The 121,896-nt window shown below is 49.5% G+C and overlaps 2 protein-coding genes across 6 annotated transcripts; both read right to left on the minus strand.

Annotated features, from left to right (window-relative positions):
• Positions 1-38,398: 38,398 nt before the first annotated feature.
• Smim12 (small integral membrane protein 12) lies at positions 38,399-42,098 on the minus strand. 2 transcript variants are annotated; one of them, XM_057784673.1, is made up of 2 exons: positions 41,976-42,098; positions 38,399-39,294 (listed from the first exon to the last, which is right to left on the minus strand). In XM_057784673.1, exon 2 carries the CDS (start codon positions 39,287-39,289, stop codon positions 39,011-39,013), a length of 279 nt encoding a protein of 92 aa, XP_057640656.1. In that variant the 5' UTR covers positions 39,290-39,294; positions 41,976-42,098; the 3' UTR covers positions 38,399-39,010. The 2 variants fall into 2 exon arrangements, with proteins under 2 accessions (XP_057640656.1, XP_057640657.1); XM_057784674.1 differs by lacking the exon at positions 41,976-42,098 and adding an exon at positions 41,504-41,513.
• Positions 42,099-48,760: 6,662 nt separating this feature from the next.
• Positions 48,761-114,027, minus strand: Dlgap3 (DLG associated protein 3). Of its 4 annotated transcripts, none has more exons than XM_057784239.1 (12): positions 113,334-114,027; positions 89,778-89,860; positions 87,197-88,351; positions 83,125-83,330; positions 82,737-82,809; positions 70,677-70,890; positions 70,195-70,508; positions 69,716-69,801; positions 52,031-52,515; positions 51,058-51,149; positions 50,560-50,703; positions 48,761-49,971 (listed from the first exon to the last, which is right to left on the minus strand). In XM_057784239.1, the coding sequence occupies exons 3-12, from the start codon at positions 88,298-88,300 to the stop codon at positions 49,753-49,755; spliced, it is 2,937 nt and encodes a 978-aa protein (XP_057640222.1). In that variant the 5' UTR covers positions 88,301-88,351; positions 89,778-89,860; positions 113,334-114,027; the 3' UTR covers positions 48,761-49,752. The 4 variants fall into 4 exon arrangements, with proteins under 4 accessions (XP_057640222.1, XP_057640224.1, XP_057640223.1 ...); XM_057784241.1 differs by lacking the exon at positions 113,334-114,027 and adding an exon at positions 110,887-110,944; XM_057784240.1 differs by lacking the exon at positions 113,334-114,027 and adding an exon at positions 109,544-109,973.
• Between the last annotated feature and the right edge of the window lie 7,869 nt (positions 114,028-121,896).

The raw sequence follows: 121,896 nt of genomic DNA on the forward strand, positions 1-121,896 counted from the left end.
AATTCAATTGTAAAAGAAATTTAAGGAAAAAGAAAAAAAGCAACTTGAAAAGAACCGATTCTATGGCTGGGTCTGGCAGTGTAGGCCTGTGATTTCAGCTTCCTGGGAGGCTGAGACGGGAGGATTGTAAGTTCAAGGCCTGACTGGGTTGTAGGCTAAGTTCAAGGCCAGTCTACGAAACTTATGAGACCCTATTTCAAAGCAAAACAAACAAAAAAACCCTGAGCTCGATCCTCAGTACTAAATACACACACACTAGTGATCCTAGAACCTAAGATACCAGGAACCACAAGCCTTATGCCATGGCCTGTTTGAGATCTATTCCATGGACCATTCTTTAGCTGGGCGTGTCTAGCCTGAACCCCATCCTTTCAAACTGAACATACCTCCCACCCCAGCTCTCCGATTCCACAGCCCTCACTCATCTTCCCTTACTGTCTGAAGCTCTATTTTTGTTCGATCCTTATCCAGCTACACACCTGCTTCCTGAATTCAGTCCAAAGAGGCCTGGCCTCCTACCAGTCTAGCTATGGGTTCATCTCTCAGTGTAGGCAGCCAACGCAGCCCCCAGGGGAGTCCTGGAAAGTGACTTCTCACCTGTGCTTCATGCCATCCAGCCAGCCTTGAACTTGTGAGGAAATCCCCAGCTAGGAGACCTGGCCTTTGGTGCTATAGCAATCTGAAGTTATCCCATGGCCTGGCTTGTAGGTTTCGTGTCTGGCCCCTTCCGCTGGAAAGTCAATTTCAAATCAGCAGAAATCTGATCCAACTGACCCCTTCCCACACTGCCATCCCCCTCCCCCTCCCTGAGACCCACAGTAGGGTCTGGAGCCTGTGGCAGCTGACCCGTCCCCACCCTGCCATTCCCAGGACCCACAGCAGAGCTACAGCACGTGGGCCTTTGGAAGCTCTCAGCTGGATAGAGAATAAAGGAGCTTGGTCCCACAGGCACAGGCACAGGCCCGTGTGGGGCAGCCATAACGAGATCCCAGAGGGAAACAAACAAAACTTGGGTCTGCACAGAGCTAAGGCTGAGAAAGGCTGTTCTCGTCACCATTCACCGCACATGGCAGGGACCCTAATTCCTTCCCCGTCCCCACACACTGCCTTTGTCAAGTGAGTCTGTAGCTGCTCCCACTTAGAAGGCGGCATCTCCGCGCCCTCCTCTTGCAATCTGCCTTGCCCAACAAGCACAGCAGAGATAACTAGGCACTAGCTCTGACTCAAGACCCTCAGAGGTCTTCATGCCTGTGTCTGCCCTGCTTCTACTCCCACCATAGCCAAAATAGTCTAGACCAGTCAACACCCCAGAACCCTCCAGACCTGTAAAAGTCCCCTCCAAAACCAACAGTGCGGTCTAGTCCCTCTCAATTCACTCCAGGCCTGTGAGCCCCAAATCTTTTCTGATGTATACCACAGAGATTGTGTGCTTCTTACACAGCAGATGCTGACACATACACTTTCTAGGCAACTCTTGAGTGAACTCATCCTAGCCTCTTTCCTCAAAGCTACCCAACACCTATTCATCCCACCTCCACCGACGGGAACCTTACTACCTCCACAGGCAGGTAACTCTGCCCATATTTTGAGTTTAAAATCTCTGCCTGTGTTCTTCAACACCAGGGATGAACGGGTTAGTCTGCCCAATCTGCCCAGGTCTGTCTTGGTGTTCATCTAAATGCTCACTGAGCCCTTCAAGTTAAAAAGTCCACAAGAAAGGTCTGTTTCTCTCTTAGCCTGTACAAGACGAGAACCCCTTGGCTCTCTGCAGCCTCCCTCTCCCTCGACCTTAACGCTGAAAAGCTGCCAAAAGGTGAAGACTGAATTTCCTCGGGGTCAGATCTCCTCTCTCCAGGATTGGCTCCACAGCTCTGGCCTGAATCCTTCTAACCCGGGACTCCCTGCTGACAGTCACACCTCTCTATTCCTTCCTCCTCCGCAGCTGCAGAACTGCATCCGTTCAAAGTGGCACCTGGCATGTCCCCTGATCCAGACAGGAACCAGGTTGTGAAGGAGGACATAAAAGGCATGGTAGTCCCTGCTCTCCAGGAACTCAGCTAGCGAAGGGATTTTGAAGGGACTTTGATGCTCTAGGCCAGGGAGCTCCCTCAGGACAACATGGGATGTCCTTCATGGGATGTCTTGTACACAGCAGGGAGTTTATGTATATGTATCTGTTTAGCATGCGTGAAGAGGTCAAAACACAACTTGCAAAAGTCAATTGTCTCCTTCTACCTTGTGGATTCTGGGCAGGTTGGAACTTGATGGCAAGCACTTTTACCTGCTGAGCCCCCTCACTGGCCACACTAGGTCCTTTATACCATTGCCTTGAATCCTTGAAACAAATTACTGAGTTTTATTATGCTCTCTTTGCTTCGCCCCGCCCCCCAGTGTGTGTGTGTGTGTGTGTGTGTGTGTGTAAAACTGATCAGGAGTGCTGGAGAGATGGCTCAGAGGTTAAGAGCACTGGCTGCTCATCCAAAGGTCCTGAGTTCAATTCCCAGCAACCACATGGTGGCTCACAAGCATCTGTAATGAGATCTGGTGCCCTCTTCTGGCATGTGGACATACATGGAGGCAAAATGTTGCATACATAATAAATAAATAAATCTTTAAAAAATAAAATAAAATAAAACTGATCAGGACCTCTGTTCTATCACTGAGGCATGTCCCAGTCCTGTATCCATTTTTAAAGATGAAGAAATCAGGGCTCAGAAATTCACAGGACTCGCCCAAGCTGTAGCTTATACACAGCAACATCTGGATGTCAATCCAAAGCCCAGGGTCTCCCTATGCCCCAAACTGCCTTTGACCCTCCCCTATTCAAGATTTCTGTGACTCCCCACAGCAGATAGAATAAAAGTCATTTTCTTTGGCACAGCCTCTGGGGCTGCTCCTGTTATGCTCACACCAAGCCAGCGGTATTCCCCAGGCTCTCCTTCATTAGAGGCTGGGATAGCTCTCTACTCTAGGCTAGCCCACTCCATCCAGAGGCTGGGATAGCTCTCTACTCTAGGCTAGCCCACTCCATCCAGAGGCTGGGATAGCTCTCTACTCTAGGCTAGCCCACTCCATCCAGAGGCTGGGATAGCTCTCTACTCTAGGCTAGCCCACTCCATCCAGAGGCTGGGATAACTCTCTACTCTAGGCTAGCCCACTCCATCCAGAGGCTGGGATAGCTCTCTACTCGAGGCTAGCTCACTCCATTCAGACCCACTTCTTTCTAACTCGCAGCCCTGGATTCTTCTTCTGGGACTGTCCTGTATCCCGGTAGTACTTTGACAGGACTTCCCGTCCCAGGCCATTCTCTCCTACCAGACAAACAGGTGTGCCGAAACACAGACAATCCAACTCTAATACTGACAAAATAGGGCAGTGGACACACTCTTGGTGCCAAAACACAGAAAAAAGAGACAGTTTCTTGTAGCCCAGACTGATGCCAAACCTTGAACCTCTGTTGATATTTTTGTTTTGTTTTATTTTTCAAGACAGTTTCTCTGTAGGTTTGGAGCCTGTCCTGAAACTCATTCTGTAGACCAGGCTGGCCTTGAACTCACGGAGATTCACCTGTCTCTGCCTCCTGAGTGCTGACATTAAAGGTGCACACCACCACTACCTGGCTTGTTTTGTTTTTTCAGGACAAGGTTTTTCTGTGTAACTTTGGCTGTCCTGGAACTCACTGTTCAGAGCAGACTGGTCTCAAACTCGTACAGACATCTGTTGTAATAAGAGCGGCGGGGCTGCGTCCCCGGCACCCGGCCGCCCGCATGGCTTAGCTTATGCCCCGAAATAATTACACGGAAATTGTATTCTTTTAATCACTGCCTGGCCCATTAGTTCCAGCCTCTTATTGACTAGCTCTTACATATTGATCTAACCCATTTCTAATATTCTGTGTAGTACCATGAGCTGGCTTACCAGGAAAGATCTTAACCTGCGTCTGTGTCTGGTGGGCGAATCATGGCGACTCCCTGACTCGGCTTCTTTCTCCCAGCATTCTGTCTGTTTACTCCACCCACCTAAGGGCTGGCCTATAAATGGGCCTAGGCAGTTTCTTTATTATTTAACCAATGACCTTCCTCCATCAGACATCTGCCTGTTTCTGCCTCCCAAGTGCTGGATCTAAAGGTGTGTGCCGCCACCGCCGCCACCACCTGGCTCAACCTTGCTCTTCTGATCCTCTTGCTTCCATCTCCTTAGTGCTAGGATTACAGGTGTGTACCACCAAGTCCAACTGCTTCAGTGCCGGGGGCGGGGGGGAGAGGGGGACAGGGCTTCGTACTTGCGAGACAAGTACTCAACCAACTCAGCCACATCCCAGCACCATTCAATCAACATTTCTTGAGCACCTCTTTCTGTCAGGATCCCCCTTTATAAACAATGGTAACAACTCAGCACAACCTGCATGGAAACCCCCTGAAGGGATGTGGCGTATCCATGGGAAGAATCAAAGTAGTCTTAGAACACCCAGGTGCCCAGGAGCCCTCAGCAGCTAGAGCTGACACTGTAGGCAGGGAATCCACAGAGAAGGTTACCACAGATGTCCATTCAAGCCTGTGAGCATGGCTTCTCTAAATGACCCCTCTGCGGCCCCTGGAAGTCCAGCTGGGTCCACCTCTCTGGGTTCAAAGTGCTAACCTAGGTCACATGTCCTCAAGTAGCTCTACAAGTAGGAGGAAGAAGAAACCTGCTTCCACCGACCTCTGAGGGAGTGGGAGACAGTTCTTCCGTCCAAAACTTGAAGGGGAGTCCATGGAAACGAGGAAGGAGCCTGGGTGCTGGGCAGCCAATATTACATGGCCAAGGTCAACAATAGTCCTCACTCTTACAGCTCACATTTTTGCAGGGGGTGAGGAGCGACCTTAGCTAGAGATGACCTGTTAGAACAATTCTCAAACTGTAACCAGCGGAACAGTAAGGCAGCCAAGATAGGAGAAGGGTTTGGTGGTCAAAGGAGCCATTGCAAAAACACTGCCTTGAATGTTTTCAAGACCCGCCAGAGTTTGTAGTGTGCAATGTGCACTGTGGCCATCCAGGGATGGGTGACATTCTCGTCTCTTTTGGTCATGCAACTCTTTTCATGAAGAATGTTCTGTAGGACCTACATCCCGCAGGCCATGCTGAGGGAAACGCAAGTGACCAATCCTTCTCATCATTAGACAGGGAAAGTGAGGGGCTTTCCTCCCCTGATGGCCTCTGACAGCAACCCAGGACTTGGGGAGAAGACCAGTTCCCAGCAGGCGGCAGCGTGATGGAGGTCAGGACCTGGGCCAAGAGAATGGATCAGACCCTCCCCAGCCTGGCGCCACTTTCCTATTCTGCCTGCTGACACAGGCACCCTCCAGGTGCAGTCGAACAATACACGCTCTGTGCCTGTGGGTCTCACTTCCATCCTCAGGGAAACCCCTACCAGGACAGAGGGACGACATCATGAGAAACCCTGGGAAAATGGACCAGCTCCCCAGCTGTCCCAAAAGCCAGAAGGAAGGGGCAGGATGCCCAGCTGTCTGCAGGTGCTCAGTCCCCCAAATGAGCTGATGCTGATGCCTGTCGTTAGATCTTCCACACATCTGCATGGCCTTGGAGAAAACTATGTTCTCTCAGCCTTGGTTTCTTCAGCTGGAAAAGAAATTAAAAGCTGTATCCTACCGGTTGATTCATTTCAAATAAATGTCCAATCAACTATTAAGCATTCTGTAGATGTAAAGTGATAATTATATTGGACTTCAAATAAGAATTACCTCCTTTCCTACATAAGGCCCTGAAAGATTTTTCAAGGAGTTCACACACACACACACACAACATATTATTCCTCCATCTCTAATCTCACCCTGATGGTCCAGACTTCCTAGCATAGGCTTCCCTGTCTTTCCCCGGTAAATTTCTTTTTTCTTTTTCTTTTTTCTTTTTTTTTTTTTTTTTTTGGTTTTTCAAGACAGGGTTTCATTGTAGTCTTAGAGCCTGTCCTGGAACTAGCTCTTATAGATCAGGCTGGCCTCTAACAGAAATTCACCTGCCTCTGCCTCCCGAATGCTAGGATTAAAGGCATGCACCACCACCACCTGGCTCCCTGGTGAATTTCTATTCCTTCTTCACAATCCCAAGAGCTGCCACCTCTTCAGAGAAGTCCCCCAGACTCCCCTCTCCCCAGGGTCAGTCAGGCACCTGCTTTGCACACTAGATCTTCATCACTGAGGTTCCTAGGGCAAACGTCTCTCTCTCATTTGTACACTTATGACTTCCAACAGCCTGGGACTTGAGAGCTATATATCACCCGTGAGCTGAGCCTGGCGTACGCAATAGAGTGGATAGATGGAAACTGCAGTTCTCATCCCTCCCCGCTGAGGGCAACCTGGGGTTTTGTCTTCTGTCAACCTTAAAGCAAATGCCACAAATTCATCACATTTCCCCGAAAGTAAACACAACATCTGAGCACTGAAGATTTTGTAAAGACAGAGGCAATGCCCACAGCAAGATTCCAAACACTCATGAGACATGTGTATTCGTTCTCACAACTAATCATCTTGAACTGAAAAACATGAGCTTTCGTAACTTTCTGGGGGGAGGCACATCGTTAAGTTAGGGTAGCTAGCCAGGTGGTGGGGGCGCACACCTTTAATCCCGGAACTCCGGAAGCAGAGGCAGGTGGATCTCTATGAGTTCAAGGCCAACTTGGTCTACAGAGTGAGTTCCAGGACAGCCAAGGTTTCAAGAGAAACCCTGTCTAGAAAAAACAAGACAAAAAGAGTTAGGGGAGCTGCCCTCAGCCTCACTGGGCAAGCAAAGCCACAGTTTGCCCACAGCAGGGCAGAGCTGGGAGAAAGGGGTATGAAAAGGATAGGGAAGGTGGGAGAAAGCTCACTGAAGAGAAGACATTACACTGGATTTTGGAAGATATGGAGGCCACCATCAAAGAAACTGTTCTGACGCCTCAAAGAGACTTACAATGACAGGGGAGAGACACTGAGAGACCAAGTGATGCCCACTGCCAACTGTAGAGGCGACCATGCGAGGAGATAGAACAGCTGAGTATGTCAGTCCTGGCTGCTCCTGGCCCAACCTCCCGCCAGTCCCAGGACAGAAAATAGCCTGGCTGACCCAGAGCATACAAAGCATTTCCTGTGCAGCCCTGGGGACCCCTGAGCTGTACTTTCTCAGGGGTGGGGCTGCCTGAGTGTTGAGGGCAGAGGAGGAGGGGATGAGCCATCTTGAACTCTCTCCAGCACTGAAGTGGCTAAAGATGGGAAGGAGCGGCATGCCTGTGCCGGGGCCACATGTAGGTGCGTGTGCGCCTTGCTTGTTCTGGGGTGGAGCAATAGCGCCTTTCTGTGTGGCTAATCTTGGATTCTACGTGCATTTTCCTGGGAGCTGAAGGCTGGATGGACATACAGCCAGGCCAGCTGGCCACGTCCCTGTCTTAGGGCAAGGAGAGAGTCTACTGCTGTCACAAGCATCCATCCCTTGGGAGCCTTCCAGCCTTGGTGTTCCCGGAGCAACTTCCAATTGCTCTCCCATTGCCATGCCTAGTTCCCCCAAACACCACCTTCGTGTCCCCTCAGGTGTCAGCAAATTGGTTCTGACTCTGCGGAAGACTGAAGGACCCGCCAGGACTTTCACTGGGGCCTTTCCCAGGAAACGGAGGGGGTTCATGGACAGCTGGGTGTGACTTCTCCAGTCCAGAGTAGCTGAGTGAGAGGATGTCCCTTGGGAGGGTTCCAAACGTCCTCAAGTGATTTCTCCATGACACAGCCAAGCCTTGCTCCCCCTCCCCTCGTCCAGTCCTTGTCCTGTCTCCAAGGCTACCTGCTTAGAGAACTGGACTTTAAGCCTGCCCTCTCCATCTCATCACTAGACAGCTTGTGGTCCACCTCTGTCTCAGTCGTGGAGAGTCTCTTTTGTTATAGGCGTTTTTTTTTTTATTTATTAAATTAATTTTATTTATATTTTATTTATTTAGGGGGGTTTCAAGACAGGATTTCTCTGTGTAACAGCTCTGGCTGTCCTGGAACTTTCTCTCTCTCTGTAGACCAGGTTGGCTTCGAACTCAGAGATGTACCTGCCTCTGTCTCCCAAGTGCTGGGATCACAGGCTTGCGCCCACCACGCAGCTGTTTCTTTGTTTTTTTTAATCACCTCAAGCTGTACAGCACTATCCTCTGAGCAGAAGAGCTGCCAGCTGTAACTGCTTTCCAAGAACCATCACCCTGGGCTTGTTGCCGCTCCCTCACAGAAGAAGGGGCAGGAAGGATTCACTGGCCCCTCAGCCAAGCGTACAGCCATTCCTACAAGCCAACTATCTGAAACTCTGCACACAGCCTTGGGGGTCTCTGGGAGAGGGGAGAGTACATTGACCAGGGAAGATTGGGAAGAAGGGGGTACCATCTATGCAGCCATGGGGAAGTCACCATCCATGCTGTGTCTGGACCTTCTAGTAGGGCAGGCTAAGGGTCACCCATTGCTCTGTCAGGAAGTCTAATGAACTCATTGTATCCGTAGGGTAAACTGTAGTAGCGATCCCACTTTGGTTTGTCATTGGGACCTTAGAAGAAAGGGAAGATGTTACCTAGTTCTCTAACCCCCTGAGAAAATTCTCACATGATTCCAACATAGGGAGATGGACTTCCCTAGCTGACGGGCCTGATGGCAAGACCAGTGGCAGCAACTGTAGCAGCAGCTGAGGGGTGCATCGGTCCTCTGAGAGGAAGCTGGGCTTTTGTGTTCATGGGGGTAGACACACACACACATACACACACATACACACACACACACACACACACACGGTGCTGTCAAAGTAAAACATTGCCTTTCAGGACACTCAAATTCATTAGCCTTAAATTTCTCTTCTAAGTCTGAGATCTCAGCCAGGATGAGCCTCCCTGACCCTGGTCTTCTGTCCGCATGCAGTACCACCAGCCAGTACCTTTGACTCTGTAACCCTGGACCCCATGGAGCTCCCTGCCAAAGATTCAGAAAGGCTGATGGTCCCCACATTCATACAGGACACTAAGGAACTCGTGGTGGAGAAGGGGAATGCCTACCACGTATCTCCTTTAGCCAACCCAGAAGCCTTCTCAGGGGAGCTGCAGTTCTGGTAAAGGGTTTTCTGAATGCAGCCACATCAGGATTCAGAGTGAGGCTGCATCAGATACGTTACTCCTCCCTGTGTCATGGCCAAGGGAAGGGCTTGAGGCAGCAAGAGTATGGATGAGAACATGACCTTTCTCACTCCAGCTCCTGGGACTGTGTCAGAGCCTTTAGACAGGAAGGGAGGAGCTACTGGCAGGGTCCACGGGAGCAATCCTTCCTGAGGAATTTTTAGAGAGAAACTCATAAGCATGCTATTTTAAGGTTCAGGGACAAAGCATGACCTGAATTTGGTGAGAGGACTCAACACACACATTCACACACACGCATGTGTGCCCCCCCCCCACACACACACAAGCACACACCTCACGAAATTCCAAATGGCTTTGTAAGGACTAATGGAAAACTGGTGTAGCCGGGCGTGGTAGCACATGTATTAATCCCAGCACTCAAAGCAGAGGCAAGCAGATCTCTGTGAGTTCAGCAGTCTGGTCTACATACTGAGTTCCAGAACAAGCAGGGTTCTATATAGAGACTTTGTCTCAAAAAAAAGCCAAAATAACAAAAGAAATAAAGAAATAATAAAAAATAAAACCATATATCAAAGCTGACCATCTCCTGTAATATCTAAGCCAGTGGTTCCCAACCTTCCTAATACTGTGACCTTTTAATACAGTTCCTCACACTGTGATGACCCCCAACCATAAAATTATTTTTGTTTCTACTTCTTAACTGTAATTTTGCCAGCGTTATAAATCATAATGTAATTATCTATGTTTTCCAATGGGTTTGGGGGTTGTGATCCACAGGTTGAAAACCACTGGCTGAGCCATGAATGCTACATGCTCATAGGTAGGTCTATGGTATGGGGCTGGTGAAAACATGGTGTCTTCTGGAACCCAGGCGTGCTAATCAAGCTCAACAGGACAGCCTCTGGACACAAAATGAAGACTTTCCAGGTGCCTGTAGCCCCTCTGTGGTTTACAGGGAAAGGAGGTGTTCAGTCGCAAAATAGTAAGTGATGACCACGTGAGATGACCACGACCTCTGAGTGGACAAGAGTCAGGCATTCATAGCTGTGCCACTGAGACAGACACAGGGGTCATTGGAGCCATGGAGACTTTGTTTGCAGCTGTAGGCTGGTAACTTTGGTGGGCATAAGAGGCAGAGAGAGAGGGTTGGTGGCTTACACATTATTCACAAGGGTAAGTTAGATTGTGATCACTTGAGCATGCCCTTTCCGGTCCTCCCCAGAATAAGAAGAACAATGAACTACAGCGCCAGGGAAAAGAAAAGCACCCCCAGGGTGGGGGGAGCGTGGGTTCTCCCTTGGGCTTCTCTCAACAATGGCGCGGGTAACAACATTGTTTGTTTCTGAAATTAAGACCCCTCCCTGGAAACCCCCACCCATCAGTGGCAGTTGGGTGAGGCACAAGCAAGAATGGGTGGCAGGGGCAGTTGCTAGTGTCTTTGGAAACCTCCTGGTGCCTGGGGTACCACCTCTGTGGCCACAACTTTATATGGTCAGGAGTGGAAGAGGAAGTCAGAGAGGGAGAGGAAAATGAACTGCTCTGTGTAAGAGGCTTAGACGGAGAAAAGATGGGGCTGACCCTACTCAAGCCTCAGGATCACCCCTCAACTGCGGAACAAACAATAGGAGGAGACTCTCTGTGCCAGAGACCCAAGTTTGGAGAGAAGTTGGTCACACGTCTGATTCCAGATCCACTCCTAACCTTGACAACTGCCCAGTGCCTTTGAACTCAAATTACTGCTGTAAGTGGACCTGCCTGAGGCAGATGAGCCCACAAGGCCCTCCTAACCACGTCTAACACTAGAAACCTTAGTTCCACGAGTGCTGGGTCTTCACTGTGGGTGAAACACAAAGAGCTGGGACTTGGGCAGGAGAGCGAGCTAACTCCAAAGGTGGGGCTCAGCCCACCAGTGAGATCTTCAGGCTGGTTGATGTCAGAATAGAGATCTGGGAGCTTCAGGAGATGTGAGTGATCAGAGCAGGAAGCCAGGCCACAGTTCAGGAACACGGAGGCCAAGCCCTGCTCCTTCGGGAAGATACAGAAATGGCTAAGGCAAGGCTAGTCATATGTCAGAAGTAAGCGGAGGTTATAAAACATAAACCAACCGGGCAAGTGGCATGGTGCTGAGGTGGCTAAGGCCTGACCATGTCCACAACTCATGCACATCCAGGCCCAGCTAAGAGAACTCAGGAGCAATAAACAGCCACCAGCAGGAGCCACCATCTATGCCCAGAGGATGACTGTGCCGTCAACAGCCACGTGAACGCCTACTGTTTCAACGTAAGGAAGACAAGGGAACAAGGAAAGGGTATCAGCCCTCGGGCTTTGGGATACAGGGATCTCATGACAGTTCTGGCTTTCCCAGGCTTACGTAGCCATAATTCACACACCTGGATGAGGGCCATGACACACAGGCAAACAACAATTATCAGCAAGGAGGTGATCTATGTCAAAGCTTTCTTAGTCCAGCTACCGAAGACCTCACCTTTGAGTCAGCCCACACCCTGCCCCCAGATAAACCTCACCAATGGGGCAGGGTGCAGGGATGGAGAATACAAGCCCTAGAAACACTCAGAATGCACAGAGCGCAGTTTGGCCCCAGCTCTCAGCTCCAAGTTCTCTGACCTAGCTAACATAGGTCTACTGCAATCAGGTACCACACACAGACCACCTGGTAAGATACACCTCAGTTGTGGAATGTTCCATCTCTGCTGCCCAGCACTGCAGTCACTGGGCATGTGCGGCGGTTAAGCCCTTAGAAAGTGACGAGCCACTCCTCATCTCGGTCACTGTTCTTTTAATGGTCACCAGTGGCTAGCGGCTTCAGTGCTGTGCAGCCCGGTCCAGTCTTTTCTAAGTGGTGGGGCAGCAATGATGCCGCAACTCAGAAGGGGCTGCTCTTAAATGGAGTACACCCTGGGGATGTCCCTCACTGCTGCCCTTTCTGTAACCAACAAGGACCTCTGTTCTCTGCTGGTGAACATCTTTGGGACCCACCCATCTTCAGATCTGGCAAAATCCCATGCTAAGCCCCCAAGCTTGGCCCAGAGCCAGCTCAGCTCAGAGAGTATCTGAGGATGCTCCATTTGATCTCTTGCCTGCAATATTTATCACAGCCCTAAGAAGAAATCAAGAGGCCTGAGGAAGTCTGTCCCTCTTGCTCTTCCCTACATCCTCGATTGGCCAGGCCTCATGGGTCCCTGCTCTGTTCTCTCTTCTCTCAGGTGTCTTTTATAATCTCAGAAGCCTTTAGCCTCTAGAAGTCAGACCAAAACCTGATAGTTACTGTCACAGCCATGGCCACAGCGGCTCTCAGTGGCCTGAAAATGGTCCCTTTCGCATCAAAATTCATGTGGACTCAGAGAACTAGATCATCATAGCAGCAAATGGCCTTTTTCTATCTTGTGCAGCCTGTTGTTGCTTCAGCCCCTCCTTAAAAAGCATGCCCGTCTCCTTGGTCTCTGCCCAGCTTACTCACCCTCCTGTCTGCTGAGGCTGTGTGGTATAGTTTCCTATTTAAAATGCTTCTCTGAAAAATTTCTCTCTGCCTCTCTGCTAGGGTACCTGCAAAGGCTTCAGGTCCCAAGAGGCAGCCTGGAGTTGTAAGTGCCCCCTGTCCCCTCTCTGTCCTGCACCAGCCGGCCCTTAACTCCCCCCACACACACACATACACCCTTCTCCACAGGGTGCTGTCTGGATCCCTGTCTCATACTCAGCCTCTGTCTCACCCTCAGTATCTCTGAGCTGGTAAGTTTTCACCCCACAAATCAGAGCAAAGCTCGTGTCCTCTTCCTCCTCTTCCTGCCCACAGCTCCTGCTTCCTGCAGCATTTGCAACCTGCCCTGTCAGTCACAACTCAGTACCTAAAGAGTCCTCCAAAAATAAATAAATAAGCAAATAAATCAACAATATGGGATTTTAGTAAGCCAGTGCCCCCTAAAACAGCGGTTCTCAACCTGGGGGTCGAGACCCCTTTAGGGTCACATATTGGATACCCCGAATATCAGATATTTACACTACAATTAATAACAGTAACAAAATTGCAGTTACGAAACATCCACAAAGATAATTTTATGGTTGGGGGTCACCACGACACGAGGAACTGTAGTCAAGGCTCACAGCGTTAGGAAGGCTGAGAACCTCTGCCCTACAACCTGGTCTGCTCAGATTGTATTCATAGGCGTGGAACTTCCGGCCACACTCACACCTCTCTCTTTGCTGCCACCCGATAAACTGCCTACCTCCCCCCCATCCCCTCACACACACCCGCTTTGGCTAAAGGTCTGTCTCAGTGTTAACAGTTTCCAACCAGGTTCCACGAAACATCATGCTAAAGACTGAAACACGTGTTGCAGTGTGAATAACTTGGCTGTGTCGATTGTCCCTGTTGGCCGGCGGCCGCCATGTCCGTCCAGACTTCTAGAGCACGTGTTAATTTTATCTTTAAAAGTTAATTTAGAAAACAAGGCCCATCACTCTTAAGCTCTTGAGACCTACCTAAAATTAAGATGGAGAGATGGCTCAGCCGTTAAGAGCAGTAGCTGCTCTTGTGGAGGAACTGGGTTCAATTCCAAGCAATCACATGGTGGCTCACAGCTGTCTGTAACTCCAGTTCCAGGGGATCTGACACCCCCTTCTGGCCTCTGTGAACACCAGACATGCAAGTGGCGCACAGACACATATGCGAGCTAAACACCCATACACATAAAATTAAATTAAAATCATAAAAAAGTATACACATTTTTGTTCAAACTAACTTCCTAAGCTTTAGTCTGACTTCTTAAGTTTTCCCTTGCCTATTTTAAAATATATACATTTGGTATTTCAAAACTGGTAAGTTTTCATTTTTTAATTCAAAAAGTTGTTTGAAAAATTTTTCTCTAACAATTACAAGGTTAACATACAAGGTTTTGTTTGGTTTGGGTTTTGGTTTTAGTGTTTTGTTTTGTTTTATTTTGTTTTGTTGCCTTTCTTGGTAACAAGGTAACCTACAGCTCTTGCTTCAGATACACTTTGGAACTTACTGTGTTACATCTCATAAAATACTGAAATGTTTTGAGAATTAGGAAATGAATGCCTGAAGGATTGGCGTCATGGCAACACTGTCTTGAGCTAAAATGACCAAGGCAGAGTTTAAAGATCTCAGCAAACTGTGAAGGTCCAAGCAACTTTCATGATGTACAAAAGATAAAGCAATCATAATGTATGCTCAGGGGCTGGAGAGGTGACTTCATAGTTGAGAGTACCTGTTGCTCTTGCAAAGGACCCTGGTTCAATTCCCAGCATCCACATCACAGCATATAACTGCCGGCAACTCCAGTTCAATAGGAACCAAAGCCTTCTCCTCATGCACGTAACATAAAATAAGACTAAAAGTAATAATAATAACATATGTTCAATGATTAAGTTAATTATTTTTTGCTATATGATTTAACTATTAGATTAGAACATAGGACCAATAAGACCCATTTCCCTGCCGTCTTACAGAGGGCTAGCAAGCTCCTACAGAGAGTGTACCTGTGACCAGCTCCCCGGGGCCTCCTGGACTTCAGGAAATGCTAAATCCCCCAGGCACTGCAGTTTGCTATCTCTCGTCTTCCTCAGTCAGCTCTAATAACTGTTTCTGTGCTTACAGATTCTGCACAAAGAGTTAAATAGCCTGTCTGAATTCTGAATTTATAAAACAGCCTCTCTAAGCATTGAGGGAGAACGACGGGCCTCTAGGAAGTCAGAAACCCGGGTTAAAGTGCATCCATCCAATGAAGGCCCCTGAATTACCCCACAGTGCAAGACAAGCCCTCCCTTCCCCCCACCACACAATGGCCTTAAAACAGGCTCCCTTAGCCTTCAAGCCAGTCCGATATTCTCCCTCTCTCCTTCAGACCTGCCACATCTCTCTGGTGTTAAATAGGTAGTCTTATGGACTCAAGGAACTATCTTTATTGTCTGGGCCCTCTACTCTATCAGAGACCAGGCAAGAATAAAAGCTGGCTTAAATGATTTTGTTGAAGATAATTACTTACTACACTGACAAGCTAAGATTTAAACTATTTTGGGTTTTATCTGAGATGTATCTGAATACACGAACATCATTGAATTTTGTAAGTATTAAAAGCAAGACCTGGCCGGGCAGTGGTGGCACACGCCTTTAATCCCAGGACTTGGGAGGCAGAGGCAGGCGGATCTCTGTGAGTTCGAGACCAGCCTGGTCTACAAGAGCTAGTTCCAGGACAGGCTCCAAAGCCACAGAGAAACCCTGTCTCAAAAAACCAAAAAAAAAAAAAAAAAAAAAAAGCAAGACCTGATGACTGTAAGTTTCGATGGTTTTTGGGTTTTTGGTTTGGTTTTTCAAGAAAGGGCTTCTTAGTGTAGCCCCGGCTGTCCTGGAACTCACTCTGTAGACCAGGCTGGCCTTGGACTCAGAGATCCGCCTGCCTCTGCCTCCTGAGTGCTGGGATTAAAGGCATGCGCCACTACCGCCCAGTTTATATATAATATTTTAAGGTAAGGAGGGTTTTTGCTCAAAGACATCTTCTGTTAGTTAATAAGGTTTAAATATAACTTCTTCTCCTTTCCCTCTCTCTCCGAGATGGGATCCAACCGTGTCAACCAGATCTGCCTGCCTCCATTCCGGCTATAACCTCTGTTTTTACAAATGTGCTTTTGATAATAACTAATTTCCATAGTTCAGGATGGTTTCCCGAGTTCTTACCCATTTATTAACGGACTTGAGAGTTACAGACATAAAGTGTAGATTTGGTAAAGGAGGTTTTTGTCAAAGACTTTTAGATAAGAAAAGATTTTGTGGGAAATTTATAAAGAATGGCTGTAGTGGCATTTCATTTGTATTTTAATAAATAAAGCTACCTGAAGATCAGAGAGTAAACCAGCCCCACTGGTCAGCCTTACAGACCAGGCAGTGGTGACACACATCTTTAATCCCAACAGCCCCACTAGTTGCCATAAACACCGGGCAGTGCCTGCCTCTAATCCCAGTGGTGTATGCCTTTAATCCCAGAACTAGAGAGGATTATAAACCAGGAGAAGACAACTCACAGACACAGTCTCATTCTGAGATTCCTGGAGGCATGATCGCCATTTTGGACTAAGGTTGAAGTAAAAGCCAATGGCTGACCGCTTTGCTTTTTTGGTTTTCAGGTTGAATCCCAATATCTGTCTCTAAGTTTTTATTAATCATGCATCAGATGATTATAATATAGTCATCATTTAGCTATAATTCCCAAGGTCAAAATTCTGTTACACTTTGGTAGAATTAAAGTTAATTATCTGTTTATAACAATAAGGGCTTTTAAACGAAGATTCTTTGTTTCTATTTTATGTGTATGAGTGGTTGCCTGCACGTATATCTGCACCATGTATGAGCCTGGTGCCTGCAAGCATCAGAAGAGGGTGTCGGATCCTCTGGAACTGGAGCTACAGATGGTTGTAAGCCTCCACGTGGGTCTGGGAACTGAATTCAGGTCTTCTGCATCATCAACAGGCGCTCTTAACCCACTGAGCCATCTCTTCAGTTCCCTGGATATGCTTTTATTTATTGAATGAAGCCTTAAATTGGCTTAATTTACACTGTCCCAGAGGTAGGAACAATTCTATTAGAAAGAATTTTTCCTACTTGACATTCATACTAAATTATAGTCAACATCAGACTTACTTTGCTAAACCAACTGCTTAAACCTGTATAAATCTGATCTACTATGCCTATTCCATGTCTGCATAAATCTGGCTATACAATGTCTCATTGTGCCCGTGTCCTTTCATGCTTTGGGTTGACAATGAAGCACCTGCCATTAATTCTGAGTTCTCCACAGGAAACTCCTTAAAAGCAAAAACAGCCAGAGGATTTCATTAACTCAAAGACGATACCCTCAGAGAAGCTCAGGTCACGGTCGTCCACAGCTGTGTCTTCCCCGGCTCTATGCTCCCTTTCCTCTCAGAAGCGTGACACGCTGGGTTCTGTTACCTCCTCTTCGCTGGGCTTTTACTGTACTCCAGGCGCTGACCCCTCCTTTCGGAAGTCTGTCCTTCCCAGAATCTCCTCTCTTGCTTCCCTTCACCCTTCTGAGTTCTGTTCACTCTTCACTATGCTGATCTCTGAGTTCACCCATCTCCAAAAGGTAAACTGAGGCTCACAATGGGTGTCTGCCTGTTTTCTTCGGTTATACAGGGAAACAATTACATTGGCCAGTTGTCCTGTGATATTTAAGTTCACTCAGGAGCTGGCTCAGAGGTAGGTTTAACCCACCTACTTCAAAGCCAAGTATATGTGTCTCAACATGTCCTTCAAACTCACCTGTCCTGGGTCAGGCTGGCCCCTGGCTCTGTAGCAGGAGAGAGCGGGGGGGGGGGGGGAGACAGGAGGGAGAGGGCAGAGAGGGGAGAAAGGGACTGAAAGAGAGAAGATTGGGAGGAGAGGAGAGGGAACGGGACAGGGAGAGAAAGGAGAAGGGATGGACAGAGAGGAGAAGGAGAGGGAAGAGGAAGAGGAGAGAGGGGGCCTGGGAGAGGAACAGGGAGGAGAGGGAGAGGGACAGAGAGAGGGACAGGGAAAGGGAGAGAGAATGCGGGAACAGCACAGGGTAAAAACACTGTGCCTCAGAGAACAACTAAAAAGTGAATCATTTCCAGCGTCAGTTACTACTGTTCATCCCGTGACATAAATGTCTTTCTGGGAATGACCAACAGGAAGTTCCCCCATGGAGAGGGCTCCCCACCCCCAAAAACCCTCAATCAGTGACTCCAGCATCAGAGTTTGAACAAGGCTCTTTTAGTTGATTTCTTCTATGCATTTGATGATGTTTTGCTAATTATCTGCTGTTTGTCTCAATTTACTTACTACCTACATTCGTGCAAATGTATAAAAGATACTGAAAATGAGGCTTGACAACCCCTCGGTGACAGCAGTCACACTACAGACAAAGGTGGCATCGTGTACTTACTTTAACCACCTTTTTAAAAAAAAGATTTTATTTTATTGATTTTGTGTGTGTGTGTGTGTTTGTGTTAGTATGTGGCTACTACAAGTGAGCAGAAGCACCCGCAGATGCCAGAGGCACCGGATCCTGCAGAGTAGGAATTACAGACCTGAGCCACCTGATGCGGTGTTGGGAACTGAACAAGAGTCCTCTGGAAGAGCAGCTCCACACATATCTTTTGATGTAATCATTTCTCAGACACTCTACCTCTTTAAACCCATTTCTCAAATGTTTTCACTAGATTAAGATTCAAAAGATTCAAATGCTTGGAGCTTGAAAGACGGTTCAACGGTTAAGAGCACTGGCTGTTCTTCCAGAGGACCTGAGTTTAACTCCCAGCAACCACATGACTCTTTGTAACTCCAGTTTCAGGGAATCTGACGTACTGTTCTGACCCCCATGAGCACAAAGAACACACATGGTACATATTACACACATATAGACAAAACACTTATACACGGACAACAAAATAATAAACCAGCAAATTAATGAATTGATTAAAATACATTCACTGCCATAAAAGTCAAATGCTTCACTGCCTTTGTGAAATAATTACATCATTCAGTAAACTTTAAGGCTAAGTCTTTGAAATTTTTTCTATTTTTGTAAATTACCTGGGTCCAACTGCCTAGATTGCTACTCTTTCTTAGACTAATTCCCATTCCTAAAAAAAGATAACTTGAAGATTCAAATCGCCTTCAATTTAAAAAGCCTGCCTCCTTAACCTGCTATTCTTCCTCCTTTCAGAGTTGTGTTTTTAATTATTTAAACATTAACCATTACTATTTCTGTTACATCTGATATAGTGTTATATCAACTATAGAGAACAAAAATAAGCATTTTAACCTGGAGTATAATATGACTGATAGATAATATAACCCAAAATAATTTCTTTTAAAAATTTGTTTGCCGGGCGGTGGTGGCGCACGCCTTTAATCCCAGCACTCGGGAGGCAGAGGCAGGCGGATCTCTGTGAGTTCGAGACCAGACTGGTCTACAAGAGCTAGCTCCAGGACAGGCTCCAAAACCACAGAGAAACCCTGTCTCGGAAAACCAAAAAAAAAAAAAAAAAAAAAATTTGTTTGACCAAGTGGTAGTGGCATTAATTCAGCACTTGGGAGGCAGAGACAGGTGGATCTCTTTGAGTTCAAGGCCAGCCTCATCTACAGAGTTAGTTCCAGGACAGCTAAGGCTGTTATACAGAGGAACCCTATCTCAAAAAAAAAAAACAAAAAAAAAAACAGAAAGAGAGAGAGAGAAAGAAAGAAAGAAAAGAAAGAAAGAAAGAAAGAAAGAAAGAAAGAAAGGAAGAAAGAAAGAAGGAAAGAAAGAAAAGAAACTTTATGTGTGAGCATTTTGCCTGCACGTGTGTCTGTGCACCAGGTGTGTGCCTGGTAACTGTGGAGATTAACTAAGAACATTAGATTCCCTGAAGCTAAAATTGTGGATGCTTGTGAGCCACCACACAGGTGCTGGGAACTGAGAATGCTCTTACCTTGTGAGCCATCTCTCCAGCTCCCCAGAAATCTCTTTCTTGGTGACTTTCAGTAACCACTTCCGTCCCTTGAGGATCCGCCTCCCTGGCATCCCAGACTGCTTGGATTCCAGAGTAAGCTCCAGGCTACCCTGGCACACATGTACCACAGACAGAACCTTCAGAAAAGAAGCCACAACACAGTCCTGCTGGGCCTTCAACAAGTTGCACCTGTTTAGGATGCCGTGGGTCCAAAGCCAAAATGATATTGGGCTATGTCAGCCTTTTCAATATATGGCGTGATATTTGGTAACTAATACTCAAAAACTTTTTAATGGGATTAACTTTAAGGAGACCTAAGCAAACCTCCAGAGACCCTACCTTTTCTCTCGGCCTTCCCCACAACCTCTTTTTAAAGCTAAACTTCAGCTCTTACAGCTCTCCCTCCTCTCACGCATGACTCATTATCAGTTCTTCAACTCGGCCTCCACCCCTTTCTCTCAGGAATTCTTCACGGATTTCCTGATTCACGGTTGCAATTATTCCTCTAATGGCTGTCCTGACTCTTATGTCCAGAGGTAGGTCCCTCTTTTCCAAATTGATTTCTTTTAGATACATTAGTGTTTTGCCTGTATATATTACATGCACGCAATCTCTGCATGGGCCAGAAGAGAATATTGAGTCCTCGGCAGCTGGGGTGTTGACTGTTGTGAACCACCATGTGGGTGCTAAAAATAGAACTCAGGTCCTCTGGAAGGGCAGTCATGGCTCTTCAACATCGGGCCGGGGCTGTCTCTCCAGGCCAAGGTGGGCTGCTTGGATTCATTAGCGTTCTCACCTCTGCCCTAGAGACCAATACTTGATTACTTTCTCTACATGGGGAATCCCCACCCTCAGCCCAGAACATCCAATCTCAGCTCAAAGGAAGTTAGATGATTCTGTCAGTTTCTGCCCCTTGGCTTTCCTCCTCTACCTGCCTGGCTTGTGAAATCTTCTATTTCTTTTTTTATACACATAAGCAAAAGTCTGGAATGTAAGAATATGATGCTAGAATCCAGCTCTGCACAGGCCTTCTCTCACAGACACTGGCAGGTACCCTACTGGGACATTGTCTGTGAGCGCCCAGACTGGCTGGTGCCAAGTCATTTCACCTGGGAGTGCCATATCCTGTTCTCCACCCCTTTCCTTGACTCTTGCCTGGGAATCAGAGAGCCTGACTGAACCTCTGGCTGTGAAACTGCCCAACCCCTTCCTCAAAAAAGTATAGAGACTCCAGGCCTTGCCTTGTAGGCTCCCATTCCCTCAGAGACTCCAGGCCTTGCCATGTAGGCTCCCATTCCCTCAGAGACTCCAGGCCTTGCCATGTAGGCTCCCATCCCCTTAGAGACTCCTCCATGTAATCTGTTTCTGTTACTAGAGTCTGGTGTCTCCTTGAAGGCCCTGCCATGCTCTTTCCTCTGTTCGTGGCATTAATGATTCTTCTAGTAATCTTCTAATAAACTCCTTAGTTTCTAGTAATTAATCTCAGTGTCCTCTTGAATATCCATCCCATCTGCTCTGGATTGCTTTATGTCAACTTGACAAAAGCTAAAGTCATCTGAGAGGAGGGAATCTCAATTGAGAAAATGCCTCTGTAATACTGGGCTGCAGGCAAGCCTAGAAGGCATTTTCTTAATTAGTGGTTGATGGAAGAGGGCTCAGCCAATTGTGAGTGGTTCCATCCCCAGGTTGGTGGTCCTGGGGTCTATAAGAAAGACGGCAAGCCAGTAAGCAGCACCCCTCCATGGCCCCTGCATCAGCTCCTGATTCCAGGTTCCTGACTGTTTGTGTTCCTGTTCTGACTTCTCTCAATGATGGACTGCAGTGTGGAAGTCAAATAAGCCCTTTTCCTCCCAGGCTGCTTTTGGTCGTGGTGTTTCATCATAGCAGTAGTAACCCTAACTAGGACACCATCCCAAACCTAGCAACATTCATCTGCTGGGACCACCAACTGCTCTCTACTCAGAGGAGGGCTGAGCGACAGGAATGAAGGAAGGGAAGGAAAACATAGCCAGGTGATGGGAGGCAAGTTCTCCTATTTCAGCCTCACAGAAAGCCTGTGATGAAAATACCATTAATACTTAAAATACTGGATATGGTGGCTCACAACTGTAACCCCGACATGCAGCAGGAGGATTGCCACCAGTTCCAGGTCAGTACGGGTTTCATCATGAGTTCCAGGCTAGCACGGTCTATGCTATGAGACTCTGTCTCAAAACAACAAAATTTGGAGGTACCGCCCTACTAGCAAAGGGACAGAGAGTCAAAGCAGCCAACAACTTGCCCCGTTAGCTATTCACACCGAAGCTAAGATTGGACCACAAGTGATTTCAAAGTGCGCAGCCTTCTGCCTCACAGAAGCTGAAACAGAAAGTGGCCTTTTCCCGATAGCTGACAGAGCTGAGGAGGACAGAACCCCTGGCTGCCACCTAGCCCCCTAGGCTCATCCCCTCCTGGGCACATCTGTCCTGTTACAACTTCTTTTTTTTTTTTTTTTTGGTTTTTTGAGACAGGGTTTCTCTGTGGTTTTGGAGTCTGTCCTGGAACTAGCTCTTGTAGACCAGGCTGGTCTCGAACTCACAGAGATCCGCCTGTCTCTGCCTCCCGAGTGCTGGGATTAAAGGCGTGCGCCACCACCGCCCGGCGTGTTACAACTTCTAGAAACTGAACACACCCAGATTCACACATAAGGCAAACAGACCCAGATTCACACATAAGGCAAAAGGCACATGGCCAAAGACCAATTATCTGCTACTGCTCCCTCCACACGTTAGTGGATGATAACAGTTGATTTGATATTCTTGGCATGAAGGAAGGCAGAGAGATGCTTTGTTTGGGCCGACATGAAAACGCCGCACATGCCTGTCTGCACGCACTGATCGGCTCACTGAAGGACGGCTGGGGTCAGATGCGGGTGGGGAAGGCACTGACATTTCTTAGCTATCTAGTAAGTATCAGGAATCCAGGTGAAGTTCAACAGATTATCTTAAGTTATAGCTGCCCTGAAAGCTACCTATGACTCTCCTCATTTCACGAGACCCGACTGAATCCCAGAGGGTGAGGGGACTTGTCCAACGTTGCAGTTGATAGCGATAGAAAACGGCCGGAAGACCCAGGTCTTCTGATGCCACAACTATTTTACATCGCACCTGCCCCTGGCAGAAGGCTAGGAAACCCACCAGCGTCAGCGAAAGTCTCCAGGACTAAGGAAGTCCTGGGGCACCTTTATCGCCGTTTGGTACGAAACTTGAGGTCTGACTCCTGCGCGGCCATTCCTTCTTCCTGAAGTTCAGGCTCCCACGAACAAGAAAGGACCCCAGCCCCCAGCCCCATTGTGCCGCGGATGACAATGCAAGGCAGGCGTCCCCTTTCGTACCCACCACTTTCCTTCCCACCCTGTGCGGTGCTGCCAGTTCAGCACAATAGCACATTCTGTGTCCAAGGGCCTCTGATGGCGGCCCCCGGGCTTGTGCAGCCCCTGTAGACAATGGCAGGACCCGAAAAAGGCCTGATAGCCGGTGACAAATGTATGTGAATGAGCGGCTCACAGGAAGTGGCCTTCAATAGTCCGATAGCTTCCTGTATCCTGACATTGTGAAGGCCCACTTCCTGTTCTGTCTCCGAAAATACAGCCAGGCACCGGGGTGGTGGGAGGGGGAGCAGGGGCAGAGGCTGGGCTCCCCGTTATTCCTGGTCCAGGCTCCTACAGGTTTCTGAGGATACAACCAGTGTAGCTTGCCTTTTGATTGGAGAGTGAATTCCTGCCGGCCTCTGACCAATCAGCTCCTCCACCTTTGGCCAACCCCCTCCCAAGTACAGTCAGAACAAAACGACCTATTTTTAAAGATTTCACAAGCTCAGCTTTCCTCGGTTTCACCCGCCACACCCCGTCTTTCCAGGATCTCAGGCTTCTACTGCTGGGAAAGGCTCTCCCAGGTCTCCTCGAGCTCACCATGGCCCTCTAAACACATTTCCTGGTCAGAGCTGGTCACTCTGCTCTGAATGATAACCTTCCTGGGCTCACAAAGGATTCACAAGGCAACCTTATCTCCCCAGAGTGGATAATCGCCATTCTTTCCGCTTCCTCTAGATCCTGAAAAGCAAGGCGAAGGCAAGGAAACCGAGCTAGGCAAGTGCAGGGTCTTCCTTTATCTCTGGCTCCAGATGGGTGGGGAAAAGGCTTCCCCAGGGCAGTTCAAGCCCATTGCACCTGAACCCCCAGCAGAGGCTCCTCAAGAACCAACCAACAGAAAAAGGGCAAGAGGGCCATGGATGATGGGGGAAGCCAGGGCGCTGCTCAGAGAGTTTTCCTCTCAATTTGTCGGTGAAGTAGCAAGAATGTGGTTCATGCCTCTAATCCCAGAACTCAGAAGGCTGAAGCCTAAGGATGGCCAAGAGGCCATTCATACAACCCACGACGCGCACCTCTACCTGGTGCAGGGATGCGAGTCTAGATACAGAGGATGGGGAAGCCACCACTTTGCCCCTCTTTTCACATCCACTCTTCGGACTACTACCCCATGTTCTAGACAGAAAGAAGGGCAGGTGACTACTCCCAACTCCTGGCACCAATCTCTTTTCCACTTTCAACAAAGCAGGCCCTGAATCAGCGGCAGGCCATTGTAACTGCCAGGCTTGGGAGGATTGTTATGGGAAAGGGGACAGGTCAAAAGGTCACAATCCGTTCAATTCCTCTAGGCCACTGGAACCTGAGACCCCATAGAGTCTAAGCAGGAATAGGGGAACAAAGAGGTCTCTAGAGACAGGAAAGAGGCAGAGGGGAGCAGGCTGGCTCCAGCTTCTCACCCTCCACCTTCTGCTGTCCAAGGGGAAGAGAAACAAAGGGCTCAGTGAAGTTGGTAGAGACAGGCAGCTTTGCCTGGGGACAACCTGTGCTATTTAGGCAGTTACTCGGCCTCTTAGGCTCAGTTTTCTTGGCAAGGCCAGGTAAGACCCTCCAGATATGAAGTGACACTTGAAGAGCGTGGCCTGAAGAAGCTCAGTGAACAATTTCCCTGTTCCTCTTTTCTGGGATTCATCTGCCTTGACTTCCCAAGAAGGATAAGATCCACCAAACAGAGTGACTGCCCTCTATCCCTCTCAGAAAGCGAGAAACTGCTGTGGTCTTGGGTTTCATACACTGGGTAAGCAGAATCTTCAGGGCCAGAAGTCACATGAGAACCAGGGCTGCCGACCTCAGAGGGAGGAGGCATAGAGAGCCGCCCCTGGAAGGACTTTGAGATTGCCTAGTAGGGCTGTATGAAAGGACCGTGGGGAACCCCAGTGAAGGAAGGCAAGGTGGTCATTGGTCACCCATGGCTGACTGACCGTGGCATGCTTCTGCCTCACTTCCCCACCTGACCACAGCTCTTACCAGAAAACACGTGAGCTGAGGCAACAAATGTCTTTACTAGAATGCCAGCCTCAACCAACCCAGACCCGTCAGTTTGGAAAAAACAATAGAAGTGATGTTTGGATTCCCCAGCTGTTTCCACAGATCCTGTCCTACCTGGTAGAGTGTACAGAGAGTCGCAGGGCTCGGCTACAATGAAGATCAAAATTATTGCGTCTCTACTTGGGAAAGCCGGTGGTCCCTGCTAACGGAAGGGCGGCTAAGTTCTGATAAGGCCAGGGGAAGGATGAGACAGTGGCCTGAGGCCTGTTGACTGTTCCTTCACCCCAGAGAACACAGGGATAACAAGTTCCAGAGCCTTCCTGCCCACCCTAAGGTCTCTTTTGGGCAGGAGGAGCCAGCGTAAGCAGACCTGCCCACAGAGGGCCAGCACCTTCTCAGGCAAGGCTCTCCTGTGGGGAGCATTCCCCAGACACTGCTATTTGTCCTTAAGACGTGGGCTCAATGAATCCCTCCAAAACTGCTAGACTCCAGGCCTTCGGTGGTGACAACGCGGCTGTTAGCAGGGCCTAATGTAATCTGCTGATGTCTTTTGTTGTTTTTATTGTTTGAAGAACAGGTGATTAATCCTACAGCCTGATGTTTACTAGCGGAGTACTCTACCATACTCTACCATGGAGTTACAGTCCTTTTGTTTGTGTTTTGCTTTGTTTGTTTATTTTGAGATAAGAGTCTCACTCCGTAGACTGAGCTAGCCTGGAAATCACTATGTAGACCAGGCTGATCTTGTATTCACAGTAATTCACCTGCCTCTGCCACTAGAGTGCTGGGACTAAAAGCATGTGTCACACCCAGCTCAATTTTTTTTCATTTTTAGTGTGTGTGTGTGTGTGTGTAAAATGAGTGTGGCAGTTCGAGGACAATTGGCTCAAGTCAGTTCTTTCCCACCATGCTGAAAGATTTTTGGTAAAAGGTGTTAAAACTGGACACTGAGAGCCAGGCAGTGGTGGCGCACGCAGGAGGCAGAGGCAGGCGGATCTCTGTGAGTTCGAGGCCAGCCTGGTCAATAAGAGCTAGTTCCAGGACAGGCCCTAAAGCTACAGAGAAACCCTGTCTCAAAAAAACAAAAAATAAATAAAACAAAACAAAACTGGACACTGAGTAGGTTACTGGAGTGTGTTAGAAACCACAGACAACATGGCAGGGACTCTGGAGAGAGGAACCAGATGGGGAGCTCTCCTGCCTTTCTGAGGATGAGGAAAGTTTCACAGCCAGAGCCTGCAGCCAGGCTCTCTGATCCCCAGGCAAGAAGGCAGGGAAGGAGGTGGAGAGCAGGATGTGTGACCACCAAAATCCCTTTTGATGTAAACTCACTTCCCAAGTACGAGATCCTGGCACCAAGAAGTCTGTTAGACTCACAATGTGTCAGTAGGGTGCCAGGCAGTTTGTCAAAGAGGGAGAGGAGAGTGCTGCAAAGTCGCAAAGTCGAGTGGTCTGACTGTGTTCTTCCACACAGTCCTAAGGACTGAACCCAGACAGTCAGCTCCAGCTCAGGCCTTTGGACCTAATTAGCCATCTCACCAGCCCCTAAATGGCAGGGTCCTCTCAGGGTAATTCTTCTAACTCCCACAGCTGCCAAGCTCGAGGGAATTCCTCACTGGATTCACCTGTCACATCTGAAACCGTTCATCCCCACGGCTCAAGACAATCCTCCTCACACGGTAACTCAGACAGGACCGTGTTCCCTCAAGTTCTGAAGGACAACAGGTTCAGCCCCCTCTACTCCAGTCTAAGGAAAACAGTGGTCTCATTTTTCATTTAATCCTCCCGTGCTAATACACCCTCCCTTCTCTAAATTCCTAAATAACCATCCAGCTGTCTCTACAGAAATCATCATCAAACACGGAGCCAAGAGGTTCAGGTGATAAGCAAATTTTTAACAAAGTTCCTGACATAACAGGTTCGTCACTGACTGCAGCAGTGACCCCTAAAATGTTAAGGAATATATGATTAAAATCTATTTCTTTTAAGACATTTTCTTTAAGCTCCAAGACACCAGCCCGATCCACCTGAACAAGGCAGACACAAGCGGATCATTAATGGAATAAGTATCATTCAATTAACGGAATAAGTATCATTTACTTTTTATTATTCTCAACCCCTGGCCTCCTCCCCTGGCCTCCTAAACCCCCCCGCTCCACCCCAAATTTCCCTTCTAATTTTTTTCTCTCTACTAATGCGACTTTTGTTTTCCAGCATCTTAACGATGACCCAGCTACTCAAGAGCCAGACAAATGCAATCTCCAGACAGATGCGATTTCTTCAATCAGCCACTCAACGCCAGCGGACAAGACATTATCAACAGGACATCGTCAGGACAATCGGACGCTCCCCGGATCCCTCGATGCCCAAAGTCAGCAGGAAGCAGTCATGAGAGACCGGGCTACGCCCCTATTCCCTACCCATCAAGACCCTCAACCCCCCTCAATTTTTTTTTAATAAAACCAAAAGGGTGAAATGCTGTTCTTTTGGAGACAAGGCCACACATGTGCAGAGAATACAGCCTCTCAGTGGACCACGAATCCCAGCAGCACAATGGAAAACCACGCATGCGCAGGACATTTTCTCCCAGACGCCCAGAGCCCTTTAAAAGCAGGGCATCGCAACCCGCCCTTCCCTTTTTCCCCTTTCATCTCTTCACTCCCGTTCCTTGTCTGTTACCCTCCCCCATTAAAGTTCACCCACGGGGGACCCCGCGTGTCTCGTGTCTCCTTCCCAACCCCGCAGAAATAATAACACTGGGCACCCCTTTTTAGAACTCAGGGGCAGACGAGGGTCTTGCAACGTGGCTAAATGCTGCTTAAGTTCTGCAGATCATGCCAACCAATTTATCCTAACTGCAAACTATGAGTATGTGATCCAAAGGCCTTGGTGCATTTAGTTCTTTGATCTCTCCTCTGTGAGGTCAGCCAGGTATTTGCCCCCATTTAACGCGGAGGTTTAGATACTTAGACATGAAGTTGCTGGCCAAAGTGCACACTACTCTAAGTGGTAGTTCTGGGCTTTGAGCAAAAGCTGTCTAACTCAGGAGTTGATTGACTGATTGATTGATTTTCTGGAAAGCTTAAGAGAAGGACTGGGATTTGAGCCCCACCAAGGCCCCAGTATATGTCACATGGCATGAGAGGCAGCCAGGGCAGGGCTTTAGGGACAAGAACAAGCTGAAAAGTCAGTCCCCCGTCATCGGTTGTCAAAATGATAAACACACAGGACTTCCATTTGTGGGAATGACCATAACCCCCCTCCATCCAGCCTGCATGTGGGGAAACAGCTTGGAGAGCATCAAAGGGCCAGAGCTACCCCCCAAGAGTTGATCTTTTGTGTGCAGACTGGGCAGGAAAGGCAGGCAACACCCTGCAGCAGGGGTAAGTCGGAGAGAGGCTGCTAGCCAAGGGGCCATGGCAGTGCCTGGCAGTTGGCAGGCACTCAGGGTGTCCCCTGGTCATGTCAAGCACTCTGCAGGCCAGAGCTGACCTTGGTTTGTGTGATGACAAGAGGCAAGCTGGGAAGGGGAGGGTGGTGAGACTTAAGGCCGGCTCTGCCAAGATTCCCGTGTTATCTTGGGTGAGCCATTTCCTGTCCAGGCCTTGGTTCCTCTGTTAGCTTGAGGAGAACCAGTCGGTGCCCGCTGTTGCCTCTTCTCCTGGAATTCTTCAGGGACCAGGATGAATGGAAAGAGGGTTCTGGAGAAACACAACAATCATTACACCAGCTTGGCATGTTGAGCTGGGTTTTGTTGTTGCTGCTGTGTGATTTCTTTTTGGGCCCGTGATTCAAAACCAGGACCTGGTGAGTGTTATCCACAGACCCCACCACTGTGCCACTTGCCTGACGAAAAAGGAAGTTCCACGGCCTGGGTCACACTTGCTGAGTTGGAACCGCTAAGGGGAAAGCAGAAATCCCCCTCCCCGCTTTTTTCTGCCCATGCTAAGGATCTAACGTGGGACCTCATGCACGAGATGTGTTCTGTTTCCATGCTACAGCCCAGGCTGGGTAGAACATAATCTCAGGCCTTGCTTGCTTTTTGTTTCCTTTCTTTTTTCTTTTCTTTTCTTTCTTAAGGTGGCATCTTATGCAGCCCAGGCTGTCTGAGAGCTCCCGATCTCCCTGCCTCCACTGCTAGAATTACAAGTACGTACTCTTACCCCAGACTTAACTTCAGCTTACGGAAAACAGGGAAACCAAAGTCTACCCTTTTTGCTGAGAGTCCCCTGCTTCCCAGCCTCACCTGCCAGCCTGCCCCTCCCCTGGGGGTCTCAGCTAGAGAGAGGTACTAAAGGGGAAAGGAAAGAAAAATCGAGGCCTTCCAGGCCAGCTCCCACAGGCTTTTCCAGATGACATTCCCATGCCTTTGCATCCTTAGCCAAGAGGCTGCTGGGAGCTGCTGAGTCTGTGAGCTCCACCTGGCAAGAGCATTAGGTGGATCCCTGGGCTGCGACCCAGGTCCTTGCTGGGTTCCTTGGAGTGTCCCCATCCACCCCGCGGAGCTGCTGGGGATCTTTGATCACCACTACACACGAAGGGCTTCCTGAATGCTTTCCTGAGGACATTGTTCCCCACTGCAGAGTCACCAGGGTCAAATTCATCACTGGCAGGGCTGGGCTGGTCCAGGTTCTACCCAGTGGGGAAACACAGCCCTCTGCCCAAGCCCCACTTCCCCTTGGAAAATTAAGCCGGCAGTTTGTCTTGGGGAAGACAAAACTGCAGCAAGCAGAACACTGCTTTTCCTGTCCTTGTGCCACACTGGGGCCCCTCAGCACACAAACCACTGGCCCTGCTCCCTAGTGCTGTCTCCGCGCTCAGGCCCAGTTCCTCTCCCTCCCAGAACTACTCAAGCCCCCACCCCTCCACTTTCATTCAGCATTTATTGAGTGACAATATGTGAGACGTTCCTCCTGGGGCAGAGGGAAGCCTTGGTCTCTGCCCTCAAGGAACCTAAATTCCTTGGCAAACACAGTGTCTGGTAATAAACATTGCCAGACAGTACTGACCACAGGGTCAGAGAGGCAGAGGGACCACCAACCTCTATTTGGAGAAGTGAGGTTTGGATCCACGTGCTAAGTCATGTATAACTAGAAGGAGTCCATCAGGCTTGGCAAAGAGGGAGGCAAGAGCTAGGAAGACCTGACTGAGAGCACAGTGCACACAAAGGTGCCCAGGTTCCAACAAGCAGAACACACACAGGAAATGCAAAAGCCAGGTTCCGTGTCCAGGAGTGATAGGTGCCCGGTGAAGGAGTGTCAGGCGGTGGTGGTGCATGCCTTTAATCCCAGCACTTGGGAGGTAGTGGCAGGAGGAGCTCCGTGAGTTTGAGACCAGACTGGTTAGGCAGAACATGATGAGGGCCTAAAGCAGGGGAGATGGGGTCCAGACGCAGACGGGGGTCACCAAAGGCTGGCAAGGGAATCCATGAAGGGGTCAGTGGGGGAAATGGCCTCAGATGTGAGCAAGGTGGGAACAAGGTGCCTGCCGTCCCAGTTGCCCAAGAAGCACAAATGAAGGTCTCGCTGGGCTATAGAATGCGGCTGAGGCCAGGCTAGGCAGCTTAGTGAGAGCCCCCCAAATAAAAGGATGGGTCATGGAGAAGAGCCTGTGGGTTAGGGAGTTTGCTGTGTACACCTGGTAACCTGAGCTCAGTTCCAGCTCACATAAGGATGGAAGGATTGAACTGGCTGCTAAAAGCTGGTCTCTGGGCTCCACATGAGCAGTACGGCATACGGTGCCCTCCCACAAGAATCACAAAAGAGTGAGTTGTGTTGTACCCTGGTAGGTTATGCTGAAGGGGAAGGAACAGGAGGATTACAAGTTTGAGACCAGCTTTTAATTCCAACACTGAAGAGGCAGAAGCCAGAAGATACCTGTGAATTTGAGGTCAGCCTAGTCTACATAGGGAGTCCCAGGCCAGCCAGGGCTGCATAGTGAGACCTTGTCTTGAAAAATCGAGACAAAATAAAATAATAATAATAATAAAACAAAACCAATTTAATCAAAATAAAAAAATAGAGTGGTGGTGTGTTAGCCCAGCAGTTGAGGCTCTGGGTTCAAGTCTCAGTAGGGCAAGAAAAGGGGGGGAGGGAGAGAGAAAGAGAGAGAGAGAGAGGGAGAAGGAAGGAAGGAGGAAGGAAGGAAGGAAGGATGATCGTATTCCAGTCCTGTGCTGTGTGTTTCTAAACATTATCTTGGGCTCACAGCTCTGGAGGTAACACTAATTAACCCCATTTACAGATGACGCTTTAAGAGCATAATCAGGCTACTAACTACTAACCTAGTTAGCTCTCACATCCAAATCAATGCATGTTTTCCTTTCTGTGACAGGGTCTCAAGTAGACTCAACTAGCCTCATACTTACTAAGCCAAGACTAACACTGAGATGACCCTCCTGCCTCCACCTCCTGAATGCTGGGATTACCGGTGTGCACCCCACGAATGGTTCCATGCAGTGTCAAAACCCAGATCTGGGCAAGCGCTCTACGAAGTGAGCTCCAGCCCCAGCCTCAGAAGTCAACGCTTTTACCTGCCACACCATATGGTAAGCCTAGCTTGAACAGTGCTCATGGGTGCCTTTCTGTGACTTGGCGGTTCTATTCAAAACTAGACATTCACATCCAGGGGTCATCAAGGGAGATGCTGGCGGTGGCTGAAGCCACAGATGAGGCTAACGCTGCTCAACGAGGAAGCTGAGGAAGGACTAAAGCAGGAAGAACATCCCCACCTTTGTTTGAGACAGGATCTGATGCTGTAACCCAGGCTAGCCCAGGCTCCGCAAATTACCGCTCTTCACAATTATCCAGCCTCAAACTTCCAAAGGGCTGGGATTCCAGGCATGAGCCACCACACCCAGCTCAGAAGGACAGAAGGATTCAGCAGCAGAGGAGAGTTAGAATGTGGCACGGAAGTGCTGTCGACGTCAAAGGATAAGGCCACAGAGACACTGCCACCCACCAAACCACCAAAAAGAGACGAAATATGACTGAGACGCAATTGAGGACACCAGATACGTCACTTCAAAAAGCTTTTAGCCCATATAGCTTTAGGCCGTGAAGTGGTCGAACAGCAAGCAAGAAGCAAATGCTGTGAACAGGGAGGGACAGTGCTGGGGGCGTGAAGAGCTTTGTTTAAAGAGGCCCGCCCCGCCCGCAAGTCTTTAGAGGATCTCACAGCTAGAAGGCACGGATGGACAGAGCTAGGCTAAAGGGCTCCAGCTGCACCTAGGCAGCTCAGGTTGAGAGGCAAATAGGAAGTGGGGGAGGGGGGCTGGAGTTGGGCTTGAGGCACAAGGGCAGTGAGGGAGGGGCACAAACACCTTTGGACTGCGTGCCTCCCGTGCCCCGAAAAAATTAGCTGCCCTTGCAGGGAAACTATGACCTTGTTTAAATCTCCGTAATTTGGAGGACCCATCTGACTTTTTTTGAAAGCCATGGTTTACCTCTGTATTCTATGAAAGGGATTTCAAAAACATATAAATAATGTTAGCAAATGTAATTCATAATGAATAAACTCTTTCTAGGTAGACAGGAGCCACCGCTGGCACGGGATGAAAACCCACCTCCCAACAGCTAATTATTCTTCACTTTGTAGCTGACTTCCTCCAGCGACTGGTAGTTAGCAAACACTTTCAAAAGAGGCTGTGTGCGGCGAGGAATCAAAGACCACGTATTACCTCGCATTGTTCAGACTGGCTGCCATCCCACTCAGACAGAAGGGAGGCTTTCCTGGGTCGTTGCAACTAGCACTGGCTTGGGCCTGCTCTGCCCCACCAGCTGGGGTCAAGTAACGGCATCCCGGGGGATGCAGGTAGGAAAAGCTTCCTGGTGTGCAGGTGGGGAAATGGAAAGCCGGGACGTGGGAAGGCAAAACCAAGCCACCTAGTTCTCGAAAGTCTACCGCTGTCCTCCACCCGTTCTCCAGATCTGTGAACTCTTGCTGGCGCCTCACTTCCTGAATCTGACTTTGCACCCTCTAGGTCTAAAGCCTGAGATCCCTGATCCCTCAAGCTAAGATGGAGTCTATAAAATAAGGTGTCCTTAGCCACGAGGCCTGCTAGGGACCTCTGTCGTCATCCAGCCAAGGCTGTTTTATCCCCTCCCCCACTCTCCAGGATCACGCGGAAGCCGGTAGAGCAGTGGTTCGTGGGTCGCTACCCCTTTTACGGGGTCGCATGTCGGCACATATCGGTGTCCCGCCTAACAGATATTTACATTGATTCAAAACAGTAGCAAAATCACAGCTATGAAGTAGCAGTGAAATTAATTGTATGGTTGGGGTCGCCGCAGCATGAACCGTATTAAAGGGTCGCAGCATCAGGAAGGCTGAGAACCACTGCCTTAGATGCTGACATTTTCATGTTATTTATCAAAACCTCTTAGCCCTTTTGTAGGCAAGACATCAGAGTTCAGAAATGCTCAATGACTCAATCACTCAAGTGTGTATGTAGATGACCTTTGATCTTCCCTCTGCTACGCTGCCTAGCTCAGCACTCCGGGAGTGCTAAAGGACCATCCCGGAGTGAGAGAACCATCACAACAGAGCCACTGGAGCCAAGGAGATGGAGCAGTCAAAGTAATCCCGGGGCTTGCTGGCCTGCCAATCCAGCTCAACTGTCCAGATCTGGGTTCCTTGTGAAACCTTGTCTTATAAAGTGGAGAGTGAATGAGGAAGGTATCCGATGTTGACCTCTGGCCTCCTCACGTGAAAGCACGTGTTCATGCATCCATACACACATGTATACGCATGCACACAGCGAGCCTTTCCACCCTGACAGCCTGGTTCTCAAACCAGACGCTGTGGCGCTAATTCCTCCCTATCTCGGTCCCCGAACAGTCTCACCAACCCGGGGCCCCGAGAAGCTGACAAACGTCAGAGGACTCCCTGGCTGGCTTGTCCTGGCAGCTGCCCAGCCGACTTGTGCTAACGCAGCCAACAGACTCAGGAAGGGAGTCCAGAGAGTGGAAAAGCACCAGTGAGCCACTCAGGGGACAGAAGTCAGGCCCGCTACACTCAGACAGGATAACCCTGCTCCAAAGTCACTGCATCATAAGACTGGGGAAAGACCCAGGAGGGGTGGGGAACAAGCAGAGAGCTCCAAGAACATCCATTCAGTAATGTCTCTCGGTGAACCTTGACTGTTGGGCCAATCGAAAGACACAATTCACATATCTCCAAGGTGAATCAGCAGCAAGCATGATTCACCAAGAAAACCAGCCCGAGTCTTGTTCGTCCCAGCAACCATGACAGGGGCTGGAAGGCAGGCACTGTCTTACCGCCATGACAGCAGCCACACACCTCAGCCGGTCCGTGGGAAAGGAAGGTCTAGCTGAGAATATTAATAGACTCGCTGAAGGCAGAAATTCAACAACGTGCCCCAGGAAAGGGAATTACTTAAAAGGAGGCACAACCAAAGTTAGGCTGGGAGACAGGAGCACTTGGGTTTCCAAAGATAGGCCGTCCTGGGCCAGGCGCGGGTAGGAGGTGCACCCGTGGGGGAGGGTTATTCTAAAATATCTGAAAAATCCAGAACCGTCTATGGGAAAACCTTTTTGTTGTTTCTGTGGCTTTCTTTCCACCCTTCCATGTTTAACCCAGGCTGTATTGAGCCTGCACACAGTCAAGCACTGGGACAGATAATAAAAAAAAAAAAAAAAAAAAAAGTTGGGTTTTTTTCTTCTTTTTTCTTCGTGGGAGGGTGTTTTGCTTTGATTTTTGACACAGATCTCACATGTAGTCTGGCTAGACTCGAATTAGTTATGTGGCCACGGCTTTCCATCCGACCTCAGCTTCTCCGCCACACCTGGCTCCAAACATGTTTTCATGGAAACCCACTTCTGGGGAATAGTAAAAACGCATCCTTGTGGTGTTAGCTCTGGCATCTCCGGGACCACATGAACTACACCCTCATTTTGAGGACATTGTAAGGCATTTTTGAGAGGTCACAAATTGGCAAGCTTTTTTAAATATTTTAATTACATTTCTATTCACTGTGCATGAACACACACACACTTGCTACATTCTGCCCATGGAAACCAGAGGACATGTAAAAGTCGATTCTTTCCTTCTACCTCGTGGGTTTCAAGAACCAAACCCAGGTCATCAGGCCTGGTGGCAAGTGCCTTTTCCTACAGTACCATTTTACTGGCCCCTCACTTTTAATTTTTGGTTGTTTCTGTTGACATAAGACAATATCACATGTATTCCAGGCCTTGAACTTGCTGTGTAAACTAGTCTTGAACTTTACCATTTGTGTGTGTGTGTGTGTGTGCACGCGTGTACACTGCATGTACATGCCACAGCACAACATAGGTGATAACTGGAGAACTCTGTAGGGCTGGTTCTTCCTGTCCTCTGTTTTGGGTGTTCCTGGGATTGAATTCTGGCCACCAAACTGCACAGCAAGAGTCTTTACCCACAGAGCATCTCACTAGCCTGACCCTGAACTCCTGAACTCTTTTTTTTTTTTTTTTTTTGGTTTTTCGAGACAGGGTTTCTCTGTGGCTTTGGAGCCTGTCCTGTAACTAGCTCTGTAGACCAGGCTGGTCTCGAACTCACAGAGATCCGCTTGCCTCTGCCTCCCGAGTGCTGGGATTAAAGGCCTGACCCTGAACTTCTATCTGCCCCTACTTCCCAAGTGCTGGGATCACAGGCATGCTCCCCACCCCGTTTATATGGTGCTGAAGACAGAACCCAGGGCTTCATGCGTGAGTAGTCAAGCACTTTACCAACTGAACTAAATGTCCAGCCCCAGATTTTCTCTAGTGAGTTGTCTCTATTTGTAAAATAGGCTCTACAAACAGAAATAATAAGGAAAACCTCAATTTCTAGCATCTTTGGGGGAGGATATATAGAAAACTTGGTGCCCCAGCGGGAGCAAATGGAAAGCTGGATCTTTACCGCCCCCTATTGACAGACCTGTGGTCTCCAGTTTTCAGCCTAACCAGCCCCGTCACTCATTTGTCACCTGACTGCCCCCTGCAGGCGTGCATCAACATTGACTCAAGTTCTGCCTAGTGGGGCAGCCACAGGCCTGGTAATGCCGAGAACAGCCACAGGGTGGCAGCACCGGGCTATTAATGAGGCCCATCACTGGCCTAGCCAGGGCTGGCCAAAGCTCGGCTTAGCCGATGCCTTCAGAATCAATCTTTTCATCCTTTCTTGGGGGGTACACAGTTGCTCCTAAAACTGCCCATCAGACGCGTTCGAGCAACAACTCGAACAATCCCCTTAGGCACAGAGGGAGAGCTGCTGACTGCATTTGCTCTCCTCCAGGCCACCACTTGCCCCTCTTCCCAGGATGCCCACGCCATAGCTGGCTTCGCCACCTGATGCCCTCCATCAGACCTCTGGGCACAAGCAGGGGAGGCACCTTCCTCATTAAGAGGCAGATTCATGTTTAATCAGATAAATGCCCACTATACTTTCTTTGCTCTCTTGGGCTAGCCATCTGCTTCTTCCAGCCCTCTGCTCTCACTCCCTCCCCAGCAACACCCCAGTGGTAACGCACACTACAGTCCCTTCGGAAGGATGTTTTGTATTATGCATGGAGACCCACTTCATCCAAGGTCATTTGCTGGTGATCCAATGGACATTTCCTACCACTGACTCCAAAATGCAGGGGAAACGTTACATTAGATGGTCACTGCAGTATTTAAACTGATGAACAAGAACAATATCCACATCGAGCAACACAGAAACCTTACAGTCAGCTTTTGCAATAGCTTCTCTTGATGTACATAACTGCACAGCTAGTAAAAACAGTACAGGGGGCTGGAGAGATGGCTCAGGGCTTAAGAGCCGTATCTTCCAGAGAACCTGAGTTCAGTGCTCAGCACCAGAATCAGGTGGCTCACAAATCACATGTGACTCTAGCGCCAAGCGGTCTGGTACCCTCTTCCGGCCTCAGTGGGCACCAGCACATTATATACACATGTGCATGCCTGCAAACACACACACACACACAAATATTAAGACAAAGACAATGGTGAGGGCTTGGAAAATGGCACAGAATATGAAGGTACCCACTTGCCAACATGAATGACCTGTATTTAGTCCCTGGAACCGAAATGGTATGAGAGAACCAAAAGTTGTCTTCTGAACTCCACACGTGCACTGTGGCACATGTGCGCGCACACACACACACACACACACGATCAATAATTTCTAGAAAGTATTAGAAACACAGGCTGAAAAGAAGACTCAGTGGTTAAGAACATCAGCCGCTCTCCCAGAGGACCTGGGTTTGAGTCTCAGCACCTACACGGTAGCTCACAACCATTCACAACTCTAGTTCCAGGGGATCTGACACTCTCTTCTGGCCTCGATGGGACACTAGGCAAGCCTAGTGCAGACTTACACAGTCAAAACACCCAAACACATAATGATAAAATAATTTGTTTTTCAAGCCAAGGTTTCTGTTTAGCACTGGTTGTCCTGGAACTCAATCTGCAGATCGGGCTGGCCTTGAACTCAGAGATCCACCTGCCTCTGCCTCCCAAGTGCGAGGATTAAAACCGTGTGTCACCACTGCCGGGCAAAATCATATTTAAAAAAAAAAAATTTAAAGCAAGCAAGCAAGCACTGATGAATCCATCTTAGCAGGGCAAGTCTATAATCCTAGGTACTCATGGGGATGAGGCAGGAGAGCCAAGAAGTCAAGAACTACATCCTGGCAACCTAAAAGGACATCTCATAATAAATTGGAAAAAAAATAAAAATAAAAGAGGGCTGGGGATGTAACTCAGTGATTGTTTAGCATGTGTGAGGCTCTGGGTTCCCATCTCAGTGACCTCTCCCCAAAACAATGCCGACCACCATATGGTAAAGATGAAAAATAACATAAAAGTATAGTCATGAACTCTAAGGCTTATTCTAAAGCTAGGTAGGGTGGCACACGCCTTCCATTCTAGCTCTTACGAGGCACAGGTAGGCAGATTTCTGTGAGTCTGAGGCTAGCCTGGTCTACATAATGAGTTCTAGGCTAGCCATGCTTACACAGTGGTCCTGTTTCAAAACAAAGCAAAATTTACAAACCCACACAGATGTTAGTGAAGACAACAAAATGTTGCCAGCATCTGCACTGGAGCACTGGGAGCGCGGGTGACCCCTTCTCATTCCTGCCCAATTTCTTTAATGTGTAAATATCTCTGAGTGTGTGCTGCCAATTTAGACTCTGGAGATGCTGCAGCCTCGTGCAGTCATGGTAAAAGGACTCTTGGGAACTTGTGCCTCAGGGAGTCTCAGCTAGCACTCGATGCAACAGAGCTTCCAGCTGTGTTCACGGTCTTGGGAAGTCTGCAGACACTACTGATACCCCCAAAGGCCTGCAGTAACTCCTAGAACCCAGACCCTATCCAGAAGACAGAATTCCATCAGTGTCTCAGGTACCACTTTAATTGAGGTTCTCCCTTCACATTGAGGAAGGGTGGAAGACAGGGATTGTTTCCAGGCACACGCCCCTTCTGCCCCAAGGTAATCAGCCTGAGCTCCCCACAACAGAAGCATGCTCTCCTTCCCCTGAGAATCCACTCCTGAGCCGGTAAAGGGACAAATATATTGGGGCATAGGAAAAACTCAAGAGAGTCAGGACGATTCTGAATTCTTTCCAGTGTGAAGACTAGAACTAGACATGGAGGTGCCCCTCCTTATGGCAACAACAAACCCCACCCATTCCCAGTTGAGGCCAAGCCCCTCCCCAGGAAGCCTGAGAGCAGCATCCATTCCCCAGAGCTCCTCCCTGCAGTGATCCCAGGGAAGACCAGAAGCCTGCAGTCATGGAGACAGCCATTCAACAGACACGGTCTCCTCTTCGTGGGCCCCTACTGCTGCAGCTGTACAGCCATGAAGGACCAGCCAGTACGTGTGTGGCTGTGGGGTGCAGAAGGGGCCAGAGTGAGCAGCAAAGCAAATCAGATGTATGTTCTGAAGCTGGATCGACATGGTGGCAGGGCATGTCGTAGCCCTGTGGACCACTGGGACCTGGCCCTCCATTAATTCTTCTCCGGACGGTTTCTGTTCAGGACTGCTTTGGGGGCAAATTCCAGTTTGTCCTTAAGGCTCACCACCTGAGTGTGGTCCTTGCCTAGCAGCTCATCCAGCTTTCGGTCCTCTCGACGCTCCAAGATGCTCTTCTCCTCCTCCACAGGCTGAGGGCCCTTTCCCCTGATGAACCATTCCAGGTGGTAGCCCACAGCCCCGACCACAAAGGCCACAGGAAAGGTGACATAGGGAGCGTAGGTGCGCACCACGGTCCAAAGCACAGGCCACATGACATCTGCAGAAGCAAAGAGAGGTTACAGAGAAACAGGCGCCCCTCCCCCAGCAGATGTGGACAGCCCATGGGGCACTCGACTTACCAGGCGGCCTGGCACTAATAACTGAACAGCCACCCCACAAACAGCAAGCGGCCACTGTGCTCTATGCAATGGCTGGGTCCCTGAAATACTCTAGGAAATTGTGCAAGATCTGATGGTTAAGGAAGGGGTAAAATCTCCACGAACTCTTCTGTGCTCCTGTGTGCAGATGGTCCCCACAAGTGTGGGTTCACCTAACAGAATTTCAAACCTGGTGTGACCTCAGGTCCCCCCTCCAGTCTGTCAACATTTCCGGAAGGGAAAAAGAAGTCTTTTCTCTGCTCCGGGAAACTTCATATGCACACCCACAGCCCCATTCTGAATTCTGGCTCTGATTATGAGAAGTAGTTCCTCTCCTTGGGTGAAATACGAGGGGCTTTTAACAGTCAAATACTATGATCCATTACCTAACTACCCTGGACTAAAGATAGAGAAGGGTTTTAAGCCTATTCTGGACTTGGCTTTTCTAACAATGACAGCAACCTCTATTAACAAAATCTGGTCCAAACACCCTCAAAATATACTCCTGCCAACCATCCTCACATCCTCACACGCACGCAGTGAGCTCCTGAAGATCTCACAAATGAAAACAGTACTCCACATGCCCTAGAGCCCCAGTACTTCAAAGTCCCTGTGGAAATCACTGTAAAATAAAGCTAACAAATATTGTGGAGCTGCCCCTAGGGCTTCTGCAATGAGATACCAAAGTAATACACAAACCCACTCACTCAAATGGCCCCTTAGTCACAAATGATCACCACTATTAAATTACTATTTATACCATTATTTAATTACTATCACACTCACAAAAGGCCATTGGTAATGAACCCATAATGCTAGCCGCCACCTACTGAGCACTTATTCCAAGCTGGGCACAGGGCTGAGCACTTCACATACACGCTGATCTCTGATCCTCCTACTCACGCCTTAGCCATCAGCATTTGTGGCTGAGGGTCAGCACGCTTGTGGATTTCCCCAACACTGCTGTCTCTCCGCCCTAGGGGGGCATCCAAACCACAGGAAGGATTAGATGCCTCTCCCTTTCTCCCTCTGGTTCTCATTCTCTTGAAGGGGCCAGAGCGCCTCGTGGGCCTGAGCCTATACGTGGACCTCCGGGGTGGAAAACTGCAGCAGACTCACGCTTCTCTTCGCCGCGGTCCTTTGACTTGACCCCAGGCCCTGTGCTCCCTGGTAGCTCCCTAGTCATCACCTGACCCTCACAATACCTCTGTGATGTAGGAATTACTCGCCCAGATCCCTGTCTAAGGCCACAGTGGCTCAAAGACACTATGCTAGCAAAGTCACTCCAAGTGGCCAGCCCACTGGTTTTGAAGCCAAGCCCGGGCTTTTTCCGGTAGAACACGCTGCAGATGTGTGCACGGTGTCTGTTCAAACCATAGACATGGGAAGGGCCTCCTGCGGCTCCTCATTAGCTCAGCTCTTCATTACACTGGAAGGCTTCCTTTCTCGTGTGCTCTAGGGTTGCACCAAAAGATTTACAAAATCTTACAATGTACACATTAACAAAGAGGGACGCCCCGAAGAATACCAAACCCAATACCTCTCCAACTTTTTAAGATTTTAAAATCTTTTTAAATTTTCTGTCTTTTTAAGTTTTCGTTCATTTTTAAGACCGGTTCTCACGTCGCCCGGCCTGGCCTGAAACCCTCAGTGTGGTTGAGGATGACTTTGAACTGCTGATCCTCCTGTTTCCACTTCTCAAGGCCTTATGATTACAGGTGCAAGTTCTTCATACGGTTGCTACATGGCGACTCTCCATTCGGTTTTCCAATGTGTCTTAAGTACCAGTCTACAAGTATTATCCTCTTACATACAAAGCACAAGTTCTGTATGGTCCTGCTCGTATCCCAGTCATCCACGTATTCAACACAGCCATGTTCTCTGTAACAGGTATTGTGTGGGTTTATCCTACTGTCTACATCTCTCAAAACACCCTGAAGCTCCGCGAGGCTAAAGACCAAGGATGTCCGGATGGGACTATGCTGTACGCCTCTTACCCCCTGCTAACCTCCCTCCCTGTTAAAGAGCTCCAAATAAAAGTTTGTTGAGCGAATGAATGACAAGCCGCATACTCAAGTGGCTAACGTGAGACTTAAAGCAGTCTCTCACCGACAATCACAAAGGGGCAGGAATACGATCACAGGCAGCTAGCCTTCATGAAGTCGTCCCTAGGAGATCAAAACGTTAAAGTAGCAGAAAAGTCTCGCAAATACTGACGCCTATTCCCAGCCCAGCACGCCGGGGAGCCTGCCAAAGAGTCCAGGTACAGGTCAACTGGGCCGCCCAGAAACCTGTCCTTGCGCCTGGTTCCACCGGAAGTTAACACTCCAAATTCGAAAACAGTCAGAAGAGGTCCGAGGAGGTGGAAGAAATCAGCCCTGACAGCTACCCTAGTCAAGTGTGGGGATGAGAGCGCCAGAGGTCAGGGTCATCAGCTCCCGGTCCCCTGTCCCGTTACACCAGAGGCGTGGCCTCGTCACCCTCTGGCGGACAAGTTCTGACTGCAGCCCACACTCGACCACGGAGACCATCCCTCCCTCAACTAGCAGGGCATGGCCAGGAGCCGTCCCGTGGGACTCACCTGCGGCCCAGCCGGCACGCCCCGGACCGGCCCCGCGCTGCGCCCGCTAGCCCCGAGCCACACGCACGGACGTCGCCGGTCCCACTGGCCCGCGGGGCGTCGCCCGAGACCCGCCCACTGGCGTCCGGGCGCTCTCGGAGAGTAGCGATTGGCTGAACTCGGATCAAGCGACAAGAGGAAGGAAGCCAGGCATCCGCCTCGCTGTTGGGATGAACGGAGGTGGGTATAGCGTCCCCTGGCGGCTAGGAGGCTCTCCAGCGGTGTTGCTTCGAGCTTTTCTAGTGAAGGAAAGTGAAAGTTATGCGTTCATTGACCCATGTGAGGTTAATTAGGCATCTTCTGAGACCTAGGTCGGGTGGTACCGAAACAGAAAACCCAACCCCTGATCTCCAGAAACTCCTATTAGCAAAGGAAAAATCTAGTGCTTTCAAATCTCTTTCAGGCTGTGTGTCTTTGGGAACGTTATTAATTAGTCTGTCTGAGCCTCATCTCTTCTGCATAGCGTTAACACCACCCGTTTTCGCTGGGATGCTGTGAAGGTTAGACAATATCACGCATGTCAAGTACTGTGCCAGGCACACCTCAATCCGGGAACTAGATGGTAGCTATGGCGAGTCTACAAAGAGCTGAAAGAGAAAAGAGCTTTTGTACAAGACCCTCTGATACAAGCATCCACTCTCCTCCAGGCTTCCACTCTCCCTGAACAGACATATATTTATCCAATACAGAAAAAAGCCTCATTCCCAATGCCCCAATATGGTCCTGCCCTCCCAGCACTGAGCTCAATCTGACAAGTCTCTCTGTCATTAGTAACACATACTAAAAATCAACTTTCTGAGCCTGTGTCTTTTCATGTTCTTTCAGTCACCATTCCTTAACAAGTTAGCTGTGAGTCGTGTTTCAAGGTCATGGGTGCTTTCGCAGGAAGCTGCTAGACTGCATTGTCAAGTTAGACATTCTTCTCATTTTATATCAAAGAACCCAAAGCTCAGCCTGAGAGTGGAGATGGGTAGAAAGAAGCTGCCAGAAACTGGCAACCGTACTTAGCAGAACTTGATTACTTGTACACTAAAAATGTAGAGAAGAAACAAGGTCAGAATTGTCTAAAAGACGGGCTGGTGTTTAGTCAGCCATTCTACACAAAGACATTGGAAATACAAAATAGCCCTCAAGAGTTCTCTGGCTGAAGAAGAAACAGGCTCACAAGATGTTAGCGATCTAAGAGAGGACACCATCAGAAGAGTCGGTGGATGCTCCCTGGGAGGACAGATGCTCAAGCTGCCTGTATCTCAGCAACGACTAGACGCTCCCTCCAGCAGAACTGAAGTGAGTGCATTAGTCCCAATTTAGGATGAAATCACAGCACTTGGGAGACCAGGACCCTCAAGACCAAGCTTGACTACATACCAAGATTCTCTATCAATGGGGGGAAGGGGAGCTGGGCGTCGTGGTGCATGCCTTTAATCCTAGTACTCCAGAGGCAGAAGCAGGTGGATCTCTGTGAGTTTGAAGCCAGCCTGGTCTAGTTAGTACTTCCAGATCCACCAGAACTTCATGCTGAGATCCTTTCTAAAAAATTAAAATTGGGGTGCTGGAGAGATGGCTCAGAGGTTAAGAGCATTGCCTGCTCTTCCAAAGGTCCTGAGTTCAATTCCCAGCAACCACATGGTGGCTCACAACCATCTGTAAAATGGGGTCTGGTGCCCTCTTCTGGCCTGAAAGCATAAACACAGACAGAATATTGTATACATAATAAATAAATATTTTTTTAAATTAAAATTAAAAAAAAACACCAAACTTTGAACTTAGCCGTGGATTCAAATCCCGACTCTGTGGCCTGCTAATCTGAAAGAAGGTATGTGTAAGCTTTACAAAAGGATTTTAATTAAGTGTATGTGTGCATGGGGGTGGGGAGAGTATGTGCACATGAACACGGGCGGCTGTGGAGGTCAGAAGGTGTCAGATCCCCCTGGAGCTGAAGTTACCGCAGGTGGTTAGCTGTCAGATAGAGGTACCAGGAATCAAACTTGGAACCACTGCAAGGGTGGTATGTACTCTAACCATTGAACCATCTCTACAGACCTACGTGTATTTTTAAAAAGTCCATAAGAACATACCCTTGGGCTGGCCAGATGGCTCAGCAGGTAGAGGTATCTGCCACCAAGCTGATGGCCTGAGCTAATCCTCAGGATCCACGTGGTAGAAGGAGAAGATCAACTCCTGGAAGTCATCCTCTGACCTCCCCCACGGAGCTTGTGGCATGTGACCCCTCCACACACACAGACACATGTTAAAACATCCTCTAGGGTTGTTGTTTCAAACCATCTCCATGTGCAGGAAGTGCCATCGTTCTTGACGTCTCCTCGACAAGTGTTGGCAGCGCCTCTTGACATGTTAAGTATTCCCCGATACACGCTTCTTTCTGCGATGTTCATTCCGAGCAATCCTCGTTCATTAACAGAAAATCCTGTGTAATATCTTCAGGTTTGCTCTTTTCATCACTCCGCGGATCCAGCCTGCGGCATTATGCTTCTTAATAAGCCCTCAGAATCAACACCATTGTCTCTTACCTGGACCGTATCAGTGGCTCCTCACCCTCCCACTGGGACCATTCAAAGACTTAAATCAATGGAATCTCTGGGTTAGCCCACGGATCTCTTTCGGCCAAGTCATCCAACCCTGTGCTTGTTTGTCATCTTTCTGAAGCTCGCTTTTCCAATCATTCCCAACACAGCCGTCCTCCTGAGCCTCTGCCCATACCAGTCCCTTGGAAGTGTCCTCCTGTTCCGTTTCTCCTATGCAAAATTCCAATGCATCCCGTGAGACAGTTCCCAAGGCTTTCCCAAACTCCCTGTGCTTCCAAAAGATATTTGTTCCTGCTGAAAAATCACATTGAAATCTAATTATCATTGTTTGTGCCTGCTGGAAAAAAAAATACATTGAAATCTAATTACCATTGTAACCAGGCAAAGAGGCTGGAGCATCTTTAAAAACCAATTAGGCCACAAGGACTCCAAATCTATGGGGAGATTGCAAAAGGGCGTTTGTCTCCCTCACCCCTTTTCTTCCCCTTGTTTTCCAGCATGGGGAGCGGTTCAGCAAGAAGACCTTTGCCACCATATGCAAGCGGGTTTGTTGTCTGCTCTGTGACTAGGTGGGTCTCACACAATCCAGACTGGTCCTCCGCTCTCCAGCTGGGATGACAGGTGTGTGCTGGTATCTGTTTGTGTTTGCTGGGTCTTTTGAGGCAGTCAATTTATTTTGTTGTTCTTTTCAATTTAATTTTATTCAAAATTATGAATGTTTTGCCTATATGTACCTCAGTGTGCCGCATGCATGCCTGGTGCTCAAGGAGGTCAGAAGAGGGTGTCAGGAGTCCCTGGACCTGGAGTTACCATTATGAGCTGTCATGTGGGTGCTGAGAACCGAATCTGGCTCCTCTAGATAGAAGAGTAGCCGGTGCTCTTAACAGCTGAACCATCTCTTCAGCCCTCTTTTGAGTCAGTCTTGCTATGTGGCCTAAACTGTCCTTGAACTCCCTACAATCTTCTTGTCCCAGCCTGCAAAGTGCTGGAATCACAACTGTGCTGTGCCTTACCACATTCAGTTACCACCACCACCACCATCATCATCATCTTATTACCAGTATTATTGTATTTGTGCTGGTAATTTTTTTATATTATTTTATGTGTATGAGTCTTTTGCCTGCATGGCTGAATGTGCACGTGTGCATGCCTGGTGCCTAAGGAGGCCAGAAGAGGGAATCAGACCTTCTTGGAACAGGAGTTAAAGACAGCTGTGAGCTGCCATGTGGATGCTGAGAATCAAACCCCAGTTCTCTGCAAGAACAAGTGCCCTGAACCACTGAACCAACTCTTCAGCCCAACCAGTCATTTATTGTTGAGTTAGGATGGTGGCTAAACTGGCCATGAACAAGGCTCAAATGATCCACCTGTCCAGACTCTCAAGTAGGCAGGGTTACAGGTACACAGTATTGTGCCCTGCTTTAGGATTTTTTTTTTTTTATTTTGCTTTGTTTAAGACAGTCTCACTGGGCAAGGTGGCAGGCACACCTTTAATCCTACCACTTGGGGAAGCAGAGGCAGGTGGGACCACTGTGAGTTCACAGCCAGAATGTCTTTAAAAATGAGTTTCATCTATAGCTTCAAACTCACTGTGTGATCACAGATAATCTCAAACTTCTGCTCCTCCTACCTCCACTTTCCAAGCGCTGGATTATAGGTATGTAATATCACACCTGGCTTTTTTGCCATCCTGAAATAAGACCTCCCAGCCTCCAGTGTCCAGAACCAGCCTTCTGTTGTACCTGTATGTGGTAGGTACTGAGCTTCTCTGAGAGCAGGACCCTCTTCAAACTACAGCTTGCAGCTCCTGTGCCTGGTTACAATCAGGCTGAGAGCCACTTGCTGCTGTAGAATATTAATAAAAGATGTGTTTATACTGTGTAACACTTGTTTAACAATGCAAAGGTGTGGTCATTCTTTTCTGTTGCATTTGTTTAACCCTGTGAAGCTGTGTTCCTTGGCCTGTCTAAAATACCTGATAGGTCTAACAAAGAACTGAACAGCCAATAGCAAGGCAGGAGAAAGGCAGAGAGCATAAATAGGAGAAATCTGGGAAAGGGGGATCAAGGAACAAGAAAAGGAGCAGAGGAGGACTCTAGGGGTCAGCCACTTAGCTACACAGCAAGTCACAGAGCAAGAAATAAAGGTGTGCAAAAATAGAGAATGATAAGAGTCCAGAGGCAAAAGGGAGACAGGCTACTTCAAGTTAAGAAAAGCTGGCTAGAAATAAGTCAAGCTAAACTGGGCATTTACAAGATTTGTGATTTATTTGGGAACTAGGTGGTGGGCCCTCAAAGAGCAAAAAAAACAAAACAAAAAACAAAACAAAACAAAAAAAACCTACAACTTGTACATAAGGACCACCTCTTTTTTGTACCTAGGCCACTGGACCAACACCAAGTGACTACCCCACATTCTCAGCTCCTAATGATTGATTGATTGAGTGAGTGAGTGATTGATTTTGGTTTTGAGGCAAGGCCTTTCTATGTAGCTCTGTCTGACCTGGAGCTTGCTAAGTAGACCAGGATGGCCTCAAACTCATGGAGATCTGTCTGCCTCTGCCTCCCAAGTCTTGGGACTAAAGGAGCCATCACACTTGGCTCCTAGGGAAATTTTAAGCAAGATGACCGGACCTATTGGTATTGCCATGTTTCCTGCATCTACTCCCATCTACTATGACTTCAAGAGACCTAGCCTGCTTCTAAGTGAAAGCAAAGACACCCACCCCCCACCCCCCCACCCCCCACCCCGCAACAGGGTGTAACTGAATCCCGTATAATGCGGCCTCTGCATCTTCCTGGCCTCGGGATCAGGGGAGAGGAGCTTAAGTTTGTCTCCTTATCTGAAAATCATAATACTTGCTACACCAGACTGTGCTGATCAGTCAAAATTCACTCACGTCCCAGTTTAGGATAAAAAAAAAAACACTCTCAAAAGCTGGAAGGTTAGCCCAGGCCTAGTCCGGAAAGCCTAAAGGAAACAGACAACCTCCAGTCCCAGTGTCCCCACACCTGGCTGTGTCAGAATCACCTGAAGCACTCGGGGAAGCCCAGTAGAGGGCGCTGGAGTGACAGTTCAGCAGTTCAGAGCACTGGCTGCTCTTCCAGAGGACCTGGGTTCAATTCCCAGCACCCACATGGTGGCTCACAACTGTCCAAACTGCACTTTCCAAGGGATCGGAACTATCTTCTGGACTCTGAGGCACACATATGATACACACACTTGTGTACAGGCAAACACTCATACACACAAAATTTTAATTTTAAAAAGACAGAAACTAAGGGTTGGGTAAATGGGTAAGGATAACAGATAAAGTGATTGACATGCAAGGATAGGGACCCATGTTTGGATCCCCAGAACTCACACATAAAATGTCTAGTGTTGTAGTGGATGCCTGTAATCTCAGTACGGGGGTGCGAGTGGGGTGCGGTGGGTAAAGACAGAAGGGGCCCTGGGGGTTGGTAGCCCGCCATTAGAGCAGAATAAATAAACTCCAGGTTCAGTAAGTCTGGATCTCAAAAAAATAAGGCAGAGAATGACTAGAGACACACATCATCAACTGCTAGCTTACGTGCACACACCACACACACACACACACACACACACACATTTTAAAAAGACCTCAGGGCTACTCCATTGTGCCTGCCAATGGCAAACATTTGTTGAACAAACGAATAAGAACTGGCTGGTCCAGTGTGGCCCAAAGCAACAGCCCCAGCAGAGTATAAAGGGGGGCCTTTTGTGGGGGCTGCTGTCAAGTTCCTTCCGAGTTGGGAATACTGTAGATCTATAAGTCTCATGAATTGGCATTAGACCTGGCCGTGCCCACTACTTCGTGATTCCGGAGAGCCCAGCTTAGCCTCCCTGGGCGTCAGTCCCTCCCTGTGGAGCACTCATCCCTTGGCCGACCCTCCGGACGCATTCAGTAGATCCTCTCCACGCCTCCCTCCTAACTTAACTTAGTTTCCCAGTGACGTTTCCTTCTTTATAACCCCCCCCCCCTGCAAAGAGTCCCACCTACAGGAGTCATCCGAGAAAATGGCAGCGTGAAAATGGTGTTTGTTGCAGCCGACTGAGTGGGACTGGGGCAAGAAAGAGTACTTGATCTCCACGGAAAGCTTACGTCCATTCATTGATTTCTAACAATAACCCCCACTCCCACCCCCCCACACACAAGATCCCTCCTCCCCCATTGCACATGTGCTGTGTGCCAAGTACTGAACCCTTTCTGAAGGGTCTAGGAGGCCCTGGATTGATGGAAGAGGGGCGTCGCGTTCCTTGATTGACGGAGGAAGGACGAACAGGTTCCTTCCCTTCCCTTCACGCCCCAGCAGGATCCCTCCAGGAAGGCACTGGTCCATAGCATGACTACCAGAATCCCTGTCTCCCAACTAATCCTTCCCAGAAAGGGCTTAGGTAGCCCCTGCGGTCCCCCACAAAAAGAATGCTCAAGTTCCTGGCTCCTTCTCCTCTTCTTCCCCACCCCCCACCTTACCCAAGCCCCCACAGAGGTGGTCTCTTCTGGAGAGAGCTGGCTCCGGTGCAGTTCTGCGGTTTTATTTTTCCTGGGATAGTCAAAGGGATGTGGGAACAGCCACAGGTGTGGTGAGGGAAAGCCCTCCCCTCCCCAGATGAGCGAAAGAGGAGAGGCCCAGGCGCCCTGGTCCTGGGTTGGTCCAGCCACTGTGGTCCCTGGGCCCTGTGGGCGGAGGGCTAAGGATGGAGCCCTGGGAAGGTGGGGCGGGCTCCTAGGCGGGGTTCGGGATTCTTCATAAAAAGCCACGAAGCTTGATCCCCACGAAGCCCAGCCCCGCGGGGTGTGGGAGAGACGCAGAGCCCAGATGGGGGACCCGGCCCGGCCTGGCCCATAGGGGTGTGAGGGGTGAAAAATAATGGCAGAGATGGTGCTCATGGGGGGGAAAAGGTGAGGACAAAGCGTCGGACCAGGAAGATGGGAGTTCCTAGTGAGGGGCGCTGGGCGGAGAGGCACGGCCCCCAGCCTAGCCCGGGCGCCTTTGCGTGGGATCAGGAAGGTAAAAAACCCACGAAAGTGCGGCGGGCAGGAGCCGGGGCGTGCGGTGCCGGCAGGGCGGGTGCACGGAGCAGCCCGCGTTCACAGTGACCTCGACGCTGGGTGTACAGTACGGGTAGAAAACTGCGGGCCCGGGGCCGGGTTGGACGGCCCGGGCGGGTCACAGCCTGGTCTGGGCCTCGGGGATGTAGATCTCGATGCTGTCCGCGCTCTCGGTAGCCGAACTGTGGCGGAACGAGGCGGCGCGCTTGGCCGCCAGGAGCCGCTTGCGCGCTTCCTGCCGCTGCCGGTCCACGGAGTCCAGGGAGCGCTCCTTCACCGGCACGCCCCGCCCCCGCGAGGGCTTCTTTGGTATGGGCGGAGGGACCTTCTTCTCCTCCTGTCGGAAGAAAGCGCGCGCGGCTGAGCTGGACGGCGGGGGACCACTGCAGCATCCTGATTCTCGCCCCACACTCCCATCCCCACTCCCCGAGGGATAGAATTCGCGTGGATCGCTCCGGGAATTGGCCCCGGGACCCGATGCTGCAGGTGCACGTGTTTCCACAAGGTCAAAGCCGGTCAAAGCCCCTTTACTGGTCTCCAATGTGACGGGGCTGGGCGCCCCCTGGTGGAGCCGCTCTCAACAGCTAGCACCTATGTGCAGGCTGAGAGGTGAGAGGAGCGTTGTTGCTAGGGCTCCAGGGGCCTCCCCAGTCTCACCCATCTCAGACATAAGTCTATCAATAAGAGGGCTGAAACTGCCTTAAAAATCTGCCTCCACTCTCCACACTGCCGCTGACCGGAGGTGGCAGAAGCAGCAGCGGCGTGAACATCTGGGCTAAGCACAGGGCAAGGGCTGTTATATCTAAAGCTGCTCTTGCTGCTGTCTGTCCCCCTGTGACTCCCAAATCCATACATCCACACACTCCTTTCTGAGAAGGGCATTCCGGAGTGTGGCTTCTTGGACCGAAAGGACCCACAAACACACCTTAGGCTCCAGGAGTTTCCAGCTGTTGGCCTTGAGTTGTTGCAGCTCCAGGAACTTGAGGGTCACATCCTCAATGGAGAGCTGCAGGAGGTCCCAGAAACCCGCCAGGTCCTGGAAGGTGGGCACAGGGAACGCAGTGGGGTCCTGCCATGGTGAGACACACAGGGGAGGCAGCCAGTCAGGGAGGTCTGACCCCCAGGCAGGCTCAGGGAAAGCCATGCTCAGCCTCAATGTTAGGAAGCTCAACCTAGGGGAATGGGCTGAGGGACGGGCAACAGGGACAAGAAAAAGCCCAGGTGTCTCCTACCTGAGCGGAAAACACTGGGCTCGACCTCAAGGAACAATACTCCAAACAAGACGCATCTGACCTTTTGGCTTCTCTGGGCCCCACCGGATTAACTGTCTTGAACCACACACAATCCACCCCTCCAAGTACACAGATCTGGTCCCCCTTCTCAGTCACTCTGGGTCACCTGCAGATCCCGCACAGACACCTACCAAGCTTTGCTGACACAGCCTGAAGAACTGCTGGACCTTCTGAGACAGGAGAAGCTGTGTACTGCCCACGGCACTGCGAATCTTCTCCAGGACTACAGAACAGAAGGAGGCTTGAGGGGGTAGGAGGTGAGATCCCTCTTACCCCAGAGACCCAAAGTTTACCCTTTGAGATGCTCGCCTCTCGGTTACTGTACTATCTATCCATCTTTCTCTTCCAGCCCCTTCCTCACCCAACCACACCAAGACTTCATCCTCCTCGATGAAGTTCCTTCCTTCACACAGCCGTGATTCACCAAGTGCCGGTCCTTCCTCCTACCACTGCCTCCTCCCAATCCAGCCCTGGCCAGAGCAATAGCGCAACGACCATTCACTGACCGGATTCTGTCACTTATCAGTACGTGCATCCTTGGTTTGTTAAGAATTGTTAATTCATCTCAGGAACTTGACACTGGCTCCCCTCAGATTGGACTCGTGGGGACGGGGCATTCCCTCTGTCGCACGGCTGGCTGCCATGCTGACCTTTCCTCTCTTCCTCAAACTTTTCTCACTTGAGCTGCCTCCTCCAACGATGTTAAAAGCCTCCATCTTTCACTGAGGAATCCCAGCATCCTCTGGGAGAGCTCTTCTCAAATCAGAATAGTAATGTAGTCCCGGCCTTACCACCAAGCTCATACTGGAACGGTATACTTGTCCAGATCTGAACAGATTGTACCTCATGGAGTTAGTGACTTAGACTGGTAGCTACCTCTTTTTGCCTGGTCATGGTCCACACACACATACACCCCCACACCACCACCCCCCTCCCCACTCCCAGTCCTAGCCCTGGCCTCTAAAGCTGTCCCTTTCCAGGCACTCTTAGTATGCCCTATTGCCAAGGGGAACCTCATATTCCAGTACTGAGGACCAAAGAGGAGGCAAGCCTGAGGGGAGGGGTCATCACCCCTCTCCCCTTCGTGGGTGGCAGGGGACTCACTCTCCTCCGGAAGCTCATAGTCCTCCGCCTCACGCTCCATCTGCTGGCACCAATGTTCCAGTTTCTCCACCTCTGCCCGCAGCATCTTGATGAACCACTCGCCGTCCCGTGGGCAGGGGGACGTGCGGCCTGAGTCGGGGAGGCTACGTGAACCGCGCTCCATCCAGGAATCTCGGCGGCCGGACCCGGGACCAGGGGCGGGGATAGGGGTAGGGCCAGGCGACCCATCAGTGGCTGGCGGCTCGTACGGCAGTGGGTAGCCCTCGCGGTAGGCCCACTGGCCCTGCGTGTGGACCGTGCGGAAGACTGAGTAGGTGGGGGCCCGGGGTCCGGGCTGGGGCTCAGAGGCGTGCCTCTGGAAGGAACGTCCGAACTGCAGGGCCTTGTCTTCTGTGGCCACAGTGGCCAGGCCAGCCAAGCCCTCCAGCTCCAGGTCTGCCTGCACACCGGCGGTCACGCTGTTGGAGCGCTTGAACCTTGCCCGCCTGTGGAGGAAGATGCCTGTGCTCTCTGCGCCTGCTCAGGTCACCCCAGGTCCACCCTCATCCCAACTCCAAGCAAAAGCCTACAAAACGATGACCACTACACACTTAAAATCAATTGGCCCTTGCAGCGAATATACCGACCTACTGTACTTCCACGAAACAGCAGTAACAGTCAAAGTATTTAACAACCTGTACCTACGACCAGAAGAGATGCTTGGACACACCAAGCAAAGTAGAGCAAGCTGTGGGGCTCCTGGCCGCAGTAGCTCTTGAGCAAGGAATCCAGAAGCATTTTGTTATTTTTCTTTGAGGTTTGTTGTTTGGAGACAAGGTCTCACTCTGTACTCAGGTTGACCTGGAACTCACAATGGATCCCCAGGCTGCACTCACAAGGTGAGCGAGCCTCCTGCCTCAGCTTCTGGAGTACTAGTATCATAGGTGCTGAGTCACCATACCCAGCTTGCAATTCAGTATTCTAGAAAAGATATGCCTCTGCTGGTTTACAGTGGCAGTACAGTGTGTCCTAGGTCCACAGAGACATTGGCAAATGGGACCCAAAGAGGTCCTAGGTCATCCAGCTTCGGAGTGGCAGAGCCAAGCTATGGACCCAGGACTGCAATCTGGGCGGCACCAGCTGAAGGAAGAAAAGCCTGGGAGCAGCTCGGGATGGAGGGGGTCTACAGCAGGGAAGTCTTCACCCCTGGGGACCCTGATGGCTCAGCCCAGAGCCTGGCCAGACAGTCTGCCAGAGCCAGTGGAGCTGAATTAAGTTGTTGGCAGGAATGACACAGGGCCTGGAAATTTCTTGTCTGTGAGTTAATTATATGCAAATCCTATGCAAAACAGAAAGTCAATTGGCCTTGTTCATTTTTCCCACTCTGAGTTCAGAGTAGGGGCTCTTTTCTGTGAGAAGTCAGTGAGCACTGTGACGCATGAGGTTGGGGCCAGACAAGACTTTCGGAAGTAGGAATCGGGCTGGGGGTGTGTGTCAAAGATGAACAGAAGTTGAAGTAGTCTGGGAATTCAAGAACCGCAAAGGAGAGGGCCGTGGGCCCTCATCTACCTCCACACTGACACGCTTAAAAGGGAAGAGGGTCTCATGAGACATCTCCATGGGCCCGCCCAGCCCTTCCCAGTCTTCCCAGTAGACTCTCCTAACTGCACCCTCCCTCCACAATCCCCGAAATTCCAACCTTCCTCCTGTGGCCCAGGCCTTCTCTCCAAGCCTGCCTTCCTGCTTCCTTCCAGCTGGCAGGCTGCCTGCTGGGAGCCTGTTGCCATAGAAACCAGGCCCAGAAGGATGCTGCAGGACTCAGGAAAGAGAGATGCACTCATGTGCAGTCTCCAACGAACCCCATGTCCCTGCCCCCACCCAGAGAACGGAGAAAGAACACACTAGTTTCCCTGCCTCCCACACGGCTTTCACCTTGGCGTCTGCCCTGGGCGCCATCCACCCTGACTACTGGCCACCTTGGTGTCCGCCCTGGGCGCCATCCACCCTGACTACTGGCCACCTTGGTGTCAGCCCTGGGCGCCATCCACCCTGACTACTGGTCACCTTGGCGTCTGCCCTGGGTGCCATCCACCCTATTGGCCTGGCCTCCTTTCAGATACCCTTGCATCCACTCAGTACAGCGAAGAGGAAGGAAAGCCCTGGACCAGGAAGCACCCCTGAGTCTTAATGTTACACATGTCACTGTGTGCCTTAGGGAAGTTCTCCATCCAGGCCATCTAAGATGTATAAGGATGCATGTAAAATACAGTCGAAAGTCCCCGTGTGGTCGTGCACACCTTTAATCTGAGCACTCAGGAAGCAGAAGCAGGAAGATCTCTGTGAGTTCCAGGCCAGTCAGGGCTACAGAGAGAGACCCTATCTAAATTAACAACAAATAGTCTAATTAAATATGTATTATATAAAAATATACACATGTAATAAATATACATATGCACACATAAAACCATAAGAATGGGACAATAATTTCCAAGGTATTTATTTCCTTTGTCAAAAATTATATCTCCTATATGTTAAGGTCTGGAACCCAGCAATTTCTGCCCAGTCTATCCCAAGATTGGAGTAGTCTTCCAAAGATAAGCTCTTCTAAGTCATTCCCCTGCTCAGATTCCCATGACTCCCCAGGGCCAGCAAGAGAAAGCTCAAACTTCTGTTCCAGCACTGACCTGAAGCCCCTATTGTCTGGATGCACCCCATCCTCAGCCTCCTCTTCTCTACATCCTCCTTGATCCCTAAGTAGATGACATTCTCACTCCAGACCTCTGAGCATGCTGTTCCCCTGCCCGAGATGGTCGATTTCACTCTCGCTCCCTGGCTATTCTCTGCTCAAGTCCCTCTTCGTCTGTGAGTCCCCTGGCTGCTCCCAAGATCACACCTCAGCTCTGTGCCTCCCCAACAGTCTTCCTGCATTGAAAGCAACTCCACTGATTTGATTAATTAGTTTCTCTGGTGACTAACTAGAGTGACTAACTATACTCTAACTAACTGGAGTGACTAACTATACTCTAACTAGAGTGACTAACTATACTCTAACTAACTAGAGTGACTAACTATACTCTAACTAACTAGAGTGACTAGCTATACTCTCAGGACACTCCTTGGTTCCCTATGAATATTTGTGCCTTCCAGCTACACTTGGCCAGAGGCTCCTTCCAAGCTCCAGAAACTGCAAACACCAGAGGTTGCGGTCACAATAGATTTCCCCAGCAACTACATTTCTGAAGAGGTACCATCCCAAGCCGTTTCCCTGTTGTAAGAGTTTGGAGTCTTAAATGACCCCACAAGCTTATGTGTTTGAACAACTGGTCCCCATCTGTTGACAAGGTTTGGGAGGTTGTGGAACCTCTGAAACCTGTGAGCTAACTAGCCACACTGGGTCACTGCAGGGTGGGCCTTGAGGACTATTCTATCTCTGATACAGGCCTGGGCTCTCTGCTTCCGTCTGCCAACAAGGGAACAGGCCACAAGCTCACACCAACATGAACAGCCCCCCCCCCCCCCCGGCCCCCATGACAGCCTGCACTCTTTGAAACTGTGACCCAAAGTAAAGGTTTCCTCCTTGAGCTGCCTCTCTAAGGTCGCACCCCGCTAAACACACTCTGCTCCACTGGCCTGCTGCCTTCATCTGACCTCGGGGAAGTCCTGAGGAGGATTCCACACTACCTCGGGCAGAAGCAGGAAAGTGCCCCAGGCTTCATGGTTCTAAGTCCCTTCTGCAGTGAACTCTCTCAATGCATATACTCCAAGGAAAGCTGAGGGAGCTGTGGAGCAGCTGGGCTCAGTGAAGCGTGGTCCTCACTACCGCTCCCAGCCAACAGTCCTGTTTGCATAGGACGGGCAGCGGTCACCCATCCTTGTGAGCTAGCCATTAGTGCGGGACAAGATCACAGTAAGAAAGAGCACTGGATTAAAGATCTAAAACCCTGGGGCAAGCTGGACATTCTACAGGGAGGAGGAGACAGTGCAACATGCAGAGAGGATGAAACCAGAGGGGACAGAGGGAGGAGGGAGACATGCCAGGAGGAAGAGAAACTGAGATCTCAGTAGGTAAAAGCCCTTGTTGCCAAGCATGTAGCCTGAGTTCAAGCCCTAGGACCCACACAGTGCCAGGAAAGAACCAACTCCTTCGACTGTCCGCTGATAGCACACATATGCCTTGGTGCACACAGGTACACACGCATGTGCATATGTGCACACACACAGACACAAATACACACAGATACATGTAACTTTTTGTTTGTTTGGGTTTCTTCAAAATAGGGTTTCTCTGTGTAGCCCTAGGTGTCTTGGAACTGGCTCTGTAGACCAGGCTGGCCTCAACTCATAAAGATCCACCTGCCTCTGTGGCCTGAGTGCTGGGATTAAAGGTGTGCGCCACCACCGCTTAGCAGAGATGAATGTAGTTTAAAGATAGATAGATAGACAGACAGACAGACAGACAGACAGACAGACAGACACACCATTAAGCCAGGAGGAATATGTAAAGGCAGACAGATGAAAGGACGGCCTCCAGGAGGCCCAAACAGCCAACAGAAGTAGGCAGCTTGGTTAAGAACGAAAAGCTGGCCAAGGCTCTGCTCCTGCTGACCACAGCAAGAGCAGGTGTAGACAGCATGGGCTGTCAGGAGGTGGGGGAAACCAGTTATAACAACCTCATCAAAGATGGCATCTGAAGCCGGGCAGTGGTGGCGCACACCTTTAATGCCTGCACTCAGGAGGCAGAGGCAGGAGGATCTCTGTGAGTTCGAGGCCAGCCTGGTCTACAGAGCAAGTTCCAGGACAGCCGGGCTACACGGAGAAACCCTGTCTCAAAAAACAACACAAAAGATGGTGTCTGAGAAGCAAGCAGGAGTAAGGGGGTGCCCATCGGAGGAAGAGCATTTTGGGGTAGCTCTCAGTAGTCATATCCTGGGGGAAGGAGGGGAACCTGAGTGGGATGTGTGAGATAATCGTGCCCAAAGAGGTTCCTTTCTTAATCCCTGGAACCTGGAGGTATGCCTCCTCCCATGGCCAAGTTCAGGATCCTGAGATGAGATGAATAGCGTGGGTTATTCAGATTTGAAGGTTCATCTTACTAGTCAAGCTGGCTGGGGTTCAGAATTGCTCAGGGAGCACACCTCTGGGTGTGTCGGGGAGGGCATTTCTGGAGATGCTTCACTGAGGGGCAACAGACCCACCCTAAGCAGTCCGAGCAGGAGCGGAAAGCCTGCTGAGTATCTTCTCATGCTGGACACTCAGCTCTCAGTTTCCTGACCTGGGAAGCAATACCTCATGTTCAGCCTGCCATAAAGGACCCCTCCCCGCCCCCCTCAGGTTTGTCGAGACAGGGTTTCTCTGTGTAGTCTTGGGATTAAAGGTGTGTGCCACCACGGCCTGGCAGGACCAAGTCTCCTAACCACAGAGAAAATAGTCTTCCTTTCTTAAATTGTTTCTGTTAGGTACTTTGTAACAGTAATGAGAGGACAGTAACACACCAGATGTGTGCAACTTAATCACGTGGGTCCTTATGGACAAGGGAGGGAGCCCAGAAAGGAGATGGAGAAAGAAAAACCTGGGAAAGAAATAAACGGAGCGCTGGGTGTGTGGTTCAGTGGAAGACGACCTGCCTAACATGCGCAAGGCCCTGGGTTTAATCCCTGGGATCACAGAAATAAAGAGGAGAATAAATTTTTTAAAAAAGGTAACAAAATGAATTCTTCCTCGAATCTCCAGAAGGGACATAGTCTTGCCAACACTTTGTTTGATGTTAGCCCAGGTAAATCTAGGAATGACTTCTGAGCCCCAGAAATGTAAGATAATAAATATATATTTACATCACCTGTCATGGCAGGGATTCGGGAAACAAACATGTGTAGAGAGAAATTGGCTGAAGACAGAGAAGAGCCACAGTCCGAGTGGGGTGGGATAACCGTTAACACTTTCTGAGTACTTAGTAAATGCTAACTAATCACCTAACATGACTTAATGTCCCTAGCCTCAGGGTGACAGTATCGCCCCTACTCACAGATGAGAAAAGATGCCCTTAACAGGCGATGTGACTTCCTGAGACAGCACAGTGACCCAATCCAGGCAAAGGCCACCTCAAGTCACTGCATCCCACCCCAGGCCTCCCCATAAGCAGGGAGAGCACAGCAATCAGATGTCTGACCACTGAGGCAGGGCCGATGGCTGAGGAGAGGGAAGAGGTACAAGCAAGCTAGGAGCTGGTGTGGAAATGGATCAGGTCCCAGACGATGGCCTCAGTCATCACAAGGAAGCTACCTGCTGGAGATTTGTGGGGGCCAGGAGAGGAAGGAGAATGAGCTGTTTGGGGGGTATCAGTAGAGTAGGGGAGTTAAATCTGGGTTCTCTAGAGCCAGGCAGCCTGGTTCCAAAGCCAGCTGGATGGCTCGTGCCCGGTTCTGTCATCTTCTAAGTGAGGATGACGACTGTACCAGCTCCAGAGCCGGGAGATAATGTATGGGAAGAAGGGCCAGCACCTGGCCTGCCATTGTGTGAGCTATTGTGGAGAAGTAGAAAAGTTTGTGGCTCTCGCTGCCACCGAGAAAAGGAGCCCTGGGGAACACAATAGCCCAGCATAGCTGCGGCCCCAGCTCGGCCATTGTAGTCATTAATTATTCTGATTGCTGTCGATCGTTCCCATCTGTTCTCCCGCAGCACTCGGAACAAAACCTCCTTTATCCTCCCCATCACATGGTACTGGCGTCCGTTATTTGCATATCCGTCTCTCTCACTAAATAGAGCAGTTCCTCAAACATCAATGTTGGCGGGCTAGCTGATTGGCTGGTTGGCTGCAGGGGTGAGAGGTAGTAATTATCCCCAAGATCTATTCTTCCTTTCTTCCTCAGTAACAGAGTCCCGTGATTTTAAGCTGGACAGGTGGCCGTTTTGGATAACAATTCATTTCCCAACCTCTCTTAGAACTAGGTAGAGCTAGGCGGCAAGGTTCTAGCCCATGGGCTGCGAGCAGAACTGCTATTTACAACTTCTAGAAAGTGCTCTTTGAAAGGAAGTGTTGGGCTGGGCATGTAGTTCAGTGGGAGAGAACTTGCCTGGCATGCACAAGGCCACGGTAACCAAAGTGTTATTCAAAGTAGGGGATCGGCCAGCAGGACGGTTCAGCTAAGGCACCTGCACCAAACCTAACCACAGGCAGGAGCTTGAGCTCTGAGCCCCATGTAATGGAAGGAAAGCGCCCACTCCTACAAGTTGTCCTCTTTAACCCACACATTCTCTCTCTCTCTCTCTCTCTCTCTCTCTCTCTCTCTCTCTCTCTCTCTCTCCCCACACACACACAATGTTAAAAAAAAAAAAAAAAAAGGAAGGCTATATCCTTTATTTGTCCTTTCCTGCTTTCTAATGACTACAACGCAGACTTGATGACTAGACCTCAACTATTTTGGAACTCGAGATACCGTGTGAAGAATGTCACCTGGGTTCTGAGCCTGTGGAACATCAACCAGCCCTGTGACCACCTAAGCAAGCAAGCAAGCAACTCCTGGCATATTTCAGTTACTGTCCGGCATGGGTTTTCTGTAACTCACGCCCAAACCTAATCCTAAAATGACATGAATCTTCAAGCTCTTGACGTCCAGAACTTATGTCCCTATTTGGCTTGGGACTTGACAGTCACTGCTGTGGTCTTCAGCAGCTGTAAGCTGCCAGGTAGGACGTGGCTTCTGCTCTGGTCTACCAGTCATGGGAAACAATGTGTCACATTGTCTCTGGGGCCTTTTAATGGGGCTGTGGAGCCCCCCCCCCAGTTCTTTCTGATGACAATGATTGAGCTCCTGGTAATCCTGGAAGTCATTATCCTGCTTACTTCAGGGAGTTGTCCCTCTTGTGGCTCTCTGGGCAGAAATTGGATTACCCCAAGGGATAGAGTATCCAAGGAACAGTCAGTACCCACAAACTGGCAAGGGTTTTGCAGGGAGAGTTTGGCAGCAGGATGGTGGGGGCGGGAGATGAGGGGGCAGGAGGAGAGGGAGGGACATATCAGTGCACCAGTCTCTGGGGAAACTCCTCTCTGAGAGAGAAGCCAAGACTTTAAGCAAGGGTCCAGCAAGGCAGACTCAGAGGTCACAAGGGTCAGTTATGAACCTCTCCAGGCAGCCATGAAGAAAGTGAAATTATGGCATTTAAAGAAAGTGGACACCATTGTGTAAGCAAAATAAGTCAGACTCAAAAAAACAGCCCGTTTTTCTCAGGTGCAAAATCTAGATGTGTGTGTGTGTGTGTGTGTGTATGTGAGAGAGAGAGAGAGAGAGAGAGAGAGAGAGAGAGAGAGAGAGAGAGAGAGAAGAAGACAGACTGTAGGGAGGAAGGGGTTTAAAGGGAGAAAAGACAAGGGAACAGAGATAAAAGATAAATATCCCAAATTCTCTCACATATGGAACGTGATTTAAATATACATGTGTAAATAGTTATATATGCATATGGACAAATATGACATGAAATCAGAATGGGGACAGTTTGGAGGAGGAGACGCACAGTTGAAGGAAGAACAAGGGAGTGCAACGGGGGGGGGTTGGTTAATACAGGCAAGGAGCAATGATACAATGATACACCAGACTTGAATTAGAAGAGATCCACCCGCCTCTGCCTAGGGTCCCTAGGCTGAAAAGATCCCACCAGGGCTGGGATACAGAATTCTGGGGTCAGCCTGAGCTACATGAGACCCTATTTCAAAATAACATCAGCAACAAGATCACCTTTTCTTTAGCCCCCATAAGTCTCGGGAACGGCTTTTCTGCATATGCTGTGCTCTGACTGTGGTCCAGGGGTCTGGGTCAGTAGGAACTTCTAGCTCTGCTTTCTATGAGAGTCTCGATGACCCTGAGGCTAAGCTTCAAAGGGCAGGGGTTCATCTGATTCGGGTCATCCTGGTAGCCTGGTACCCAAAAAGTGTTTGACAAGCCTAACAGGGATCCAGAAACCCTGTAAGCAAATGGAGAGGGTCAGAGGAGATGGAACCAAAGTCAGTCACCCCCAACGATGGGTAACAGGAGGCATCCACAGACAAGCTTCAGAAAAAAGAGGCAATACATCCGAACTCCACCCAAGAAGCTATCAGGGAGCATATCAACGGGTGGTGGTGTTTTTACATTTATTTGCTTATTTATTTACTTAGTATATGCGTGTGTGCCGTGGTGCAAATATGGAGGTCACAGGACAGTTTGCAGGAGTCAGCTTTCTCCTCCCATCATGGCTTCCAGGGATTGGACTCAGGTTGTGAGATTTGATAGCAAGCGGCCATCTCACTGGCGCTGCCCAGCAATGTACAGACTAGGAAGCAAGAAAGGTGAGAAATCCAGAAAAGTGGGTGGCAGCGGGTAGAGGGCGGCCTGGCAGTTTGCCAAGCACAGCTACTGGGCTCCATGGTTCACAGCTAGGTAGCAGTTGGGGCATGGTGTGTGGTGAGTCAGAATTAAAGTGCCAGGGACAGAAGGGTTGGCACGAGCTGTGCAGGTGTATACCAAAGGATGCCTTCGGCAGACAAGCAAGGACGGCTAGCCAGAGAGATGGGCCAGATCTGCCCTGTCCCCACCTGTCACTCCCTCTGGATTCCCAGTGTGAGCACCTGTTCCAGAGAGTCGGTTCCTCACTATCTCTCCCCTAACGAGCTCACCACCAAGACCTCACGACTCACACCACGCTCCCTGTCAGTCTGCTTTCACGCTGCGTCTCCGTTTGATCCTCTTCTCCTGGTGTTGGCTACTATCAGTCTCGTGGAAATGACTGATGGGTACAGAAGAAGGAAGGTAGGAAGCGCCCACCCCCACCCAAACACCTAGAAGAGCTGGAGAAAATAAAATCGGAAAGGTTTTCCTTTGCTCCGATGCCAGGCTTGGAAACAGGAGACGGCTTCGGGTTCCAGAAACAAAACGCAGTCTTAAAACTTGAATAGTGAGAGGATTTCTAAGCCAAGAAAGCCACAGGAGGATCGGCCCGACGTATGCGGAAGGCTAGAAGGAAACACGAAGAGGGGAAGGGAGGAGACACCCCAAACCTATGCACCAGGGGGAGATGGAGGGAGGTTTCCCACACAAAGCCAACAGCCAAAGAGGTCAACTTTGTTTATAAATGTAGACTGTAAAAAAAAAAAATCTCACGCTGGTGTTTCGGGAATGCAGCCCGGAAGGAGGATGCTGGGAAATCAGGACATGAAAGCTGTTTTGTATAGGGATGTGGGATTCCAGTGTGTTCTACCAGGGGAACACAGAAACTTCAAGCTGAGATATTAATTTCCAAAGGGATCTGAAGCTCAAGTGGTACCCCAGAGAGGAGGTAATGGAGCACCCGAGGAAGGAGTGGGCAGGAGCAGACTGCACCCATTCATGCATGTTTGCAAATCTACACAATTGGGCCACAAAGAACACAGTGGCTGGTCTAGCGCAGTCCTTTGAAGAGGTATAATCAAAACACTACAGAAGCACACAGGCAGGTTAGGAAGAGGAAATTAACATGGCGTGGTAAGCATACCTATCATCCCAGCAGCTGGGAGACTGAGGCAGGAGGATCACCATGTGTTTGAGGCTAGCCGTGTCTCAGAGTGGCCACCCTCCTACAAAAGCTCCATGAAATAAAGCTTTCCAAGGCTCTTGTTTATGTTTACGAGGAACTATTGACTAACTGTGTTCCTAGAAAAAAAATACAGCAATGTGCTATCAATTCTGTGTTGAGACAATGTCTCACTGTGAAGCCCTGGATGACCTGGAACTTGTTATGAAGACAAGGCTGGCCTCTGCCTTTTTGACCCTTTCTTTTTAAATACAGGGTCTCACTGTTTTCCAGGCTGGCTTCAAATTCCTGAAGTACTTCTGTGAATCTGTTTTTCTTTCTTTCTTTTTGAGGCAGGGTCACAGCCCTGGATGGCCTAGGTCTGGCTATGTAAACCAAGCTGGCCTCTGACTCACAGAGAACCGTGTGGCCTTGCTTCCTGATTGCTACCATGCTCAGCCTGTGTGAGGTATTTTTATGCACCTCTCTGCCTGAATTGTGAATTAAACATATGAAGAAAATAAAATATAAACATCTGAGAGTCACAATTTATAGTCAATCACATATGAGATACATCACACACATACATATAATATATATATATTATATGTATGGATGGATGATGGAGAATGTCTCAATAATCTAAGCAATTGGACTAGAGATATGGCTCAGTGTTGAAGGGCACTGGCTGCTCTTCCAGAGGACCCAGATTCAATTCCCAACACCCAAGGGCCAGTTAGTTCACAAACATCTGTAACTCCAGCCCCATGGGTTCCAATGTGCCCGCCCCCCGTCTGTCTGCTGCCCTTGGATCAAGATGCAAAGGTTCAGTACTGCTCCAGTACCAGGCAGGCTGGTTGGCCTGTGTGCCTCCATGCTCCCTGCTGTGATGCTCATAGACTAACCCTCCTCTGAAACTAAGAAAGGCCACAATTAAATGCCTTCCTTTATAAATTGCCTTGGTCATGGTGTCTCTTCTCAGCAACATAACAGTGACTAAGACAACATAGTAAAATAAATAAATGAATAAAAACCATGTAAAGAGGGCCGGGCGGTGGTGGCGCACGCCTTTAATCCCAGCACTCGGGAGGCAGAGGCAGGCGGATCTCTGTGAGTTCGAGGCCAGCCTGGTCTACAAGAGCTAGTTCCAGGACGGGCACCAAAGCTACAGAGAAACCCTGTCTCGAAAAACCAAAAAAAAAAAAAAAAACCATGTAAAGAAAGAATGAACATTTACCGCGTTACCATAGCAAGAGGAAGGATATTTTGTGCCACACATTTTGTAAGTTGTCCGTTTTTATACAATGGTTTAAAAATACTGACTCAAGAAGAAAAAATAAAGCCAGAATAGATTAATAACCACTAAATAAACTAAAGATAATTTAAAAACTTCTCCACTCCCCAAAAGGCACTAGACTAGAAAGTTGTATAGGCAACCTTCGCTAACTCTTGGGAAAAATATCATTCTGCTTTATAAAACTGTTTCTAAGAACACACACACACAGAAAGCTATCATACTCATGTTAGAAGTCTAGTATGCGGGCTGGAGAAATGGCTCAGTGGTTAAGAGCACTGACTGCTCTTCCAGAGGACCCAAATACAATTCCCAGCACCCATATGGCAGCTTACACCTGTCCGTAACTCCAATTCCAAGGCTTCTGACAGCCTCACACAGACATACATGGAGGCCAAACACACATAAAATAAAATTTTTAAAAAAATAAGTCTAGCATGAGCATAATATCTAAACTGAACAATAACTGAAACAAAATTACGGCAGAAGCATAGTGGCACACACCTGTAATCCTAGCACTTAAGAGATAGAGGCAAGAAGATCAGAGTTCAAGGCCAACCTGGGCTACAAGAGATGTCTCTAAAAAACTTATGGGCCAATGTTATTTATGAATACATATTAAAATCTTCAAAGATCTAATTATATTAAAAAATAATATAGCAAGACTGATTTTTAAAACCACTTTTTAAGACAACCAGGCATGGTGGTGCAGGCCTTTAATTCCAGCACTTAGGAAGGCAGACACAGGCAGGCCAGCCTGGTCTACAGAGCAAGTTCCAGAACAGCCAGAAACCTTGTATCAAAAAAAAAAAAAAGAAAAAGAAAAAGAAAGAAAGAAAAGGAAAGGAAAAAAGAAGAAAAGAAAAGAAAGGAAGGAAGGAAGAAGAAATACTGCTAAAGCTCCATATATTCATTTTTGGTTTGGTCTTAGTTAAAAAAAAAAAAAAAAAAAACCCTGATTGTGAGCTGTGTGCTTCATGTCTTGCATACTTCCTGGGTTACAGACCATACTTCACAGCCTCCCTTGCAGCTAGGTGACTCCAAGTGATGCAGTTACAACAATGTCAGTGAAAGTGGTGCGATTTTCAGGAAGTCTTTTATAAAGAAAATAGCATCATTCTTCTCCCACCCTCCTTCCAACTGCTAAGAAAGTATAATTTCTGAACTCCAAATATTTTATATATGAAGCAATACACAAAGGTGGAAGAGCAACAAATGAGAAGACACCTAGGGTCCTGATGATACTATATTACCTATGTCAAAGATAGCTTTCTTTCTTTTTTTGGTTTTTTTTTTGTTGTTGTTGTTGTTTTTTGAGACTGGGTTTCTCCGTAGCTTTGGAGCCTGTCCTGGAACTAGCTCTGTAGACCAGACTGGCCTCTAGGCCTCAAACTCACAGAGATCCGCCTGCCTCTGCCTCCCGAGTGCTGGGATTAAAGGTGTGCGCCACCACCACCCAGCTAAAGATAGCTTTCTTTAAGTGATTAAATACACTTGATAATGACACTATTGAAGCCCCGTTAAAGCCAAATTTAACCTAAGCACACAATAAAATCAAGCAGAAGTTATCCCAAGTCTGAAAGACTAAACCAACATGGAAAATTTATTCATTATATCACATTCCATGTGGAGAAGGAAAGTGTAAGATCATTTTAGCAGACTCCCAGCATTCAATCAAATTCAACTCGGATATTATATTTTAAAAAATATAGATAAGGATGTAGCACAGTAGTAGAGCTCTTGCCTAGCTTGTACAAAGGCCTCAGGCTTGCGTACCAGCACCAGAAAAAAAGAAGGTGGGGGTTAGAGGGTTTCTTCCCACCCCCGCCAAGACAGGGATTTTCTGTGTAGCCCTGGCTGTCCTAGAACTCACTCTGTAGACCAGGCTGGCCTCAAACTCAGAGATCTGCCTGTCTCTGCCTCCCGAGTGCTGGGATTAAAGGCCTGTGTCACCACCAAATGGCTTTCTTTCCTTCTTTCAATAATTATTTACTTTATTTCATGTTTATGAGGTTTACTTGAATGTGCCTGGTGGCCCCCGGGGTCAGAAGAGGGCATTAAAACTGGAGTTACAGACAGTTGACAATTGTCACATAAGTTCAGGGAATAGAACCTGGGTCCTCTGCAAAAACTGCCAATGTTCTAGTTCCAGGACAGGCTCCAAAGCCACAGAGAAACCCTATCTCGAAAAAACAAAAAAACAAAAAACAAAAAAAAACAAAAAACAAAAAAAAAACTGCCAATGTTCTTAACACCTGAGCCATCTTTCTAGCTCAAAGGTTTTCATAAATAAATAAATAAATAAATAAATAAATAAATAAATAAAATAAAAATAAAAAAACTGAATAGAGTAGGAACAGAAGAGAATTCCTAAAGGGACAAAAATGGCACCCATCAAAAATTGTTAACAAATGTCATCTTTAGAACACTACCTTGGGGTTTGGAGAGATGGCTCAGTGATTAAGAGTCTGGCTGCTCTTCCAGAGGACCCAGGTTCGATTCTCATCACCCACATGGAAGCCTACAACCATTTATAACTACAGTTCTAGGGATCCGACGCCCCCTTCTGGGTTCTAGGGGTCCCACATGCATGTGGTCTGCAGATACACAAGCAGGCAAAACACCTAGACACATAAAATAAAAATAAATAAAGTGTATCTCAGGCCCAGTGAGATGGTTCAGCAGGTAAAGGGCGCTTCCTGTTGAGCCTGACATCTGATCTCTGGGACTCACAACGTGGAGGAAGAGAACCAACTCTTGCAAGCTGTCCTCTGATTGCCACACTGGTACTGTGTGGCATGAGTGTACACATGCACACACACACGCGCGCGCGCACACACACACAAGTCAGGAATTGGGTGAGTCCACTACCACTCAACAGGGTGTATAATTTGATACATTATTATAAGAAAAAAATTAAAGCAACATCTTACTATGTACCCCTGCCTGATCTGGAACTCACTATGTAGGTTAGGGTGGCCTTGAACTCACAAAGGTGGAATCTGCTTGCCTCTGCCTCCTAAGTGCTGGATTAAAGACATTTATCATCCCATCCAGCAAAGAAAAAATATCATTTAAAATACAGATTTGAAAGAAATATCTTCACTTGAAGAAATTAATTAACTATATAGAAAATCCATGACAATTATCAGATAACCTGAGACCTGATAAGGGCCCAGCAAGATTGCTGAATACGAAATCAATATCCAGAGCTTAAGAGTTCACATGCACGAGCGTCGACCAATTATAAATGCATTGGAGAGAAGCCTGCTGTAAGAGCCGGCAGAGTTCAAAACATCACCCGCCACCCTCCTGCAGCCTGGGAATCACCCTGGTTCGCTTCGTTTCTACTATCTCGTCCCCTCAAACTCACTCTCCGTCTACTGCCAGGCATGACGTGGTGGCACACGCCTGTAATTCCAGCGTTTGGGAATTGGAGGCAGGAAGATCAGGAGCTTGGGGTCAGCCTCAGCTACATAAGTGAGCTGTAGGCCAGTTAGGGATACGTGTGACCCGATCTTTAAAAACAAAGAAAAGAAAATCTCCATTCAGTACTTAATACTCTTTTGTAAACATAAATTAAAGCGAGTCATGCTGTTCCTCTAACCTTTTAATAGCTACTCATTACGTATAATTAGTGCCCAGTTCTTTTAGCCTGTGCCCTGCACAACCTGGCCCCAGCATTCTCCGGCTCTCAGCGCTGCCCACTCCCCCCACACTGGCCATATGACCCTCCCCCCAGTTCCCAACACACACCCGAGTCTTTCCACCTCTCCACACGCTATCCCCTCTCCCCCAAATGCTTGTCCCCAGCATTACCCCCATGTGCCCCTCATCTGCCTACTCTAAGTCCACTTCATCCCCTCTTTATGTATTATATTGCTACACAGAACACTGTTCTTAATCATGGATTATTTATACAGTCTTGATTTCCCTCTAGTCCATAACTTCTATGAGGTAAAAAGTCTTATCTTTGACAGTTCCCAGAGCATTTGATACACAGCCCAGGAACTGTCTCATACCAAATGCTCAGTAATTATCGGTTGACTGACATCATCACTGAATGGCTGGGTGGTGGTGCGCTCATCAAAGGCCCACGGCAACACATTTGCAGGTCTCTGGCTTGTCTGAAGGAACGGAGGACCGCCCAGCAGAGGCCTATCCACATGAGGAGTCAAAAAGCCTTCCCAGGGAACCAATGAAGATTTGGGGGCTGGTTTAGGGAAAGCAGGAAGGAGGCTGGGAGTACCAAGCTGTAGCACCCATGACTCTTACTCCTTCTCTAATTCAAACCATAGTTTGCAAAGGGACTCTGCCACGCAGGACAGTGTTCTGTAGTTTTCATGGCCTCTTAAGGGTTTGGAGGACAGCAGCTGCAGCAATAGGTCAGGGAACGGGGCAGCTTGCTCTCCTCGCATCTAAGGAGTACGGTGCTTCATGGAGTGGACAGAGACAGCGACTCCCCCAGGACTCCCAAGACTTGACCAGGCACTCAAACAAGGCTACTCCAGAGGTTCCCAGAGATGGCAATAACCCGGGGAGAACTGGAAGGCTCGGCAATGGTGCCCGGGGACAGCTCTAAGGGGCTGCCACACAGGCTCTCGTGTCACCCCCGCCACGCTACAGCCTTAATGACTTCAATTACCACGAAAGCCCTCGGAGCCCTTGCCAAGAAGGTTCCCTGCCATCATACTCAGACCCACCAGTCTGGTGTCATTGAAGCCTAGAGGACACACACGGCCACCGTGGCCCTGCCACCTGGTCATTAGTGAAAGTGTCTCCCTCCAGGCTTCCCAAAGCAGAGAGGACTCTTTCCAGGCCTCCCTCCGGGGCTCACAATGTTAATTCTTCAGCTGGAAATTAAGGAAGCAATGTTTCTGAGGCCACCTAATGCCAAAATAGTGGCTGCTGGCAATTCTAGTATCTCTGATTCACCCCTGATTCAGGCACATAATAGGTACCCCCTACTGGTTAAATGCTTGTGCGAGCCAAGTGAGGAGGAGTGTTATAACTGCCAGGGACCCACGAGAGGCAATCTTCCTGTTTGTTTCTTTTGAGCTCATACACTTGTACACCGCAGGATGTAACAAGGGACTGGCAGAATCCTGTTATCCCCTGCTAAAGAACAATTGCTGGAGGCCTGCTCAGCACCTACCGATAACCCCACCACCACCACCATCCCTTTCCTTCCCCTGACCACTGCACCTCTCCTGTAGCCCCCATCACCCGGACTGGCGGGAGTTCAAGCACTCAGTGCAGAGCTATCGGCTACCGAGGCAACACCATCATGAAAAACTGACTCCCCAGTAGAAGGGCCTGGGGAGAGAGCTTGGTGGGGAAGCACTTCTTAGACAAGCATTAGGACCTCAGTTTTAGCCCCAGACACCCCTGTGAAAAAGTCAGGTATGGTGGCACGCACTTGTAATCCCAGCACTGGGAAAGCAGAGGCAGGAGGATCCCTGGGACTTGGCAGCCAGCCAGTCAAGTCTAATTGGTGCGTACCAGGCCATTGGGAAACCTTGTCTCAAGAAAACACGGGGAGATGTCTCAGTGGACAAAAGTTCTTGCCACAAAAGATTCACAATCTTAGTTTAATTCCCACAAATCATGGTGGAAGGGGAAAATCTTCAACACTGGTACCACCACTTCCCCAGCCCCCAACACACTTTATTTTTCTTTAATTAAAAAAAAAGGGAGAATAACTAAAATCGACATCTGGCCTCCAAAAGAAGTACACACACACACACACACACACACACAAAGGTTTGGTCCTCTCCCGGAAGGCAGCATATGCAAGGTCAGTAGACCAGCAAAGACGTTGCACTTTACACAGGCCTGGCTCCCCTTTATCCCCAAACCCCAAGGACACCTAAGAGACCCACACTGTGACCTACCTTTTGTCCTCTTCCACCTGAACGCCAATGGAGTGGAACTCTCTTCGGCTCCTGTTCTCGGTGTCCGAGTCTGAGATTGTCTCCACCTGGAGGCAGGATGGAGGCGTCATTGGCTGTGGCTGGCCAAAGAAACACTGGGCTCACAGAGGACTAGAATGGCCAGGAGTGGCTATGCGCCAAGCTAGCTGGTAAGTCCCAAACGAAAGAGAGTGCAAGTACCAAGATGGGAGGCACTGGGTGCCGCTCAGTGCTCAACACTCACCAAGAACATGGTACCAGGGAAACGGAGATGGGCTGTTTAGAGGCAGCCTCATTCATCAATGACCAAGATGGGTCTACTTGAAGCTCAGGGAAAGTTGTTGGTTGGTTTGTTTGTTTGTTTAAAGGTCTGTATATGCAGAAATCCCTTTCGATCTCCGTCCACTTGTTCCCAACTACATAGGGTCAGAGCCTTGGATAGTTATTACTGCCAACCATACCTGCACCCCAATGGACGGCCGCCACTTCCGTTGCCGCGCCAGGCTCCTCAGCTCCTCCCGGCCGGGGATAGTCTTGATGATGAGTGTGGGGGGCTTGGGGCTGGCCCGGGGTGGCACCGGCGCCAACTCGAGGGTGCGTGCGCCCATGGCCGGGCCGTCCAGCCCGTCCGCGGAGCTACAGCGCCGGGCTGGGCCCTCTGCTGCAGTGAAGCTCTCATGGGCAGAGTCAGTGCTGCTCTGGGCGGTGATGGAGATGCGGGGTGGGGCCTGGCTTCCCGTTGGGATGGGGGGCGGGGCCTTTCTGAAGTTGAAGGCTGCAAATAGGGATGCAGGATGGAGATGGTGGCCCCCATCATCCCCAGACAGCCGCACCCACGTGGTACAGAGGACCTTACAGCCAACGACCACTTCCGGCCTAATCCTACCCAGTGAGAAGCGATCTACGCAATTGGCGTCCAGGGACAGACAGAGAGCATACTTACAGGAGCCGGGCCTCCCTGAGACAGGGGCAGGGGCAGCAAGGAGGGGTAGGCAGTCGTCGTCTTGAGAGCAGCCGGCCTGGATGGCCCGGAGGTAGCTGTGGCTCCGCATGCGGAAACAGCCGGGCAGGTCCAGGGCGTCCACGGCCTGGGACTCAAGCTCCCCAAACACGGACCCGCACACGGCCTCCAGCTGCTGGTTGAACTCCTCGCTGAGCTGGGAGAGGACCAGGGGGAACTTTATTGAGATGCTGGGCTAAGGTAGTATCAACTAGGAGCTTTGTTTTGGAGAACACCTAGGTCACAGAGGCCGTGGCTCTGTGCAACTCTCCTCCACTAGGGGGCAGAAGGTTTCCCAGGCCTACCTTGGGGCCACTCTGGTCCATTCTTCCTCTGAACACACAAACTCTGACCTACGCCTCCCTTCAGGAATGCTGCACACGAGACTCCAGGCCTCCACATTTGCCTCACCACCTAGTCCCATCCCTCACCTTTCCCTCACTTGACCCTGGCAGAGGGAACCAGGAACTAACTACAGAGCAGTCTCCTGGAGTGAACATGTTTTATTTATTTATTTATTTATTTATTTATTTATTTATTTATTTTTAATTTTCGAGACAGGGTTTCTCCGTAGCTTTTGGTTCCTGTCCTGGAACTAGCTCTTGTAGACCAGGCTGTCCTCGAACTCCCAGAGATTCGCCTGCCTCTGCCTCCCGAGTGCTGGGATTAAAGGCGTGCGCCACCACCGCCCAGCTTGTAAACATGTTTTATTATGGTTTTGTTTTAGCTTTTTCTGAGCTCAAGCTCATGGTCACCCAGGCTGGCATCAGAACTCAGAGCAATCCTCCTGCTTCTGTCTCCCCAGTGTTGGGATCACATGTGTTCATCACCATTCTTGGCTATGAACTGATTAAAAGCAACAGTAGAGACCTTTGCCAAAAGGCAGGTTGGGACCTGATGGGTAATGGAGCAAAGTTACCAACCTACAAGTGTCCCAAGCCTCTCCCAGCTATACACAGCTACTAACCAGGGCTCTCGTTGAACCCTCTGGCCACTGCCCTGTCCTCACTTTCATGGATACGTCTATAGTACAGCACAGATACAAAGCCCAAGCACCACTCTGCATGGATATGAACTTGGCTGTGGGCTTCCACTCAGCCAAAGCATGGAGATTCCTGCATGGGCCACGGTGTGCGCTCAAGATCTGCCACTTCCTAGAAGTGCGGCCTGGAAATATGAAAATCTGGGGGCTTCAGTTTGCTCCCCTATCTAATGGGAGTGCTAATGGCACTGGCTGAGGGCTACTGAGAGGGCTGACACAGACATATAAGACATCGGAAGCAGATACTGGCACAGAGTGAGCCCTCGATGGCATGCAGATATGCCAGGACTACCCGGACAGCACAGGCCAGCTGCTCCTAAGAACTACAGCACTGCCATTACTGCGTCCAAGAGCAAAGCCCCTGCTGATGTTGTGCAGAGGTCACTGGACAGAGTCATGGAAGAGGTTCTCAAAAAACATTCCAGGGGCACTGTAACAGCAAGTGCATTTTGTGACATCTCCCTGGAAAGATTCAGGTCACCACAGTGATCTGCAGTCACAAACCTGAAAGAGTAGCACGGTCCCTGGGTAAAAGTGCAGCTCAGAATTTCCCTAACCTGGCCTCCTCAGTGACTACAGCAGGCATCTCGAGCACCATCTACCAACAGACAGATGAAGGCTCATCTGGCCCAAGGATGCCAGTCTGGCAAGTAGTAAAACTGAACTGCAACCTTACTTCTTGGGTTCTCTGCAAAGCTGGTTGGTCATCAGAATTATGGAACCTGCCCTCAAGATAGAGATGCCACTCTCTGCTTCTGCTGCCTGGATATTTAGAACCAAAGCTGTTGGTTTTGAACTACACTCGGTGGCTCTCGTGTAGACCCAAGGAATGACACAGAACTCTTTGGACTTCTTCCTGTGACCTTTCCCAAAGCAACTTCATTACCAGTATGCAGAAGTCCAAACACTACAGGTTCTAGATCTGTAGCAACTGTGCAGGTTCTAGATCCTGTAGCAGGTACGTTCTCAACAGCAGCTCCTCCCATGATTCCCGTACCTGGCTCAGTCCTCCTTTCGAAAGCATCAAGGGCAGCCGGTGCCAGAGTCCCTCCAGAAATGCAGGAGCTACACTAACTGCCATTCCTGGGCTTGAGGCACTGCCCGTTGAAACTATTCAGCCCCAAGAGTTCTGCCTAGAGCACAGGGGAGCTGAGCTAACCCTGGCATTCTGGGTACTCCGGGCTCGAGTTGTTGGGGCCTCCAAGATGGAAGGAATCTCTGAAACTCCAAGCCCTGCATTTACCTCCAATCCTCTTCTGTGCAAAGCATGAGGCACACAGCAGATGCTCAATAAACACTGGCTACTATTATGAGCAGCAGCAACAGTGTCTTGGGTCACATTGATAAGACCACTCAGAACGAGAGACTTCTCTATCCCAGGGGTTGCAAGGCCCTTCAAGTCCCACCCACTGATAAATATACTCTGAGTGAACTCCACCCAAAACAGACAGAGGGAACAGATAGAGGGGAGAACAAGTAGTTCCCATCTTCCAATAGGACTGGCCAAGAGGTGACTCGGACCCAACAAAGACAAAGGAACCACAGGCACCTATAGACTCCGAGGAACACAGTACACGAGCTGACCTATACCATTTATGATTATGAAATGATAACATTCTCTGTGAATACTGCTGTTACCCCTACATGGACTTCTATTCAACTTCTCCCAGAACCCACTTGCAGGGGAGTTAAAGGAGTCCTCTTGGGAAATGAGATCCTGAGTCTGACTTCAGCCTGAGTCAGAATCACCAGCTCTTTCTAAGCATGCGAGACACAGAGAAGAAAATACTCGGGCTGGATCTAATTGGAAATTGAGCATGTTGGAGTTGGTGGGTCCAGCTGGGGGCCAGGCAATATCCTGGACACCTGAAGGTTGTTACTCGCTTTGGCTCACCTTGGGAAAGGCCTCCTGTTTCAAAGCGGTTCGCGACACTGGGTGAAACATAGAGTTGTTTTATATGCATAGCTGAGCTCACAAGAAAGCGAGATCAGTCCCCAGGGGACGAATGCAAAGAGGAGCCTGGAAAATCAGAATATGAACTGTGTGTGCCAATGCTGCAAACAGCCTGGTGGAGGCGGAAGGCTGGGGGCAGGGGTTACCGGTCTCAGCACAGAGGGCTAAGTTTTAACACCCACTCTGGTGCCCGAGTGAGACTTGGGGCCCATGTGAAGCCCAAACGAGAAGCAGAAATGAGAACCTTCATAAACCTTTGATGATAATGTAGACGAGGGGAAAAAATGCTATCAATCATCACCAGAGGCCCGTGACAGGGAAGCCAGTCTGCAGCTGAAACACCAGGGAAGGGAAAGGAGGCAAATCCTCTAAGAAGCTGTGCACGCAAACCGGTCTTCCCATAGACTCAAGACCGCGTGTGCATGGGCTTGCACACCAAGCGCTCCTAGACCAGGACTATTCTAACAGAAACAGCCACAGAATGTATCCCAGGAGATCAGGCCTCACAGAAGCTGCTCTGGCCTTACCAAGAAGAAGCCACAGTGAAGACGAGGTAACCTTGTCTACATGTGAGATATCTCTGATAGAACCCTTCAGGGCACATACTGTACCCGGTATTAAACTATATTTAAAGGTTTCTAATTTAAATGATAAAACCAGGGAGGCATGGTGGTGAACGCTTATAGTCCCAGCATCTCAGAGGTGGGGGGGGGAATCAACAGTTCAAGGTCATCCTCCACCACAGTTCCTTTCTATACCAGCCTGAGCTACTTGAGACCCTGTCACATTAAAAGCAAATAAACAACAACAAAACCCCTGCAAAGTTAAAAAATATAAGCAAGAACAAAAAACTGGGGGAGGGAGTCATAATAAAGATTTGAAAAGAACTTCAAGAAATTTCTTAAAAAAAAAAAAAAAAAAAAATCTGTGAGTTCGAGACCAGCCTGGTCTACAGAGCTAGTTCCAGGACAGGCTCCAAAACCACAGAGAAACCCTGTCTCGAAAAAAAAACAAAAAACTCTGAGCCAGGTGGTGGTAGCACACACCTTTAATCCCAGCACCTTTAATCCCAGGAGGCAGAGGCAGGTGGATCTCTGTGAGTTCAAGGCCAGCCTGCTCTATAAGAGCTAGTTCCTGGACAGGCTTCAAAGCTACAGAGGAAACCCTGTCTTGAAAAACAAAACCGAAACAAAACAAAACAAAAAATCTCAGTGAAAATTAAAGCACAATTTATAAGTTAACAACAGAAGACATTTTAATAAAGTAATAATACCAAGCACAGGGAGGGGACGTGAATGAAGGGTTGAGACACAAGGAGGGAACGCCCCGGACACAACCAACGGGAACTCCAGATGGAGACACTCGGACCGTGGGGAAGGCAATGTTTTAACAGACGACACTGGCTGGGAATTTCCTAGACTTCCTCGTGACTTCAGACAAAAAAGAATGAGAACAACAAATCCTGCTCCCCAGACAGCTCTAAAGATGGATATAGCGGTCAGAAACAACCATTTTATCACTCCGAGGACAGACCAAAGGCACACAAGAGGGTATGTACGTGTCGTGAAAATCACCAAGCTTCGGGTGAGAAGGCAGGACTCCGATCCTGCGCCCATGCCCCAAGGCCCCAGCTCTTGGGACGCTGCACTCCAGACACCGTGCTGCAGGCGATCGCAACAGCTGTTGTGTTCCCACGGCCAGAGGCCCCTGAACTGAGCGCTATCAGGTACAGTGTGTAGAGCAGAAAGGCCAGCAGCAATGCTAGGTCTGAACGGCTAGATGGCTATGTTTAAATTTTTTCGGTTGGTGTTGTATGTACATAATGCACATTTGTGCTGTGGCACGGGTGTGGGGATCAGAGGACAACCGTGTCCTCGGTTTTCTTTTTCCATCCTTATGTGGGCTCCGGAGGTTTTACTATGGTCGCCAAGCTTGCACTTCAAGCACCGTTTGAGGCATCTCACTGGTCCTGGTCTGATCTCTTAAAGAGAATTCTGGGAATTCAGCAGAGAATGGTCTGAGAACCTGTACCCTGTCCCGCCATGTCCCTCAGCAGTGGAACGAGTGCACACGTGCAGGAAACACAAAAAAAGCCCCTGGTGATGAATGAAAGCCAGAAAAGGCTTTAAAACAAACACAGGCTGAAAGAGAAAACCTCACTGGCTCAAGGGTTTTGAGGACAACTTCTACCCAATGTTTGGCCAAACGAGGCTATGCAGCAGACACTGGAGCCATCTCTAGGAAACAAGACTTAAAAAGCAAAAGCAAAAAAAAAGCGAAGACATCAGAGGCTGCGTGCTGCAGGAGAAGCAGACTTCACAGGTTTACTCCAGGAATTAACACAAATAAACAAAGCAGCAGCAATCTTTGGGAAGCAAAAATAAGAGCCCAGAATTGTCACACCATATTACCTAAAACGCTCAGTATTCAACAAAATATTATGTCACGCAAATAAAGAAAGCATAAATGGTCTCAAAATATTCGGCTCATCGCACTCAAACTACAAAGAAGTTATTATAATCATATTCTTTTTGTTGTTGTTGTTGTTTTGTTTCTCGAGGCAGGGTTTCTCTGTGGTTTTGGAGCCTGTCCTGGAACTAGCTCTTGTAGACCAGGCTGGTCTCGAACATACAGAGATCCGCCTGCCTCTGCCTCCCAAGTGCTGGGATTAAAGGCGTGCGCCACCACCGCCCGGCATTATAATCATATTCTAAGAGCTACAGGAAGCCATGTTTAAAGACTGAGAAGCGAGCATGACAACAATGATTTCATGGATAGAAGTCACAATAAACAAATGGGAAGGAGGAGGAGGAGTTTAGTCAGGGTCTCCTGGGAGTACCCAGGCTAGCCTTAAACTCACTATGTAGCCCAGGTTGACGCTGAACACAACATTATCCTGTATCGGCTTTCCAAAACTGTAGACATGCATCACTATATCCAACCTAGATTTTTAAAAATTATTATGATGATTATTTTTAAATTATGCGTATATGTGCATTCAGGTGTCGTCAGAGGCCAACAGAAAGCTCTGGATTCCCTGGAGCACTGTAATTACAGAATGATGAGAGATCTAAGAACCAAACTTGGGTCCTCTGCAAGAGCAATGTGCTCCATTAAGTGCCGAGCCATCTCTCTGTGCCCTTATTATTATTAATTTGTTTTAAAAGAAGAAACAACGGCTCAGGAGGTGAAGGTGCTTGTCAGGCAAGCCTGTCTGCTACCTTCCTTCCTCCCAACCCTGGAACCCACATCAAGGTGAAAGGAGAGACCCAACTCCATAAAGCTTCCCTCTGACCTGCACATGTGCACTGTGACATGTGTGTACACCAAAGTACACACCATACATACACATATACATCACACACACACACACATTAAAAAATTAAAATCACACAAATTAAGAAAAGAAAAAAATATGCATCCAAGAGCTGAAAAGTGCAATAACTGAAATGAAGAATTCCATTGAGAGGCTTAATATAGGACACGGTCAGCAAACCTGAGGACAAAACAACATAGATTGTCCAATCCAAAGAGTAGAGAGGAAAACACTATGGAATAGAATGAGCAAAGCCTCAGAGACGCACGGGGCAACAGTGAGCATGGACGCCCCTAATAAGTTAAACTACATCAACCAGCCAGAGCTTTCTACCAACAGTCCCTGGAGTAACTAAAGAACACACTTTAGGAGGAAGGAATTCATCTAGGAAGCGAGAATGACAGGGAAAAGGGCAGGCGACAGGAGATATACACCTTAGGAGTAACAGTGTAAAAACGACCAAGGCCCAGGAGTCCGCTCAGTCAGCAGAGGGCCTTCCTGACATGCATGAAACCCAGGGCTCGCTCGATCCACAGGACTGCATAAAACCAACCCTACAGATCTGTCACCCCAGCGCTCAAGAGGCAGAAGCAGGAAGATCAGAAGTTCAAGATCATCCTCAGCTACAAACTGAATTTGAAACCAGCCTGAGCTACCTGAGACCCTCATGTGGATCCTCGGAAGATGAAAACCAAATGTCATATGTCCTCCCTAACAAACACCCTCAAAATGGACCATATGCCTACAATAAAATGAAGGAGAAATTAATTTTGTTGTGATCTTGAATTAAGCAAAGACTTCATTTAATATTAAAACAAATTTTCTGGAAAAAAAAGAAAATTTCATAAAATATACCTCCATTAAATTTAATGTGATTTATCAGGGCCTGGTGGTGTAGGACTGTCATACCAACTGCTCCAGAGGCTGAGGGAGGAGGATAGTAACTTCAAGACCTACTTAGAAAGACAGGAGGCAGAGGCAGGCAGATTTCTGTGAGTGCAAAGCCAGCATGGTCTATAAAACTAGTTCTAGGACATCCAGGATTTCACAGAGAAACCCTGTCTCAAAAAAACAACAATGACAAAAAAAATAAAATAAATAATTTATTAAAAAAAAAAGTTATCCCAGCACTCGGGAGGCAGAGGCAGGCGGATCTCTGTGAGTTCAAAGCCAGCCTGGTCTACAAGAGCTAGTTCCAGGACAGGCTCCAAAACCACAGAGAAACCTTGTCTCGAAGAACCCCAAAAAAAAAAAAAAAAAAAAAGTTAAGTTAAAAGAGTTCTGGGGGGCTGGCAATGGCTCAGCAGGTGAAGGACTTGAGTTCAGTCTTTGGAAAGAACCGACTCCCGTAAATTATCCACTAACCTCCACATGCACACACGGAAGGACAGGGACACACACATCACACTAAAAAAAAATATATATATATATTTATGTATATATATATATATACATAAAATCTAAAAGTAAAAACAAGCCGGGCGGTGGTGGCGCACACCTTTAATCCCAGCACTTGGGAGGCAGAGGCAGGCGGATCTCTGTGAGTTTGAGACCAGCCTGGTCTACAAGAGCTAGTTCCAGGACAGGCTCCAAAACCACAGAGAAACCCTGTCTCGAAAAACCAAAAAAAAATTTTAAAATTTAAAAAAAATAAAAGTAAAAACAAAAGAATTTCTGGGGCTATATAACACAACAGTACAGCACGCTCCAGCACGTGTAAGGCCCTGGAACTGAAAGGAAAGAGAGAGAGAGAGGAGAGAGAGAGAGAGAGAGAGAGAGAGAGAGAGAGAGAGAGAGAGATCAGGTGTGCACACTGTGAGGTGGCCCAACAGGTAAAGGTGATCGCTACCACCAAGTCTGATGACCTCAGCACCCACATAGTAGAAAGAGAGAACAGACTCTCCCAAGCTGTCCTCTGGTCTCCACGTGTGTGCCGTAGTGCACACGCAGGTAAAGACACATAACAAACAGATAATAAGTGAATAAATGTAAAAAGAATGACGACAACACTAAAATGCCTTTTCTTTAAACAAGATGAAAAGCCAAGTCCCTCAACAGAGGAAAGCACCGTAGCTGACCTATTAACACTACACTTTCAGCATCTAGAATTTCAGGAAAATAATGTTTTCATGTGGGCACTGGGGAGAGAGCGCAGGGCCTCACTTATGCTGGGCCAGTATTCCGTCACCGAGCTAGAACCACTCTCCTGTCCCCAAATGAATTTCTATTGCTTAAAAAAGAAAAGGACGAGGTCATCAAAATTAAAGTCCCCTCAGGACTCTGCATTATTCAGAGAGAGAGTAGCAAACCTTGTCGACTTCAGACTAAGTCAAGTCTGCACATTAAAATTACAGGAGTAACCATAAAGTATAAAATGGAATATGTAACTGTCAAGCCAGCGTGGGATTTGGCAGAGAGAAGAATAAAGCAAACTCAATCAATCCAAAGACAGCAGCAAAGGAACAGAAAAGCACCAACTCTGCTAGGTGTGCTGACATAAACCTGTCATCAGTGCTCAGGAGGCTGAGGCAGGAGAATGGTCACAAGTTCAAAGCCAGCCTGGGCTACATAGCAATGATAAGCCAGCTTGTGTTACACAGTGAGAACCTATCATAACACAAATGAAAGACAGACTGACAGACAGACATAAGGGAAGGAAGAAAAGCATCGTCTAAAAAGCTGGAGAGAACCAGACAAGATGGCTCAGCTGGTGACGGTGCATGCTACAACCAAGCCTGACAACCGAAGTTTAATCTCTGGGATCCACATGGTGAAAGCAGAGAACCAGTTCTTCCTCCATGTCGTCATCTGACCTCCACACGTGCGCCCCAGCATGCACTCCCTTACCCCAACAGAATAAATGGAAGGCTCGCAAAGTAAGATGATAGAAATAAATGCAAGCCTATCAGCAATCACAATAAATATAAATGTACAAAACTCTCAGGCAATTACCAAATGGATGTAAGAGCAAATCTATTTAAAAAGACCTACCTGAAACATATGTGACAAATGCTTTAAAGTCAAAGACGGAAAGGGATGTTCAAGGCAAATACTAAAGAGAAAAATCCACCCAGGAGGAAAAGCATCATTAGAGATAACAGGGCAGCATCTCTGGTGCTTTAAGCCTCTCCCTCCTCTTCTGTAAAGCAAAGGCTCTAAGTCACACCTCCAGGAGAAACATGCCAAGTATATACACTGTTAGATAATGTAAAGTGGGAGGAAGAGAGAAGGGAGGAGGAAGGCGAGGAATAGGAAATGTCTGGAAGGTTTAGATTCAAATTTCAGAACAGTTGGAGGAGATCTGAATAAAAGAAAGTGAAGAGAGGTTTCCTGGGATCGTCTGGGAAGGAGACATCTAGGCAGGGACAAAAGCTAAAGTCCCAAGGCTGGAGTCGAACTCCCGTGTCTGGGGAGCAGGCGGGGGTAGTGTGGTGGAGGAAAGGAAGGGAACGTGCTGGAAGATGGACAGGAGGTAACACCAGCCAGCTCATACAGGGCTCTGTAAGCCCCACTAAAGCCCCGGGTGGCTACTCTGATCAAGGTGAGGGCTCTGAGCAGGAAGGTAAATAGCTGTCGTTATATTTTTAAATAATTGTTCTGGCTACACTGACAGAGAATGAGCTGGAGTCAGGACAAACACAAGAGACCAACAAGAAGACTGTAAGACAGCCCTGACCAAGACTGGGGGGACTTGCAGTGAAGTTGGTGAAGGGTGGATGGGAACAGAAATACCATGAACAGGATTGGCTGAAGGAACAGAGGAGACGGCATATGAAACAGAGAGAACAGTCTGACTTCATGGATTGCGGGTATAGCTCTGTGATGGAGTGTGTGCTCAACAAGAGAAAGAAAGGAATAGAGGGAAGGAGGGAGAGAGGGAGGGAGGGAAGAAGGAAGGAAAGGAGGGAGGGAGGGAAGAAAGACCAAAAAAGACTGACTTCAGACTTTCGGACCATAAAGTCCTAGAAAAACAAACCTGCCATTATCTGAAAAGCAGATGGCAGTGGATGGAGCATAGCTCTGAGGAGGAGGAGAACTGGGGGTCTGTAAGCAGCCATCCAAGTGTGTTCCAGTACACGGTTCCATGCACACGCCTGGTCTCTCAGGGAGGCTTCTGGAGCTATGCATCTGGGAATCAACAGGCTCTCAGTAATACTCAAAGCTACAAGCCTGGGGGAGGTCACCTACGGAGTGGGTGCTGAAAGCCGGGCAGGGACAGAGGCCCAGAAAACTCCAGTGGTGACATCCTGAGACGCAGATTGAGAATTAGCCTTCGTCAGGGGGAGGGGGAGGGGGCGTGGCACCCAAAAAGCCACCAGAGAAAAGTGTCCCAGGAAGAAGGGTCATCGACTATGTTAGATGTCACTGACCGTCAAGGAACACGAAGACTGGGTATTAACTAGTGCACTGGGAGCAGAGGCTTGCTTGATGCAGAGAGACAGCTGTGCCAAATTGGAATCCGACTGAGGAAACGGAACAAAGGAAGGGGTTCTGAGAGGCTGCCGAGGCTCACAATAGGAGCCGATGGACGGTCTTCTGCACGGCTTTTTGCATTTCTCTCCACACCCCCCAGCAAACAGTAAAAATAGCTAACCTTTACTGAGCGCTGGCTATGTGCCATGAGTGCTATTATGATGCCTATTTTTAAATAGGGAAGCAAGGGGCTCAAAAGTCATGTAACTTGCCCCAGGTCACTCGGCTGGTAAGTAGTTCAGCCTCTATTCAACCCTATCCCCTACATTCAAATATCAACTACCACTGCCTCCATTTCATGAAAAAGAAGGCCCACACTTTATAGAAACCACTTTATTCTTTTTGAGAGAGAGTTTCCTGGACCCCAGAATGGCCTCCAACTCGCTGGGTAACTGAGGATGACCTTAAACTACCGATCTGTCTGCTGAGACGGGCATGGGCCACCACACCCAGTTTTATGTGGCACGGGGATCGAACCCAGGACTTGGTGTATGCAAGGCAAGCCCTTTGATAACTGAGCTACATCGCCAGCCTGGGAACTCAATTTTATAAAACATCAGTTTGGAGCCACTTTACCTCACATTTGAATGATGTTTTCTGCTGAATTTCCACAAATCCCCTGAGAGTTATCTTACACTAACACTGTCCTTTGGTTTTGTTTGAGATTAGAGTCTTACTAGTAGCCAGGGTTGGCCTTGAACTCACGATCCAAGATTACAGAGTGCTGGGATTACAAGTGTGTGCCAGCATTTCTAGTTTGCTCTTATCATCCCAAAGACGAGAGGAAACAGGTGTTGAAAGGGAAGGTAGTCCAAGGGAACGGAGGAAACAGAGGTGTTGAAAGGGAAGGTAGTCCAAGGGAACGGAGGTCGTGGCAGCAGAACTCAGACCCTGACAGCCTGGGAGACTTCAGCTCTGCCCCTGTCTTGTCTGTACCTTTCACTTATGAGTCTGGTGCAGTCAGGCCTGGAGAGGGCCTGAGAGCCACAGAGAAACAATGCTGTCCTTCCCCGCACACTCACCACTTTGACCACACTTGGTGGATTCTTGGGGATCCCCAGCCCAAGAAGCTCTGGAAATCATAGGCAGCTTTCAAGGTTTCCCCAGAACCAGGCTTGCTTTCCCTCCAAGGACAGACTGACATCACAGTGTAGACAGAACACAGAGCTGACTTCCCTTTCATACCCTTCCCTCCGAATAGACAGGGCCACCCCCTACCTGTCCAGTGGTGAGGGAACGGCTGTAGCCAGGGATGGAACTCCGGGGATGGATCCGGGGTGGGACACAGCAGCTGCAAAGAGCAGATGCCAGAGTCAGAATGGGAGTGTGCTGGGGGAGGGGCGTGATAATATCAGAGCCTCTGACTAGGTTCTGTACCTCTTAACAACCCCCCCCCAACAACAAAAAGACTCCCCAGGAGACTTTGGGTAAAAGGTCTCTTCCCCCCACAAAAGAAACACTAAGACAGAGACCGACTCCACCCCATATGGAGCAGAGCAAGCTGGTCTGTTGAACCCTAAGCAGGGCTACCCATGCAAAACCCACGACATACAGTTCCGCAGGAACTCAGAATCATCTCCAACACTCCCGCCCCCACCGTCCTTACTTGATCCTGGCTGTGTCCACGCTGGAAGAACGGCGGGAGGCAAAGCGTCGGGCAAGTGCTTTGGGAGATGTCTTGGGGCTACCGTCTGAGTCTCCGCTCTCCTCATCCCCCATGGCTTTGATATAGCTGCCGCTCCGCATCCTGCGACAGGGGATCTCCCCATCCTTGCCACCCGTGGGGTAACCCCCCCAGTCATCTTGCGGCACCTGAAAGGACAAGGGCCTCTACCTCTCAGACAAGTCATCCTCCAGCTCAGAGGAGAAGGTGTTCTTCCTCCCACCGCCAGCAGGAGGCGCTCCGTCCTGCTGGGGGAACAAGTTACACTGAAGAGTATCACAAAGGACCTAGATGGGATGTCTCAGGGTGTTTCTCTCCCTTGTGGGAGTTGTCACATCATCCTCCAGAGACCTTTAGCCACTCAGTAGAAGGTCAGCTAAAGAGCCTATGAGTGACAGATCGGATGCCAAGACATCAAAGCCCGGAGGCCTGAGTGGCCTGTCAATCATCTCCCCATATGTCCAGCATCACCTGACCTAGGTCACCTTTCACCTCTCCTCTTCATCCTGTTAACATGTTTCCGCTCCCTATCCTCTGACTCTCTCCCGGCCCTCAGGGAACTACAGAGGGTATTAGGCAGGGAGAGTGTAGGCACTTTCCACGGTCTAGACGGAGGTTAGATGGTCAGGAGATCAGGGCCCAGGCAGAAGCTCAAGTGGCAGGAGGGAAGCTAATTAGGCAGCTGAGGCTGTTATGCAGGCAAGGGATGATGCGGCCTAAATGAAGACAATGAGAATAACGGGGAGAGGAGGAGAGGAGGAGCATCAGTGAGCCTGATTAGCGGGGGAAGGAAGAGGAGCAGAGAGGAGCCCACGATGACTGAGAAGGGTGATGGCGAAGGACCTGGGAGCAGGAGTACTGTCCTTCTCTGAGCCGCAGAACTCTAGACAAATCAGTTTGGGACAAAGGGGTGACGGGTTCAGTGTTGAGTACCCTGAGTCTGGCCTAGAACTGAGGTGTTTGCTATGCTTAGTCTTGGGGTTTGCTGAGGGAGGTGGGCTGGAGGCAGACATGCAGAGAGCAAGGGTGGCAACCAGATGCCCAGGAGTAAAGGAGATCCCCCCCAGGAGGGGAAGAGGGAAGGGGCTGCAGATAGACCCAGTGGCATTTGAAAAAGGACTGCAAAGAAAGGAAAGGGGGACCTTGACATCACCTGAGAAGGAGTGGGCAGAGGGGTAGGAGGGAGTCGGGAGAATGCCATGTCACAGAAAAGAGACATTTCGGGAAGAAAAGGAGTCAATTATGTCAAATGCCACAGTGCTCTCCGAGGTGAGTAACTTGTGCTCTGGAGTTAGGAGACCCAGTGCAAAGGCTTGCCCTGGCGCTTGCTAGCTAGGTGAACTTGAGCTAAGCTAATTATAAACGCCAAGTATCAGTTTCCCGGTCGGTAAATTGGTAAAAGTAATTATACCTACATCAGAACGGTTGGTGGAAAGGATAAACAAGCAACACAGAACGCCTAGAGCACGGAACCACTCAGTAAATGGTGGCTATTATTATAGGCATTGAAGGCACTGTTGGGCGCTGTAGTCCAAAGACCACTGGTGACCACCACCCAGGGTACTTTCGAGGGCAGGGTGTGGAAATCTGACTGCGCTGGAAACTGAAGGGAAGCCAGGAGAGATTTCTACACTCTATGGACTGTAGACAGGGATGACAGGACGTGATAGGGGGCGAGGGTCTGGAGAAATGTCTCAGGATAAAAGAAGCTGTGGGTGCATTTTCAAGAGAGCCTCTAACGATAGGGGCAGCAGAGGGATGAAGGAGCTGAGGAGCCCTGGTGGAGGAGGGAGGGACCAACCCGGCATGGGTTGGAGTCCATGATGGTCACCTAGGCTATGAAGATGACATATAAGGAGAGAAGGCCGGGGAGGCAGCAGGGATGTAAAGCATGCGGTAGACGGAAGAGGTTAAACAGGGCAGGTCTGGCGGCTCCAAGAGGAGCAAGGCTGAGCGAGGGGGGACTCACGGGGTGCAGGGCGATACTCTCATAAGGGAGCAGGCTCACTGAGCGGCCAGAGCTCAATTAGAAGGAAGATGGGAGCAGAAAAGAAATGAATGAAGCTAAGGGGGAAGCAGGGATCCAGAAAAGGCTCACAGTATCCAGTGAGAGAAACGGGGCTTTGTTAAAGGGGTAGGAAGCTGAGTGTGGCAATGTATTACTACTCGCTGTAGGTGGAGGCAGATGGAGACAACCCAGGCTACACAGTCAGTTGGAGGCCACCCTGGGATACATGAGACCCTATCTTAAAAAGAAAAAGAAAAAAGAGGAGGTAATATCCCAATGAAGACACCAGGACAGGTCATACAGTCAGAGAGCCACCCCACCCCTTCTGTGCCAGGGAAGTATAGGCTGTTTTGGAAAGGTCTGCGCAGCCTTCAGTTCACCCACAAATGGGCTCAAGCCCCCATCCAAGCCCCATCCTGTTAGGATGCTCTGGAACCCCAGGCTCTGAGTGCCATCCCCGCCCCCATCCTCTACAGAAAGGAGTGGCGGGAGGCCAGCGAATGGGACGGCCAGGGCGCACACTGCCACACTGCAGCGCTCCCACTCCACGGCCACTGCGGAGCTCTTTGCTCCTCCGCAGGACACTGTGAGGAGCATGTTAAAAAGGAAGCCCCCAGGGAGGTCAGGACAACCCCGGAGCAGCAGCAGAGAGCAGCAAACCGGTAGCCAGGTCTGGTGCTGGAGGAGGAGGGCACCTGCCACCCGGGAGGGAGCAGTCTGAAGCTGACCCACACAGCTCAGATCCCAGATGTCTAGTCCTGTTTTTCCTATGGTCCAATCTGCTCTCTTGGGTTTCCATGAGATTCCCCCAGGAGGGTACTAACATGAGTACAACTGACAGGCAAGGCCAATGTCACCCTAAAGGCTCACGCAAGCTCACCTCTCCGCGCCTTCCAACACGCTGTAGGATCTTTCTGGAACACCTTCGATCTGCACTTGACTAACTCCAGCTCCTCACAGAGATTCAGCTCAGGAGCCATTCCTCAGAGAAGCTTCCCCCAGCCAACCCTAGCCACCACCCACAGGTGAGCAAGGAGCCTCCTCTGTGTTCCCACAAGACCCAGGATTCTCTTCTGTCACACAGCATACCATCTGCTCCCTGGGCTACTGTGAGCTCTTGGGCAGCAGGGACCCTGATCACTGTATCAAGGACATGCTCACTGAATGAATGAATGTGGATTAACAACCTAGGAGAAATGCGGACTTTGGAGATACACTTAAGTCTGCCAGATCGCCAAAACTTGTACCGATTTTTCCTCCAAAAGTGGCGGGAACAATAACAAAATCAGTATGGGTTAGCTGAAGCTAAAATGAAAGCCTAGAAAAGGGGTCAGAGCTCCTAGCCTTGGCAAAGGGACCACAAGGTTGTATGGGAGAACTCCACAGCCATCACTGTGCCCTGCCTGTAAAGACAACAGGATTCACTCCTTTGTGTCACCAGCCTTGGAAAACCCCCAACATGCATGCCTCCAGGCTCCCCCATCATTTCCCAGACTGTCCCACCACACCATAGCCCAGAATGACAGTTCCCAGGAGAGGCGTGTTCTGGAATCTCATCTTCACATTCCAATAACTGGACCAATTGGATTTGAGTATAAAAGGTCTAGGGGAAGGGCTCGGGGCAGGATGAACTTCTCTCCAGCTGCCAAGCTCCAAGGCAGTACTCTAGGTAACTCTAGGTAATGCCACTCTGCCCCATCTGCTGCCTTAACCTCACGTTGCCTTCAACAACAGAAGACAGAGGTCAGCGCATCTTGCCCTAATCAGAAGGTCAAGACGTCTTCCTGCTCTTGGCATTCATGGTCAAATTAGAGCAGTCCTGTCATTGTACAAATGAATAAAGTAAAGCCCCAAAGGGGACCCAAGGCATGACAGAGGCAGAACCTCCTGCCTTCAAGACCTCCAAACACAGGGACAGCTGGATTCCACCCAGCCACGTCCACTGTTCCCCAGTGGACCAGACTGGTGAGGACTCACAACGTGGTTCCCCGCCCCACCAAGCCTCACCTGCAGATAGTGATAAGTCCTGGCTTTGGCCTTGGTCTCTGGACCCAGGAGTCCCTTGCCTGGCCCGGCCCCTGGGTATCCGTCCCGGCCCTGGTTGACCATCATGGTATGCCAGGCACTTCGCTTGACTGACTGTCCATCCAGTGACATGGACATGCCAGTGCATGCAAGGCAGCGGCCTTCTGACCCGCCCGAACGGCCCTTGAAGCTCAAGTCCCGATAGGACCCATCTGGAGCGTCCAGGCAGAAGGGACCCCCAGGCTCTCCAGGGGGCCTCCCACCCGCCAGAAAGCCACTGTCACTGTCCAAATTGTCATCAGAGCTCCACCAGCCTGTGGCCTTGGTCTGGTGGCGCCCATCCCCCTTGCGGTCCTTGCTCTTGCTCCGTTTGCCATGCCGGGACTGGTGGTGGTGATGATGGTGGTGGTGATGGTGGTGGTGAGAGGTGTGCGGGCCTCCAGAGCCTGGGCCAGGGTAGCTGTCTCCCCCAGAGCCACCTCTTCCCTCGGCCTTGGGCCCATTATAGTCTCGCTTCCCGGGTGCCTCCAGAGAGTGGGACTTGGCAAAGAGCTTCTGCACAGAGTGAACCAGGTGCCGGATGCGGCTAGGACTCTCGCTGCGAGCCTCAGGGGCAGGGCCAGATCCAGGTCCAGGCCCAGGCCCTGCTGGACCTCGCTGGTATGGGAGCGTGTGGAAGCCATCTTGTTGAACTGGTAACTGCTTTTCAAACTGATCCAGGAGTGTGGGAGGCAGGCGGGTGGCACCCTTGCCCTGTGGGTGGCCCACACAGTCTTCACAGGTGTCGAAGGGGCCCTGGCCGGGGTACATCCTGGGGAAGGTACTGCTGCCTCCCCCAGGCCCCACCCCCCCTGGGCCTCCCTCAGGGCCTACTGATGATGGGCCCTCACTCAGGCTCAGGGGCCCTTCTGGAGAAAGGTGTCCCAGGCCAGCTCTTGGAGCACAGAAGCGGGGCTCGGTGGAGAAGGCCTCCCTGGAGCCCAGCAGGTACGGGGCCCTGGCAGCTGGGCCCACGTCCATATGCTGCTGGTCAGCAAAGCGGGCTGGGCGGGGATGGCTGCCTCGGTCGCCATGGTAACCCCTCATGGCCTCAGCAAAGGCTCTTCATATTGTTGGGGGCCAGGCCCCAGGAACCTCCTGAGAAAATAGGGAGAAAAAGGATTTGGACTAAACAACAGGCCACTTCACCTAAAATCATCTTTCACTAGGCACCGTGGCATCCCTGGTGGTAGTGCATACCAATTTATTGTGATTAATTATACTATCTCTCCACACAGGGACTGAAAAGTCCTTAAAACAGTCATAACAGACAAAGAGACAAGGGCGCAAAATAATTCCATCATTCATCAGTGCTGCAAATTTGATAAATACTTATTCACGAGAGGAAATGCTTTCACAGCCAAATGGGCTTTTAAATATCCTTAGATTATCAAAAACAAAAGGAGACCCAAGCAGACATACAACAGAGTCAAAGAAACCAGTCATTAGGTGAATTGGCTTTTAACACGCTAAGCTGTGGCAAACTGATCCACAGCCATCCCTCTGCCCCAACGCTATCCCACAACCCTCTGCTGCCGATGTCAGGCCTTGGAGACAGAGCACCCAAGCGCCATGATGGAAGACGACACTAAGTTCAAGTCACATCTCCATGCCACTCCCTAACACCCCTCCCCTCCACATCGACTTCCTCGCATTTGACTGCAGGATCCTCCCCACCCCTTGAGAATTCCATAGGCAGGAAAACCTGAGTGGATTTCATCTACCTTTGCTGGCTTCCAGACACTCCCCACAGCCCACCCCTTGCCCATCACCCTTTGCCACACTCCCTCTCCATGGAGGGCACTGTGGAGGCAGGAAAGACTCCAGAGAAGGAATGCTGGTTAGACCAGACAACATGTGACCACTAGACTGAGATTGGAACCCAGGAGTTCTTACTCCCAGGAACAGTGGGTAAGTGAGGCCAGGAGCCAGTGGAGAAGCCACTGTGAACCAATATTTCTGGCCCCCATCCCAGGCTTGCAAAGGCTATAGACAAGAGAGGTCAGCTCTCAGCAAGAACTGCCTCCCATCAGGACTCCAAGAGCTGCCAGGACAGGAGCTATGGGCAGGAGGAGGTGACAGCAGGAGGGACAGGGACAGAGGATCTGGCAGACGGAGCCCTCCCCCATCCCAGACCAGCTCCTGGGCCATCTGCTGACTAGGAGAGGACAGCCTCAAAGACTCCAGACAGCAGCACCTCCTAAAACTCCATCTCCCTTCCTCCCCACACCGACACCCCCCCACCCACCCACTCTGCTCTGGCTTCTTCCAGACCCTGCCCGCAGCTTGGCTCCTCCTAGTTCCCTAACACTAGTTAGTGATGCATGGGGCATTGTGCACACCTCACTGTCTGTAAGCCGACAGAAAATCCTGTCATGTAGACATTATCCACACTTACCATGAGAAAATGGAGCTCAACATGGGGAGATGGAAAAGCCAATAAATGGGCTGAGTCACTTCGAATCAAATATTTGGGTTTGAGACTCTGAATAAATCTCCATCTCCCAAATTTTCTAATACTCACCATCCGGGGTGTCCCATCCTTGACGTCAGGATCCCCACCACGAGGTAGAATCCTAACTTCAGCAGGCGCAGGACCACTGGCTCCTGACAGACAAGAAAGAAGGCAGCAGTCACACTAGAGGAGGAATGAGTTTTCTCCTGGAGTCCTCAGGACAGGTCTCTGGCCTGACAATTTTCTTTCCCAACCCCCCAAACCAGGACTGGTTGGATACCCCATGATGCAGAGGCTTCAGACCCTCAGGGAAATGAAGTTGGCTTCATTATGCAAATGAATGCAAATGCACTCACAGGTTGGACTACCTCCAATTGCAGGTGTCAGTGTGATCTGTCTATGGTGTTCAGCTACAGCATTTTCATTGCCCTTAAAGGTGGCTGCATTCCACAGACATCTGTAGAGCGTCTACTGCAAGACAGACTGAGTGAGAAGTGTACTGAGGTCATTTGAGAGTGGCCCCGTCCTTAAAGGGTCTGAAGTCTCAAAGGACAGAATTATTGGGTTCCTATATTCTGGCACAAGCTGTTCCTTCCTCTTTGAATCGCCTCTCATCTTCCCACAAGCTCTCCTCCCGGCTAACACTTACTCATATGAAGCCTCACCTTCCCATGGAGACTTGCTGTACTCTTTATTCTGGGTTATGCCTCTCATTTGGGCTTTTATGACACTCTGGGTACCCCCAAGGAAGCAGCGAACATGCTCCATTGAAATTGTTTGCTTCAGTCTCCATCTCCCCCAACTGCCACGGTCTCCAGCAAGGCGAAAAATAGGCCCCGGCCATCTCTGACTTGAGCCCGTGCTAAGTGGGTGTTCGTCTGAGTAGATGAGGAAATGGCCATGCCAGAGAGAGAGGACAAAATGCCAGGCTAGCTTGAATTAGATTCAGAAGATAACAGTCAAGGAAGGCTTCCTGGGGAAAGATGTATTTGAAGTACAATATGGGTTAGAGAAAGGTGGGTGTGGGATAATTCCCAGAAAACAGTGGGTACGAGGTAGACAAAGAACGTAAATATCAAATTCTGAGGGGTGGTCTGGGAAAGTTCCAGAAGGTGGTTAGGGTTTGGCAAATACTGGGGGAGAGAGAGAGAGAGAAGAGAGAGAGAGAGAGAGAGAGAGAGAGAGAGAGAGAGAGAGAGAGAGAGAGAGAGAGAGAGAGAGAGAGAGAGAGAGGACGACTCTGGAATATGCGGCAGCCTTGACTGGAAGGACTAATGAAGCCATTATTAGACACAGAGATGTCAGAAGGAAAAGCTAGCTCTGTAGGCATGATTAATAACAGTGAAAGAGACACACTCAGACATCAGGAAGAACTTCCTGGCCCTGAGGACTGTGACACAATGAAGAAGATTGTGGAAGTTGGTGGAATCTTCTAGAGAGGAAAGGTTCAGACATGTGCAGCTCCCAGCTCCGGGGCTTGGACCAAAGGACTATTGGCTATCTTGCCTAGAGGAACACGGGAGTGACCTTATTGATACTAAGAGCCTGACTCTATGGCAATTCTTCTTCGTTATCCTTTTGCTAGGATAACAGAGGGGAGTTCAGACCAAGATGGTTTAAGCTCTCATAGAAAACCATTGAGAGTCAACTCCTCCCTGGGGTGGAGCTTCGACTAGCCTGGACCTTTGTCCGTGGCATATTCCTTTTGCTGCCCCAAGAAGGACATAGACGCAAGACTCACAGCACAAAGGCCACTTTGGCTGAACCTCGCACCATCCCGTTTACCTTGCCTATATTCATACCAAACTGGAACCTCATACTGAACTCCCGGATGCTGGGTGTTCGCAGATGGCTCTCCCACGACCTTCCCACACCTGCTGCCACCAAGTTGCTGGGATGCCACCAAACTGCTTTGTTTTGCTTCGGTTTTGTTTTCTTCTTAAGATTTATTTTATGTGTATGAGTGTTTTGCCATCATGCATGTCTGTGCATCACCCGTGTGCCTTCTGCCAAGGTCAGAAGAAGATGCCAAATCCCCTGGAATCGGAGTTGCAGATCACTGCGAGCTACTGTGTGGGTGTGGGAAACAAACCCAGAGTCTAACAAACGGTCTTAACCACTGAGCCGTCTCTCCAGCCCTAGGACTCCTTCTATAGCCAAAGATGACCTTGAACTTCGATCTTGCTGCAACCACCCGCTAAGTGCTGAGATTAGAGGTGTGAGCCGCCCCATCCAGCTGGCCATCGAGTTCTTCACAAACTTGATTCTCAGTCTCACCAATCCATGTTCCTTTTAGCTCTAGTCTCGGACAAGGACTCCTCTCCAGACAATGACTCCAGACAGACACCTCTCACCCATGCCCTACAACAGGAAAGAACTGTCTAGCAATAAAACTCGGCCCGAGGACCAGGTCTATGGTATCAGACAAATAGTATGGTCTTCTAAACTTCTAAACACCTGCTCGCACATCACGCAGGACTTCGGCGAACATCAAATGACGCAGTGCACATGAAACCATTTTAAAACCCTGGAAGACTGGGGCCAGTGAGATGGCTCGGTGTGTAGAATAGCACTGGTGGCCAAGCCTGACAATTGGGACCACAAAGAGCCCACAAAGGGAAGGAGAAACAGATTCCCAACGGTTGACCTCTAACCTCCACATGTGGCTCATAGCATTTGTGCATGCCCCCATGAACACACACACACTAAATAAATAAATAATAAAATTAAATTTTAAACCCCCAAAGATTGAACAGTGTAGTCGCTAACATAACACCTTTATTTGTCCATTGTTTTCCATTTTCAAAGATGTGTTATTTTCAATTATGTGTATGTTGTATGTCTGTGTGGGGTATTCACATGTGAGCACTGATGATCACAGAGGCCAGATGCCGCTCAGCCTCCTGGGGCCGGAGTTACCGGTGGTTGTGAACCACCCACATGGTGCTAGGAATTGAACTTGGGTCCCCTGCCAGAGCACTATGGCTCTTAACACTGAACCGTCTCTCCAGGCCATACTTTTTTCCTTTCCTTTTTTTATTGAGACAGGATCTCACTACGTATCCCAAGCATGGAGGCCCTCTTTCCTTAGCTTCTTGAGTGTTGAGATTACACAGGTGTTCAAGAAAACCTACCAGAAGCCTTTATCTGGGGGTCTAGACCCTTCACATACGAACAGCAAATCATACAGCTAAATACAAGTTCCCGAAGGAAGGGGATATTTCATTCTTTTATTTCCTAAAGGAAAAAAGAAAATTTCATCTCTTGTAGCCCAAGTCAGCTCTAAATTCCTTACACAGCCAGAAACGACCTTGACTTTCTGGTCCTCCTGCCTCCACCTCTAGAGTGCTGGGATTACACACATGGGCCCCCACATCCAGTTTTAAAGGGAAGACTGAATTATGAACCGGATTCTTCCTGTGCACTGTGTAGTTTCAGATCCCATGTCTCCCCCTCAGCCCCCACCTCATCACTAAACCCCACCTCATTACTATGGGAAGGAATAGCAAGAGAGGAGAGGCCTCATCGTCTAATCCATCACCACTTCCTATGGATTCTGTTTCCTAAAAATAGCTGAGCCCACTTAGTTCCAGACCCACCAATCACTGTTGGCTGTGTGGCAAAGACTGATTCCCAAACCCCTTTCCCTTCCCAGGCTCCCTTGTGATGACACCAGGCCATTCCATTGTGGTTAATGATTTATACACAATAATATGAGGTTCCTGGGAAAAAGCCTGCCTTTGTGACAAGGGGTGGGGCTTGCTGGTGTCATCCTTCCTCCCCTGCTTTAGGTTGGAATAAGACAGCAATGGCCAGATCTCGGGTATCTAGCTCAGCGTGAGAGAAAGGCTTAGATCACCGCAGAGATGTTAGTCCTGACACCATCGCGCCATGGAACCAACACAAGCGATTGCCTTTCTCCAGGCCTATATATGATAAGGAACACGCTATTTTAAACCACCGTTAGCCAGATTTTCTGCATTTGTGGCAGAAAGTAGCGCTACCAAATCCAGCTGCACCTCAAGCATCACCTTCTGCTGACACATATGCAGGAGGCTCCTAACTGATCTCCCTGTTCTGGTAACCCAAATTATCACTCAGAGATGCAGATGTGACCATGTCACATTTCGGCTCCCAACTCTTCACCAGTGTCCCTGGGTTAGCATCTTAACTTGGCCAACTGAGCCTGCACACTTTCCTGCTTTCCCAGCATCCTCTCCTCACGTGCCCCCCCTCACCCTCTCACTCTGCTTCAGCCAAGCCAGCCTTTTCTCTATCCCAAGATCCCTCACACCATGGGACCTACTCCGTGTCCAGAAAGCTCTTCCCCACCCACCTCTGCCTCGCTGACTTCTGTGCGCCCTTCAGATCTCAGCCCAGTTGTTGCTTCTTCAGGGAAAGCTTTCTCTGGCCTCCCTGACTAGGTCAGATCCCCCTGCTGTTCGCTCTCAAGGCATCGTGTACCCTGCTCTTATCTCGTTACCATTTTAAATCTGTGTGATTCCATGACTGCCCATCCCTCCCGACAGAATGTGAATTCCACTCAGTAATTCTGACCACCCTCAGTGCATCCCCACCCCCACCCCACCCCTGGGCCCCTAGGCACAGTGCTTGGCATGTAGGAGGTATTTGCGGCGTGAACGTGGGCCTGAAAAGACAAGGTCCTTTCACTTAAGGCATCCTTGTATTTAACTCCCAAGACTAGACTATCATTCCTCCACACGCTTTCCATCTAAAGAAAAAGAAACTGAGGCTTGGCCCTACCCAAGATCACACTGAGAGCTGATATTGCAAAGCCCACATTGCCCAACTCCACACAGTCTGATGGCTTGGCTACTGCCCGTGCGAGAAGTCGAGCTTACGAAATGTCACAAAATGTCATTCAAAAGTAGCAGGTATTAAACAACCAAAGACTTCACGCATCCCACAGAGCTAATGAGAGCCTCGTTTACCATTTTCCCCTATGTGGGGACTCTAAGTTAATACTAAGTCCAAGGTCAAATAAAGAGAATAAAGGAAATTTCCTGAAGTTGCCCCCCCCCCCGGGTCTCTAACTCACATGTATCAACCTTGAACCTGTGGTCACCTTGCCTCTACCTCTGAGTCCTGGAATTAGAGGCAGGCCTGAGCTCGGGTCTATGCGGTGCTGGGGACCAAACCACGGGGTTTTGGCTAGGCAAACCCCTCTTCCAACAGAGCCACATCCCGAGCCCTGCTTTCTCCATTTTACCACATCAAGTCACATTTCCCATCCCATGACCCCGACAGCTGCACTGTAGGCCACGTAAACCTATGGGTCACGGAGGCAGCCACTTCCACAATTACCTACGGCTGGCTGGGAAGTGGAAAGAGAGGGAGCCTGGGCAGGTGCTGCGTGCGACAGGTTCTTCTTTCTGTAACAGACCTCAAATCTATCTGGGAATGGAAGAAGTGGCACAGATGCCGTCACCAAGAAATTACCCAATTTAGCACCGACTCCACAATCCAGCAATTAGTTTCTTAAACCGGAACTTGCTGGGGGCTGCCAGGCTGGCGAGGTTGTCGTTACAAATCTCACTGGGAAGCCAGCTGTGTAATTCGCCAGGAGGCTGTCACTGCCCTAAGCAATTACCTTCCAGAAAAAGAATGGAAACGCTGAAGAAGTCAGGGTACTTCCTCCTTTGCCCCAGGGCCCTGCCTGCTTGAGACCTTGGTGACTCCCAGAGCCAACACCATTCCCATCCTAAAGATCAAAACAGTCATTGGTGCAGGCCTGCATCTTACTCTCTAGATTCAAAGCCCTTTCTTTTTACACACTAGCTGTGTGTACAGGGACCAGGGATAGATGGCTCTTACACCATTTTCTCATCTATAAAATGGGCACATCAGAGTCATCATGAATGTGCTAATGACGTGGTTAATAGTAAATCGCACCAACTCCTTAGCACTGGAGCTGGACCAGTAAATCCTCCAGGTGAGTGGCAATCGCTAGGTGCAGTTTTATTTTTCTTCCTTGCTTCACTGGTTTACGGCGTGACCTTGAGCAGGTCATTTAGCAGGTTGTCTTGGAGACAACCATCTAAGGCCAATGGTACTCTGCTGGGGAAGAGAGGAGTTGTTCTTGATGGTCCGTATCTGGGGACCAGAGATCCAGATGTGCGCAAGAAAATCCAGTGTCTTGGAGACCGACACAAAGGATGCCTTAGGTGAAGATGAAGATCTCACAAATTAAATATTAGCTGATTCATTGCTTCCTCGGGAAGCTGCTGGGAGAACTACAGCTAGACAGAATGGTCCAGATAGCAACAAAAGGATGGTGGAGCTCTTTAACAGGGGCCCAGCGTTATCCATGGGGGCCCATGAGGTCATCTCCCTGCAGGTTTCAACATAACAGATTTCCCAGCAGGTGAAGCCTAGGGTTTGTTTTGTTGCTGGGAGCCTGGGTTCTTCCATGCCTGTGACTGAACTATGTGTGCTGTTGAGAGCTCTACCTTCAGGTTTTGCCTAACTGTCCCCCATTCCCCACATTAACTGTACCCACTTCCCTGTTTAGCCCTCCACCACCCCTGGATCTGACAGCAGCTCAGATGACTGGGGCTGCATGCCTACTGGGAATGGAGGAGCCACCAAACCACACAGAACCCCTGGTCCACAACTCAAATTCCACAATTATTTCTCTTTGCCCATGGACTCCTCCCACCCCCTCACCTTCTCTTGCATCCACTTTCATCTGAGCCCCGTTGACCAATCTGACTTTAGTTGGGCTCTGATGCCTTTGTCAACAACTCTGCTGCTAGGTGGGCACCCTGGTCCCTGGCTTCCCTCAATCCGGCCCTGTGGCCCAACCCCAGTCCACAAGACTCCAAGGAAAATGCCTTTCCTACCTTCCCTGCCTTAGGGGATGGAGGAGGATTCACAGACTGGAAGGAGGGATGCTTACAGACATACTCCCTTCCCTTCATCAGTTTATTTAATCAACTCTTTCTTGGGAGCTCGGGGCAAGAAGGCTGCAGAAAATGGGCTCACTCTTCCACAACACTCAAGGCATTTCAGCAGGGCCAAGTCTAAATGCATCTTCTTGACCCATCAGACAGGGCCCATGCAAGCCAGTGACTAACCCATACCACCTATAATGTCTTTGAAAATCCCACCTCAGGGGGGCTCTGCACTTGATGTTCTTGCTGCCAGAACACTCTGCCCCAGATATTCCCATGGCTTCCTCTGTCTCATATTCCAGGGCTCAGTTCAGACGGGCCTTCCCTGACCACTCACTCTAACTGAAGCCAAGCCTTATCCTCCCGGGTTTGTTCTACTCCAACCTGTCCTGCTGCCCCATAGCATTTATGGGCATTTGAAATGACATTCTTCATCCGTTACATTTTTACGGTATGTCTTCCGGTGGTAGAGCATCCCCTCCAGAGGGGCCGTGACTAGGCCTCTCTCGTTGCTGCAGTAGTCTGTGATCTAGAATGCCTGGTATTAGCAAACAGGAATGAATGGCTTCCCTGCTACCTTTGCCCACTATCTTGTGCACAGAAGTCTGCAAAAAGGACCTCTACATCTTCCTCTCCGGAGACTTTGGAGAACTCAGAAAGATCAGTGTTCAAAATCCTGTCCCTAAACACCTCTCTGCTCTTCCCGTTTGCCTGTAGCACCCAGATGTGCTCTTTTGCACAGGGAAGGGAGTGGTGGAGGAGAAAGAAGGAAAAGGGGTAGCCTTTGCAATGCTGGGGAGACAGACGAGACGGTGAGGAGGTTCAGGGTCCACTACCAGTCCTGAGTAGGTCTTGTCACTCAGACTTACTGGATCCCAGCTCCCTCACCAGCTGGGGCCATGGAGCCAAGAAACCCTGCAAATGAACTGTGAGTTTCCCCTTCCTTCTCCAGGACTTCCAAAAGCCTCTGAGATACAACCACACTGACCAGTCTTACTCCTCATAGCCAACTACTTCCAGTCCGTCCACTCAGACACGCCATCCCACCCCCCCCCCTCCTCCAGGAGTCTCCAGTTTGGGAGTCTCCTCCTGCTGAGAGGAGTAATCAATCCCAGGACCAGAACTCCTCTGCGGCTCTGTCCAGGAGTGGCTGGTGACAGAGTGTCTTTTCTAAGTTTTGAGCTAAACCATCCGGGCTCATAGTCCAGGTCCACCAGTTAAGTAAACATGGGCTTTAAGGAGTGGCCTTCCTCTCAAAAGTTCCTCTTTCTTCAAATGGGGCAAAGTAGTCTCTCCCTTAGGTCTGCGCTGTCACAGGATTAAAGTAATGTAGGTAAGATCCAGGACAGTGCCAAGGGCTGGCTAGAGATGAAGGAAAAGTCATTTAAATGCATGAGAACTAAACTCAGGGCCTCTCAGAGGGGATTTCTCAGGCCATCTTGAACAGAGACTGCAGCCATGCCTGGTGGATCAGAAATGAGCCCCGTGGAAACTCTTTCATGTTGCGTATCCAGGAATTTTCTTGCCTAGGAAGCGTTTGAAGACCTCCAGTATCTTGAGAATGCAGAACACAGCAGAGCAGCCCTGGTGTCCCAAACTGGAGCCCTCTGGCTCACAGACCTCCAGAGTCCTCTGTACCCAGAAATGGCAGCTTCTCTTCCCACTCCAGAGATTGAGAAGAACAAGCTCAGCAACCTCAAACTAGGAACTTGAAAGACAAAGACAACTACCTACCTGCACCTACGCTACCTTCACCGAACCATAAACAGTTTGTTTTCTCTGCCTGGGTCTCAACGTTCTCATCTGTAAAATGGAGACAATGGCATCTGCCCCCTTATGTTATACAACAAGTAACTAATTGTCCAACCCAAGACAAGACACACCGGCCTCCGTTCTCACATCTATCCTAACATGAACACAGTAGCACCTTCTTTCATTCGTGTGTGACTTGCACTGGCCTCTGAGGTGTTGCCAGACTTGAGTAAGCCATGGCCACCAGAGAATAAGAGGCAGGAGCCAAGTCCCAACAGGGGTCCTATGGATATGTGATTCTATTCCAGGCCAAGTCCATGGCCGTTCCTACTTTCAACCTAGCCAACCAGTCATGTGTCCCTGCCATGGAATCTACAGCTTGGGGTTAGCATACCGTTCCCCAAAGCCCTCTATATAACTGGCACAAAGGCCATCTTCTCCTTCCGGGTCAGTGTCATAGGAAAATCAAGCACAAGGCTGGACCCTCTGAATGTCCTTTTGTTGGCTGACTTCTGGGTGGACTCGCCTACCCTTCAGCTCCGCCTGAAGTCTGCGGACCCCATCCCAGCTGCAGGAATGCCTAAGCCCAATTCTCCTCTGAGCCCCTGGACTTAGAGGATCTGAGGACAGAATGGGAAACCGAGAGGCAAGAGGCACAGCAGGCAAGTGTCCACACAGGTCAAGAAGCAGAACAGTAACAGCCATTCACCTGCCCTGTCCATCGCACCGCTGATGCATATATTTTGCTGCTGTTGGTTTTGAGACAGGCTCATGAGTAGCCCAGGCTAGCCTCAGACTCACTATGTAACTGAGGATGACTATGAATACCTGACCATCCTGCTCTACCGTCCGAGAACTGGGATTCTGGGTCTGAGTCATCACACCCAGTTTGTGCAGTGCTGAGGCGCCAGCTCAGGGCTCTGTACAGGCAAGGCAAGCACTCCATCAGCTACCCAATATGAAGTATTTCCTAAGAGTGATCACTCCCAAGACAGCCGTCACCACCTCCTCTTCTGTCCCTCTACCCCTTATTCTGCACAGCAGGATAAATGTGTGGTGCAAGCTTGGAATTCCTTAGAGGCTAGGAGCAGAGATCTATTTCTACATGGCCAAGCAAAGCATACAGTAGATTCTCAATGAGTTAAGCTTCAGTGACCTAGTCATCAAGAAGTAGCAACCAACAGCTGGTGCACTGGGAGACGGGAGAAATGACCCTGCAACCGGGCCAGATTGCCATAGCAGACAGAGTTTGCGTCCAGCCCAGGGAGGCTTGCAGGCAGAGTCCAGTGCTGAGCAGAAAAATCTCAGGTGCCTATCTGCTCAGAAGTCTATGGTTTGTGGCCCAAGCTGGCCTTGAACTTGTTTTGAGGCTGAGAATGGTTTTATAATTATTAGTCGTCATCATCACCATAGTAACAGTAGTGGTAGCAATCTTCTTTTTGTTTTTCTTTTTGTCTCACTTCGTAGCTCTGGTTAGTCTGGAACTCACTCTGTAGACCAGACTGAGCTGGTCTTGAACTCAAAGAGATCCATCCACCTGCCTCTGTCTCTTGAGTTCTGGGGTTAAAGGTGTACGCAACCATGCCGAGCTCTGGCTAAGGACGACTTTAACACTTCTAATTCTCCTGCCTCTGCCTCCTGACTGCTAGGATTACAGGTGTATTCTACGTGGTGGTGGAAATGGAACCCAGGGTCATGCATGCCAGGTGAGCACTCAGCAAACTGAGCTACATTCCAAATTATTTTTCTTAAGACGGGCTCCCTCTATGTATCCTTGGCTGTCCTGAAATTCTCTATGTAAACCAGGTTGGCCTTGAACTCACAGAGATAGACGTGCCTGTGCCTCCTGAGCGTTGGGATTAAAGGTGTGCGCCACCATACCCAGGTTTTGCTGTTGTTTTTAATTTTAAAAGACAAGAGTCTCACTATATATCCCTGGTTAGTCTGGAACTTAGGTAGACCAGGCTGAACTCAAAACATCAAAAATCACAACAAGCTAGGTTGGGTGGTAGGGCAGTGGCACTTGTCTAGGATCCACACGTCTCAGGTTCGATCCCCAGCACCATCACGCACATCCCAACAATTTGCCTACCTCTGCTTCTCCAAAGCTGTGTACCTCTGTGCCCAGCTATTTTAAAACTACTCATTCATTCATTCATTCATTCATTCTCTTCACTTATGTGTATGTGTGTAAAACTGTTTGTCAGCATGTGCGCCACATATGTGCAGTGCTCACAGAGGACAAAAGAGGACATTGGAGTTACAAGTAGTTGTGAACCATCTGGTGTGTGTGATGGGAATCCAATCCTAGTCTTCTACAGGAGCAGTGAGTGCTCTTAACCATGGGGCCTTCTCTCCAGACTCCAGATTTGTTTTCTGAGACATCTAACTATATATAGATTAGGGTGGCCTGAAACTCAATGTATAGCCTAGGTGGGGCTCCAACTCATCAGTTTATAATCCCTCTGCCTCAGCATCCCAAGTACTGGGAATACAGAAGTGCACCACCACTCATGTTCAGTTCAACTCTCTGAATGCTGTAACCACACATGCACGGTGGTAAATGGTATAGAAGAAAAGCATCATCTCAGTTATCACAGCCGCCCATGGTAGACACCGTCATCTCTCCCATCTCACACTCATCATAGCGACCCATGGTAGGCACCATCATCTCTCCCATCTCACACTCATCCCAGCCCCCCATGGTAGACACAGTCATCGCTCCCATCTCACACTCATCACAGCCCCCCGTGGTAGACACCATCTCTCCCATCTCACACTCATCCCAGCCGCCCATGGTAGGCAACATCATCTCTCCCATTTCACACTCATCACAGCCGCCCATGGTAGACACCGTCATCGCTCCCATCTCACACTCATCATAGCGACCGACCCATGGTAGACACCATCTCTCCCATCTCACACTCATCACAGCCGCCCATGGTAGACACCATCTCTCCCATCTCACATGGTCATCATAGCGACCCATGGTAGGCACCATCATCTCTCCTATCTTACAGATGAGGAAACTGAGGCTTAGGATGTAAAGAAAACTGCTTGAGGTGACACCATGGTAGACTATAGGGCTGACACTCTCAACCTCTAGGAGACCGAATGCAGACTGAAAAGGTACGTATCAAAAATATGTTTCTGAGTCAAGTCCTCTGAAGACGTCAGCAGATAGACGCCCCCCCCCCCTTGTAAGTCTGGCTCAGCTCTCACCTAGGAAAGCTCCACCCCTTCCATTTCTCCCTCACACATGGTCACACAGGTACCTCAAACTATCCACTCACCTTTAACCTCATGTTCATCCAGACGTTAAGGGCCACAGCCCTGGAGTCATCCACACACCTCTTACACAGCACTTGTGCTCACACAGAATCCTGGACACTTAGTGTCTAAAGACACTGTTCCCACACGGGTACATCCACGGCTGCATTATTCCCCAAAAGACACGGATGTCTGGGTGCCTACAAGCTGCAGAGATGCAAGCATGACCCGTATGTCCACACGCTTATCTCCCTAGGACAGCTCTATGTGTCCACATCTCATAGGCACCCACATCTGATCAATGTCATACATCAAATCCTCCCCCAACAAGAACTTTATCCATTGTTCCCAGATCCAATACTAGGCCCAGGTGAGCAATGCTCCTCCGTTCCTCTGGGGTTGGCCAGGCAGTCCAAAGAGGGAGAGAAGGCTTGGCCTGCCTGTGATGGATGGAATTAATCTACTGAGCTGGAGAAACTAAATAATTAAATCCCTAATCACCCCCCAAGCCAGCCCAGGCCAATATAGTTGAGGGAGGGAGGGGGCTCTGAGGCCCAGACCAATATCCTAGAGGGGGAGGAGCTTAGAAGCAAGGCCCAGGCAGAACCCTTCTTGAGGGGCCTCTTGGAAGGAGTGCGGCAGGCACATGAGTAGACAGTCAGAAAGGCTTTCCCTTCCCGTTTGGAAATGAGCAGCTAAAGGGAGCCAGGCTACCACCAACCACTAAAAACAAACTGGATGAGGGCACAGCCCCGCCACCATCTGCAGAACCCTTCCTGCCACTCTGTGGAATGGGAGGTGCATGCTGGCACTGTCAGGGGCTAGGAGCAGGAACGCTCAGAATGCCAAGGGCTGTGGCAGTCAAGAGCGTCTGCCCAGAGTGGCTGATTCCTCTCAGACCAGCTTTGACCCACCCTCTACCCCCAATGGGAACAAGATCTTCCCTAAGCCTAGTGCAGATGGCAATGAAGAACCCCTCCACATAGGTGCACCTGCTTTCCCTAGAAGCGGGTACAGCACGTGACAAAGAGGCTGAGGAATGGGGCAGAGGCCTGGGCAGGGGGGCTCTGGGAATCAGCCTGGGAACAGGCCCCAGTCCGATTGGTTGAAAAGTGGGTCATTTTCCTTTTGAAAAATAGTGAGAAAATGGAGAAGTAGGTCGGGCTCTCATCCCCTCAGCCCCAGGCACCACCCCCCAACTTGGATGGGGAGACATGGAGAAGCGTGCATGTGCAAAAACTCCTTGTCCCCCAGAACCCCAGCCAAGGTCCACGCAGAAGAGGCCAAGGTCATCATTACTCAGGCCACTCAAGGACAAGCACATTCTGTAGCCAGGACTGAAACACAGCCACACCCTCCCCTGGGGTCTCTAGGGAGAAGGGATTTAGGGTTGGTCCAAGCTGAGGAGTGGGGATCCTAGCCTAAGGGACCCTGAGAAGCCCCCTCCCATCTTCACGTTGTCGGTCGCGACTCCTCTCCTCTCTTCTCCTCCCTTTCCTCTTCGTCCACGTGGGCAGAGTCGTTGCCATGACACCGCGGGCAGGTGGGCGGCTCTGGCGGCTGTTTCGGCCCAACCCCCAAGCTCACAGCCCAGGTGGGAAGGGAGAGGCTGCAGCAACCGAGTCCCTAACCCCAAAAACGGAGGGGAGCAGTAGAGGTCCCCTCCACCCCACAACCTAGAATGGGTTCTGGTCCCAGCATGTCTGTTCCAAAGCAGCTCCACCCTAGGTGTAGAGGTTTGGGGGAGGTACACTCAAAAAAGATCTTTAGCCTTGAATGCTCCCTTTCCCCAGAGGTCAGGGGGAGGGTGACCCACCACCCCCTTTTCTTTCTCTAGTTCTCATCAGCATGGATCACAGACTGTGTCTTGGTCCCGTCTTGCTAGCAGCCCATTGGTCCTGCCTGAGGTCTGACCTTAGATCCCCATTCTACATTACAAGCTCAAAGTCCCTGGCTCTCTTGTGAGAAGGGGACTGATCTGTCAAGACACAAAGAAATTCCTTCCATACTGCCAAGCCCCAAACCATCCTACAGAACTGGGCCTGACTTCACATCACAGCCCCAGGGGCCAACAGCTCCTAAGCATCTTTGGTTAAGGTACCCATCCCTCCAGGAGAGGAAGGTGGACTGGACAGGGAGGATACCACATCTGACTGCAGGAAGTCCGAGATCTGCCTAAGCTCTCTGACCCGCAGCTCCTACCACCATCCTTCTCTCTCTATCTTCAAAGCTATGTCTGTGGCTCTGATTTGCTAAAGTCCTTCCTGTTGTTCAGGGTCCCACTTACAATCTAGCCTGCTCCCTAAGGCAGGAGCTTTGCGTCACCGGTGCAGTGGAACCACAGAGACCCCGCTTAGCAGCCCTCTGCAGCCTGGCTGGCAGAAGTAGGCGTGTGTGGGTTGGTAGTGCCAAGATCCAAAAGGAAGGGAGAATGGCAGCCAGGGTTAACTGGAGGGTGTCCAGCTTCTCATGGGGTATTATTAGTCATGACATACACACAGCACACAACACACACATACACACACATGTCTACTTCCCTCCTTAGTCTTCCCCAAAGGGAGCAAGTATGATGACTAAAATACATGCATGCCCATGGATGTGTATGTGGGTATGTACATACGTGTGTATACTATGTCTCTTTTCCTCCTCCTCCTCCTCCTCCATGGTTAGTGCTCTACATCAGTCCGCCCTCATTCTAATGTCTCACCAAGGCTATCACAACAGCATCCCAACTGGTCCCCCTGCCTCACACCTTGATCTATGGGCATCCTATGGGCATCTAATGTGATCCCTTTATAATTCATCACAAATAAACTGCGAGTGCCCACCTTGGAACCAGAGACGGTTACCCACACAGTCAGTAACACAGTGAGCCACGCAGATGACGCTCCCATCCGCAGGAAAGTTATGGTCTGGGGAAGAGAGTGAGATCGGAAGCCAACATGTGAGGGAGCTGGCGGTGGCGAGTGAAAATTTAAAATATAGATGAACTGGGGTGAGGGGGTAGAGTGGCAAGGGCTATTTAAGTTAGACTGCTGGGGAGGGAGGCCTCACAGAGAAGACACTTCTGAGCCAAGATTTGAAGACAGTGAGGGAGGAAGTGGCATGAATGTCTAAAAAGAGCATTCAGGCTGACAGGAAGGAGAGCATCAAGCCTCAAGGTGGGATTTTCCAGCTTCTTTGTGGGATGCAAAGGAAGCCCTTTGGGACCAGGGAGGCGATGGGCGATGATCTGACACACGACACTCAGGCCCTAACCACTAGGTACTCCGGATGTCACTCCCAGTGAGAGGGAAAACATGGCCATGGCTGGAGAAGCCACTCAGCTGGTGGAGTGCCTGCCTCGCATGCACAAAGTCCTGCACTGAACCCCCAGCACTAGAGAAAATCTATCAAGGTGCTGAGTCTCTGTAATCCCAGCATTCAGGAGGTAGAGGCTGGCTGGAGGATTGCAAGTTCAAGGTCATCCTCTACTACTTAGCAAGTCTGAGGCCAGCTTGATGGAGACCTATCTCGAAAAGGGGTGGGAGAAGCAGGAACAAAGAGAGGGAGGGAGGGAGGGAGGGAGGGAGGGAGGGAGGGAGGGAGGGAGGGAGGGAGGGAGGGAGGGAGGGAGGGAAGAAAGTATGGCCTTACCTTATTCCAGCTCCTGAATCCATGGAGACCAGTTGGGGCATTTCTTTTTGATAGTTATGTTTATGGTTATTATGTACTTATTTATTCGCTTATGTGCACAGTGCGCATGTGGAGGACAGAGGACCTAAAGGAGGCAGTTCTTTCCTTCCACCATGTAGGACCTGGAGACTGGACTCAACAGGCATGGTGGCAAGTGCCTCTACCCACTGAGCCATTTCGCCAGCCAGCTTCTTGCTCTGTAAATGACTTTTCCCTCAGCTGCTCACCTGCCAAATGTTTTTGCCCCTTTTAAGCTTTAGCTTCTTTGGGTCCTTGCCAAACTCTTCCCTCCCACTCCAGAACTGACCTAACCTCCTCCTCGTGTTCACAGCGCCCATTGTGCTCACGGGCCTCCACTCCTCCTCCTTAGACTGTAAGTCACTTGAAGCTGAGGATCTTCTCGAGTGTCAAGTACAGCCTGTGGAAAATTGTCGGCATAAAGCAGACACTGGCTGAGCGAATGCATGCCCTGAGTGAGGCACATGTGACAGAACAAGGGCTGCAGATGAGCTAACGCCAGCCTTGGAGGGGCTGGGAACGGTGGCTCACACCTGTAATTTCGACACTCGGGAGACTGAGACAGGAAGACTGCCATGGCTCTGCGGCCATCATGGGCTACATACCGAGTTCTGTGTCATCCTGAACTACAGAGTGAGACTCTCTCTCAAAACAAAACAAACACAACCAAACAAAAAAACCACGAGTGAGTAAGATACGGAGGCTTATGGCTGCAAGTTGCCATCAGGACACTGTTACCGTATACTGGGATGTTCCATACACACTGCTCACATATGTGTGTATGCTAACATTTATGGGCATGTCTGTGTGTGTACTCCTACAGATCTGTTGTCATATGCATATTAGAAATCATGCTTAAGTTAGATGTGCATATAGTACCATAGATAAGTAATACATACATTGCCACAGGACCCATATGGGCACCTGAATGTATATACATATACACACATATACTGGGCCTCCTAAATATCCCCTGCCCTCTTCTTCTGTCACACCCAACTTGTTCCTAATTCATGAAACCTCTGAATAGTGTTGATGTTTCTCCTCTCACACTTCCCCACATACACCCTAAACATCACAGCATCTGGACAACATCAGGACCAGACCTCTTTCACAGCTGTCTTCACAATTTCCCTCTGCAAACTGCCTTCATATGAATGGTGATAGGAACTAGATGGCATGAAATTTGAAAGACCTGCTTTCTGGAGAAGAGCCATAGGCATCAGAGTGGACCGAGTTCAAGCTAGGGGGAAATAACTTTTGAACGGAGCCAATGCTGAGTCAAATTCAATATCTGTCTTCTCTATGAATCAACTTTATGCACATTTATTCATATGTTCCTAATTTTTTTTTTGGTTTTTCGAGACAGGGTTTCTCGTAGCTTTGGAGTCTGTCCTAGAACTAGCTCTTGTAGACCAGGCTGGCCTGGAACTCACAGAGATCCCCCTGTCTCTGCCTCCCAAGTGCTGGGATTAAAGGCGCCACCATGCCACCACACACCAGCATGTTTCTAAATAATTAAGTACACACATACACACATTTATATTTAAGTATATATGCAGCCTTCCATCCATGTTCACAGACACATGGCCACACATCTGTATCCCTGGGTGAGCATATCACACACCCACCTGTTAGTTTAGCTGCCTTCGCAGCCACATATGTAGCACATATGTAAATGGATGTATACGAAGTCATACATACACTCAGGTATTGAGTGCCCACATGGATATACACAGATGTGTACCGACGCCATCACAGACCCACTCACAGGATAGGCAGATCCTCCACAGGCTTCTACCTTACCCAGAGAAATCCACCATCCTATTTCCCAGTAACTTCACAAGCTTTACACTCGCAACTTGCAAGCCCCCCACCTCTCCATTTGCATAGCTGTTCCTGTTAGCTCCAGGGTACATATACCCAACTCCTGGTCACACCCCATTCCCTCTTCACTCAGGGAAAGGCATTTTAGAGAAAGACTCTCAAATTCCCTTGTTCTACGCCTAGGGGAAAAAAAGAGTATCTGCTTAGACAACTTGGGTGAGGATAACAATAAAGTTGGCATAACTCTGCCGATCCAAGAGGCAGCCCACCCCTTAACTGCGGAAGCGAGGTGATGATCCCTCTTAGCACTTCTGGAGATGTTTCTCCACTCCCAAACATAGTGAAGATATTGAAAGCAGGAAACGAACAATCAATGAGCTAGTTTGTATCCTGAAGCCTCCTGGGACAGTCCTCTTCTTCCCTACAGGACAGTTCCATGGTGTCGAGTTTCCCAAGGCAGTCGGAAGGCCTTGACCAGGAAACTAGCTCAGAACTGTAAAGGGGATGACCCAGGCTCAAAATAATAAAAGCAAGTATTTCACAACAGGAGCCACTCAGGGACAGGAAGGCAAGCTGCGGACACCTCCTGGCAGAGAAGCAAATGTTAGAACACTGGATCATGAATAGCAGGGACTCTCTAAGGGGCCAGGGAGAAGGGGGTGGACACCAAGCAGTCCGTGAGGGGGTGGAGGGGTGACTGCTTCAGGCAGCGGCAGCAGCTCCAAAGTAAAGTCTTATCAAAGCTGTTATGTAACCAGGGGAGCCGAGAGGAGCACAAACACCTCCCCTCCCCAAACAGGCACCCACACCCACACCCACCACCTCCCAGCACCCACAAGCATATGAAAACTCAGCTTCTCTGAAGCAGCTCAAGAAGAAGGAATCATCTTGATGGGTTACATCAAAAACATGACGGGTGACGGAGCCCCTAGTTAACCAGAAGTCCTGTCCAAGAGAAGAGAGACTGGTTCTGTGCGAGACCTCAGGAAATCTCTCCCTTGTCCTGAACTTCCTGCCACACCCAATGTCTGCCCAGAGGCATCTGGAAACCTTTCCCTGCCCCTCCCCCTCAGAAGGATTCCATTTGAATATTTGATTGTGCTCTTGGGGATGGGAGGTGAGCTGCCATCAACCCCTCCTGCCTGTTGTTCCCCCACATCCTCATCTGCATGTCCTGACATTTGGCTCTCATCCCCCAGGGATGACAAGGAGAGGGACTTGGAGAAATAACACCTTGCTCTATTCCCTTGAACCCAGATACCTAACATGACCCTGACCGCAGGTCAGTAGGGGAAAAGCTATTGAGAGAAGACGAGTATTGAAACCCAGACCTCGTTCTTCCATTTGAACATTCTTTACTCCCCCAGATCTTCCCTTTTCCCTGCTGCCCTGTCTCCAGTAGCCTCCTCCTTCTCTTCTCCATGGCACTGAGCAACCCCACCCACTCCTTGAATCCTTTGCTGAGAAATCTTCCTCCCCAACAAAAGTCTCTCCCAAATATGCTTCGAGCTAGGGCTGGGGATGGGCAGCGCACAAGCAGGCTTGCAGAATATTTTAGGGTTCCTGCTCTCAAGTCTAAAGTTATGGTTAGCAGGTTGGCACCAAGTGGCCTATCCATTATCCTGACTATATCCTGAGGTCTACCTGGCCAGACTCAAACTCTGACTGTCTTGAGTCTGAACTTCTGGGGCTCAAAAGGAAAAAGGCTTGGGCAGAGTCAATAAGCTTGCTGTACTATGATCTCAGAGAAAGCTCGCAGCCACACAATTGTATTGCCCTTTCCCAGTCCCACACTAACAGTCCGATGGCTTTGGAAAGAGGAAGGTGAACTCAAATACGGAAAAGAAAGTCCTTCTACCAAATACCACTAAAAACTATGAGACCTAAATTCCTAAAAATGACCTCAGAATATATATATTTCTATCCAGGACTCTGCCCTTGGAAAATGGGTCACCTGGGAGACTTTTTCTAGTGAACCCTCAGCACTGCCCAGGCACCTCTCCATCAGCCACCCCAACCTTTTTCAGCACCCGGGACAGCTCCAGAGGAGCGCGTCTCCGGAGTCTCGTTCAGCACTGAGGACAGCTCCTACAGTCACTCTGGCTGGGTTTTCAGAAACCCAGAAACCGAAAGAGAAGCTTCACCCACCGAAACCCCTCTCCCACCCTTGTTCCGGTGCACTGACACACCTGAACACACTCCATCCCCTGACGATCTCAAGAGAGAAAAGGAATCCAGACCTGGAACTTCCCTCAAGAAGCCTAGAGAGAGGACCCCACCCACCTCCTTTCAGGCCTGAGCCACTCAGCACCACTCACAGCTGGCACCAGAAGGCTCTTTCCTTCTTAACCACCACCCCAAAACAAAATAAATACTCACGTGGGGGCTCTTAGCCCTGTAGGCAGATGTGCTGGGAGGAGGCCTTGCGAGGTAGCTCCCCACACCCTGTTCTGAACCCCCTTTCTGCAGGAGCCAGCTCCCATCTGGACTGGGGGGAGGAGAGGCATGTGGAACCACTGAGTGAGGGGAAGAGAGAGGGGAAGAAACTGGAGCGGGGGACTGTGGGGCGGGGGTGTTGGGATGGGGGCGAGGGAATCCTTTTCAATTTTATCCTCTCCCCATATCTACATCAGCCCTGTGGGCTCAGCTCTTTAATATTTACACACAGGAAGAGGAGAGGATGAGAAAGAACAGAGAATGGGGGGGCAGCAGGGGCTACCTGAGCTCAAAGGGCACAGAGGCAGAAGCCTTCTAAAGCTGAGGGCTTGGGTCCCCTCTACCATCCCAGCCCACTCCGGTTCTGAGCTCTGGATTGGAAGGAAGAAGAAGAACCCTGGGACCATCCTGTCCCTTTGTTAACGAGATACTTTGAAGCTGCATCAGGAAAAGATCAGATTCCCCACCCACATACCTGGACACCCCCACAAACCCAGATTTCTTGGGTGCCTTATGTGCAGATGGGAGAAGCAGTATTCATACACTAGTGTGCACTGATGCCTGGAACACGCTTGCCTGTGAGCTGTCGTCTAATATGCACAGGAACATGTCAGCTAGCATGTACAAGTTTATGCAAGCACGAGTCTATTCACACATTAACACCTCAAGAAATCAAACCTGAGCAATCACCTTTGGAACTCAGCTCCCAAGCAACCTCACCTCTTTGCCCATGGCTCTCCAGATAGGGACCGAAGGAAAAGGCCACCCAACCGTCTCAGACTCTCCTCTTCCCAGGCCCCTCCTGCATAAGCCTCACTTTTTCTGTCTGTAACATGGGAAGAAGCACTAGTGGGAAAGAATGCTGCGCTGAGCCCAGGGACCCGACAAGTTATTAGCAACGATGAGCTGGCAGCTTGTTACCATAACGATGGTGCCACTGCCTCACCCCAGCTCAAACCCAGACTCCCTAGACGGCAGGAGGCCCCGCTGAGCCAGCAGCCTTCAGACTGAAGGGGGTGGAAAAAGAGGGAATTCAGACACGATGCTTGCAGAGTGGAGGGTACACAGCTGTTCTTCCAACCCCCCACAGAGAAACAAAGCTTGGACTCCCCCAAGGGAGTCAGAATCTGGGAAGGCCTCTTGACCACCGGGATAGGAAGACACTGGGAAAGTCTTTGGAAGCGTGTCTTAAGAAAAGCTTTGTGATTACAGCCTCTCTCCCCTCATTCACTTCAGACACCTCAAACAGAAAGCCCCTCAGCAGTGACGAGGACAATTGTGCTTACCATTTGCTCCACACTCCTGGAAGCCTCAGTCAGAAAGGGTTCAGGTAGCTGCATGTCCTTTCTAAATCAGACAAAGCTCAGAAGTTTCTCTACCCATCAGAAGCCCAGGAAGGTTTTAAAAACAAACAAAAAAAAATTTTAAAAAAATTAAAAAAAAGAACTCAGCCCAGCTAGAGGCAAAATGCATCAGAAACTGTGTGGGGTGAAGAAAAATGAGCCCGACCCCCTGAAGCGCCAACATGAGCTGGAAGAGATGCTACATGCCAGGCAGATGCTGAAGCAGGCACTGAAAGAAAGAAGTCTGAAGTTGGGCCTAGAGCAGCAGCAGCCCCTAGCCAGCTGGAACTAAGACAAGGCCACGGCCTTCCTCTATGGTGGGTCTGCCAGGCATCCCCATTCCCAGGAATACCTGTAGGCTCCTCTGTTCTGAGAAGAGTCCCAGGTTGACAGATTGACAGCTGTAGACATACTGAGTCTTCATCCTCTACCCACATCCACACTCAGCTCTTAAGGGGGTGAGGAGTTCCAGGGGAGAATGTGAAGGTTAGGAAATTACCTGGGGAAACACTAGCCTAGGAATCCACAGGTTCATTGTGTGACCTTGAATAGGTCTCCTCTCTTTCAGATTCCCCAATCTGTAATTAAGAGATTGGACCAACTCAACTGCAAGGCTCTTCCTCTGGCTATCATTCTACAGTTTCATGCAAGCTCATTCCTTGGATGTGAGCCCCCTGGCACAAAATGCATGGGCACTGCCTGCCAGATCAGTGGGGCAGTGGGGGGGGTGTGGGGGCTGCATCTGAGGCTGTTCATCCTATGTTCACGTTCCTTTTAGAAACACCTGCCACCCTAGCCCTCCCAGCTCTCTTTTTAGACCCTGATTCACTGCCAACTCACGAAGCTCTCCCTCCCCTCCCTCCTCGCTTCTCCCGCATCTCTCTCTTTTAGGCACTGACAGCTGGGTACAGAAGTAGACCCTGCACTCAGGGAACAGTAGAGAAGTGGAGGGCAGTGATCCAGTGTCCGAGAAAACACACTAGAAAGTACTAGTCTCTAAACCTGGGCCTAGCTGGGTTCCTCGGGTCAATGGAAGACCTCGGTGAGGATTTTTCTCTACCGCTGCCTAGTAATGTGTGATCAGGAGAAATGCAACCCACCCCCTTAACCTCAACATTCTCTTCTGTAAATTGGCATCATATTAGTTTGAACCATGTGGAATGGTTGTTTTTGCAGGTTAAAAAAAATAGAAACAGCTGAATACTGTCAATTTCATATGGCTAACCTGACAGCCCAACCTGCTTCCAAGGCAGCTGGAGAAACAAGAGATGAAAGAGGAGCATTTTCAAAAGTCCTAGACTGATACTTGTATTACTACTTCAAGAAGGTAAGTACAGACCCACCTGGAACAGTGAGCTAAGCCAATGACCCAGAACTCAGAAATTTGGGGCTTGGAACTCTAGGAGAAATCCAACTGCTCCAGTGTTAACAAGGTAGATCTTCCTCCTGGCTTTCTCAGTGTCTGACTCTAAGGGGTCTTTACTGAAATGACACCAGCTTCTAGCAACTCCTCCCTCCCCCCCAAAAAACCATTCCCACACACCGGTACCACAGCTCACCACCAGCAGGGACCCAGCATGCGGAAAAGACAACCCAACCAGCAGCATCGCAGAAGATGCCCCAAGAGCTCTGGTCTATATCTAAGAAGACCCTGGAGGGAGGGGGCGATCTGACCTCGGAAAAGTATGATCTTCCCATGCTAGTCCCACCAGGAATGGGGGCGAGGCAAAGCCCAGGTGTGGGTGAACCCTGCTTGGATATATTCCCACAGTCACACAGTACAACATACCCAGATCCATTCACAGAGGTAGTCGCACATGCACGTCCATTCATACACACTCAGACACCTACATCCACAGCCACACTGTGACAGCACACACTCATCCACACATATGTCGACAGATTCATGGACGGTAACACCCTGCACGCTCACTGCATTACACTCACCCACAGACCCACACGGCGACACCCTCATCACAGACACACGCACGCTCGCTCACACACCTGCAGAGGAAACTTCTCTCTGGATCTCCCCAACACCACGACTTCCCCCCACAGCCAATCTCCCTCCCAGATCCAAGCTTCCATTCCAGCCGGGCAAGGGCTGGGCGGGCACTGGCTGGCCTCCCGCGGCCCCGGCCGGGACAGCACGTCTGCGGAGCGCGTGGTCCCCAACGCGTCCCTGGGGTCAGGCACGCCGGCCTCCAGGCCCAGGGTGAGGTCGGGGGCGGTCGCTGAGGCCCAACCCCTCCCCCCATCGCGGGGCCCGAGCCCAGGCCGCCAGAGCCCCGGGCGTGGGCGGCGCCGGGGCTGCAGCCCGGCCGAGCCTGGGGGGCGCTGCAGAGGGCGCGGCAAGCGCGGCCCGGTTCCCACCCCTCCCAACTGCTTACCTGGCCCGGTCGGGCTCCGGCCGGGGTTACATGGTGCCGGCGGCCCGGGCCGGGGGCGCTACGACTGCGGGCGCGAGTGCGGGCTCTGGGACCCGGCACTGCGGAGCCCCCAGCTAAGGGGCCGCGCGGGCTGCGGAGCCCCGAGCGAGCGCTGAGCGACCGCGGGAGCGGGAGCCGGAGGCGGCCAAGCCACGGAGGCTGGATTTCCCGGGGACCAGGACGGGGAGGCGGGGGGATCCCGCCCGCGCGCTCCGCCCCCGCCCCCGCCCCCGCGCAGGGCGGCCGAGCCAGGAGCCCGCGACAGGGAGGGGGCCTGCGCTCCCCGCCCCCGCAGCGGCCCCGCGAGGACCGAGGTCGCAGCCGGCAAGCGACCGCCGCGGTCCTGGAGGAGCGCCCGCGTCGCTGAGCGACAGCGCCGGGGAGGCCCAGCTCCGGGGTGCCAATGAGGTCTCCCGGGTCGGTGTGCACTGAGGACCCAGGAACCAGCACATTCGGTGTCACAACCGCGCACAGCAGACCGAGGCACGGGTACCCAAGCCCAGAGTGCGGGTGGCTAAGGAGACACACAGCCTCACTGAGGCAGTCACACCCTGAATGTCACACACAGCCTCCCCCTCCCAGGCACGTCCTCTTAGGCTACTGTCCTTAGTTTCCCGGGTATGCTCCCCGACTTCGGCTCTTGGCCTGGGCTCTACGAGTCCCCCCCACCGCACCCCAGCCCTTTTGCCCCACCCCTGCCAGGGCGGGGCGCTGTGCCCGGCCTCCGAGTCATTGACAGGCGTCCCTCACCCACAGTCCACCGGTGGAGGCAATCCCCAGTGTGCCGGGAGAACCTCGCTATACCTGCCGTCTTAGCTGGGGGCCCCACCCGTACCCACTGTGCCCGCCCACCTCTGGGCCCCGAGCCAGGGGCTGTGCCATAGCGGGGGTGGGGTAGAGGAGGGAAAGGGGACTGTCCGAAGCACAGCGCGAAGCTGCAGAACCAAGACACAGGCTGCAGAAGTGCGGAGAGCTGACTGCAGCAGTCCCTGGCTGGAATCCGTCTTGGCGCCCAGAGCGATGCTGTAATGGGGGGGAGGGGGCTGCGTGGGGAAGCCGCAGGAGGAGGGGCTGAGGAGATGGGGGGGAAGGGCGGGCTCTGGATTCTGTCTTTCCCGGAGGGTGCGAGGGCACGCTGCCTCAGGAGCTCTAAGTTGGGGTAGAGGGCGATCTACATCCTCGCCTTGCCTGGTTCTGAAAACTTAAGGTGTGGGCTTCGAAGCTTGAGAGACAGTCCACCACCCTAGAGACAGACCTTGGGAGTGGTTCTGAGTTAACGTCCCTCAGCAACTGTGTGTCTCTTTGGGGTCACTGGCTTTCCTCTGTGTATCTCTCTGTGTGTCTCTTTGGGGTCACTGACTTTCCTCCCTGAGTAACCAGGCAAACTGAGGCACAAAAGGTAGAAATCGCCGGCCCTAACAAGCAAGAATCTGGTGCCAAGCCCATGCCCATTCCCCCAGGGAGATGTTTTAAGCTGACACACTACATAAATGACATAAAGGGGCCTGGAGAGCCCTTCTCCCATGGGAAACCGAGTAGTCTAGTGAAAGATGAACAAACTGACCAACTATCTTACTGCCTACGAGACCACTTCATTGCCTCTTCAATCATGAGCTGAGGCTGCAGATAATTCATGCCCAGCGTTCATTCAGCCAAGAGCAGATGTCAGAGAAAGTAAGATAGAAAGTTGGTCCAGGAACACTTAGTAGAACCGAGAGAAATGTCTCATTTCCCATGGAGCGTAAGCACAGCCATCATGTAGGATGCTAAAAGGTACCTCCATGCCCTGTCAGTTCTAAGATGAATTTTGTAAACCGGAAGGCATCTTAGAATGAGCAGGGACATTTAGTATATAGTTCTTCTTTTCTGTCAAGGCAGTTGCCAAAGAGCTGTGCTTTAAAATTGAGAGTCTAGGGGTGAGATGGCTCAGCAGGTAAAGGTGCCCGCGGCCCAGTCTGATGACTGAGTTGGTGAGTTGGATCCCCAAGACCCACATGGTAGGAGAGACTGACTTTCCCAAGCTGCCCCTGACCTCCACACAAGCATTGAGGCACCTGGGTGCACTACCCCCCACCCTCACACACACTAAATACATCTTTAAAGTTTAAATTGTTCAAAACAGAAATAAAATAGAGGAAGAGCGTGGTGGAGTTTTCATCTGTCCATCTAACAGCTATTTACTGACGAACCCTGGCACCTTGCTGCTGCCCTGGGACTTACTGGTCAATCACATAGGTTTGCTTCCGACAGAGAACACCCATCTCCAGGATCAGTAAGGACAATGGCTATCTAAGCAAACACTAACGGCTCTCCAAACCAGCTTCCAGGGAGTTTGACCTGTGCAGCCATTCAGAGCTCACTCTGGCTCTGCTGTCTTTGAGGTGGGTGTGTGAGAACGTCTTTGAGGTGGGTGTGTGAGAACGTGTTTGGGCGTGCTCCTCACGCGTGTGGAGGCCAGGGGACAATCTCTGGTGTTCTCCTCCAGACACTAGCCACTATTTTTGAGGGAGAAGTGTCTGTCACTGGCCTGGAGTTCAACAAGTAGGTTTGACTGGCTGGCCAGTGAACCCCAGCAACCCATCTGTTTCTGCCACCTCAGCACTGGGGTTTCAAGCACTCGTCACCATGACTAGTTTTGTTATAATATTTTTATTTTACTTTGTTTTGTTTTTAAACATGGGTTCTGGGGACCAAACTCAGGTTTGCAAAGCAAGCTTTTTAGCGACTGTGCTGTCTTTCCAGATCATCTTTCACAAGGGGCTTTATACTCTGTAAGTTGTGACTCCATGCCTAACAGAGGTGGACACAAAAGTATTTTTAAAGTATTTTTAAAGTCTAGAGGCAGGGCCTGAAGAGTTGGCTTTGCAGTTACGAGTGTTGGGTACTCTTCCAGATGACCTAGATTCAGTTCCCAGCACCCACTTAGTGGCACACAGCCATCGGAAAATACAGTACCAAAGGATCTGATACCCTCTTCTGGCTTCTGAGGGTACTGCACACATGTAGTACACATAAAATAATGAAATTTTAAAGTCTATATGCAATAGCCAACTCTGTCGAGGTGAAGAAAGGCGGATGAGAATGCATAAAGAAAGCATTTGAGTAGAACCATTGGAGGGTTTCAGGTAGACCCGTGTGAACAGATGTCAGTCAAGCAGGGCATGTTGCCACATGTCTGTTCTCTCAGCCCTCCAAACTGTAGAAGGAGATTCATTGCTTCTCTTTTATTTCATTTTGCTTGCTTTTTGTTTTTGTTTGTTTGTTTGTTTGTTTGTTTGAGACAGGGTTTCTCTGTGTAGCTCTGACTGTCCTAGAACTCACTCTGTAGACTAGGCTGGCCTCAACCTCACAGAGATCCACCTATACCTCTACCTCCCAAGTTCTAGGATTTAAGGCTTGTACCACCACCACCTAGTTTAGGTTCATTATTCCAAAGCCATCCTGGTATACATACTGTGTCAAAACATCTAAAGAAAAAAGGTCTATCAAGCAGGAGAGTGGATGAGGTACCTTAATTCCTTGGTTGATCCTGTCACTGAAAATACAATAAGGAAGCCAGGCAGTGGTGGCGCACACCTTTAATCCCAGCAACACTTGGTCCGCAGAGGCAGGCAGATCTCTATGAGTTCAAGGCCAGTCCAGTCTACAAAGTGAATTCCAGAATGACCAAGGCTATGTAGAGAAACCCTATCTTAAAAACTTTAAAAAATATGATAAATGATTTAAAATTATAGATATATGACTCTTGTTGTTCTTACAGACTAAAGTTCTGTTCCCAGAATCCACATTGGGGGGCTCAGCTCCAGGGATTCACTCTGTCTTCTGTCCTCCCTGGGCACCCATGGGCATATGTGTATACACACCGACACTCATACATACACATAAATAAATAAAAATGAAATAGATCTTGGGGGCTAGAGATATGGCTACTAAGAGCACTTGCTGCTCTTGCAGAGGACCAGGATTCAGTTCCCAGCATCCACATGGTGGCTCTCAACCACCTGTTTCAAGGGATCTGATGCTGTCTTCTGGCCTCTGGGGGCTCTACACATATATACATGCAAGCAAATACTTATATATGTAAAATAAAAGCAAATAAATTCTTGAGTATCATCGATAGAGGCTGATTGTGTGACACTGACTTAGCATGCACAAGGCTCTGAGTTTGATCTTTAAAGGCAACACATAAAACTCGGTATGGTGGTGCACACTTGCAATCACCAAACCTGGGGAGTAGAAGCAAGAAGATCAGACATTCAAGGTCATCCTTAGCTATATAATAAGTTTGGGGCCATCCTGGGGTACATGAGATTGTCTTATAAGAAAAAGAATATATACATAAAAACAAGTCAAATGATAAGTAAGTTATTTTAAATATTCTTTTTTTTTCCTTTAGTTTTTTGAGACAGGGTTTCTCTGTGTAACAGCCCTGATTGTCCTAGAACTTGCTCTGTAGATCAGACTGGCCCCAAACTCACAGAGATCTTCCTGCCGCTGCTTCCTGAATATTGGGATTAAAGGTGTGTGCCACCATGCCTGGCTATGAAAAATATTCTTGAATATATCAATGTGCTAGCAAGAAAACTAAGCCCCAGATATTAATGAAGGTAGAACCAAAAAAAATAATAGAGCACGAAGCCAACTTTAGCACTAAGGTCTAAGTAGGTCTGTTGCAAAAAGGACATCATTTGAATCTGACCAAGCTGGGTACCCAAGAGTTTCCTTTCTGTGGAGCAGGCACTTCTTGGCACAGTAGCTGACCTGGTCATGGTCTTCTTTGGTGACTCTGACTCCAACCCTTCCTGTGCAATTGAGCACTCCACAACATTCCGAAATATTTTGGGCATCGCGATGCTCTTGATTGGGAGATAAGGAAACACTTGAATAACAAATCAATGGAGAGGGATGAGGGGCAAGCAGCACAGCAGCGAGACGCAAAGGACATGCCCATCTTCCGGAGGGATCTGAGAAATAGGGCGTACTTTCCGCTGGATATCTTGGTTGACAGGAAACCTTGAGGACTGTGGATTGGTAGACTTCTGGCCTCCAGATCTTTTCAATGGAAAGTAGCCCAAGAAGGACAGAAAAATAGGAAAGCCTGGATTCTGGGTATTTGTTGAACCTAGCACTGCCAACTCTGCCAACAAACCTTTCTTCCTTCCTATATCTCCCTCAGTGAAATAATTCAAGTTGATAAAAAGAGGATGACCAATTCTTCAACTGTCTCTGAATGACATTTTTTTCCCATGTGACTTTGCAACTCTCTGACCAAGACACAGACTTCTGCTTTCTCATTCCTTCAATTCAGGTGAATCTGGAACTTTTAATTAGCCTCGGCAGTCTGCAATGTGGAAGTCTACTCTTTCTCTCGGTCTTCAGCCTCTACAAACCCGAGCTAGCACACTGGAGAATGAGTGGCAAGAGAACAGCCATGCCATCCCAACTCTATCGGCCATGTTTCTGTCGCTGTGATCTAAAGCAACTTACAGAGGAAAGAGTTTATCTTGGATTACAGCTCAAGGTGGGGAGTCCATGGAAAAGGAGTGGCAATAGGTGGCTGGAGCAAGAAGCTGAGAGATTAGATCTTCAGCTGCCAACACGAAGGAGAGATGCAACTGGAAATGGGACAAAGCTGCAAACTCTCGGAACCCTCCCACAGCACTGCGCCTAGCAAGCACAAGGTCCTGGGTTTGGTCCTCAGCTGGAGGCGGGAGGGGAACGACATGGCACAGGATAAAAAGAGTCAGCCCAAAGTAGCCAAATACTCATACAAACAAACGTAAGCATGCAGAGGGCTATGGTTTGAATGGACAGAAATTGAAGAAACTCACTTCATCATCACATGAAGGACTTCATGTTTGTCTTAAGCTTGGCAGTGAGAGAAATAATCACTTCCTGAGAATCGTAACATCACCCATCTAGCTCAGTCTTACCTAGAGGAACTAGAAGAACTCAACGCGGACATTAGCATAAAATGATTCCAGAGTGGTGGTGCTCCAGGTGCCCAGCAGAAGCAAATATCGACTTTTGTTAAACAACTCAACTTAGGAGGCTAGGGCATCTCAGTCCTTCAGTGAGGCTCTGTCACTACAACGCTCGCCTTGTAAGCGTGAAGGTCCGAGTGCGGAGCCCCAGCACCCACACACAGCTCTGGGCAGGGTGGCGTTCATCTGTAAATCTAGAGTTAAGGACATGGAGACAGATTGGTAGGGCTTGATAGCCAACTAGTGCTACTGGATTCGCAAGCCCGGTTTCCGTGAAATACCCCACTGAAGAAAAAGAAGGTCTCAAAAGAAGACACCCTACGTCAACCTCTGGCTGTCACACACATGTGCACCTACACAGAAACACACACACACACACACACCCCTCTCTCTTTAGCAGAACATGGTGTATAGTACCTCATTTTAATTTCAGTACTCAGGAGGATGTGGCAGGAGGATCGTCATGAGTTCAAGGCCAGCCTGAGCTACACAGGGAGTTAAAGGCCAACCTGGGCTGTATAGGGAGACCTTGTGCCCTCAAAAGTAAACTCATTTTTTTCTAAGACTACAAATTATTTCCACTAATAAAGTTCCAAAGAAAATGGACAGCTCAACCAAATATCACCTAAATACACAGGGAAATATGGCATCATGCATAAGACTCCAGAGAGGGTTAATTTCATGTGTCAACGTGACCAAATTAAAGGATACACAGCTAACTGGCAAACAGCAATAATAAAACACCTAAATATTACTTCTGCGGTCTATAAGATTAATTCCAAAAGAGATTAGCAGGCTGGTAAAGATCTACTCTTACCTATGTTGGCAGGCATGATCCAATTCATTGAGAGTTCAGTAGGAGCAAAAAGATGGGAGGAACGCTATCTTTCTTTGTCTTGACCTGAGACATCCATCTTCTATTGCCTTTGGATACTGGGGCTCAGATTGAGGTTTGCTCCAGTAGTTCTGATTTACACTGCCAGCTTTCCTTGCTTTCCAGCCTCAGAGAGCATGTCGGGAAATCCCGACGTGTCCACAGCTGTGGAAGCGCATCCTTCTGATAGACCTAGCCCTGCATATCTGTCTACACAGTTCTGTTTATGGGGAGAGCTCTAACTAATACCACCAAGAAAATCAGCAAGTCAGCCTGGGGGTGTAGCTAGCTGCGAGAGTGTTTGCCTAGCAAGCATGGCGTCTTGGGTTCAGTCCTCCCTGCCCCAGCACCAAATAAACTGGTTCAGTGGCTCACATCTGTGACGTCAGTACTTGGAAGATGGGAGGAGGATGACTGGAAGTTCAAGGTCATCTGTGAGGTTCCTAGTGAATTCAAGGCCAGCACGACACACCTGAGACTTCTCCAGACTGCACAGGTGAGAGACTGGCCTAACTGGGAGGGGATGAAGAAATGAAGAAACAACAGACATAAACACAGAAAAGCTGGAATTGGGTGGGCTAAGGTCTGTGATGGCTTTATTATATGCAGCCCCAACCAGGAGGCAGGTTAGCTAATCTGACAGTTCTCTATTGGGGAGAAGTCTCGGGTTGCAGTCAACTGGGAGAAAGAAGTGGTGGTGCATATCTTCAATCCCAGCACCTGGGAGGCAGAGGCAGGTGGATTTCTGTGACTTTAAGGCCAGCCTGGTCCTCCTCATAGCATGCACTCACAAACACATACATGCATATAAAAAATAATATTTAAACTGGCCAGTGGTTGTGCATAACTTTAGTCCCAGCATTTAGGAGACAGAGTCAGGCAGATCTCCAAGTTCGAGGCCAGCCTGGTCTACATAGCGAGTTACAGGACAACCAGGGATACACAAAGAAGCTCTGTCTTGAAAAACCAAAATGGTAATAATAATGATGATGATGTTTAAAAAAAAATCCAGGCCGGGTGATGGTGGCACACACCTTTAATCCTAGCACTTGGAAGGCAGAGGCAGGCGGATCTCTGTGAGTTTGAGGCCAGCCTGGTCTACAAGAGCTAGTTCCAGGACAGGCTCCAAAGCTACAGAGAAACCCTGTCTTGAAAAACCAAAAAAGAAAAAAAAAAAAAAGAAAGAAAGAAAAGAGAAAAAATACAGGCAGATAAAAGGGAAGCTAAAGTCCCAGCTACTTAGAAGGCTACGATAGGAGGATGCATTGAGTCCAGGAGATGTTAACTAGCCAGAGCAATATAAGTAAACCTAATTTCCAAAAGTAACAACACAAACAAGACGAAACATTTAACATATATTTTGTTACCTATCTCTTTTTATCTTAAAAAATAAAATACCAAGCCGGGCGGTGGTGGCACACGCCTTTAATCCCAGCACTTGGGAGGCAGAGGCAGGCGGATCTCTGTGAGTTCGAGACCAGCCTGGTCTACAAGAGCTAGTTCCAGGACAGGCTCCAAAAACCACAGAGAAACCCTGTCTCGAAAAACCAAATAAATAAATAAATAAATAAAATAAAATACCAGCTGGGGTGGTGGTGCACATCTTTAATCCCAGCACTCAAAAGGAAGAGGCAGGTGGATCTCTGAGTTTAAGGCCAGCTTGATC

The sequence above is a fragment of the Chionomys nivalis genome, chromosome 11, assembly GCF_950005125.1.
Source record: "Chionomys nivalis chromosome 11, mChiNiv1.1, whole genome shotgun sequence".
Taxonomy (NCBI): domain Eukaryota; kingdom Metazoa; phylum Chordata; class Mammalia; order Rodentia; family Cricetidae; genus Chionomys; species Chionomys nivalis.

Bases quoted from the DNA above. Each gene is read 5' to 3' on its own strand.
- Smim12 (XM_057784673.1), bottom strand. From the start codon at position 39,289: ATGTGGCCTGTGCTTTGGACCGTGGTGCGCACCTACGCTCCCTATGTC.
- Dlgap3 (XM_057784239.1), bottom strand. From the start codon at position 88,300: ATGAGGGGTTACCATGGCGACCGAGGCAGCCATCCCCGCCCAGCCCGC. The intron at 82,810-83,124 runs GTAAGGACGGTG...TGCTCTTTGCAG, and splicing joins GTGGACACAGCCAGGATCAA to CTGCTGTGTCCCACCCCGGA. The intron at 52,516-69,715 runs GTAGGTCACAGT...CTTCCTCCACAG, and splicing joins CAGGTGGAAGAGGACAAAAG to GCGGGCAAGGTTCAAGCGCT.